Source organism: Sorex araneus, chromosome 5 (assembly GCF_027595985.1).
Source record: "Sorex araneus isolate mSorAra2 chromosome 5, mSorAra2.pri, whole genome shotgun sequence".
In the NCBI taxonomy this organism is placed as follows: domain Eukaryota; kingdom Metazoa; phylum Chordata; class Mammalia; order Eulipotyphla; family Soricidae; genus Sorex; species Sorex araneus.
Genome location: NC_073306.1, coordinates 26903451 through 27047629, shown reverse-complemented (window position 1 = coordinate 27047629; position 144179 = coordinate 26903451). Strand labels below are relative to the sequence as shown.

The following is a 144179-nucleotide window of genomic DNA, read 5'->3' as shown; positions in this document are numbered from 1 at the left end:
CATCTATACTTAATACAGTCATGCTTTTAAATTTTGATGGTAATTTTGGTTTCCTGTATTAATAGTTACATTTTATATGTCTTCTTCTAAGGTTCTGCCTTCAGTTTCCTACTAACTTGGATTTGGATTGGAGTCTTAGCCCTGCTCTCAGAGTCATTCCTATTAAACTTATGACAACAATATCAGGCTATGGAGAGTAAAAGGGAACATTTACTTTTCAATTCTGTTGTTCCCACCAATAATTTTTGTTTCTCTCTGCTTCTCAAGGTATAGGTTTGGATATACAAATTAATGTTCAGGTTTCTGACAAAAATGGGCTCATGGTGGAGTGTGACTCAGGAGGGTGGTTTCCACAACCCACAATGGAGTTGAGAGATAGCAGGGGCCACATAATTCCACATGAATCAAAGCTGCACTCTGAGGATAAAGCTGGATTATTTCATATGAAGATGAGTGTTTTACTCAAAAACAGCACTCAAGGTCGTGTAATTTGCTGCTTTCATAACTTACTCACTGGTCAAGAAAAAAGGGCAAGTATTTTCTTATCAGGTGAGTCCTTTTGTGGCCTTCTGTGACACAAACTAAGGATAAAATTAAGTGAAATAATCAAGATGAATTATTATTACCTGGTTTGGAGGTCCTTGTACTCCCTGAGGATAGATATCACAAAGAAGCCACCTAGTGCAAGAAGAGGTTTTATTGAAAGACATTTTGATTCAGACAAAAGAGGGACAGTGAGGGGGATAGGACCAAGTTGTTTCCCTAAGATAGTCTCACTGAGTCTTTGTTGATAATTTTCTATTATATGCAAAGCAGTTTATTATTTTTCTGAGGAATGGAAAGCATTCTCCAAGAACAGGGTCTCTAGCCCTTTTAGATCCTTCTGAAACTCCATCTTGGGATTGCCATAGCAAAACTGTCACAGTGAGGGTGTGTCATTTGCTTGTTAATATATTACAGTTAAGGTATAATGAGGAAAAGTGGGTCTTTCAGTGGGAAAAGAGATCAGTGTGTGATAGTCTCTGGATACCATCTTTGGATTCTGCTGGTATTGACTGGGGAGAAACCTACATCCTGAGATTTTGTTGCAGGATTTTGTGCTAGTCAAACCACGAAGTGTAGGTGTGTCACCACATCCCGGGATCCACTACAGGTATCAACTAAATAGTAAATAAACAGTGTAAGACCATATCCTGAAAGCTTCTGATCTTAATTTGCTTTATAAATTATGAACAGCTATATAAACACAATGCTTCAGTATTACTAATTTGCTGGTAATGAAGAAAACAGCAGATACCAAGAGAGAAGATTTTAAAAAGGTATTAAAATGGTTAGAGAAGGGACTTTCATAATTTTTAATATGCTAAGGATTCACAAATACTGCCATTTAAGTGGTAGATGCACTGTTTATGGTTTTGTAAACTTTGCTGCAGATTAACCTTTAAAGTAATTGCTTTTTGTCATTTAGAATGGTAATTTAAATTTGAAATAAATATAAAAGTTAAATAATTTTATTAGAAACAAATATTCATAAAGGGGTTTATTTAAAAGTAATGGATGTCAGAGTGAGCATTATTAGTATCTTATGTTGAAATAGACTTATAGAGAAGACAGTTGCTAAAGATCTAGTGAATAATAACTGATATATCCAGCCCCTCACCCTACATAATGGGGTGAATGTTATTAGATAGGCTAGTGGTAAAAATTGAAAAATAGTGTCTTTTGTATTTCAACTGGAAAATAGGTACTGTTACCACAGCAACCAAGGTGTAATGAAAGGAGAGGAGACAAGAGTGAATGGCCTATTTTAACTAGGTCGTGTACTTGCTGAGCTCCATGCATTTGCTTGTGGTGCTCATACACTCAGTCACATGCTCATAAGAGATCGGGTTACTTTTGTTGGGATGCTTGTACATGTGTTCATCCATCATTGCACTCTCTAATTGTGATACCCGTGCACATTGTTTATAGAGCTCATCTAAGCATCAAACTCCTGTGTTGCTGCACATCCTTTTTAAAAAGAAAAATCTTATTGAGGTACAGCAATTTATAATAGTGTCAATAATAGTTTCATGCATACATTATCCAACACCACCCACACACAAATGTACCCACTTCCCTCTAAAGCAAGGTCCCTAAGTCTCCCTCCTATGGATCAACTCTTCAGTTCTCATGTATTTGGCTGCTTGTTGCTCTTTTACTATGTGCCTTTTTTTTTTTTTGCTTTTTGGGTCACACCTGGTAATGCACAGGGGTTACTCCTGGCTCTGCACTCAGGAATTACCTCTGGCAATGCTCAGGGGACCATATGGGATACTGGGAATCAAACTTGGATTGGCCACGTGCAAGGCAAACGCCCTACCTGTTGTGCTATTGCTCCAGCCCTACTATGTGTCTTTAAATGAGACACAGACAAACAGACACACACAGATAATTCTGTATTTATATCTTTCCTTCTAACTGATTTTACTCAGCATGATATTTTCTGGTTTTGTCCATGTAGCAGCAAATCGCATGATTTTGTCTTGTCTTACAGCTGCATAGAAAAGATTCCTTCGTGTCTCTATGCCACAAGTTCTAGATCCATTCATTCATAGTTTTGCCTTTTGATCATTTACATATCTTGGCTATTGTACTAAGCACTTCAGTGAACATCGGTGTTCAAATAAGCTTTTTTTGTGTGTTTGGGATGTAAATGGTAAGGTGATACTGTTGGGTTATATGGGAGTTCAAATATTATCTTTTGATAAATCTCTCTTTGCTTTCCATAGAGTTTGAACTAAATAACATTGCCACCAACAGTGAGTGAGGGTTCCTTTCTCATCACAGCCCCACTAACACTGCCTATTTTTTAAAAATTTTGACATGTAATATTCTCAGTGGTGTGCCTATTTATTGGCCATCTGAATGTCTTTTTTTTGGGAAATGTCTGTTCAACCCCTCCCCCCATTTTTGGATTAGGTTGCTAGACTTTTTATTATTGAAATTTGTGAGTGCTTTTTAAACTTTAGATAGCGTCTCTGCTGTGTGCAAATGTTATCTCACATTCAATAGAGGGTTTTTTTAAAATTTCAGTTTGAGGCTTTTTTTGTTAAAGTTGTTACATAAGCTTTTTTTTTTTTTTTTAAAGTTGCTGTTTTTCCTCCAGGGATTTATCTACTTTTATTGCAAGTTGCAAGTCCCTTGCTACAGTGCTTCTCCAATTTGCTTTTCAAATATCAGAGAACACAGATAGCAGAGTTTCTATGATCACTGCATGCAGATAGCAACTAGCATGAAATAACAGGCATGAAACTTGTGGTTTCACACTTGCAAGAAGAGAGATGGCCACTGAGCCTTCTCCAGGAACCTCCACTTTATAAATTTTGAGAAGTCTTGATGAGTGCTTTGCTTTATCACACATCATCAATTCATTATTTTTGAAATATTTTATCAGGATTTAAAATTTTAAAAATAAATTCTTTCTTGGGAGAATTATTTCCTGTCTTACCTAGGAAATTTAAACACTAAAGGTCAGAAGACTTTCTCAGGTTTATTTCTGAAATTTCAGAGGACCTACATCTTTTTTGAAATTCCTAAAATTTTCCAAGAATACTTCTGATATAGTCCCACAGCCATTAGTTTCCCCAAGTCTTACATGTACTGTGATACCTGTAGTTTCCTCATATCACAGATTTGTGCCCTAGAATTAAGAAAACAAGTAGTAAATTATTCTTCCAGTCAATCATGTTTTATATTTGCTCCAATCAGTCCCCAATCTGGGTGAATTTATAGTTATAGACCAGTTTCCCTGGTCTGAGCCCAAATAGCCCAATTTAAAGAGTAATCTGGGATCTGTCCCCTTAGCAACATTTCATTTTAAATAATACTTAATGAACCTGCTGCCATACTTACCAAATCTTTCTTTTCTCTCTTTCAGGTGTCCTCTTCAAATCAGAGTATATATCTATGGCATCAAATAAGATTCAACGCCCTCTCATATATTTGATCATTGTGCATGCTCTTCTGATTTTACGATTGACATATAGTTCATCCTGGATAGGTAAAAGTTCTGAAACCAATCCTTCTTTACCTTATATCAAGTGCTTTGAGGTGTATGAAATCTATGTAATTTGCATTGCATGCATCCCATGGTTACATCTGCCAAAGGTCTCCAAGTTCTGTCTGAGTTATGCCTTCAGCTAAGTTACCATCCTTCTTCCTGATGTTCATCTCCAAAGTTATGGAACTGCTGCTCCTTATTCTCTATTACCAACAAACTCTTGCACTTTCAGAAACACCTTGTTATTTTCAATTCCTTTTTCTTGTACATTATTGATAATGATAATAAGTAATCATAATAATAGTTATGTCCTCTTACACAGCCATGAATCTTTAGACTTATTATTCAGTTGTTCAGAATATTTTACCTTAAGAACAAGAGAAAAAATATGAGAACCAACAAGCAGATTCTTTTCTTGTCAATTTCCCTTTTCCTCTCTCTGTCACTGTCATCCCGTTGCTCATTGATTTGTTCGAGCGGCCACCAGTAACGTCTCTCATTGAGAGACTTATTGTTACTGTTTTTGGCATATCCAATATGCACGGGTAGCTTGCCAGGCTCTGCCATGTGGGCTTGATACTCTCAGTAGCTTGCTGGGCTCTCTGAGAGGGGCAGAGGGGTGGAGGAATCGAACTTGGGTCAGCCTCGTGAAAGGCGAATGCCCAACCGCTGTGCTATTGCTCCAGCCCTTCCTCTCTCTATAAGATTAAATTGATCATGCACCTTATACCCCATAAGAAGTAAAAAACAGTGTTTTAATTTCAGGGACTTGAGAATAGAGGACAGAAAAGGTTTTAAATACATTTCAGAGCACTCTTTTAAGCACAAGTTTAGTAATTTCAAACTATACAAGATAAATAATAGAAGTGACAGGTAATAACATCAAGTAATTTACATTTTCAGATAGAAAAGAGCTGTCAAGTACTCTAGACTGTTCTAGATAGGGGAGTTAATGGGCTATGACTTCAGAAAAATAATTATAGTGCCAATGGGTTGCAAAACAAGGCGTCTTTCTGTTTATTTTTTCTTTTTTGGATCACAACCAGCACTGCACAGGGGTTACTCCTGGCTCTGTACTCAGGAATTACTCCTGACGGTGCTCGGGGGACCATATGAGATGCTGGGAATCGAACCCGGGTCGGCCGCGTGCGAGGCAAATGCCGTACCTGCTGTGCTATCACTCCAGCACCAACAAGATGTCTTTTAAGTGCTATCACGAAAATAAGATTTATCTATGATTCATGAGACATAGGCAAAAAAAGAAGATACAATTCAATTTTCTCAGATCTCTACTCAATTCACAGAGAGCATTTATCATGTACAAGAAGATGGGATAAATTATTTATAGGAAACATCTTACTTATGTATCCAAATAATAGGGACTGGAGCCATAGCACAGCGGGTGGAGTGTTTGCCTTGCACATGGCCGACCCAAGTTCGATTCCTCCGTTTCTCTCAGAGAGCCCAGCAAGCTACCGAGAGTATCCCACCTTCACAGTAGAGCCTGGCAAGCTACCCTTGGCATATTCGATACACCAAAAACAGTAACAAGTCTCACAATGGAGACCTTACTGGTGCCCGCTCGAGCAAATTGATGAACAAAGGGACGACAGTGTTATAAGATAGGTTTTATTAATTGGTAACCACTTATTTAGATGAGAAGATTAAGAAATAAAGAGATCATAGATGCACTGTTTAAACTGAACCTACAAATATGGAGCCTGGATTAGCACTTTGTTAACATCACACTCTTCTTCATGTTATATGATGCCAAAAACTTCCTTACATACTTACAGTTATGGAGAAGTCACTGATTCAATCTAATTGGCTTGTTTATGTGTGTATGTTGAGTTTCTCTTGGATACCAGACACTCATTTAGAAACTAACAATAAAATAGAGCAGTAAAAGTTTTCACTCTTGTAGAGTTTGTTTTTCTAACATATGGTAAAAAAGAAAATACTTCATTTTAAATTTTTCTTATTGTAACTTGCTGATTGTGAGCCCCAAAGTAAATAAAGCAAGCAAACAAACAAAAGTTCTGTGGCCATTTCTGGATCTGTCTACTCTAAGAATTTGTTACTAGTTCTTAGCAAGCTATGTCTCAGAATTACTTTTTTTAAATTTTATTTTCATAAAGTTGTTCACAACAATGGATTACATTCAATATTTTCACACTAGTTCCACCACCAGTACACTTTCCCAGCACCATTATTTTGAATTTTCCTGTCACCACTCAAACCTGCTGAAAAGGCCTATGCTAGATAATTTATTTTGTATTGCTTGTTATGAATAGCATAAAATGTTGCATGACCTTGAGAGTGGTTGCGCACTCATGGAATTATAAAACTTTAGATAATTAGGGTCTAGCGAAATCTCTGCAGCAAGCTGATCAGTTCAGAGATTCTTTTGTGTATCTGGATGATGGTCCCTAAGGAGCTCAAATAGTAGCTGGAGGCAGTTTGTGGGCCTGACCTCCAGAGTCCCAAGGGGATGGGGAGATGAGAAGGACCGGCCAGTCCCCTATCCCTTGAGGCTTGGTGTTTGCCATCACTGATCCCAAGTACCTGGGCTTCTCATTGGGTTCTGGAAGTTGGCGGCCCCTAGGTTTCCTAGGGACAGGTGGAGGGACAATGCCTGTCTCAGAATTATTTGAAAATTTTTGGCATTTTCTTCGAGAAATTTTATGAATAAGTCAGTGAATAATTTCTATCTAACTTAATACAGAACATCATAGTTTAACAGAATGAGTTGCCCAATTTTTTTTTTTTTGCTTTTTGGGTCATACCTGGCAATGCACAGAGGTTACTCCTGGCTCTGCACTCAGGAATCACCCCTGGCAGTGCTCAGGGGACCATATGGGATGCTGGAATCTAACCCGGGTTGGCCGTGTGCAAGGCAAATGCCCTACCTGCTGTGCTATCACTCCAGCCCCTGAGTTGCTGGAATTTTAAATTTTTAAGTGATTTTTTTAGCGATCTTTCTGTAGTAAGTATCAGGGATGCTGTAGGAAATAATGTTGTGTTCTATTTAAGATTTCTGTTTCCTGCCTGAGTGATAGTACAGTGGATAAGGTGTTTACTTTGCACTAAGACAACCAAGTTTTGATCCTTGGCATCCCATTTGGTCCCCGATTCTTCCAGGAGTTATCCTTGAATTTAGAGCCACAAGTAAGCTCTGAGAACCTCTGGGTATGACTCCCAAACAAAAAATAAACAAATAAAAGAGATATTTTATTTCCATTAAATTCTTGATTTCCAAAGCACTGTTATCTTTTTCAATAATTCAGTTTCCCAGTGCTACCACTTCATTGGTCCTGTAACTTTTAGACAATAAGTCATTCACTAGATTATACAAATGAGAATCCTGCTTATTCTAGAACTTATTTCTATGCAGGCACATGCTCTTCAGTAGGAAGAAGTAGAAAGAGATTGTTCTTCCCATCCCTGTAATATCCTTACCCCACTGAGCGACAGACTCAGTCCTATTCCTTGCTCCACCTTCTTTCACACTCTTGCCTTCAGACTTGAGCTCTGACATAGGCTGAATAGATCTAAATAGATTTGGCAATGAAAAGTTAGATTTCTATATCTCTGTATCTAATTTGCTTGTTGTTATTCTCCCCCAAAGATTGAGTTTTTTAATTTTCTTTCTCTTTAACTCTTTTTCAGATTCATGGAATCATTTCTGCTCATGTAATAACGTTTGTTGCATTTTTTTTGAGAGCCTACCTTTCCTACTGCTCTTTGGCATTTTTCCTATCTACAGGACATTTAAAAATGAAGGTAAATGGTACTAGGAAACTTGAATTTCTTATTTTTTCCCTCTAGTTTTTGCCTTCTTTACTAGAAGGATTTTGATAAGTTTGGATAACCTTTGTGTGTATCTACTTTAGTAAGATTCAGGCTTTAGGTGAGGTCTTAGAGGCTTCAAATTGTTACTGTTTCAATCCTCAAGTCTTAGCCTATAGATTTTCTATTTCTACCACCATTAAAGGTTATAGTTGCTTGAGCCTAAAAGAAAAATAAATGAATGCTATTTCTTGTTTGGAAAACAAGGTAATTTTATGTAAAATTATCAAGTCTAGGCAATAATTCATAAAACATAACTACTGGTATAACCTATCTGTTGCTCTAAGCTAGTGTTATTTATAACCATTTTAGGTTGGAAACTTAATGAAAATTTTTGAATACATGATTTTACTTATTTTATTTTCTACATAGCCATTTTGCACTCTACTATTTAATTCTCTTGATAGATATTTAAGTACCATTTAGAAGCACAGGTAAGCTGTATAATATACTTTATTCTGATAGGGTGCATACATATAGCAGTACCTTCCATTCATTTGTAGACACATATATAGACACTGGTAACTATTTATATAGGATAATTGCTATTAAATATAACAAAAAGGAATACTCACTTTGCTATTACTTTAAAAAATGTTACAGATATCCTTTAATTTTTGATGTAGTTACCTTATAGTCACTGTCACTGTCATCCCGTTGCTCATCGATTTGTTCGAGCGGGCACCAGTAACATCTCTCATTTTGAGACTTATTGTTACTGTTTACAGTAACAGTACCTTATAGTAGCCCATAATAAACTGAAAATGTAAGTGAAAAATGTTTGTAACAAACTACTCTTTTTTTTTTGCTTTTTGGGTCACACCCGGCCATGCACAGGGGTTACTCTTGGCTCTGCACTCAGGAATTACTTCTGGCAGTGCTTAGGAGACCATATGGGATGCTGGGATTTGAACCTGGGTCGGCCGCGTGCAAGGCAAATGCCCTACCCGCTGTGCTATCGCTCCAGCCCCATAATAAACTACTCTTTAAAGTACTGGTTGCAACACAGTATGAGACTATTTTCCATGGACAATAGAAATGAGGAACGGGAGGATTGGCCCATGGTTGGAAGCCTGTCATAAGTGGGAGGAAGGGGAAGAGGGCAGTTAGGATAGAAAAGGGACCACCGATATAATAACAGTTGAAAATGATCACTTGGGACAAGAGTTGAATGCTAATAGTAGTAAACAATAACCTTACATTAATAGTAATGCAAGCCAAAATGACCAAAAGGAGGGAGGGAGAGAGGGAGAGAGAGAGGGAGAGAGAGATAGGGAGATAGAGGGAGAGAGATAAGGAGGTAGAGAGAGAGAGAGAGAGAAGAAAAGTGTCTGCCATCGAAGCTGATTGCGGGTGAGGGTGGCCATGAAAGGAGAGAAATAATTTGGGACATTTGTGCATTTGTGTTGGGAAATGTACACTGAGGGGACAGGTGTTGGAATATAGCATGACTGAAACTCAATCAAGAATAACTTTGTAACTTTATCACATTTTGATTTAATGAAAACATTAAAAATAAATAAAGTACTGGTTGTGTGCCCTGGTGAAGAATTCCCTTGTGATGACTGCGAGTAATGACTTGCTGCAGCAATATGGCAGCATTAGATTACATATCACCACTAATTAAAAAATAGAATTCTTTCAAAGTTTGAAGAACAGTTTTTTTTTATGGAAAACTTTATTTATTTATTTATTTATTTATTTATTTATTCTTTATTTATTTTTAATTAGTGAATCACCGTGAGGGTACAGTTACAGATTTATTCATCTTTGTGCTCTTGTTTCCCTCATACAAAGTTCGAGAATCCATCCCTTCACCAGTGGCCATTCTTCACCACCAGTAAACCCAGCATCCCTCCTACCCTCCCCAATTCCATCTCCCCACACCCCTGCCCCGCCACTGTGGCAGGATATTCCCTTTTGTTCTCTCTCTCTAATTAGGTGTTGTGGTTTGCAATCAAGGTGTTGACTGGCCACTGTGTTCAGTCTCTAGCCCACATTCAGCCCGCATCACCCTTCCCCCGCATGACCTCCGACTGCATTGTACTTGGTGATCCCTTCTCTGAGTTGTCCTCTCCCCAGAATGTGAGGCCAGCCTCCAAGTCATGGAGTCAACCTCCTGGTATTTATTTCTACTATTCTTGGGTGTTAGTCTCCTACTCTGTTATTCTATATTCCACAGATGAGTGCAATCTTTCTATGTCTGTCTCTCTCTTTCTGACTCATTGCACTTAGCATGATACTTTCCATGCCAATCCACTTATATGCAAAATTCATGACCTCCTTTTTTTCTAACAGCTGCATAGTATTCCATTGTATAGATGTACCAAAGTTTCTTCAACCAGTCATCTGTTCTAGGGCACTCGGGTTTTTTCCAGATTCTGGCTATTGTAAACAGTGCTGCGATGAACATATAAGTGCAGATGTCATTTCGACTATACCTTTTGGCTTCTCTGGGATATATTCCCAGCAGTGGTATTGCTGGGTCAAATGGGAGCTCAACCTCTAGCTTTTTGAGAAGTGTCCATATTGTTTTCCAAAAGGACTGAACCAGTCGGCATTCCCACCAGCAGTGTAGAAGGGTCCCTTTCTCTCCACATCCTCTCCAACAGTGGTTGCTTTTGTTCTTTTGGATGTGTGCTAGTCTCTGTGGTGTGAGGTGGTATCTCATGGTTGTTTTGATCTGCATCTCCCTGATGATTAGTGATGTAGAGCACTTTTTCATGTGCCTTTTGGCCATTCGTATCTCTTCCTTGGGAAAGTTTCTGTTCATTTCCTCACCCCATTTTCTGATGGGGTTGGATGTTTTCTTCTTGTAGATTTCAACCAGTGCTTTATATACCATTGATATTAACCCTTTATCTAATGGGTATTGTGTAAATATCCTTTCCCATTCTGTAGATAGCCTTTGTATTCTGATTACTGTATCTTTTGCGGTGCAGAAGCTTTTTAGTTTAATGTAGTCCCATTTGTTGATCTCTGTTTCCACTTGGTTGTTGAAGAACAGTTTTGCTGAATAATAGATCTTTCCTAAATTTGAAAAATCGTAAGTCCAGTCATCTTAATCAGGAATCTGTTTATATTTCAATTTTTATACTCGCACAAACCTCAATGCACCTATTTACATTTACAATTATAAGCCTAAGTCACCAGTCAATGAACAAATGAACCCGGCACTAGAGAGATAGTACAGCTGGTAGGGTACTTGTCTTGCATGTATTATGTTCCATTTCCAGCACCTTGCATGGTCACTTGAGTCCTTCCAATAGTGATTCTTGGGTACAGAGCCAGGAATAAGCAAGCCCTGAGCAAAGCTAGGTGTGTCCCCAAAACCAAATTAATTGAAAAAAATAAATGAAAGGGCAGTCCCATGAAATATAGAATACAAATAATATGACTGTCAAATCTAAACATACAAATAAGATAAATTATCGAGTTTTGTTCATTTTCCCTTTACATATTTGATGCCACAATATTAAGTACAAACATGTATTTAAAATTGACAAACTTCACTCATGAAAGGAAACTGTTAACACTGTCCTCCCTGTTCACTGATTTGCTCGAGTGGGCACCAGTAACATCCCCATTGTGAGTTTTGTTGTTACTGTTTTTGGCATACTGAATGCGCCACAGGTACCTTGCCAGGCTGTGTGGGTGGGATGCTCTCGGTAGCTTGCCGGGCTATTCAAGAGGGACAAAGGAATCGAACCCGGGTTGGCAGTGTGCAAGGCAAACACCCTACCCACTGTGTTATGCACACGGCCGACCCGGGTTCGATTCCTCTGTCATGAAAGGAAACATTATTCATTATATAATAGATTGCAATGCTTTTTAAAATTAGCATCTATTTTATCCAATAGTAATTGGCTACAGTAATACATCTGTAATCTTTCAATTTGTATTTGCATTGTGTACATTTTTATAATATTTTATTCAATATTATAAAGTTTTCTATATGCCCATGATTTAATGTTGCTCTTGTCAAAATATGCAACTACATTTAATTAGTCTCTCCTATCTGATAATTATCATTAAAATGAATTATTGTTCTTTCTTCTTATTTTTTAAAAAATTTCATTTTATTAAAGCACAATTATTTACAAAGTCATCTATAATTGATTTTTAGACATAAAATATGTTCCAGCATTGATCTCACCACCAGTGTCACTAACTTCCTTTTGCCAATATTCCCAAGTTTCTTCCCCTGCCCCTCCACCACTGGCCTGTCATTTTAAGTTTTGTTGTTAAAATTTGGGTCTCATAATTTTAGTGTTGTTTAGTTTAGTTTGTGGTTTGGATATTTGGCTCTATCATTCTATTTTTAATTATATTATAATCACCAATATTTTCTCTTTAACATTTTTTAAATTGAATCACAGTGAGATACATGTTACAAAGTTGTTAACAATTGGGTTTCAGTCACACAATATTCATCAGTGTACATTCCCACTACCAATGTCCCCAGTCTCCTCCCCAATCCCCCTCCAGCTGGCCTCTATGACAGTATGGCAGACACTTTTCTTCTCTCTCTCTCTCTCTTTCTCTCTCTCTCTTTGTCTCTCTCTCTCCCTACCTCCTTTGAGCATTATGTATTTCAGTACAGGGACTGAAAGGTTATCATGTATATCACTTTACCTCCTTTCAGCACTCAGTTCTTGTCCAGAGTGGTCATTTACAACTATCAGTGCCATGCCATAGTTGTCTCTTCTCTGTCCTAACTGCCCCCTCCCACCCCCACCACCACTTCTGGCAAGCTTCCAACCATGGACCAGTCCTCCTGGTTCTCATAAATAAAGTCTTGAAATTTGCTTATAAATGGAGGACATGGAGAGTATCGTGTTGAGTGAAATGAGTTAGAGGGAGAGGAATAGATATAGACTGATTGCACTCATCTGTGGGATATAAAAGACAGTATGAAAAAATGAATACCCAAGGACACCTCTACCATTCCTTAGCACCACCTTTGTACTTAAATTCCCTTGACTCCTGCCCCACCCCTGCTGTTGCCTTGCTTCTCATATGTCTCTTGTCCCCCTCCCCTCCTCTTGATTCTTTCCTTCTCCTTTCTATGCTATGGAGACAAGGATGATCTAAGGATCCCCTTTTAAACCATTGCATTTCCTCATCCAGTTATTCTCTGTACCACATAAGTGAGATCATTCTGTGTTTATTGTTCTTCTGGTATACCTCATTTAACATGATATCATCCAGTTCCATCCACGTTTCAGCAAATTGCATGGTTTTATTATTCCTTACAGTTTCATAATATTCCATTGTGTATATAGCACAGCGGTTGGGCATTCTCCTTTCATGCGGCTGACCCGAGTTCGATTCCTCCGCCCCTCAAGGAGAGTCCAGCAAGCTACCGAGAGTATCGAGCCAGAGCAGCAGAGCCTGGCAAGCTACCTGTGTGTATTGGATATGCCAAAAACAGTAACAATAAGTCTCTCAATGAGAGATGTTACTGGTTCCCGCTTGAACAAATCGATGAGCAACAGGATGACAGTGACAGTGACATATGTATCACATCTTCATCATCCACTTATCTGTTGTTGGGCATCTAGGTTTATTCCAAACTTTAGTTTTGAGTGCTACATTCAATTATGGTGTGCTTATGTTCTTTTGAATAATATTTTTTGTTCTGGGGATAATACCCCCAAAGTAGAATTTGGGGTATGCAATCCAGAATTGCTGGATCACATGGAAGCTTAGTTCTAAGTTTACTGAGAATTCTTCATACGGTTTTCCATAAAGGTTGGACCAGATAATGTTCACACCAGCAGTGGATGAGAGCTCCTTTTCCCCACAACCTCGCTGACACAGATTATTCGCAGTATTTTAAAAAAAAATTATTTTATTGAATCACCGTGAGATAGTTACAAGCTTTCATGTTTGGATTACAATCTCACAATGATCAAACACCCATCCCTCCACCAGTGCACATTCCTCACCACCAATATCCCCGTTACCTCCCCCCCCACTTTCCCACCCTCCCCCTACCTCTGTGGCAGACAATATTCCTTATACTTTCTCTCTACTTTTGGCATTATGGCTTGCAACACAGACACTGAGAGATCATCATATTTGTTCTATTATCTACTTTCGGCATGCATCTCCCATCCCACCTGGTTCCTCCAGCCATCATTTTCTTAGTGATCTCTTCTCTGTTCCATCTGCCTTCTCCCATCCGCTCATGAAGCAGTCTTCCAGCTATGGGGAAATCCCCCTGGCCCATGTATATACTGTCCTTGGGTGTCAGCCTCATGTGATGCTACCCTGCATTCCACAAATAAGTGCAGTCCCTCTTTGTCTGTCCCTCTCTTTCTGACTCATTTCACTTAGCATGATACTCTCCATGTTTATCCATTTATAAGCAAATTTCATGACTTCATCTCTCCTAACAGCTACATAGTATTCCATTGTATAGGTGTACCAAAATTTCTTTAACCAGTCATCTGTTTTAGGGCACTCGGGCTGTTTCCATATTTTGGCTATTGTGAACAGTGCTGCAATGAAAATATAGGTACAGATGTCATTTCTACTGTGCTTTTTTGCATCCTTGGAATATATTCCCTGAAGTGGTATTGTGGGGTCATATGGGAGCTCAATTTCTAGCTTTAGAAGGACTATTCATATTGTTTTCCAGAAAGGCTGGAACAGTCGACATTCCCACCAACAGTGAAAGAGCATCCCTTTTCCCCCACATCCACACCAGCACTGGTTGCTTTTGTTCTTTTGAGTGTGTGCCAGTCTCTGTGGTGTGAGATGATATCTCACTGTTGTTTTGATTTGCGTCTCCCTGATGACTAGCAATGTGGAGCATTTTTTCATGTGCCTTTTGACCATTTGTATTTCTTTTTTGAGGAAGCTTCTGTTCATTTCTTCTCCCCATTTTTTGATGGGGTTGGAGGATTTTTTCTTATACAGTTCTACTAGTGACTTGTATATCCTGGATATTAACCCCTTATCAGATGGGTATTGGGTAAATATTCTTTCCCATTCTGTGGGCTCTTTCTGTAGTTTGGTCACTGTTTCTTTTCAAGTGCAGAAGCTTGAAGTAGTCCCATTTGTTTATGTTTGCTTCCACTTCCATGGTCAGTGCTATTTCATCCTTAAAGATGCTTTTAGCATCAGTGTCAGGGAGAGCTCTGCCTACGTTTTCTTCTATGTATCTTAGAGATTCATGTCTGATATTGAGGTCTTTAATCCACTTTGATCTGACTTTTGTGCCTGGCATTAGACATAGGTCAGAGTTCATTTTTATACAGAAACTCACAGCCATGCTCAAGGAAGCTGTATAAAACTTCATTGCTGTTGGGGTCTTCTGGGCTAGCCTCTTCAACAAGTAAGCATGGTGGGGATCTGCATTGCTTTACCATAGTGACCTATGTGACTCAGCCTTTCACACTCACTATTACTGTTACTATTCTGCTTATGATGGAATATTAATTGAAGTGGGCTCAATGAGATATTGGCTAATGTATTTCTGGTGGTTAAGCTAATCTGGTGAAAGTTCCAGCTAAGAGGGTAACAAGGTTCTTGTGGGATAAGGAGGGGAGAGTATATACATGGCCATGTTATAGCCACAGCTCCGGGAAGGAGCCCTAGCCCAGGCTGATATCTGGATGAGATGGCAGAGGATGCGCAGAACGTTTCAGCTTCGGTGGGTGCAGTGTCCCTCAATTCTCGTCCCTCGCAGACCAAGGCTGAAAACTGGCTTTCCTGGGGTCTGGTTAAAAACATGGCTCCGGGAAGGAAGCCCTAGCCTGGGCTGATACCTGGATGAGATGGCAGAGGATGCGTGGAATGTTTCATTCGCAGTATTTTTGATGTGTTATTCTCACTGGTGTAAGATGGTATCTCATTGTCATAATGATTTAGATTTACCTAATAATAAGTGATGATGAGCAATTTTTATGTGTCTGTTGGCCCTCTGTTGGACTTTCTCAGAAAAGCATTTATTCATTTTCTCTCCCTTTCACCTGATATGTTAAATGCAAATATTTTTTCCCACTCAGTTAGTTGTCTTTTAGTCTTAGCAAGTGTTTCTTTTGAGGTACAGAATTTAAAAAATTTGATGTAGTACCATTAGTTGAATTTTGATTTGATTTTGTAGCCCCTGTCAATGCCATCATACCATTGAAGATTTCTTTGATGTCTAGGTCTTTTAGTGTTCTGCCTATATTTTCCTCAATGTACTTAATATATTCTGGTTAGATCTCAAGGTCATTGATCCACTTTGAGTTGACTCTTTTGTAAGATGTGAGATATGGATCCAGCTTCAATGTCTTACATGTGGTTTTCCAGGTCTCCCAACAGCATTTGTTTGAATAGACAGTCTTTCTTCCACTTCATTCCCTGAGATCCCTTGCCAAAAATTATTTGACTGCATATAAGAGGTTTGATTATTTCATTCTTACTCTTTGGGCAGAGCATCTTTCCTTATTCCAGTACCATGCAGCTTTGATCACTATGGCTTTATAGTATAGTTTCAAGTTAGGTAATGAGATGCCTACTTGTTTCTTATTTCACAGTATAGTTTTGTTTTTTTAGAGTCTTTTAAGATTGCACACAAATTTTATTATTGATTTTCTAAGTCCTAGAAGAATGTTTCCTAAATTGGATAGGGATTGCATTCATTCTAGATAGTAGTTGGGGTAGGATGGTCATTTTGACAGAATTGATTCTTCCAATTCATGTTCATGGAATGTTTTTCCTTTTCCTAAGGTCTTCAATTTCTTTCTTAAGTATTTTGAAATTTTCATGGTATAGGTATATCACCTCTTTTGTTTAGTTCTAGATATATGACATTTTTGGAAATTATTTTATTTTACTTTATTTTATTTTTGGGACACACCATGTTGTGCTCAGGTCTGACTCCTGGCCATGCACTCAGAGATCACTCCTGACAGGCTTGGTAGATAATATGGAGTGCTGGAGATCCACTCTGCATCAATCGTGTGCACAGCAGACGTCTTACCTACTGTTCCATAGCTCTGGCCCTTTGGACATTGTTTTAAATTGGATAAACTTTTTGATCTCTTTCTTCTATGATTCATTACTTGTATAGAAATGCAACAGTTTTTACTTTTTGCTTTTTGGGTCACACCTGGCAACGCACAGGGGTTACTCCTGGTTTTGCACTCAGAAATTACTCCTGGCGGTGCTCAGGGGACCATATGGGATGCTGGGAATCGAACCCCAGTCAGCTGCGTGCAAGACAAACACTCTACTCGCTGCACTATCACTCCATCCCGAAATGCAACAGATTTTTTGGTTTTTTGTGTGTTTATTTGTTTGCTTTTTGGATCACATCCCGCGATGCACAGGGGTTACTCCTGGCTCTGCACTCAGGAGAGTGCACAACTTACCGTTGGTGGTGCTCAGGGGATCATATGGGATGCTGAGAAGCGAATCTGGGTCAGCCAAAGGCAAGGCAAATGTCCTACCCGCTGTGCTATTGCTCCAGCCCTGACTTTTGTGTATTGACTTTGTAACTGATCAGTCTTTCAGGCCTTTAGTGTATATTATATCATCTGTAAGTAGAGATAATTTGACTTCCTCTTTTCCAATTTGTATCCATTTTATTTTCTTTTCCCTTGCCTGATTGCTGTTGCTAGGACGTCTAATAAAATGTTAAATAAGAATGGCATCTTTGCCTTGTGAACATCTTTGCCTTGTGCCTGATCTCAGCGGCAATGCTTTCAGTTTTTCACCATTTGTATTATGGGTTTTTTATAGACAGCTGTTATCATCATGAGGAAGATTCCTTCACCCATATTTTATCTATGGTTTTTATTATTAATGAGTATTACATCTTGTCAAAAGTTTTATCTGCAATGATTGATTGATATGATCATCACTGTCACTGTCACTGTCATCCCGTTGCTCATCAATTTGCTTGAGCCGGCACCAGTAATGTCTCCATTGTGAGACTTGTTACTGTTTTTGGCATATCCAATACACAGTAAGCTTGCCAGGCTCTGCCATGCGGGCGAGATACTCTTGGTAGCTTGCCAGGCTTTCCAAGAGGGACAGAGGAATCAAACCCAGGTCGGTCACGTGCAAGGCAAACACCCTACCCACTGTGCTATCGCTCCAGCAGATATGATCATATGGTTTTTAATTTCCTTTTTACTGATGCTATGTTAGTTGATTTGTGTATATTGAACAATCTTTGAATCTCTAAAACGAATTCCATTTGATCATGGCATATGATTTTTTTTGAGGATTTTGTTGAGGATTTTCGCATCAATGTTCATAAAGGAGATTGGTCTGAATGTTTCTCTTTTTTTTTAGTGGTATCTCTCAGCTTTGAAGGACTCCCATGTCTTCAATATTTTGAAACAATTTAAGAATCAACAGCAGTAAGTTTTCAGTGATGGTTTGTTAAAACTCACCTTTAAACCCAACTGAACCAGAACTTTTATTCTTGGAAAAATTCTTAATTACTGTCTCAATTTCATTATTTGTGATTAGCCTTTAAGACTTTTTACTTTCTCCTCATTCAGTTTTGGGAGATTACATGTTCCTAGGAATCTGTCCATTTTTCCTAGGTTCTCCAGCTAAACAGAGTAGAGTTCTTCATAGTAAGCTCTCATGGTATCTTGAATTTCTGGGAATTCTGTTTACATGGTGTTAGATAGAGATCTGAGCCCATTTTTTTTGCATGTAGCTGTCCAGTTTTGCCTGCACCATTTGTTAAAGAGGATTTCCTTACTCCACTTCACATTTCTTGCTCCCTTATGAAAGATTAGATGATCATATATTTGAAGGTGTGTGTCAGGATATTCAGCCCTGTTCCATTGGTCTGTGGCTCTGTCTTTGTTCCAGTACTATGCTGTTTTAATTATTACTGCTTTGTAGTAGAGTTTGAGGTTATGGAAGGTGATACCTCCCATCTTTTTTCCCCCAAGAATTGCTTTAACTATTTGTGGGGGCTTATTTTTCCATATGAATTTCACTAGTGGTTTCTCCATTTCTTTGAAGAATGTCATGAGTATTCTTATGGAGATTGCATTGAATCTGTACAGTGCTTTGGGAAGTATATGCTTTTTGACAATGTAATTCTCCCAATCCATGAGCAGGGGATATCTTTCCATTTCATCATGTCCTCCTTTTTTTTTTTGGCCTTTTGGGTCATACCCAGCGATGAACAGGGGTTACTCCTGGCTTTGCACTCAGGAATTACTCCTGGCAGTTCTCAGGCAACCATATGGGATGCTTGAAATGGAACCCAGCTCGGCCAAGTGCAAGGCAAATGCCCTACCCGCTGTGCTATCGCTCCAGCCCCCCTGTCGTGCCCTCTTTTATTTTGTGAAGTAGTGTTTTGTAGTTTCTTTGTACAGGTCTTTTACCTCCTTAGTTAAGCTTATTCTGAGGTACTTGATTTTCTGAGGCGTTGTGAACGGGATTGCTTTTTTCATGTCAACTTTCTTCTCTCTTATTATTTGCATATAGGAAAGCCATGGACTTTTGGGTATTGATTTTATAGCCTGCAACTTTACTCTACAAGTCCCTTCTATACCGATTTTAGTGAGAGTTTTCATCATAAACAGGTGCTGGATCTTGTCAAACGTTTTCTCTGCATCTATTTATATGATCATATGTTTTTTTCTTTTCTTTTGTTGATATGATGGATTATGTTGATTGATTTCCAAATGTTAAACATCCTTGCATCCCCGGGATGAATCCTACTTGGTCGTGGTGCATGATCTTTTTGATGACTTGTTGAATTTTATTTGCTAATATTTTGTTGAGAATCTTCACATCCGTGTTCATAAGGGATATCAGCCTGTAGGGGTTTTATTTGTGGTGTCTTTGTTTGCTTTTGGTATTAGGGAGATATGTGCCTCATAGAAACTGGGAGAGTTTCTATTTCTTCGATTTCCTAAAAACCTTGAGAAAGACTGGCAATAGGTTCTCTTTAAATATTTGGAAAAATTCTCTAGTGAATCTATCTGGACGTGGGCTTTTGTTTTTGGGAAGATGTTTGATTACAGTTTCAATTTCCTTGATATTAATAGGACTATTCAAGTATTTCAATCTTCCTGATTCAGCCTTTGGATGACTCCTTCTTTATTGTCAATTGTCTGTAGTGTAAATTATTGACAGAGCATGTTAAAATTTTATCTACAACCACTGAGCCACAATTACAATTTTACTTTATCCAACTGTACAGAGACCCAGAATATTATAGCTAAGAAATTTCTGAAATATTTTTGCTCTATTCTCCTAGTCAAGCAAGACTATATTCTTGGTTACTTATGGATAGTGAGTAGAGAGGACACATCAGTTTTTCTTTATGGCCCATACAGTTTGTACTTATTATGGACCCAAATTATCACAACCTGTCTCATTCTGTTACAAAGACCCAAGTTACAATCCCAAACTAGATGATAAAAAAAAACAAGTGAGGGGCTGGAGCTCGGGCTCCAGCTGAGATTCGACCCGGGTGGCCATGCCTCTGCACAGCCGCGTGAATGCTGAATGAGCAGGAACCAGAGGCAGCTATAAGACTTGGGGTTCCGGCGAGTGCTTGCAACCATGTATGCGGACTGTGAACTAAGCTCTTGCCCCACACTGGCCAATGGAGGAAATATCCTTCTCCCTTGGTCTCTCCTCCCTCCCGGGGGAGAAGACATTTTATGGGTCCTTTGAGCAGGTATGAACTTTGTGGCGCGGAAAAAAAAATGTGTGCTTTGAACTTGAAACGGGACACCTGGGCAGGCTAGGGCCGGGGCCGGAACTCGGGCTCCAGCCGAGATTCGACCCAGGTGCCCATGCCTCTGCACAGCCACATGAATGCTGAATGAGCAGGAACCAGAGGCAGCTATAAGACTTGGGGTTCCAGGGGCCGGAGCGATAGCACAGCGGGTAGGGCGTTTGCCTTGCATGCGGCCGACCCGGGTTCGATCCCCGGCATCCCATATGGTCCCCCAAGCACTGCCAGGAGTAATTCCTGAGTGCAAAGCTAGGAGTAACCCCTGAGCATCGCTGGGTGTGACCCAAAAAGCAAAAAAAAAAAAAGACTTGGGGTTCCAGAGAGTGCTTGCAACCATGTATCCAGACTGTGAATTAAGCTTTTGCTCCATGCTGCTCCAGGAAGGGAAATGATTCGATTTCCAACTTTAATCTCCTTGGATTTAATTACTAAAATACAGAAATTGTAAATTTTATCTCTTCATTCTCATCAGTGGAAAGCTCAATATCAAATATTTCCTTGTCAATAGGGCTGTATTCTTGGGGGATAAATTTCAACAAAAATAGTGAGTCTGTGTTGAAACTTCAACAACAATAGTGAGTTTTGTGTTGAAATATGGAATGTAATCAAGGTAAAGAGAAGAGTGAAATTTATCAGTTACCCAGGCGGGGGTGGGAGGCATACTGGGGTTTTTGGTGGTGGAATATGGGCACTGGTGAAGGGACGGGTGTTTGAACATTGTATAACTGAGACATAAGCCTGAGAACTTTGTAACTTTTCACATGGTGATTAAATAAAATAAAAATAAATAAATAAATAAATTTATTTTTAAATATGTATTTTAAATATATATTTAAAAATAAAGTTTTTTTTAAAAATAAATTTTTTAAAAAAGCAAGTGATTATTATAAGGCAGATTTTTCTCTGCCAATGCTCCCTCATCATGTATTTTTGTTTATGAATTTATTCCAACCTCTGTTTTCTTTTAAAATACTTAAACGCATTATACATAACATTTCATGTTAAATGTTAATCATCTCTCTTAATAATTTTCTCTCCTCCAGTCTCTGATTCAGATAGTCTGTACCTATTGAACAATTCTTGGATGGATGATATATGTTACATACTGAATACAATGATGGGACTTTTCACCTTACTCATTTTAATTCTGTATTCCTCCCTGATAGGTAAGTGGAAAGTCAAGAATGGGAGATCTGAGAATGTTTTCTCCCATATCTTCTCCTGAATTGTTTTTTACATCACAGTTCAGGATAGGGGAACTTTTGGATTTACCTGTAGTCCACGCTATGTGCATATATCACATAATTTCCAAATCCTTTTCACTGATAAAAAATACATAAATATGATAATAAAGATTTTACTTTATCATTTATGTTACAGACTCAGTGGAACTAGAGAAAGACTTCAGCCCTACTATGGTTACTTTTATTACACAAAATGGTTGCTTTATACAGGTGTCATCTCTAGAATTTAACTCTAAAACATATTTTCATGGAAGTTCTTTGCCTTTTTCAATTAGAAATAGGAAATTTACAGTTAGAAAATGTACATTTATAACTTGATCTTTTTCATTTAATGCCAGTGAATGCCAGTCTGGTCTCTGATGTTATATTTCTCTCCCAAATCTTAAATTTATGCCTGAATCCATATGTCTTCAATAATAAACATGGTTTCCTTAACAGCTTTACTATCTAATGAAACTCATCGAACTTCTCATCTGAATCAGAGCGCACATGAGGACCATGATGAAGAGCTAGTGGCATAAAAACCCAGAGATCTACACAATGGAATACTATGCAGCTGTTAGAAAAGATGAAGTTATGAAATTTGCATATAGGTGGGTCAACATGGAAACTATCATGTTGAGTGAAATGAGTCAGAAAGAAAGAGACAGACATAGAAAGATTACACTCATATGTGGAATATAATGTAGCAGAGAGGTACGAGCTAGCAATGATGCAACTTCTGGCAGAAATTTCTCTGGACTTAGTTACTAAAATAATAAAACACAGAAATACAAAGCCTTGCAGCCGCTATTGTGGCCACACAACCTCACATCTCTTCATTCTCAGCAATGGAAAACAGATTATCAAATGCTTCCTTTCCAGCAGGTCTGACTTTTGGGGGGGAAACTCCAAACAATAATAGTGAGTTTTTTTTCTGAAACATTGAATGTAATCAGAGTAAAGAGAAAGTAAAGTGAAATTTATCAGCTACAGAGACAGGGTGAGGGGTTGGGGGGAGGTTTACTGTGGTTCTTGGTGGTGGAATATGTGCACTGGTGAAGGGATGGGTTTTTGAGCATTGTGTAACTGAGACTTAAGCCTGAAAGCTTTGTAACTTTCTACATGGTGATTCAAAAAAAAAAAAAACCTGGAGAAAAAACTGCTTCGACCAAACACCTTTATCTCTGTGCAAAACCAAATAATTAAATAATTTTCAATTTATGAACAAAGTAGCACTGTAGCACTGTTGTCCCATTGTTCATTGATTTACTCGAGCAGGCACCAGTAGTGTCTCCATTATGAGACTTGTTGTTGCTGTTTTTGGTCTATCAAATGTGCCATGTGTAGCTTGGAAGACTCTGTCTTGCGGGTGGGATACTCTCAATAGCTTGCCAGGGTCTCTGAGAGGGACGGAGGAATTGAACCCAGGTCGGATGAATCGAACCTGGGTTGGCTGCATGCAAGGCAAACGCCCTACCTGCTGTGCTATCGTTCTGCCTGTGAACAAAGTAGATTATTCAAAAATACTCAGAGCCTGCTCAAATACATTATCTATGCACCTTTTCTTTGCAGTCCTACAGGAGAAATTGTCTGTCAAGTATAATTGCACAAGAATAAAGATCTCAATCTAGAAAAATAGACCCCATATCAAAAACTAATAAGCTAAGAAACAATGTAAAAACATTTTTCTAAAATAATAAAAATATACCATTTCAAGTGTAAAAATAATGTATTTTTCCCTAAAATTATCAGACTGTACCATGATTGGAAATATATGTAGTTTAAATTTTTGAATTTTCACGCTGATATTCAAATTTAATGCAATTACAATGTAGATGTTGTTTGTTTGTGGGACATATGTTATAATGACTAATTTTAGGTTTCAACTTGACTGGGATAATGAGTGTCTAGATAACTGGTAAACAGTACTGCAGAATGAAGAATATAGATCAGCCTTTGAATCTTAGACTACATAAGACAGTTGGCTCTCACCAATATGGGAGGGAATTATGCAATCAATGAAGGCTAAGGTAAAACATAAAGGTCCTAAGAATGAAATCTTTTCTCGAGCTGCCTGTCCATATTTTTCTGATCTCAGAATCAGAGTTCCTCATTCTTCTTTTTTTTTTTTGTATGTGTGTTGGGGGTGCACTCATAGCAAATCTCAGAGGTTACTCCTGACTCTGCATTCAGAAATTATTCCTGGCAGTGTATGAGGGACCATATAGGATGCTGGGAATTGAACCTGGGTTGGCTGTGTGCAAGGCAAACACCATACCTGCTCTACTATCTTTCCTGACCCAGTCCTAGTTCTTTAGTCTTTGGACTCTGGATCTTAAACTAGTGACCTTTGGTACTTGGACTGGGGGCAAACTTTGGCTTCCCTGATTTTTAGACCTTCAAATTTGGATGGAATTAAATTATCAGCTTTCTTGGTTCTTTGGCTTGTATATGACAGATTGTAAGGTTTAGTAGTCTCCTTAACTACATGATCAACTCTTTTTTTAATTTTATTTTTTAAATTTATAAAATTAAATTTATAGCTTGTAACTATCTCACCATGAGATAGTACCTTGCTAGTATTTTTGTATCTTGTTAGTATAATTGCATATGTTTAAAAATCAAATGTAAATTAACATATAGACCATGATAACTTCAGAGTAAGAGAAAAATAAATGGATAATATATCTTTAAAAACCTAGAATAACATTCTTTTCATAAATTTGGTTGCAATTGAATATAACAGTATGATGATAAAAATTCAGTTTTGTCAAAAGAGAATGCCCTGCCAGAGTGGCATGGGGGAGATGGGGTGGGGATGGTAGGAGGGATACTGGGATCATGTTGCCAAAAGGTATATGAATAATTGTTCTGTATAACTTAGCATAAGGAAAATGCAATTCAACAATGAGATATCTCACAACAATGAGACTGACATAATCAAACAACTAATGCTGGCTGGAATGTGGAGAATAAAGGGAACTCTCTGAACACTTCTAATAAAACTAGAAATTGACTTTAATCTGACTAGCAATTCCATCTGACTCAAGGACCCAAAACTTTAATCTGAAAAGACATTTTCACTCCTATGTTCATTGCAACACTATTCTGAATAACGTTATTGATATTATTATCATTATGCAAACACTGGTATTGTTATGACTAAGAAGAAGTTGCTGAAGTAATGTCCTTGAAACTCTAAGGCAAAGGCAAGATTGAAGTGTTGCGAACACCCAAGTTTGGAAACAACACCAGTGTCCAAGAACAGATGACTAGGTAAAGAAACTTGGTATACACACACACACAAACACACACACAAACTGAATACTAGTTGGAAGGTAATTGTGACATAAGGATGGAGACTTCATGAATGGCATCAATTTCCTTTTATTTATTTTTTTAAAATTTAATATTTTATTTTTAATTAGTGAGTCAACGTGAGGGTACAGTTACAGATTTATACATTTTTGTGCTCATGTTTCTCCCTTACAAAGTTTGATAACCCATCCCTTCACCAGTGCCCATTCTCTACCAAAAGTAAACCCAACATCCCTCTCCCCCCTCCCCAGTCCCGTCTCCCCCCACCCTACACTGCCACTATGGCAGGGTATTCCCTTTTGTTCTCTCTTTCTGATTAGGTGTTGTGGTTTGCAATAAAGGTGTTGAGTGGCCATTGTGTTCAGTCTCTAGTCTATATTGGGCCCGCATCATCTTTCCCCCACATGACCTCCAATCACATTTTACTTGGTGTTCCCTTCTCTGAGTTGCCCAAAATGAGAGACCAGCCTCCAAGCCATGGAGACAACCTCCTGGTACTTATTTCTACTATTCTTGGGTGTTAGTCTTATAGTCTGTTATTCTATAGTCCACAGATGAGTGCAATCTTCCTATGTCTGTCTCTCTCTTTCTGGCTCATTTCACTTAGCATAATACTTTCCATGCTGATCCACTTATATGCAAACTTCATGACCTCATTCTTTCTAACAGCTGCATAGTATTCCATTGTATAGATGTACCAAAGTTTCTTCAACCAGTCATCTGTTCTAGGGTACTCGGGTTTTTTCCAGATTCTGGCTATTGTAAACAGTGCTGCGATGAACATATAAGTGCAGATGTCATTTCGACTATACTTTTTGGCTTTTCTGGGATATATTCCCAGCAGTGGTATTGCTGGGTCAAATGGGAGCTCAACCTCTAGTTTTTTGAGAATTGTCCATATTGTTTTCCAAAAGGGCTGAACTAGCCGACATTCCCACCAGCAGTGTAGAAGGGTCCCTTTCTCCCCACATCCTCTCCAACAACGGTTGCTTTTGTTCTTTTGGATGTGTGCTAGTCTCTGTGGTGTGAGGTGGTATCTCATGGTTGTTTTGATCTGCATCTCTCTGATGATTAGTGATGTAGAGCACTTTTTCATGTGCCTTTTGGCCATTCGTATCTCTTCCTTGGTAAAGTTTCTGTTCATTTCTTCGCCCCATTTTTTGATGGGGTTGGATGTTTTCTTCTTGTAGAGTTCAACTAGTGCTTTATATACCCTTGATATCAACCCCTTATCTGATGGGTATTGTGTAAATATCCTTTCCCATTCTGTAGATAGTCTTTGTATTCTGGTCGCTGTATCTTTTGCGGTGCAGAAGCTTTTTAGTTTAATGTAGTCCCATTTGTTGATCTCTGTTTTTAATAGATTGCTTAGTTCCGTGTCATCTTTGAAGATACCTTTATCTTCAATATCCTGGAGGGTTTTGCCTACCTTGTCTTCAATGTACCTTATGGTTTGTGGTCTGATGTTGAGGTCTTTAATCCATTTTGATCTGACTTTTGTGCATGGTGTCAGATCGAGTTCTAAGCCCATTTTTTTGCATGTGGTTGTCCAGTTGTGCCAGCACCATTTGTTAAAGAGTCTTTCCTTGCTCCACTTCACATCTCTTGCTCCCTTATCAAAGATTAGATGATCATACATTTGGGGTTGTGTGTAGGGATATTCCACCCTGTTCCATTGGTCTACAGCTCTGCCTTTGTTCCAGTACCATGCTGTTTTAATTGTTACCGCTTTGTAGCAGAGTTTAAGGTTGGGGAGGGTGATGCCTCCCATCATCTTTTTCCCAAGAATTGTTTTAGCTATCCGTGGGTGTTTATTGTTCCATATAAATTTCAGGATTGCTTGCTCCGTTTCTTTGAAGAATGCCATGGGTATCCCTATAGGGATCGCGTTAAATCTATATAATGCTTTGGGGAGTATTGCCATTTTGACAATGTTTATTCTCCCTATCCATGAGCAGGGGATATTTTTCCATTTCCTCATGTCCTCTTTTATTTCATGAAGTAGCGTTTTATAGTTTTCTTTGTAGAGGTCCTTTACTTCTTTAGTTAAGCTGATTCCAAGGTATTTGATTTTCTGGGGCACAATTGTGAACGGGATTGCTTTTTTCATGTCCCTTTCCTCTGCCTCATTGTTTGCATATAGGAAGGCCATGGATTTCTGGGTATTGATTTTATAGCCTGAGACTTTACTGTATAGGTCAATTGTTTCTAAGAGTTTCTTACTAGAGCTTTTAGGTTTCTCTAGGTATAGTATCATATCGTCTGTGAATAGTGAGAGCTTGATTTCTTCCTTTCCAATCTGAATCCCCTTAATATCTTTTTCTTGCCTGATGGCTATTGCTAATACTTCCAGTACTATATTAAAGAGAAGTGGTGAGAGTGGACATCCTTGTCTTGTCCCCGATCTTAGAGGAAAAGCCCTTAGTTTTTCTCCATTGATGATAATGCTTGCCATAGGTTCATGGTAGATGGCTTTGACTATCTTGAGAAAAGTTCCTCCAAAACCCATTTTGGTGAGAGTTTTTATCATGAATGGGTGTTGGATCTTGTCAAATGCTTTTTATGCATCTATGGATATGATCATATGGTTTTTATCTTTACTTTTGTTGATGTGATGGATTATGTTGATTGATTTCCGAATGTTAAACCATCCTTGCACCCCTGGGATGAATCCCACTTGGTCATGGTGTATGATCTTTTTGATGAGTTGTTGGATTCTATTTGCTAGTATTTTGTTGAGAATCTTCGCATCGGTGTTCATCAAGGATATTGGTCTATAGTTTTCTTTGTTAGTGGTGTCTTTGTTTGCTTTTGGTATTAGGGAGATATGTGCCTCGTAGAAACTGTTTGGAAGGGTTCCTGTCTTTTCGATTTCCTGGAAAAGCTTGAGGAGAACTGGCAACAAGTCTTCTTTGAATGTTTGGAAGAATTCACCAGTGAATCCGTCTGGACCTGGGCTTTTGTTTTTGGGGAGACTTTTGATTACAGTTTCGATTTCCTTGATATTTATGGGCCTATTCAGGTATTTCACGTCTTCTTGGCTCAGTCTTGGGAGATTGTAGGAGTCAAGGAATTCGTCCATTTCTTTTAGATTCTCTTGCTTCCTGGCATACAGACTTTCAAAGTAGTCTCTGATGATCCTTTGAATCTCCTTGGTTTCTGTTGTGATGTCCCCCTTTTCATTTCTGATTCGGTTTATTAGGGTTTTCTCTTTTTCTTTCTTTGTGAGTCTTGCTAGCGGTTTATCAATCTTATTTATTTTCTCGAAGAACCAGCTCTTTGTTTCATTGATCTTATGGATTGTTTTTCGGGTTTCCATATCGTTAATTTCTGCTCTAAGTTTTATTATTTCTTTCCTTCTATCTGATTTGGGTTCCTTTTGCTGGTCCTCTTCTAAGATCTTGAGCTTCGAAGTCAAGCTATCTATATAGGCCCTTTCTTCCTTTCTGAGGAGGCTTGCAGAGCTATAAATTTTCCCCTTAACACAGCTTTTGCTGCATCCCATAGGTTTTGGTAGCTTGTGTCTTCATTCTCATTTGTTTCTAGGTATGTCTTGATTTCTTCCTTGATTTTCTCCGTGACCCACTCATTGTTCAATAGTGAGTTGTTTAATTTCCAAGTGTTTGATTTGGTTCTCCGAGTCTGTGTGTGATTAACTTCCATCTTCAGTGCATCATGGTCTGAAAAGATAGTTGATACAATTTCTATCTTCCCAATTCTATTAAGGTACAATTTGTGGCCCAGAACATGGTCTATTTTGGAAAATGTTCCGTGCGCGCTGGAAAAGAATGTGTATTCTTTCTTTTTGGGGTGTATAGCCCTGTATAGGTCTACTAGCCCTATCTCTTCCATTTCTTCCTTCAGGGCCATCGTTTCCTTGCTGAGTGTTGTTCTTGTCGATCTATCCAGAGGTGATAAGGCAGTGTTGAAATCTCCAACTACTATATTGGTGCTAGTTATGTCCTCCTTAAATTCTGTTAGGAGTTCTTTCAATTTCCTTTTAAAAAATTACTAGAGAGCTTTCCTTTTCCTTCAACATCTGAGTGCACAGCAAAAAGACAGCAGTCTGTGAACCATGAAATGGACTTGAGAAAGTAACTGAATCTGTCTGAGTTTTGGTCTCTGTCTTAGTCTTCCCAGTCTCAAAATTGTTAGAAACCAATATCTGTTATTTATGAGCCATGTGGTAAAGGAAATTTTGTTACAGCAGATTGAATAGATTCACATTATGGTAGAGTAAGTAACTATTTTTGTTATTAAATTATATTTATTTCATGAAAATTAATTATTCTTTCTCTTCTTTTCCTCCTCCTTCATCCAGAACCATAATAAACATCTAATCTCCATAGAAAAGTAATTTTTATAATTACATGGCAAGATAGTTTATTAATTATTGACAGTTTTTTATTAATTTATTTTCAAAATAGGAACACAATCCACAAATCTCCAAATAATCATAAAAATTAGATTCTTTTGAATGCTTACTTTTCTGATAGTGATAAGATGAAGTCTCATGTTTTGATTTTAACTTACACTGAGTAATAGTTTTAAGAGTCTAGAATTAGATAGTAAAATAAATAAAATTAAAAATAAGCAAAAATAAATGAAATTACTTTTTTTAAGATAATAAAATTGAAAAAATATAAAGCATATTTTCAGTGGTTGGTCAATTGGTAGATCATATGCCTAGTATGCATGGAGGGCTGGATTAAATTTCTGATGCTTAATTGTAGTTATCCAGTAACTATGGGGACTCCAGGAAACACAGGGACAGCGGACACTCAAGACTTGTGCACACAGCATGGCGTCAGCCACCCACAAGGGCCATAGATTTGTAGTCATATGACAAAGTTTATTAGGAAAGGCAGTGGTTAAATAGAGGCTGAGGGAATGTACTTTCATGCACTAACAAGCAGGTGGAGAAGGAAGGCAGGGTATTAATGACTAGGAAGAAGTTGGGGAAGGACTATCCTTGAGACTCCAATGCAGAGATAAGGTTGAAGTATTGCTGACACTCAAAGATGTCTGTTTCCCACATCTCAAGCCATTTGCTGCTGAGAGTCAAGGCCAACTAGTTTATGTACACTTAGAAAATGTCAGGTTTCCCTGGCAACATCCCGGTTCCCAGAGAAGTGGGAACTCTGGGGCACTCCCTACAGGCACAGGGACCACTAGTGATCAAAGGCTTATGCCAGGGAAAACTTCAACACTTAATGGTCCCAGAGCTCAGGCACTGGTAGTCCCTGAATTCCTTAGACTTGAATTATCGGGAGAGCATCACTAGTGCCTTTCACACCTCAGTGAGGAATATTTCTCTATTTCTACTTCAAGAAATAAAAGAGGACACTAGGAAATGGAGACACATCCTCTGCTCATGGATAGGGAGAATTAACATTATCGAAATGGCAATACTGCCCAAAGCACTATACAAATTTAATGCGGTCCCTCTCAGGATACCCGTGACATTTTTCAAAGACATAGACAAAACACTCGTGAAATTCATATAGAACAATAAACCTCCATGAATAGCTAAAGCAATCCTTGGGAAAAAGAAGATGGGTGGCATCACCATCCCCAACTTCAAACTACTACAAAGCAGTAGTAATTAAAACAGCATGGTAATGGGCTAGAAATAGACCTGCAGACCAATGGAACAGAGGTGAATATCCTGTCACAGACCCCCAAATATATGGCCATTTAATCTTTGACAAAGGAGCAAGAAATGTGAAGTGGAACAAGGAAAGCCTCTTCAACACTTGGTGCTGGGGAAACTGGATAACTACATGCAAAAAAAATGAACTCTGACCTCTGTCTAATGCCAGGCACAAAAATCAGATCAAAATGGATTAAAGACCTCAATATCAGACATGAATCCATAAGGTACATGGAGGAAAATGTAGGCAGAACCCTCCATGATATTGAAGCTAAAAGCATCTTAAAGGATGAAACAGCACTGACCATGCAAGTGGAAGCAAACATAAACAAATGGGACTACATCAAATTAAGAAGCTTCTGCACTTCAAAAGAAACAGTGACCAAATTACAGAAAGAGCCCACAAAATGGGAAAGAATATTTACCCAATACCCATCTGATAAGGGATTAACCAAGATATACAAGACACTAGTAGAATTGTATGAGAAAAAAACCTCCAATCCCATCAAAAAATGAGGAGAAGAAATGAACAGAAGCTTCCTCAAAAAAGAAATACAAATGGCCAAAAGGCACATGAAAAAATGCTCCACATTGCTAGTCATCAGGGAGATGCAAATCAAAACAACAATGAGATATCATCTCACACCACAGAGACTGGCACACATTCAAAAGAACAAAAGCAACCAGTGCTGGTGTGGATGTGGGGGAAAAGGGATGCTCTTTCACTGTTGGTGGGAATGTCAACTTTTCCAGCCTTTCTGGAAAACAATATAGACAGTCCTTCAAAAACTAGAAATTGAGCTTCCATATAATCCTGCAATACCAATTCTGGGAATATATTCCGAGGGTGCAAAAAGCACAGTAAAAATGACATTTTTATCAATATGTTCATTGCAGCACTGTTCATGATAGCCAAAATCTGGAAACAAGTGCCCTAGAACAGATGACTGGTTAAAGAAACTTTGGTACATCTACACATGGAATACGATGCAGCTGTTAGGAGAGATGAAGTCATGAAATTTGCTTATAAATGGATAAACATGGAGAGTATCATGCTAAGTGAAATGAGTCAGAAAGAGAAGGACAGACATAGAAGGACTGCACTCATTTGTGGAGTGTAGGGTAGCATCACATGAGGCTGACACCCAAGAACAGTAGATACAAGGGCCAGGAGGATTGCTCCATAGCTGAAAGCCTGCTTCATGAGCAGAGGGGAGAAAGCAGATGGAATATAGAAGGGATCACTAAGAAAATTATGGCTGGAGGAATCAGTCAGGATGGGAGATGCATGCCGAAAGTAGATAATGAACCAAACACGATGATCTCTCAGTGTCTATGCTGCAAGCCACAATGCCCGAAAGTAGAGAGAGTATGGGGAATATTGTCTGCCATGGAGGCAGGGCGTTGGGAAAGGGGGGGGTATACCTGGGATATTGGTGGTGGGGAATATGCACTGGTGGAGGGATGGGTGTTTGATCATTGTGTGATTGTAACCCAAACATGAAAGCTTGAAACTATCTCACAGTGATTCAATAAAATTTAAATAAAATTAAAAATATCTTTCTGTGTTTGTTTTTATGGTGCAGACCCAGTGATGCTCAGGGTTTTTTCCTTATTCTGTTCAGGGATTACTACTGGCAGTGCTGGGGGACCATATAGGAAGGTGGGGATTGAACTCAGTTTGGCAGGGATCATATGAGGTGCTAGAGGTAAAACTTGGGTTGGCCACATGCAAGGCAAGTGCACCACCCATTGTACTATCACTTTAGCACTGGAGGCATGTTACATAGTATACAATTATATATTTTATTTGTATTTCTTATTTTTATTTCATTTTATATATTTTTCATTTTTTTTTGGTCCACACCCAGTAGTGGTCACAACTTAATCCTGACTCTGCACTCAGGGCTAACTTTTGGAGATGCTTGTCAAACCATTTGGGGTCCCAAAAACCTAACCCAGGCTGGCCACATGAAAGGCAAGTGTCCTGAATGCTATATTTTCTCTTCAGAACCTATTTGTATTTCTTTAATTTTTTACTTTACAGGGTCAAAAGAATATTATTAGTATTGTACTATGTATAAATTTTTAGAAGATGCTAACATCACTATATCACTGTATCACTGTCATCCCATTTTTCATCGATTTACTCGAGCGGGCACCAGTAACATCTCCATTCGCTACAGCCCTGAGATTTTAGCAGCCTCTCCTAATTGGTTCTTATATTCAGTAGATGAGTTTTCAAGCTCTCTTAATTTATCATTTAATTTTATTTTCCCTCATATTTATAATTTTCCCACTTTTTGTAGAAATTGCATAGACTTGCTTTTGCAAACCTGAATTTTCAATGTCTCTATGTCTTACACTTTAATTAACTTTCCTGTAAACATAGATCTGAGAGTCACTTTTTTATTGACTTCTTTAATACTGACAGGTCTGATATTTAGTTACTTATACTGTGGCATAATCGATATGCCAAAAACAGTAACAACAAGTTTCACAATGGAGACATTACTGGTGCCCGCTCAAGCAAATCAATGTGCAACAGGATTAAAGTGATAGATATAAGACCTATAAATGAACAGAAATTACAAATATATTTTATTTGCCCTCTACATGAAAATTTAGTTACATGAAAATATATAGATCTTATATATATCTATATATGTGTATATAGATATATATAGAATTGAGGGACTTCAGTTTTTCTTCTGGGATCTTAGCAATGTTGTTCCAGTGTTTTTTCTCTATCCAGAATTCCAGAGAATACCTCGGTACTTGTTCAATTCCTCAAACTTGTAAGATATCTGTCAATGAAATAAAATTTATTCAGGACATTATAAATTCACATCTTAATAAAGGCAAATATTTGTAATAAAGCATGTTTGAGTACATTGATTTTCTCTGAGATCAAAAAAACATTTTTGAAAAAGTCATGAAAGAAAAGCTACTTCAATTTTTAACTTAAATTCCTTAGTCTTAATCAATGAAATAGAAATCTCTGCAAGAAGTGCGCTGCAAGGAATAAAAACATTCTACAATAGAGTTGCATTTAATTTGCATATTATCTCTGCAACTGAAATGAGGAGATACCTTGACAAAAGTGTTTCAAGACTATTTTGTCTCTTAGTTTTTAATTCTATCTTTCTACTTGCATACTCATAGCTTAGACATCAACAAATGATATCTGTTTAAAGAAATACAAATAAGGACTGGATAGATAGTTTGATAAGGCACATGTCTTGCATGTAGCTGACCTATGTTAGATCCCCAGGACTACCAGGAGTGACCCCTGAGTGGAGAGCCAGAGTAAGCCTTGAGGACTATCAGGTGTCACCCCTCCACCCAAATAATGCTCTCTCTCACCCCCAGCAATCAAACTTAGTGGATAGCTAGCTGTTTAGTCAAGAAAGTTTGTTGCTTAGTGAGCTTCTAGATTATTTAAACAGCTAGCTCTCCAAGTTTGAAAGTTGTCACAGTTGTGTAGTCAGAAGTGTGACTATTTCTTGAATTTGAGACATAACACTAGACTTGAAGAAACCCTGGAGCTTCATGAAGCTGCCAAATAAGAAGCTCTTATACAGGGCACAGAATGATGGGAGAGGTCACTACTTTGAAAATTTGTATATCAGTGAGAGAAAAAAATGACTTGTGAATTACCACCCTTCTTATTCCACTTACCTCTGATTTTAAAGTAAAAGAAGGAAACAATAAGTGTAATGAAGACTACCAGAATACCCAGGACCACAGTTATATCTTGCAGCCACATCTTATCCAATTCATAATGTGGATCTGAAGCAGGGACTGTAGAGAGGTAACAGAAAGTAATGTGTCATAGCATGTAGGATAACATTGGGTTTGTCCTTTTAGCCTTGCCACAGGGAACTTAGTTTAGCTTAAAGCAATGGACACAGGAAGAGAGTTAATATTATGCTTTATAACTTGGGAGCTGATTGACTCCAATAATATTTACTCCTGGGCATCTGCTTTCTTAACTCAGTTGCCCTTAGTTCTTAGCACCCCAAAAGCAGGGTCCCGACGAGGGATGGAATGGACCCAGGGCAAGCTGTGAGCTACCCTGGCATCAAAATGGGCCAGGCCAAAGTGCCACAATACTCAACTATAAGTTGAGAGCACGGTTATAGACAAATGCTGTCATGATCCAAAAGTAACAACAAGACTAGGACCTGGGGTTAGGAAGACTATAACCTGGCCTGAAGACTGTGGTCTGGAATATATACTGAATGTCCTCAGGAAGAACCAAAGTCTGATATATCTCTTACTGTGCTCATACAGAATGACATTGCTAGAAATATTAGAATTAAATTTACTATAACTATTTTAGCAGATTACTAGCTGAGGAAGGAAGAAAGGGACACACCCTGACACACCCTTGTTTGGATTCCACCCTTGAGCAGATCTACTAGTAATTTGAGTAATCTCCTTAGATGATATTTTTTTAATCTCTTCTAGAAATGGTTTTACCCTTCTTTGTTGATTTGTTAATGTTCAACCCACCTTTGTGTTACCGCCCTATGTGGCTGCTATATAAACTAAGACTGTAAGAGAAGTAAGGGGGAGACACAGATGCGAGGGAGAAGAAGGTAGAGGTAAGACAGAAGCAAAGGAGATAGCAGAGACAGAACAGGTAGCAGGACACGGAGGCAGCAGGACAGAGACAGAAGAAGACACAGCAAGGAGAAGACACAGAGGCAAGACAAAAGCAGCAGAAATAAGACAGAAGCAAGAAGAGACATAGCAGAGAGAAGACACAGAAGCAGAGACAGAAAGAGGTCAGAAGAGACCAGAGGAGAGTCTTCAGAGACAGAGACATCCATAGAGAGACAGAGAGAAGAGAGCATAGCGGCACACACAGAAGCAGAGCACAAGGAGGAGCCATTCCGATCCGGTCCATACACAGTGGCTCAAGAACACCTAACGCAAGCGGCGTGTGCAAAGAGAACTGCCCCGAGAGCCCGAGAACAACAGAACAACACGACACACATCACATCACCCCATCCTCCCCAACGCGCGTCTTTGTAATTTTTTGCAATAGGAGGTAAAGAGGGACGTTTCCAGATTAATAACAGATTTGCTTTCAGGGTCCTATTGATACATACTCCTGGTTGCTATTAGGGTGGGGGAGAAGTGGGCTGAAATGTACAAAGTGGATAATGTTGGAGCTGTATTTGGGCTAAAGTTGGAAGGTGATTCTAAAGAGCCAGGTACCAATCTTTCCATTCCAGAAGCAGGACACTTGCTCTGGATTTTGAGAGTTTTAGGAAAAGAAGAGCACATTATTCTTTCATCGTTTTGTTCTGGTGCTACAGACTTCTTGAGGCTTCTTAGTGAGAGCTCTTGGGTTTAAATTCATTTGTATCTTAATTTCACAGAAGAAAATTAATAAAATTATCTAATTAGTCCAGTCATAAATTGCAACTTCTGTTAAAAGATTTGGGGGCTATAACTATAGCTACGTGTTATAATAAAGGATCAATATACCACAGTTAGGAATATAGTTCAGTAATAGAGCCTTTGTCTTGAGTATGTGAGGCTCTGGGTCAATTCTCTTTACTTTGCTGATAATTTCTTGTTTTGATTTTTTCCCTGCTTATTTAATTTTGATGGAGACCTCAAAGATAGGTCTCCAAATATGTTTCTATATTTGAAAGATATTTGGCTCAGCTCTTCAAAATTTTTATATTTGCCATTTTGATATCATCCTGAGAAAGGGGCAAAGAGAAGATTAGTTCCAGGTGTCCAAGAATGGCATAAAATTGGAAAAATATATTTAGACATATTTAGACATGGGAGGTGTATTGAGGTCTATTGTTCTGCAAAGGTTTCTAAGGAAATTGTGATCCCAAATAAAAGTTTAAGATATATTAAATTATTACCTCCTCTAGGATGAAAGTATGGGAAGAATAGGCATATTTAATTAGGTAGTGATAGCTTGATTTTTGACAAAAGTTTATTAAATTCAAGAATTTTTTATTTCTTCTGTGGGAAGAAAAATCAACAGTATATATCATTAAGGGATAAAATTCAAAAATATATAATTTAGACATTTTTACATGAAATCTAGTGTCTCTTATTACTGAAATTCAAACATCTTTGGCTAAATATTTGGTGTAGTCTAGAGACTATACTTGGGAAAGAAGACAATTTTCAAGAAGTGTCACATTTTTTCATACCACATACCTCTATTTCTTTGATGCAAACAGACTATTAGTATAAATGATACAATGAATGAAACAAATAGTACTAGCATTCCCAATATCAAAGGAGGTAAGTTACAATGACGGCAATCTGAAAAAAAATGAGATAATAATTATTTACTATGAGTTTGGTTGTACATTGTATTGGGAAAAATTATTAGTAGTACAGGAGCTATTGATATCATACTATCATCCCTTTGTAGTGATGCAGAGTATAATTAAAACTAAAAATTAGGGGTTCAGTACGTGACTCAGCAGTATATGCTAGGAAGCCATGTGTTTGATACTCAACCTGCATCCCTATACCTGTTCCTACATATCTAAGACACGCCTACAACGCTGTTGAGATCCAGGTGCTAAAACAAATATGTGGTTTCTGGAACACCATAACCTAATGTGTTGAAGTACCACAACCACATATGGGACTCATGGCTATTACAATAATAAAAAGGGGATTTAAAAAATAGTGCTAAGCCCAATTTCGATCTGATAAGGGGTTGATATCAAGAATATACAAGGCACTGGTTGAACTCTACAAGAAGAAAACTTGAAACCCCATCAAAAAATGGAGGATGGAAATGAACAGAAATTTTCTGAAAGAAGAAATTCGAAAGGCTAAAAGACACATGAAAAAATGCTCTACATCACTAATCATCAGGGAGATACAGATTAAAACAACAATAAGATATCATTTCACACCACAGAGACTGGCCCACATCCAAAAGAACAAAAGCAATCGGTATTGGTGCGGATGTTGGGAAAAAGGGACTCTCCTTCACTGCTGGTGAGAATGCCGACTGGTTCAGCCGTCTTGGAAAATAATATGGATGATTCTCAAAAAATTTGAAATTGAGCTCCCATTTGACCCAGCAATACCACTCTTGGGAATATATCCCGGAGAGGCAAAAAGGTATAGTAGAAATGACATCTGCATTTGTATGTTCATTGCAGCACTGTTTACAATAGCCAAAATCTGGAAAAAGCCCGACTTCCCAAGAAAAGATGACTGGTTAAAGAAACTTTGGTACATCTACACAATGAAATACTATGCAGCTGTTAGAAAAGATGAAGTCATGAAATTCGCATATAGGTGGAGCAACATGAAAAGTATCATGTTAAGTGAAATGTGTCAGAAAGAGAGAGACAGATATAGAAATATTGCACCCATCTGTGGAATATAAAATAACAGAGTGGGAGACTAACACCCAAAAGTAGTAGAGATAAGAACCAGGAGGTCTGCCCCACAGCTTGGAAACTAGCCTCACATGCTGGGGGAAAAGGCAGCTCAAATAGAGAAGGGTACACTAACTAGAGGATGTTGGGAGGACCCATTCGTGTTGGAAGATGCGAGCTGTAAATAGACTATAGACTGGACATGAAGACCAGTCAATACCTCTACTGCAGGTAACAACACCCAAAAGGAGAGAGAACAAAAGGGAATGGCCTGCTGCAGAGACAGGGTGGGGTGATGGGGGATGGGGTGGGGGTGGTGGGAGGGATACTGGGAACATTGGTGGAGGAGAATGGGCACTGGTGGAGGGATGGTTCAATAATCACTATATGAGTGAAATGCAAACACAAAAGTTCATAGGTTTGTAACTGTACATCACAGTGATTCTCTAATAAAAATATTTTAAAAAATTGAAATGGTAAAGAATATAAATGATCTTTTGAGAAACTGGCAACAGTTTAATGTTAAGTGAAAATACCTGTAAGTGTTGTCACAAGTAATGCCAATAAACTGCATTTTGTTGACTATCAATTAGAAAAAAAAATAGTGCTAAGACTTAGACCTAAAGGATTTAGTGTATTAATGGTCTAAACTATAGATAATAAAGGTAAGAAACAGTTGTTTCTAGGGTGGGAGAAACTTTGGGATGAGGGTTAACATGCTTGGTGAAGAGTAACTCATCTTCCATTATCTTCCTCTAGACAATGTATTTCACTAGTGATCATGAGCCAGAATTATTCTCTGATTATTTCCATATCAGTAGATTCAAGAGGACAGGAATAGAATAGCTCTGCAGCCCTTTAAGCTGCTTTTCAGATCATAAGTATTTTAGGAACAAGCATGAATAAAATCTCTTGAATAAAGGAGTTGTCAAAAATGTTGCTTTGAATATGATTTAAATCTTATTTAGCACACATTGTTATATAGCCATCTAGTGGTTAAAACATGGAATATAGCTGGAACAATAGTACAGTGGTAGGGTGTTTGCCATTTACATAGTCAACATGGGTTCAATCTCTGGCACCCCATATGGTTCCTGGAGTCCATCAGATGTGATGATGAGCCAGAAGTAAGCCTTGAGTACCGCTGGATGTCGCCTTCCTCAAAAAGGTGGTAATCTAAATATCCACGAGCTATTTAAGAGTGTAAAGAGACTCTTGTGTTTTTTTTAATTTTTAAAATTTTTTTGAATCTTATTTTTGTCCACCCCACTGCAACAAAAAAAAGGCAATCACCAACTGAACATAATCATCTTTGTAGGAGCTATGAAGTAGTGAAATAGTGCCTTGCACTTAGAGACCTGAGGATGGGTGGTGATGCTCACCTTTGTGTGAGTTACACCAAAAACACTGTGTTACAGTTATTTTCATTCTCTGCAGAAATTCTAGAGTGCATGGAGTACATTTTATTGAACAGTTACCTAATAAAGAAAGAAATATTTGTGGAAGTTCAGGATTCAGGAGATGTTTCAGCACCCCAGTGGAGTGAAGGCTAAAAGCTTTGAGTGTGGATACTTTTGAGGTGGGTGAGTCTGATTTGCTGACATCACTCATCTGCAAGGCAGCAAACTCAGGGATAAATGAGACTCCCAGTAGGCTGAAAGATATTCAGAGATTAGGTCACTTGCTTTGTACACAGCTGACCCTGATTTGATCCCTGGCACAACATATGGTTCCCTGACACTGCCAGGAGTGATCACGAGGCATAGGAGTAAGGATTGAGCAAAGCTGAATATAGGCAAAAAATAAAACCAACCAACCAAACAAAAACTGTCAAAAATAACCCATAAATGAGACTGTTTGTGATTTATTTGGATCAAAGAACTGGTTAGTAAATGGCTTTGGAAGTGTGGGAGGGCTGCCAAAGGTGTGTTTATCTCTCACAGAATTTAGAGTATTTTAAGTAGGAACTCCAGAACCACAGGCTGGGAGTGTATTAGAAATGTGGCATCTAAGATTCAGAGGTCACTGGAGCCAAAGAGCGAATACAGCTGGTAGGGTATTTGCTTTGAATGTGGCTGCTCTCCCAGGTTCCATCCCTGGAACTCCATTGGTCCATTGAGCCCACCAGAAATGATCCCTGAACACAGAGCCAAGAGTCAGCCCTAACACCACCTTGTGTGGCCCCCAAACAAACAAATGATTCAGAGGACATAAAAGAGGCCTGGCTTCTGTTGGCTGCCTTCAAACTCTATCAGAAGCTTGCCTATGAACCATGGAGCAAAAGTGGTCAAAGTATCCCCCAGCTAGCCTGTAGTACAGTCCTACCAAACCCACATCTCCCCCACTTTGTGGTGGCTCCCTGGGTATGCCCTTGATAGCAGGGGAAGAGTAATCTGTGGTAGACTGTGAGCATGCACAGAAACAGCCCACGGTACGGGTGAAAAGGAAGTTAACAAACCTTCTGGAAAACCAAAGAGAATTTTTCATCAGTTGATTCAAGAGAATAAAGAGTATACATAGAAACTACAAGAGAATACATAGAAACTACAGATTTCTGTCAACCATAAATATGAAGCCTGGGTTAAGTGCATATACAGAAAATCTGAGAAAGGATTAATGAAGGGCATTTTTATCTGAAATCAGTGATTAAAAATTGGAGGAATGACTTTTACCTTAATTAAAATAAAACCCTATTTAATATGGAAAATCAAGATTATATGACATAATCAAAATGTCACTATAGTCAGCAATCATGTCCAAAGATATGCATACCTACTATTTATCCATCAAGAATTCAAAATAATGAGTTATACAAAAACATAGAAAGAATCAAACAAATCAGAAATAAAATACATGAGTATTCTTGCACAATATAGAATTTGTATGTTGCTTTTACTCTGAGAAATTTACGAAGGGATAGAAATAATTAAAAAAAAACAAAGTGAAAATTTCAGAGCTAAAGAATTTAACTAATGAAATGGGGAGAATGCAAAAGATATAATGTTAATAAAAATGCAACAAATGAGCCAGAGTGATGGTACAAAACATACCTTGCACATGATAAGCACTACATATGGTCCCTAAAGTCTGCCAGGGGCCTGAGCAAAGAACCAAGAGTAGACCCTGAGCACCACAAGATGTGACCCAAACACACACACAAAAAAATCGGTAGCTATAACACTCTTATGTAGACCATTTGTAAAACAGAATTAATAAATTAGAGGATGAAAATTTTAAAATAACAAATTCTGAAATGAAAATAATAGAAAGGAATAAAAATGTTTGTGAACTCTACAGATGTTTTCACACATGCATGCACACATGCACACATATGAAAGTTTTTGGAGTTCCGTCAGTAGAAGAGATGTAAAATGAGGCAGAAACTAATTTAAAGAAACAATAACCTGGGCTGGAGTGATAGCACAGCAGGTAGGGCATTTGCCTTGCTCACAGCCAACTCGGATTCGATTCCTCCATCCCTCTCGGAGAGTCTGGCAAGCTACCAAGCTACCGAGAGTATCCCTCCCACACGGCAGAGCCTGGCAACCTACCCATGGCGTATTGGATATGCCAAAAACAGTAACAACAAGTCTCACTAGGGAGACATTACTGGTGCCTGTTTGAGCAAATAGATGAACAATGGGATGACAGTGATAACAGTGACAGTGATGCAGTGAATAACCTGGTGATAGATCTGCACATTCCAGTTTGTAAACCTAACATATCATTCAGTTACAAGCTTATTAATAAAGAGAGCAGGAGTAGGGTTGTTGAATATCATTGGTTTGTCCTGCTCCCCTTGCCACTAGGAGCTTAGGTTTATCAGTCATACCCATCAAAGTGCTACCAAGTCACTCCCATTCCTTTGTTTATCTGTAACCACTTCTACCAGTTTATCTGCTCTTCCTCTAATCAAACTCTGTTAATTTGTAAGGTCAGACCTTGCTAGGACAGTGTACTTGTAAGTTAATATTGTCTTTCTCCTCTCTTATGTCTTTTGAATAGTTTACTTTAAAACAATATCCTTTTTGTATGGACAAAGAAAGACAGTTGTTAATATGCTTTGGTAACATGGGATTTAATTGGCTTCAAATATTATTCACTCCCGGGCATCTGCTTTCTTGACTTAAGCCTCAGCTGCCCTTACTTCCTAGCACCCCCAAAAGTAGAGTCCCGACGAGGGATGGAACGGACACAGGGCAAGCGGTGAGTTATGTGCTACCCTGGCATCGAGATGGGCCTGGAAAAAGCGCCTAATGCTTAACTATATGTTAAGAGTTTGTTCATGGACATGTCATGTCATGATTCAAAAGCAACGACGAGACTAGGACCCTGCTAGGGCTAGGAAAGACTAATCTGGCCTGAGCACTGTAGTCTGAGATCCAGGTGACCCCAGGAGAGCAATTCTATAAGCTTAATGCATCTCTTGCTCTGTCCATACAAAATGATTTATAATATGAATACTTATATGTTAGTTGGACAAAGAGGGGAAACACACCCATGGGATTCCGCTCTTGGGTGGGTGTCCTGCGGAAAGAGATTCTGTCCTAGTGAAAGCATCCCCTGAGGGATAGAACTTTACCCCCTATTGATTGTAACCACACCTATGTGTAAGCCCTGGCCCCTGATGCAGGGGGATTTAAGGTGGCTGTATGAGGGGGTTCGGGGAAGAAGCAGAGAGAGAGACGGGAGTGTATAGAGAGATTGGAATAAACTGCGATTGAGACCAACCACCTTGCCTCCGTTCCTTCCTTCTACTGCCTCGTCATCGCCATCAACCTCCCTGGGGTGGGGGAAGCGGCTGGAGACTACCGAAAGCGGGTGGCGGGAGAGACAGCGCCGCTGCCCGGTGCCCAGTGCCCAGTGCAGTGCGGTGAGGTGCTCCTCGCCCTTTTCCTTTTCTTTTCTGTGTTTTTACACATAGGGTGATATGAAGATTGACTAGAAATTACATAGGGAGAACAGTGGAGAGTTGTGGGCACTTTGGTGATAGTGGGGTACAATGACATACAGTAATGAACATTAACACTGTAAAAATCTTATCTGACATGATGAAAATTTGAAGATAAAACCATTGTGGACATATATCTACATATACATTGCAAAACATGGAAAAATAGATATATTTCTGGAAACATAGAACTGACAAAACATGAATCAGGAAGGAATAGAAAATATGAACAGATAGTAAGAGATAAGAAATTTAGATGAATAATTGAATTATTTCAATTAAGTAAAGGAGAGCCCAGAATGAGTTGCTTTAATCCTGTTTTACCAAACAGTTTTAGAAGAATTTATAACATTTCCTTTAAAACTCTTTTTCCCAAACTGGAGTGGAATGGGGCTGAAGAGGTAGCTAAGAGGTAAAGGGTGCATGACTTGCATTGACAACGACCCAACCTCAATTCCTGGCATTGCATGATTCCTCCCACCACCAGAACTATTGGGTAGAGCTTATAGGCCCTTGAGCACTATTGACTGAAGTAATGGTGGCCCTCAGCACCAATGGGACTGAGGAATCTCATATCACAGAGTCCTAGCATTAAACTATTGGTCCCTGGGCCCCCTGAATACTGCTTGGAAATATATGCAATTTTACACACACATGCGTGTGCTCATGCACACACACAATTTGAGTGTGGGAGAGATACTATAGCTGCTAAGACACATGATTTGGTTCAATGCCCAACACCACAGAGGTTTCTCTAACCCTTTCAGGAGTAATATCTAAACACAGAAGCAGAAGTAAGCCCTGAGCATTGCTTAGTGTGGCTGAAAAATAAAAATCTTTTGACAAGGAGGGAAATGCTGAAACTTGTTTGCAAGACCTAGCTTGATTTCAAAACCAGGAAAGATCTCATCATCATCATCCCATTGATCGTCGAATTTCTTGAGTGGTCTCAGTAACATCTCCATTTGTCCTGTCACTGTCATCCTGTTGCTCATCGATTTGTTTGAGTGGGCACCAGTAACATCTCATTGAGAGACTTATTGTTACTGTTTTTTGGCATATCCAATATGCACGGGTAGCTTGCCAGGCTCTGCCGTGTGGGCTCGATACTCTCGGTAGCTTGCCAGGCTCTCCGAGAGGACTCGGAAGAATCGAACTTGGGTTGGCCGCGTGAAAGGCGAAAGCCCAACGCTGTGCTATCGCTCTAGCCCTGAAATTTTAGAAGTCTCTCTTTATCTGTCATTCCCAACAGTGCCGCATTGGAGGCTCTTTCAGGGTCAGGGGAGTGAGACCAAGCATTGTTATTGGTTTTGGCATATGAATACACCATGGGGAGTTTGCGAGGCTCTCCCATGTGGGCAGGAAACTCTCAGTAGCTTGCCAGTTCTTCTTATAGCCAGAAGTAGGCTATAAGAGGCCTCACGCTTGTGAAAGCTTGGTTTTAAGTCTCTGAATGTTGGCCATTGGTGGGATTACACGACGCTGGGGGCAGTCCCTTGGTGTGACCGCCTAGCTACTGGAAAATGGGAAATCTGGGCGAAAGAGGCCCAGTCCCGATTTGAGCAGGCTTGGGGGTCTCAGTCCCGGGTCCCACGCACCTGGGTTCCTCTGCTGTACCTTCATGCGTGAGGCTTATCCGAACGTGTGGAGAGGGGCCTTGAGCATGGCTATGGCTAGGCTCTGGAGGTCTTTGGCCACAGGAGCTCTGCTCAGGGCAGGGAGGGAAGCTGGAGCCCACCCCCTCTGAGCGGCCCAGGGGAAGACTGCCAGGCGCGCAGGCAAAAGACTCTCTGCCCATATGGAGAATATGGGTGCAAATTTCTCAACAAAGTATTAAGAGCTAAATTCAAGAGCACATTTCATGTATCATATGAAAATGAGTATATGCTATGATCATACCCTGTGATTAAGATTTATTACAGAGATACAAGTATGGTTTAACGTGAATAATTAAAAATGTCACTGTCACTGTCATCCCGTTGCTCATTGATTTGTTCGAGCGGACACCAATTACGTCTCTCATTTGAGAGACTTATTGTTACTGTTTAGCATAGCAGTTGGGCTTTCGCCTTTCAAGCGGCCAACCCATGTTCGATTCCTCTGCCCCTCTCAGAGAGCCCGGCAAGCTACTGAGAGTATGGAGCCCGCATGGCAGAGCCTGGCAAGCTACCTGTGCATATTGGATATGCCAAAAGCAGTAACAGTAACAATTACAAATGTAATAAACTAAATTAATAGAATTAATGTGACCACCTAATAATTTGTAGAGCAATTGATAAAGTAAAAATTCTCTCAGGATAAACACAACTTTCAACAAATTTTATATGAATCAATATACCATGTATATAAGCAATATATATTCATACCACAGCTAATCACTGTCACTGTCACTGTAATCCTGTTGCTCATCGATTTGCTCAAGCGGGAACCAGTAATGTCTCTAATGTGAGAATTGTTACTGCTTTTGGCATATCAAATATGCTACGGGTAGCTTGCCAGGTTCTGCCATGTGGGCGAGGTACTCTCAGTAGCTTGCCGGGCTCTCTGAGAGGGACAGAGGAATCGAACCTGGCTCTATCGCATGAAAGGCAAACGCCCTACTCACTCTGCTATTGCTCAAGCCAATACTCCAGCCAATAAATAAGAAAAACCCAGAGACTGGAACCAAGAAGTGTGTCTTTACGACCCAGGGGAGATATTCTCCTCTAACAGGTATCTCCAGAGCCTTCCTCTCCATAACTCATCTTGAACAACCAAAGACATCCTAACTTAGGTTCCTAACTACACAAAAACATTAGGAAATAACTTCAAACTGCAAAGATCACAATGGAAAAGCAACACAGAAACCCACCAGGCTGAGTGAGTGAAGAAGCTAACCTACTTCATCCAACCAGTAATGATGAGCTATGTAACTTCTTGATAAGGAATTTAGAATGTAACTGCAAAGGATGCAGAAGGAGCTCTCAGAAGCAATGGAGCACACCACAAACAAAATAAAGGAGGATATGAGAGCAGAAATGAGGACAATAGAAATGAAAATACAAGCAGAAATAATGGATTTGAAAACGCTGGTAGGTGGAATAAAAAACTCACTGGAAGGCCTCAGCAGCAGAGTAACAGTGGTGGAATATAATGAAAAAACTCAATAAAATGAATGCTTCACCAAGAATACTTTACCCAGCCAGTCAGACTCCTCAAATTTGAAGGAACAGTACAGAACTTCACAGATAAACAACTCAGGAACTTCATAGACTCAAAACCATTGTTACAATAATAACTGAATGAGCACTTTGAGATAAGATAAATTCCACAGGTACACCAAACTCCTCCATAAAGATGGCACAATCCCTATCACAATAATATCTCTCAAAGTCAATGGACAACATGCACTAATCAAGAGGCAGAGGGGCAAGATGGATTAGAACATTGAACCCAACACCCTTCTAGTGACAAGAAACACATCTGAAAAATCATAGCAAACCCAGACTCAAAATCAAAGGCTAGAAAACAATTATCCAAGCAAACATACCCTTCAAAAAAAAAAAAAACAGAGGTGTCCCTACTAGTATTGGACCACATAGACTCAAGGTGAGTCTTAAGGCTTAAGGCTTAAGAAGGTTATAAGAGAGACTGAAGATCATTTCTTAGAGATCAAAAGATCTGTACATCAGGAACAACTCACACTCCTACACTATTTTCACCTGATAAGGAACCAACAAAATACTTAAAATAACTGCTAAAAAACTTGAGGAAAAACATTGATAGCAACACAGTAGTAGCTGGTGCTTTGTCACCTCTCAACAGATCAACCAGACTAAAGCTCAGCAAGGAAAGTTTATTTGAGGGAAGAAATGAAAAAGAGAGGGTTAGTTTCATATAACTTTCCATCCTCAAAAAAACTGGATACATATTCCTCTTTAGTGCACATGAGACATTCTCCAAGAGAGACCACATGCTAGACCACAAAATATACTTCTACAAAATTAAGAGGATTGAAGTTGTATCAACTATCTTTTCAGATCACAATGAACTGAAAATAGAAGTGAATCACAAAGGGAAATGGTTAATCTAATTAAACTCCTGGAAATTAAACAGCTCACTATGATCAACCAGTGGGTTAGAGAGGAAGTCAAAGAGGAAATCTAAAGATTCATGGAAACAAAAAAGAATAAGGACGCAAGCTACTAGAACTTATAGCACACAGCAAAAGCAGTGTTATGAGGAGTTTATAGCTCTGTGAGTACTCATAAGGAAGGAAGAAAGGGCCTACCTAAATAACTTAACCTCAAAGCTTAAGATCTTAGGAAATGACCAACAAAAGGAGCCCAAAACAAATAGGAGGAAGGAAATAATAAAACTTAAAGTAGAAATCTATGAACTGGAATCCCAAAAAACATTTCTAAAGATAAAAAAATCAATATCTGGCTCTTTGAGAAAGTAAACAAGATCGATAAACCACTAGCAAGTCTCACAAAGAAACAGAGAGAACCCTGATAAATTGAATCAGAAATGCGAAGGGGGACATCCAAAAGAGGGAAAACTACAGAAATCCATAGGATCACCATAGGTTACTTTTAGAATCTTTATGCCACAAAACAAGAGAACCTCAAAGAAGTGGATAAATTCCTAGATCAAATAACCTCCCAATGCTGAACCAAGATTTGGAATACATGAACAGATCTGTCACCATCTAGGAATTTGAAAAGGTAATTAAAAGTCTTCCCCAAAACAAAAGCCCAGGCCCAAATGGAATCACTGGTCAATTATTTCAAACCTTTAAAGAGTACCTACTGCCAATCCTTTTCAAGTTTTTCCAGAAAATTGAAGAAACAAAAACACTCCCAAACAGTTTCACGAGGCAAATATCACCCTGATACCCAAAACAGACAGATTCACCACCAAAAAAGAAAATTACAGACCAATATCCCCAAAGAAAACAGATGCAAATATCCTCAACAAAATACTAGCAAATAGAATCCAATGACTTTTCAAAAAGATCATACAACATGGTTAAGGTTGATTCATCCCAGGATGCAAGGGTGGTTTAACATTCACAAGTCAATCCATATAATACACCATATCAATAAAAGAACAGATAAATATCAGATGATCATATTAACTGACACAGATAAATCATTTGACAAGATCCAGCAACTATTCATGAAAAAAAAAACCTTCTCAACAAAATGGAAGTTGAGGAAACTTCCTCAATATAATCAAAGTCATCTACCACAATCTCACTGCATGCATTATTCTCAATAGGGATAAAACTGGAGGATTTCCCACTAATATCAGGCACAAGACAAGGGTACCTAATCTAGCCACTTCTATCCAATACAGTACTGGAATTACTTTGCATACCTGTTAGGCAAGAAAAAGAAAAGATATCAAGTACATTCAGATAGGAAATAAAAAAGTCAGACTTTCACAATTTGCAGATGACATAACACTATACTTAGAAAATCCCAAAGAATTTACAAAAAAGCTCCCTGAAACAATAGATTTGTTTAATAAAGAAGCAGGTTACAAAACTAATACCCCCAAATCGATGGCTTTCCTATACACAAATAATGAAAAAGAGAGATGCATTAGAAAACCAATTCCATTCACGATCGTGCCACAGAAAAGCAAGTACCTCAGAATCAGCCAAACTAAAAAGGTGAAGGACCCATACAGAGAAAACTAAAAAGTACTACTTCAATAGACCAAAGAAGACACTTTCCCCAACTTCAAATTCAACTACAAAGTGGTAGTAATCAAAACAACATGGCATTAGAACAAAGACAGACCTGAAAAACAATGGAATGAAGTTGAATATCCGGACACTGACCCTCAGATATATGATCACCTAATCTTTGATAAAGGAGCAAGAAATATGAAGTGGAAGCAAGGTGGTGCTGGGAAAACTGGGCAGTTACATGAAAAAAATAAACTCAGACTTCTTTCTAATGCCAGGCAGAAAAGTCAGATAAAAATGAATTATAGACCTCAATATCAGACATAAGTACTTGAGATACATGGAGGAAAATGTGGGGAGAACCTTTAATGTCATTGAAACTAAAAGAATCTTCAAGGTTGAAAGATAATAGAGCTAATAGAGCAAGTAGAAGCAAAGATAACCAAATGGAATTACATTAAATTAAGAACCTTCTGCATCTCAAAAGAAACAGTCACCAAGATACAAAGACAGCCCACAGATGACTGAATAAAGAGACTATGGTACATCTACACAGTGGAGTACTAACCAGATGTTAGGAAAGCCGAAGTTATGAAATTTGTCTATAAATGGACATGGAGAAGTATCATGCTGAATAAAATGACTAAGAAGGAGAGGGATAGACATAATTATTGGACTCTTTCGGATAATAAAAACAAGGATAATAAAAACAAGGACCAGGAGGATTGGTTCATGGCTGGAAGCCTACTTCAAGTGCTGGGGGAGTAGACAGTTGGGATAGAGATGGGATCACTATGACTAAGAGAGTTGGAAATGATCACTCTGGATGACTGCACTCTGAAAATAGGTAGAGGAACAAACAGGATAGCCTCTCAATATCTGTATTCCAAACCATAATGTCCAAAAGGGTGGGGGAAGAGAGAGAGAGAGATAGAGAGACAGACAGACAGACAAAGAGAAGAAAATTGCCTGCCATAGAGACTGTGGGGAGGGTGGCAGGATGCAAACTGGGTAGATTGGTGATGGGAGATGTACACTGGTAAAGAGAAGGGTGTTGAAATACTGTATGACTGAAACCTGACTGTAACAATTTTGTAAATTCTGTATCTCATGGTAATTCAATAAAAGAAATTTTTTTGTATCAAGGAAAGAAAAACCAACAGATAATTTAGTACTCAATGGTCAAAGGTTGAAAGATTTTCTCTATGATCAGGCACAAGATAAATGTTCTCACCATCACACTTTTCATTAGCATATTATTGGAAGTCCTCGCTAGAGCATTGGGCAAATAAATAACATTACTCCTTATTGGAAAGGAAGTGATAAAATTGTATTTATTGGAAGATAATGTGATCCTATATATAAAATATCCTAAGACTGTGCAAAAATACCATTAGAATTAATCCATGAATCCAATATGACAAAGAATGCAGAAACCAACTGGGCATCTAAGCACAAGCAATGAAATACCTGAAAAAATAAACCAATTGAGTGCATAATAGTATAAAAAAACATCAAAATAGTTAGGAATAAATTCAACTAAGTGAATGTAAGTATACATGGTCACTGTCACTGTCACCCTCATCGATTTGCTAGAACAGGTACCAGTAATGTCTCTATTGTGAGACTTGTTGTTTCTGTTTTTTTGGCATATTGAATACACTATGGGTAGCTTGCCAGGTTTTGCCGTGCAGGTGAGGTACTCTTGGTAGCGTGCCAGGCTCTCTGAGAGAGGTGGAGGAATTGAACCAGGTCGGTCACATGCAAGGCAAAAGCCCTACCTGCTGTGCTATCGTAAATCATAAAATTCTGATAAAAGAGTTTTATTAGATTTAATACAATCTCCATATGATTTATAATGGAATTTTTTATATAAATAGAAAAATAATTTAAATATTTTTATGGAGCCACTAGAAACCTTGAGGGCAAAAGACAAAATAGAAGCATCACACTTCCTGATTTCAAACTGTGCTGTATAACTATAAGAATCAAACAGAAATAGATACATAGACAAATAAGAGAAATAGAAGATAAGAGAGCATCCAGAAATAAAAATATAAGAGAGTATTCAGAAATGAACACAGGCATATATACAGTCAACTACTATTTGATTGGGAGCCTATACTAATCAGTGAAGAAACATTTAAATGAAAGATGCTCAATGTTGCTAATCATCAGGGAAATTTCAGTCAAAACCACTACCTTAAGATATCACCTCACACTTGTTAGAATTGCTATCATGAAAAAAAGATGAAGTTACAAGTAGTTAGGAAGATGTAGAGAAAAGCAAACCATTGTGTAATGTTAGCAGGAAAGTAAACAGTTCATGCACCATATAAAAACCATATGGAAGCTCCTAAGAAAATTTAAAAATAGAACTTATGATCCAGAATTGGGCTGGAGTGATAGCATAGTGGGTAAGGCATTTGCCTTGCACATGGCTGACTGGGGTTTGATTCCTCTGCCCCTCTAGGAGAGACTGGCAAGCTACCGAGAGTATCTCGCCCACACGGCAGAGCCTGGCAAGCTACCCATGGTGTATTTGATATGCCAAAAACAGTAACAACAAGTCTCACAATGGAGATGTTACTGTGCCTGCTTGAGCAAATCGATGAGCAATGGGATGACAATGACAGTGACATGACAGTGATCCAGAATTATCACACTTCTGAGTATAGTTCTAAAGAAATTGAAGATATGAGCCAGAAATACAATAAAGGGACATGTACCTGAGCCCAGTTATATCCCTGAGACCACATGGGCCCTAAATTCCATCAGCTGTAGTGCCAGAGAGTCACACACCAATAGAGTATCCTGGTCGTCCTGAGAACCAAAGGGCCTGAGCAGCACCAAATTCCTGGACCCTCTCATTGACCTCTCACACCTAGTTGACTATCTAGGCTTCCCCAGGACTACTTGGGAGGGATGCAAAACAAAAACAAATTATATACATTTAAAATAAGATTTTGAAGAGGTATATGTGCTACTCAGCTTATTGCAGCATTATTGAAAATAGCCAGGACATGGAAACATAAATATTTGCCAACAGGTTAATGGATAATGATGTTACATAAATATACTAACTATTCAAAAATTTAAAAAAGGAAATCTTGCCATTGGCAATAGCATGAATGTACCTAAAGAATATTAAAAATTGGGAGTGTCAATAGGCAGATATAAATTAAAGGAAATTTAACTCTGCAATAACAATTAGAAAGTGTGAGATGTTGTGAATTTGTGCTCTTTTATGAGGGCCTCCTCAAGTTCTACACTTACAGTGGTGGAAATGGTAAGTCTAGAAAATCACATTAGATAACAGAGTTCAGAGCAGAAAGGAGTCCTGAAATGTAAGGGGGGATCAAGGTGGTAAGAGAACTACAGGACTTAGTAGTTAGTAAGTACTACCAAGTACTTAGTTGATAGTTAACCTATGCTTGTTGGGACAAATGCCTAAGGAATCTGGTGTAAAGAAAAATAGAAGCTGCAGAGAAAATTTCTCTTGAAAAAGCTGTGGCTGAAGGAATCTAAAATTTTTCTAAATGAGCACTTCCCCAAATCAGAACAGCTGTTTTCCCAACTAACACTAAGTCCATTTGTTCTCATATAGCACAATTGAGGATAGATAAAACTTTTGTTTTCTAGGAAGAATAAGCTACCTGGTATTACCACTCTTCCTACATATTCTAATTTCTAGCTGTATCAGACCATTAAATTATTTATTTTAGCCATATTTTTTGGTGATATTTGGCCTTTAATTATTATTCCTTAACATAGTCATTGGATCCTTTAAGAAGTCAGTGAAAAAATATGTGTAAATTCTATTAGGTTTTAAGTGTGAAATATAAAAATTCCCTTCAGTTTGTTGTAAACGGTAACATCATAGCATTTGAATTTAATTAAGAAGAAACACCCCAGGTGTCCTAATAAAGAATTTTGTCAGCAAAGCTCCAGAAACAAAAGAATATTATTTAGAACCTGAGTGGCAGGCAAATGTTTTACATATGATACAAGAGATAAGATTTTCCTAAAGCACAGAGGTGTAAAAGTCAAATGCCATGTAGCTTTGGCTATACTACCCTACTTCTTAACTTTACTCTTAAAACATACATACCTTTCGATTTACATTGCAGCTTCACACTGGGTAATAGGATGCAGATCACCGTCCAAAACAGAATTTCACTTAGCATCAATATATTATAAATATTCCATGGGAACAATGTGTCTGAAATACATAACTGCAAATATTAATACTAGGAAGTTTGGAGTGTTTAGACCTTCTGAACAACAAGTGATTCATCAAAAACATGTTTTTATTCAAGAACCCTAATGGCCATGACCAGGAGGGGATTTTAGGCTGTGGAGGCAGATTTAACTGGGTGAGTGAATAACAAGAAAATATCTAGGGCTGAACCAGTCATAATTCAGTTTGAGAGTTGAGCAAAGGTGAATTAAGGCAAGGCTCCCCTTTTTCTTTTCAGCTATTTCCTTTCATATTCTCCCTGCCAACAGGAAAAGAGGCAGAATTAAGTTCCTCCCACCAGTTCATAGACTTAAAACTTCCACAGGTTATGTAAAGGTTGGTTGCAGCTCAGTCCTCTTGATTTCACACATATACGTGCATCCCTGAATTCTCCAATGATTTACTAAGTTTGGCACTACTATTAAGTAACTTTAGAAACACATGCACACTCTAACCTTCATTTCCTATTCATGTGAATAAGTATCTGCTTTATGACGTGAACATCTGTTTTTTTTTTGTTTGCGAATATAATAGTTTTCTACCCAGAGAGAAAACTTTACCATCTCCCCTTCAAATATGTTATTATATACATAGAAATGATACCAAGAGAGTGATAGAGAGCAGCTAAGAATACTGCACTCTTTTGATGTTAATTTCTTTCACTGTACAGAAGCTCATTATTGGAAGTACTCCATTAAAATTTTGTTTAAAAAATTTGGTTTTCTTTGGTTTTGGAATGGAATCCCCAATACATCCCATGTCAAAAGGGGTATCAGCTGCTTTATTTTTCTATGTATTTCATGGTTTCTAATCTTACTTTCAAGCCTTTGATTCAATTGAATTAATTTTTTTTGAATGCTGTTAGGTAGGGGTCAAACATCATTCTTCTTTCTGTGATTGATCAATGTTCTAAACTATATTTCTGGAAGAGAGTTTCCTTGCTTTATTTCACTATCCTGGTTTCTTTGTCATAAATTAGTCACCCACTTATATGACTTTTTTTCTAAGCTTTTAATTCTGATTAACTGATCTCTGTGTGTGCTTTTATTCCAGTAACATACTGTTTTAATTACTATCTCTATAGCATTTTCTGTAGTATTTGGTGCTAGGAAATGTGATAACTTCTATTTTTGTTCTTATTTTCTCAGGAGTATCATTGTTTCTTAGGGCCTTTACAGTTCCAAACACACTTCATGATTTTTGGAGGGTCCTGTTTTGTGAAGAATGCCATTGATATTTTGAAAGCAATTACATTTAATCTGTATATTGCTTTAGGTAACATAATCATTTTTTAGAATTAAAAAAATTTTTTGTTTTTTAATTGAAGTTATTTTGTCTTTTTTTAAATTGAATCATCATGTGAAAAGTTACAAAGCATTCAGTCTGAAGTCTCAGTTATACAATGATCGAACACCCATCCCTTCACGAGTGCACATATTCCACCACCAAGAACCCCAGTATACCTCCCCTCCCACCCCCACGCCCCTGCCTGTGTAGTTGATAATTTTCACTTTACTTTCTCTTTACTCTGATTACATTCAATATTTCCACAAAAAGCTCACTATTATTGTTTGGAGTTTCCCCCCCAAAATCAGACTGCTGAAAAAGAAGCATTTGATTATTTGTTTTCCATTGCTGAGAATGAAGAGATATGAGGTCACGTGGCTGCAATAGCGGTCGCACTGTTTTGGATTTTAGTATTTTAGTAACTAAATCTAGGGAAATTTCTGCCAGAAATCGCATCATTGCAAGCTCTACCTCTCTTTAGTGGTCCTTAAAATATGGCGGTTGCCACGCCTTCCCCCCTCCCCAGAAAGGAAAAGCCGAGAGAGAAAAACCTTTCCCCTCCTGGGGCATCATGGGGCTATGGCTTAGTTCATAGTCTAGAGACATTTCTGCAAGAAGCTTCTGGTACTAAAAGTAGTTTAGTTGGCCTTCTGGATCATGGTCATCCAGCAACAGAGAGGCCACACACGTGTGGCCACTCAGTTCACATCTCGGCGGAGAGAGGTGCCGGTCCATAACCATTTTAATGATGCAATTATTCCAGTTCTTGAGCCCGAAATATCTTTCTGGCTCATTGTATCTTCGATTTCTTTCATCACTGACATACAGTTTTTGGTATTCAGGTATTTTGGTTTTCTAGTTTAATTCATTCTGAGGTATTTAATTACTTTTGGTACAATTATACATGGGGTTGTTTTCTCAATTTCTTTTATTTTTAGTTCATTTGTGCATATAAAATGCAAAGTATAAGGCTGGATAGATAGTTTAGGGGTTAAGTCTCTTGTCTTGCATTAAGCTGACCCCTTTCATACTCAGCATTACATATGGTCCCCTGAGCACCACCAGGGGTCATTCCTGAGTACAGAGCTAGGAGTAGTGCTGATCACTCGACTGTGTGGCGGAAAAAAAGAAAGGAAAGGGAAAGAGAATACATTACTCAAGATATGTATGTTCAATGTAGCTGTACCCTTCAATAAGTTGAATCTAGAAATAAATTAAATTACTAATGTCATTTGCCAAGTCAACGGAAGCAAAGTAAACAAATGTTGACTGGTTCAACCTCTTTGAAAGACAATATGGATGCTTCTCCAAAAACTAAGGATTGAGCTTCCGTACCACTCAGCAATTGCACTTTGTGGTATCTATACCAACTCCCCAAAATGCCAATGAAATGACATTTGTGCTTTTATGTTCATTGCAGCACTATTCACAACATCCAAAGTCTGGAAACAACCCAACTATCCAAAACCAGATAATTGGATTAGAAATTGTGTATATATACACAATGGAATATGCTCAGCTATAAGAAAATATAAAATTATGCAAGTTGTTGCTAGTAATTTGCATTATTTTATGAATGAAATGTATAACTGGTACTAGACGATATTGTGCTGAGTGAAGTCCTTCAAAAGAAGAGAGACAGACACAGAATGCTCTCTCATACATAGAATGTAAAGAAATGAAGGAAACAACATGTAATAAAAGGCAACATTACCTGAGAGTTGATATGTAGAACTGAGTTTACTCAGGGAGAGGGTTCATGGGAGGCAATGTTAGAAGAAAGTGGACACTTTGGCGGTGGGTGTAGTACTGGAATTTTTTTAAGCATGAAGCTTTAGCATTTAAGATATAGTAATTTAATAAAAAATTGGGGGAAATCTGGTTGGAGTTGGTATATTTAAAGCATATAACCCATAGAGCTTAGAGCTCCCTGGCTTTGGAGTCATCTATATTTAAATAATCTTCCCCATACTGAAAACTCAGAAAGGCAGAGAAAGAGCTTTATCAATTCATGAGTTAGACAGGCAGAGCATCCAAAATAAGGATAAATTGGATTATGATTTCTAATCTTATTTATGTCTTCTGATTTTCATGACTAGAAAATAAGATACCCCAGAGATTTCTCTGTTTCTACAAAACTATAACTCCATCTCAGAAGTTTGTGTTAATTATCCTTAAGTACTTTTTAAAAAGTACACATCTATTTCCAAACAGTGTTAACTTAGAAAATAAACCTTACTGAAGACGTAAATAACAAAGATTTTGCTTTTGTCCCTTCTTTGTTATTTGTATTACTATTCCTGAAACAACTGTATGGAAAACTTTATGTTTATTCTGAAAAGATCAAATGAGAAAATTAATACAAAAATGTAGTAAATACTAAATATGTTAGTGAATTATTTCTTTTAAAATTTTTTAAATTTTATTTTTATAAAATTGTTCACAATTTTTAATTATATTAAGTATTCCAACATAAGTCCCACCACCATTACCCCTTTCCACCACCAATATTTTGAATTTTTCCCCCTACTATCCAAGCCTACCCCAATAGTAGGTCCTAAATAATTTATTTTGCACTGCTTGTAATGAATAATCCCCTAAAAATGACAGAATTCTGGAAAGAAGGAAGACCTAGAGTCTGAGATTGTTAGGAATAGCTCACCAGTACTCAGACTATGTATAGTGATGTCTTAGCTTTGAGTGGCAGAAATAAGAAATCGATAAACAATGAGATAGTGTATATATTTTAAAGAGAGAAATAGCATTACCTCTTAACATATATGTTATAGAACCAGATAGAAAAATTGGAGTAGATGAAGAATTCAATGAATTTTGTTCATGAAAATATAAAATTTGGCCATGATGGCAGTGAATAAAGCAAATATAAGTCATTATAATTAAATTATTGATGTACTTAGTTTGGGTTTTTATAATTTTATATTGGGATCTTGAGTTTAGAGTTTGAGGAGAGATCTGGAAGAATGTTTCATTTAAGAAGTCATTACCATATTATTTTACTTAAAGTCATGAAACATTATTAACTCATAATAGGGTGAATTCATACCAAGAAGACAGAGTGAAAAAGTTGAAGAAATAAAGAGAATAAGAGAGTGAGAGTGAACAAAATACAAAAACGTAGCGTTATAGAAACCAAATGAAGAAAGTATAGTGATTTTCCTTTCTATAAATTTTTGTGAAAGAGGCCATTATTTAAAGGAAAAATACACTTATCTCACCTGGCAGAATAAGGCTTGTCATCTCCTCTTGACCAGTCAAAGGATTTCGAAGGTTACAAGTGACATTTCTAAGGGAGCTAAGCAGAAGAGCCATCTTCATGTTGAATAGTTTGTCTTTATTCTGTGAATGGGATTCTGTTGTAGGTGTAATGGTCATTCCACTGTCATCTCTCCATTCCATATGAGGCTGTGGGAACCAACCTTCTGAGTTACATTCCACTAAAATACCTTTGATACTGGGAGAATGCACAATAATCTGTACTTCTGAACTTGTAGCTGGTTGAAAATAAAGGTAAATACAGTATATTTAGGTAAAGGGCAAGGAAAGAATAAGTCTTTCCCTACTCCAATCTCTTACACGCTAATGCTGACACTCAGATACTTGATAGCTGAGCTATGTGAGGCTGTTTGTCTCTTCCAGAAAAATGGAAACAGACTGAATTAGAATGAGGGTTATTATATGCAAATCAATAATTTTACCCTAAATGTCAAAGGAGGAAATATCTGTTTCTTTTATTTATTTATTTTGGTTTTGGGGCTATAACCAGCTGTGCTCTGGTCATACTCCTGGCTGCACTCAGGAATCTCTCCCGGAGGAGCTTGCAGAAGCCACATTGGGTGAAAGGGATCAAATCGCCACATACAAGGCAAGTTTCTTGCCCACTAACTATCTCTTAACCTTGTTTTTAAATTAAATATATATATATATATATATTTTGGATTTGGGGCCATATACCAGCTGTGCTGAAGTCTTACTCAGGCTCTGACATCAGGGATCACTCCTAATGGGGCTTGGGGGCCATATGTGTTGCAAAGATCAAATCTGGGTCAACAGCATGCAAGGCAAGAACCCTTTCTGCTATATTACTGATCTGGTTCCTCTACTTCTTTTATGAACTCCGAATTTTATTTATTAATAATATTCATTGGTTATTTGCTAAATCTATAAGATTATGCATGGTCCAATGATATAACAATAAACAAAACAATCAAGATTTCAATCCTCACAAAATTTATAGTTTGATGTCTTTTTGGCATTTTTATAATTAAATGAACTTTGAGTTGCACAATAAGCTACAAGTAAATAGTAGATTAAAAATTTTTAACTTGAAGTAAAACCTTAATTTGTATTTGTATCTTTCATATAGTAAATACTTGCTTAAAACAGGTAAAACAGTGGGTGTTAGTTTGGAGAAAATTAGTATTTTTTAAAAATTCAAGACATTTCCTGGAGCACGTGCAAGATTTGCTAATAAAAGAGTAAGAAGGGACTCAAGGTTTTATTCTAGAGCAGCTATATTCAATAAATGCTTATGTAATAATGTAAATATTCTGCATTTGTATGAAGATAGCAGCTATTTACCACGTAAGATGTTGCTAGTAATACAGAATTGAATTTTAAACTTACTTTAATTTTAATTTTATTTAAGTATGAGTGCAAGCATGAGGCTACATCCCTATTATATGGATAACCTCTAGGTAACAGAGATTAGTATCCTTATACCCAATAAAATGTTAAAACTGCTTAGATTCCTACACTGGTGCCCTCATATTTGTGAACCCCATTAGACTACTTATAGTCCTTTATTTTCCCATTTCTTTGACTCAGAATACCTCAAGTGTGAAGTGATTGACTTATGTACCATGTAGTTAATACATTATATATATAAAAAATACATACTGAAGACTGTAGGTGAATGCTACTTGAAAATTAGGTGAAAATTAGAAGTTAGTTAATTGAGTCAGGAAGAAATAGGAATAAGAATTATCAAGGAGATTATTGTAAAGATATAGCTCATCTCTAAAATCAGGTTTTACTAATATGTCTAAATCATGAAAAACAGAAGAAATCTAGAAAGTATTCTGGTGATACTTAAAGGATCTCGTAGTATATACAGACATGAGAAAACCTTTCTTACTTATAAAGGCATTGGCACATGAATTAATTTGCACTCTTTCCCTTACCCTCTTTGCAATTCAAAGTATTAATTTGAACTTGATAATCATAGTATAATGTGAAAAACAGAATTTTCTTAGATGAGTTGAGAGTCATGGATGCAGAGAAAACTCAAGGAACCCATCCTCACCAGTGACCTTCAGTTCTGTGATTGCTTCATCATAGAATTCACCATCTTGGAATAAACAGTGGTATAGCCCATCATCATCAACGCTGACATTAAGGATCCTGATGGTCACTTTGCCCTCTTCAATGTCTTCTTTCAGGAATTCTATTCGCTCCACGTACTTGGAAACTGTTTCTCCATATATATCTTTACCATTCTTGTACAAGTGAACAGGTTGTGTGTAGCGGTTCCGGAACCAGCGTATCTCCATGTGCTCTGCACTCTGTGGTGGGAACAGCTGGCAACTGAGCTCAGCTTCTCCTCGAAGTGAAGCAAAAACATGTTCCTGTAAGGCAGTCACTGTAAACTGTCCTAAAAAGGGACATCGTAATGAAAATATGGGAGTGTGAGTAAACACACACACACACACACACACACACACACTTTCATCATTCAGTAAAGTATAAAAAGCTATTCTTCCATGTTTGAATAGCTTGTATATTTGTTATTAAAGCCACCACATTTTGGGAAAGGGCTTTGTGCCACACTTGGTGGTTCTCAATGCTTGCACATGGCTCCATGCTCAGTGATCACTCCTGGAGAGGCTCTGGGGACCATATGCGGTGTTGGGGGTTGAACACAGGTAAGTCACATACAAGGCAAGAATCTTACTTACTGTCTTATCTCTCCAACCCCAGACATCACATTCTTTTTTTAAAAAAAATTATCAAATCACCGTTAGATAGTTACAAGCTTTCATGTTTAGGTTACAATCACACAATGATCAAACACCCATGCCTCCATCAGTGCACACACCACCAATATCCCCGGTATACCCCCTCCGTTGTCACCCTCCCCCTGCCTCCATGGCAGACAATATTCCCCATACTCTCTCTCTCTCTCTACTTTTGGGAATTATGGCTTGCAACACAGACACTGAGAGTTTATCATGTTTAGTCCATCAAGTTTGGTCCACTTTTGGCACACATCTCCCATCCCGACTGATTCCTCTAGCCATCATCTTCTTAGTGATCCCTTCCCTATTCCATCTGTTTTCTGCCCTCTGTTTATGAAGCAGTCTTCCATCTATGGGGAAATCCTCCTGGCCCTTGTATCTACTGTCCTTCATCACATTCATTTTATGACACAATTCTTTAAGGAAAATTTATCCTCACAAGTTTCTAGGCAACAATGGATCTTAAATATTTTTAACACCACCTATAAGTCTGCCTTAATATTTTAATATCATGCCAGAGTTTTCTTTCAGTAGCTATCATATTTATCCCAATATTTACCTTTTATCTCATTATCTTTATACATTCTCTGAAAAGAAATTTCTAAGAGAAGTAGAAAAATAGAAACCAGTGTAAAGGGGCATTCCACCAAACTCAATCCTTAACAATAGACTCCATACCAGTGTTTAAGCAAATAATGTTGGTTGGGTAATTTACAAAGCAAATAAACTCTTCAAAAATATTTCTAATCATTGCTCTTACTCATTTTATCATCCCCAAGTTTATCACGTCAGTCACTTAGACAGCTAAGACCCTGACCTGGACACCTGATAGTTTGTCTTTTCATCCTCTCAGAGTAGGAATTTAATAAAAAATAAAAAGAGAATTTCTTTGTATTCTTCAAAGCATTGTGCCCTACTTAACAGACTGTAGGGTCTCATTTTAGGGGACATTCTTACTCCATCTACTGTGTAAAGGCTAAAGGATTGTTAAGGCAAAACTGAGAAAAATGAAGACAAGGAAGATTCCTAAGCAGAAGGAGGAAAAAGGACAGGAAGAAATATATAAATTTAATCTTTGGATTAGAATTATCAATTACACTTTTTATAATGGTGATGTTTTTCAATTTGATGATAAATTTATCCCCTAAGCCCTCTGAGGAATGATCTCTAAGTACAAAGTTAAGAGTAAGCCCTGAGCACAGCAGGTATGGGTAAACTACCCCTCGCCCAAATAGAAGATACATATAGTGTAATAGTTATTACTACTTTAAACAAATTGTTCAATTTGCTTTAACACATTGATGCTGCCATGTACCACCAGTGGTTCCATTTAAATGTGGTTTATTTAACATAAATTATAGCACCAGTGTCAGTGGTTAAGTAAAGTTATTATTTAATAGGTTTAAATTTTTTCTACCATTTATAAAATTTATCTAGTTTAAAATTATTATCTATAATATGATACAAAGATTATATAGTCATAGTCATAATTTTATCAAATAAAATATCTATTTTTATTTATTCTTTTAAATTCTCTACAAAGCATAAAAATTAATTCTGTACATTCTGTGAGATTTTGAAAAGACCAAACAATATTAATTTGGAATTTGTTTTGAAATTATTTTTGCAGCATTTTATTCCTTGATAACTTAAATGAATACTGGTATAGGATGGGTTTTTATATTTTCTTGGAAAATGTAGTAAACAGTTACTTAACTATCCAATTTACTAGCCACATAATTAAAACAAAACTCCTTTGAACTGATCACTTATAATCTTTTTACAAGATTAAGCTTCCTTTATTGAGGGTGGATTATTTTACATCTCCTGGAAAGTTCAGATTTACACTGAAAGTTAATTCTTTGGATGATTTCCCTCAAGAAACCATAAACATTGTTTTTCATAAGGCACTAAAACTTGGTTATAACTGGAGAGTCTCAAGTTGAGTGAAGTAAGTCAGAAGGACAGGACCATTGCCAGATGTCCTTGCTAATATATGGTCACGAATCACGAATCACGAAATCCCGTTAATTGTCGATTTCTTGAGCGGGCTCAGTAACCTCTCCATTCATCCTTTCCCTGAGATCTTAGAAGTCTCTCTCGACTCAGCCCTCCCAAAGATGTTGCACTGGAGGCTCTCTCAGGGTCAGGGGAATGAGATCCAGTTTATTACTGGATTTAGCATATGAATACACCATGGGAAGTTTGCAAGGCTGTCCCACGTGGGCAGGAAACTCTCAGAAGCTTGCCAGTTTCTCCCAGAGGGAGAAGTAGACTACAAGATATTGTGTGGCAGCCGCGCACTTCTGGGAGCTCACTTTTAAGTCTCTGGATGTTGGCCGTTGATGGGATCACACACACCTGGGTTCCTCTGCTGGTAGCGTCATGCATGAGGCCCGTCTGAACATGTGGAGAGGGGCCTCGAGCATGGCTGTAGCTAGGTTCCGGTGGTCTTTGGCCACCAGGAGCTCTGTTTGGGGTGGGGAGGGAAGCTGGAGCCCATTCTCTCTGAAGGACCCCGGGGAAGACAGCCAGGCGTGCGGGCAAGAGACTCTCTGCATCGCTCTCTTCTGGGAGCTTGCTTTTAAGTCTCTAGATGTTGGCTGTTGATGGGATTACACACACCTGGGTTCCTCTGCTGGTACCTTCATGCATGAGGCCCATCCAAATGAGTGGAGAGGGGCCTCGAGCATGGCTGTAGCTAGGTTCCGGTGGTCTTTGGCTGCTGGGAGCTCTGCTCAGGGTGGGGAGGGAAGCTGGAGCCCATCCCCTCCGAGGAGGAGCCCCGGGGAAGACAGCCAGGCATGCGGGCAAGAGACTCTCCTCCCTAATATATGGTACATAGAATAATATGTCCGGTGAATGGAAAGTCCCAAAGATGGGTAAAGCATTGGTCTAGATTATAAAAACAAAAGTGCCAAGAAAGGAAATAGAAGAGGGAATCAAGAAGATTCTGGAAGTAACATAGTGGCAAGGCACAAATGCCTGGGACTTTTCTTTGGTTATAGAGAGAGGAGGTATATGTATATTTCTAAACCACTAGACCCAACACTACTGAAAACCTGGAACCCAAAATACAATAGTTAAATTTAAAAATATATCTGTCAGGGAGTCAGGTTTTGGGATGAGAGGGAACCTGGGGTCACTGGTGGAGGTACTGGAGGTGAAAACATTGTATGCCTGAAACACTATTATACACAATTTTGTAAACCACGGTGTCTAAATTAAACATTTAATTAAATTAAAAAATAAATATGAGTAGTTGGAGAGATGGTACAATGGATAGGCTAGTTGCTTTCCATGGAGCTGACCCATGTTTGATCCCCAGAATCCCATATTTTCCCCAAGCACAGACAGCAGTGATTCCAGAGTGCAGAACCCTGAATCAGAAAGCCCTTAGCAATGCCTGGTGTGGCCCCTTACCCCTCCCTAAAAGAAATATAAATATACTGTTTCTGCTACAGTTGTTAACAAATTGCTACTAGTCTCAGGCCTGATAGTACAGTGGGTAGAGTACTTCGTTGCATATTCCAAACCAGGATGGATCCCTCACACCACAAATGGTTCTGTGAGCACCATTAGGAGAGATTTCTGAATGGACTCAAGAGTAAGCCCTGTATTTCTTCAAAAACTAGAAACTGAGCTTCCATATGACCCCACAATACCACTTCTTGGAATATATCCTGAAGGTGCAAAGAGCATAATAGAAATGACATCTACACCTGCATGTTCATTGCGGCACTGGTCACAATAGCCAGAATCTCGAAACAACCCAAGTGCTCGAGAAAAGACAACTGGTTAAAGAAACTTTGGTACATCTACACAATAAAATACTATGAAGCTTTTAGGAGAGATAAAGTAAAGAAATTTGCTTATAGGTGGATGGACATGGAGAGTATTATGCTAAGTGAAATGAGTCAGAAAGAGAGGATCAGACATAGAATGACTACACTCATTTGTGGAATATAAAATAACATGAGATTGACACCAAAGGACAGTAGACACAAGGTCCAGGAATATTACCCCATAGTTGGAAGCCTGCCTCATGAGCTGGGGGAGAAGGCAGCTGGAATAGAGAAGGGATCACTATGACAATGATGGTTGGAGGAATTGTTTGGTATGGGAGATGTGTGCTGAAGGTAGAGAAAGGATCAAATATGATATTTGTTTTGCATGTATCTGCATTGCAAACCATTAATGCCCAAAAGTAGAGATAGAGTATGGGGAAATTGTCTTCCATGGAGGCAGGGGGAGGGTTGGGAATGGGGTGTATACTGGGAACATTGATGGTGAGAATGTGCACTGGTGGAGGAATGGGTGTTTGATCATTGTATGACTTAAACCCAAACATGAAAGCTTTGTGACTGTTATCTCATGGTGATTCAATAAATAAATAAATACATAAATACATAAATAAATAAACCCTGAATACTGCCAGGTGTCACCCCAAAATAAAATAAATAAATGAATTGTTGCCAATCTAATTTGCTCCTTTATTGATAACATTTTCCCTTCCAGACTGATTTTAAGATTTACTTTACTTTTACTGTAATGAATCCTTATTAATCTTCACTTCTGTGTTATACTTTATAATGCTTCTGAAATAATTCTCATTTGTCTTCATTCATAAAAAGTCAGCTATTACATGTATAACTTTATTTTTATATTTTCAATATTTTATTATATCTTTTTTCTATTATTAGAGCTATTTATAATAGAAAATATAATTTCAACTTCCATGTGATAAAGTTAATATAGATGATTATGATTTCTTGCTCTCTTTTGAACAGTATCAGACCTGATATTGTCCTATTTAATATATGCTATCTAGGACTGAACACCTTATTCTGAATATTAAATTATTAGTTGCATCTTGTATATCTTCTTTGACTCTGCACTTGAAGGCAAAAATCAAATCTTAGTTATCATTTTGTCTTAGGTTATAATTATATTCTATTACTGGCTTGGTTCCTGACCATTACATTTGATGGAATGTAGTTTCATCTTATCAGAATTAATGTAAAATCACATTCCATTACATTTGGAGCAGAACAGCATATTCTTGCCTTATAGTAACTTTGTAATCAACCAAACATAGATTTTACACACCCAGCCTACGGGTGTTTCTGTAAAGGGCCAGATAATAAATATTTTGTATTTTGTACTTTATGAATCCTATGGGCTGGGGTGATAGCACAGCAGGTAGGGTGTTTGCCTTGTAATTTTGTTCCCAAATGACCGACAGAGGGGGAAAGTGCTAATCAAGCAAACAAGCAACATTGGTTTGCCTCACAATCCAAGGTGAGGATTGGACTCAGTGATGTGACTTTCTAAGATGAGGAATTGGAACTCGAGGGTGATGAAAATACTGAGAAAAGAGGGTTTTTTTTGTTTATTTGTTGTTGTTGTTGTTTGCTTTTTTGGGCTGGAGCGATGGCACGGCCAGAAGGGTGTTTGCCTTGACGCAGCTGACCCGGGTTTGATTCCTCCGCCCCTCTTGAAGAGCCCAGGAAGCTACCGAGAGTATCCTGCCAGCATGGCAGAGACTAGCAAGCTACCCATGGTATATTTGATATGTCAAAAACAGTAACAAGTCTCACAATGGACATGTTGCTGGTGCCCACTTGAGCAAATCGATGAGCAACGGGATGACAGTGACAGTGACAGATGAATCCTACAGTCATAGCTGCTTAACTGTGGCACTCTAGCACAATAGTAACCATAGATAATGTATACATGACCATATGTCGCTATTTCAAATAAAGCTTCATGGATACTGAAGTGTGAGTTTTACACATTTTGCCACAAAAATTTTTTATTTAAAAATGTTTTTAGGGGCTGGAGCAATAGCACAGCGGGTAGGGCATTTGCCTTGCACGTGACTGACCCGGGTTTGATTCCCAGCATCCCATATGGTCCCCTGAGTAATTCCTGAGTGAATAGCCAGGAGTAACCCCCGTGATTGCCATGTGTGACCCAAAAAGCAAAAAAAAAATAGTTTTTAAATGTATAAAGCATGCTTAGCTCATGGAAGATACAAAAACAGTTGGTAAATGGAATTTGACCTATAGGCAGTGGATTATCAATTTCTGGTCTAGATCAATCCTTGTGATGTTTTTTGAGAAGAGAGAGTTTTGGACCATTCTTGGGATCACTTGGTATCATTAGGGATAACTCCTAGCAGTGCTCTGGGAGTCATATGTAGTTCCCAGGATCAAACTAGGGTTGGTCACATGGAAGCCTTAACCAACTCCTATATTATCTGGCCCCTCTTATGTTTTGTTTCTTAAGTCTCAGTATTATTGGCCCTTCTTTGGTTTTGGGGCCATACCTGGCGATACTTGGGCATTACTCCTGGCTCTGTGTTCAGGGAACACTCCTTGGAAGGCTCAGCCTTAATTGTGCCAGGAATCAAAACTGGATGGGCTGCCCGAAAGGCAAGCTCCAACCCACTGAACTATTTCTCCAGTACCATTATTGGCCTTTCTGAGGTCAAATGTCTTACCATAGCTTTTAAAAATCACAAAATAAAATGAACTTTATACAAATAAATGTAAATTTAAGAATTTGTAAAACACCTGAAGAGAACAATGATCTTGACGTAATAAAAAATAAATAAATAAAAATCTCGACTTAAAGGATCAAATAACCCTTTTCTTACACAGATTGTTTCAACAACTAGAAAAACAGGAAACTCTAAATTCTTATGACTGGAGTACAATTAATTGTACAATTCCAAAATAATATGGACTAACAAAGGGAAATTATGTTAACAAGCTGATTTCCACTATGGATGCATGAGAAATCATTATTAATAGCATTTAAAATCACAGAATCTCAAAAAATGTTTAACACAAAATATTGGGGCTGGAGTAATAGTACAGAAAATAGGGTACTTGCCTTGTATGTGGCCACCCTGGGTTTGATCCCAGGCACTCCATATAGTCCCCCCAACACACCAGGAGTGATCTCTGAGCATAGAGCCAGGAGCAAGATCTGAGCACAGCTAGGATGTGGACCCCATGCCAAATATATATCTATATGCATGTATATACGTATATTACGTAAATATACACATGTAGGTGGAATGAGGAGTCAGAATGAGAAACATATAGAATGATCTTTTCCATGTTGGATATAAAGGAATATAGTAAGGAAAGGTTGGAGTATAGTAAAGAATAGCTAAAACAATAGCACAGTGGGTAGGGCATTTGCCTTGCATGTGGCTGACCCTGGTTCGATTCCTCCGCCCCTCTCGGAGAGCAAGCTACTGAAAGTATCGCTCCTGCACAATAGAGCCTGGCAAGCTACCTGTGGCATATTTGATATGCCAAAAACAGTAACAAGTCTCACAAAGGAAACATTACTGGTGCCCACTTGAGGAAATCAATGAACGATGGGAGGACAGTGCTACAGTGCTTTTATTTTTCAAAAAATACTACCATCAATTTTTATTCTCTTCTCCTTTGCACCATGGTAACATTCCATCCATTTGTATTCTGGAAGAGTATTTAGCAACATCTATACAAAAATATAAACTTCAAGGTATGAAATTCATTACAAATTTCACGAACAGTAAAATGCACAGCAAAGCCTGGCAAGCTACCCGTGGCACATTCAATATGCCAAAAGCAGTAACAAGCCTCACAATGGAGACATTACTGGTGCCCGCACGAGCAAATTGATGAGCAACAGGATTCCAGTGATACAGTGATATCTAGGATTGTCCAGTTCACTACACAATGGCCTTATTTCTGTTAGGACCTCCTATTATATTGTCTCTTGATAATATAAGACTACCAAATCAATTTGACTTCTCTCACTATGGAAGACTGAAGAGTCTACATTTTATTGCAGTCAATATATATTTTGTGGCTAATTTGCATTTTAAATTTAGTCATAAGCTTAATGATCAACATGGAAAACAAGATTTGACACTATCCTGGGTTTGAGGGATCTATTTGAAGTCTTTGTGCCTATCACCTAGAGAAAACAGGGATAATTATTAATAAATCTTTGAAAGTAATATGAAATATTTGAACTTTATCAATAATGTTAATTTTACTATCATTACTTAATTAAATGACAAAGATCAAAATGAATGTATCTAATTTCATTGCATAATAAAATAAAAATAAAATTATTTGAAATAATCACTACATTTATCTTTATGTCAATTTTAAAATAATAATATTCTGGGGTTAAATAATTTCATCATTGGGCTTAATTGATCATATTAAACAATCATCATCCATCTACATTGGATATCTTTCAAAGTTTCATAATTTATTTAAATAATTTTTCATGTTTACCCATCTTACATAAAAAAGTTATCAAATGTATAATGAAATATTTGAGAACTTTTATGAAATTACAGTATGGCAAGCAGAAATATAGGTAGAACATCCAAGATTTGAACCTCGAAGGGGTCTTCAGTGATGCTTAAAAATTATGTGTAGGTTTTCATATGTATTTAATTTTAGTTACTTTTGCCACTGGCAAAGTAACAGAATAAAAATTAACAAATGGGACTACATCAAATTAAAAAAAACCCTGCATGGCAAAAGAAATGTGTCCTAAAACTAAAAGACAACTAACTTAATGGGAGAAAAAAAAACATACACACTGAACACATCGGATAAAGGGTGGATATCCAGTATACATAAAGTACTCATAAGGATCAAGACAAATTCAGCCACATCCCACCGCTGTTTCCATGTAAGCTCACCAACAGGCCTTGCTCTAGAGAATCATAAATAAATCTTGAAAGAGATTAACTACCTGCAAAAATTTTTCAGATACCTGTTTCTGGTTGAAACCTCTGGACCTCTCGTGGAGTGGGACAGGCCAGCTCCTGCCCAAATAAAGTCCCAGCAGTGGCTCCAACACCTCAAAGCTCCTGCCATGCCTAGGGTGCACTCCATTGCCTCAGAACTGAGCCTCACAGAAGTTTAGGTACAAGAGTCCTTGTAGTTAAAAACTCCAGGCCTTCTCAGAATCAGGGTAGGAAACCTCCCCATCACCTTCCGGTACTTCAGGAAGCCCTGGCATCCATGCCTACAAAGCCACCACCCAGCTGAAAATTTAACTTCAGCCAGACTCTCCAGTAAAAAATTCTGGATTTTCAGAAGCACATGGCCATGGCATCTCCAAATTGTACAACACTGACATCCCTATAGTAGCACACCAGGTTGGATGGGAGTCAACCAATCTCAAGTAACAAAATCTTTAACACAAAAGGCTTAACTTCAGCAACAGCTTTGTAAAAACTCAGACAAGGACTTAATCTCCTCAGGACTTAATCTCCTCATAATGAGATATAACAATTTTAACAAATTTTCTTCCATAAAAATATTTTTTGATAATCTCATTAGTCATTTTATAGTAACATGCAATTGTGGGCCTGCTATCTAGTCCATTCCCTGTGGAAAACAGTGTGGAAAGATTTTAGTCAACTTAGAATTCAGATGCCATACAACATAGCAATTTTTTAACCTAATCTGGAAGACACATTTATTCAAATAAAAATGATTTACTCAAAATCATTCACTGAAGCACTTAGTATAATACCTAAGATATAGAATCAACCTAGATGTCCAACAACAGATGAATATGTTATGAACATGTGGTGTATGTGTATGTAGGTATACATGTATATATAATGGATACTTTTCAGCCACAAGGAATGATAAGTTTGCGCAATTTATTGTACTCTGAGTGGAACTAGAAGATGCCATGTAAGCTAGTCGAAGGACAAACACAGGATGATCTCACTCTTCTGTGGCATATAGAATAACTGGATAAGGGAATAAAATGTAGTAAAGGGGGTGCCTAGATCACCATTCACCCTAGAGTATAGGAAGCAGAAGGACATAGAAGAAAAGAAATCTAGGAGAGAAGGAAGAAGATGAAAAAGGAAAGTAATGGGGGAACAAGAGTCAGGACCTCAGGTATACTGGTAATGTGGGTGAACGGTGAAGCTATATATCCAAAGCAGACTCAAAACACTGAAAACATAAGACCCAACTTCAGTCACCAAACTTTAAAATGTGTCTGTTAGGTTTGGGAGTCAGGGCAAGGGGGAGATATAGGAGGTGGACTATGGTAACTTACAAACACTGGTCAGGGCCTTGGACACTTTAGTGGTGTAGTGGTGAGATAACTGTGTGTGTGTAAAAATTGTGAGAGTCAACATTATTGTAAACATATAATCCAAACTATAATAATTAAATCATATAGCCACTTCGCCAGGTAACTTCGACTCCAGATCGTGCTCTCTTCTTCCCGCCCCTCTGAAAGAACTCTCACACTGGCTCCGCCCAGCCTGGGGGACTGCCAGGGTGGGGGTCCCTGTCCTCCAGCCGCCTGCTTCTCTGCCTGCCGTTCTAGCCAACCACTCCCCTCCCCAGATAATCCTGGGGTCCAGCCCATTGGCTGGTGGGGGAGTGCCCTCTACGTCAGGGGTCGTGGCCTCAAAAAGGGGCATGGCCTATTTTGGAGCAGTGGCCAAGGCATTTTTTTCCCCTGTCCTATACTGCGCACTTAGGTCACAAATCTCTATGATCTATTTACTTGAAGAATAAGCTGGCCATCTCAATCACTATATGCCTATAAGCCATTAACGCATCCTAATTCCAGAAAAAGTGTCTGGAATACAAGAAGGTACACAAACCCCTCATAAACAGATCATAGCCTCAAGCCTTGACTAGAATCCCTATATAAACTAGGAAGATCACAGTAATGTAAAGAACTATTCTAGAAAGGGGAAGAGATCACCATTATCTATTTAGCTCACCTAGAATTCCGTCCTGGAGCAAGAGGAATAGTGATATAGAATCGAGAGGTTTCACCTCTATTGTTCCATAACTACATGAAGAAACATGGAAAAAAACCCACCACAAAGAGAAAATGAAGAGATTCCAAAAACCTCAATAGAGGTCACCCACAAATACAACCTCCTCTCAGATAAAGAATTCAGAGAAGAAATTGTGAAGATGGTCGAGGAACTCAAAGAAACCATGGAACGGACAACCAATAAACTAAGGGAGGATATGAACACAACCTTGTAATGGACCACCAAGAAAATACAGGAAGAAATGAGAGCAGAAATTTCAAAGCTATGAACAGAAGTCACACAATTAAAGGAATCGGTAGATGAAATAAAAAGCTCAGTAGTAGCCCTCAACAGTAGAATGACTGCAGCAGAAGACAGAATCAGTGAGCTTGAAGATGAGCTGCACAAAGCTTACAAACAATAACAAATAATGGCAAACGACCTCAAAATGGCTCTGGGGCGAATCAGAGTCCTAGGTCACCAGGGATGACCTCAAAAGCAACAACATAAGAATCATGAAAGTACCAGAAGCACAGGGAACTAATCCCAATGAAAAAACCACAGTTAAAGACATCATTGCTAAGAAATTCCCAGAGCTGGAGAATGCAGGCATCCAGATCCAAGGAGCCCGAAGGGTGCCAACTAAAAGGGACCCCAACAAAAAAACTCCAAGGCATATCATAGTCACAATGATGGATGCCGAGGATAGAGACACAATACTGCAAGCACCAAGGTCAAAGAAGTAAATAACATACAAAGGAGCACCCCTTAGATTTACAGCAGACCTATCAGAAGAAACCCTCCAAGCCCAAAGACAATAGTGGGATATAGTGAAAAAGCTCAACGAAATGAACGTCTCACCAAGATTACTCTATCTGGCTAAACTCTCACTTAAACTTGAAGGAACCATACACTATTTCTCAGATAAACAACAACTCAGGAACTTCATAGATTCAAAACCAAACCTAAAAGAAGTTCTAAAGGGGCTGCTGTAAGACAAAGAAAAGCCCTAACAAGAACAAAAAACCCTACAGAAAGATGGTACATAATTCCATGACAATAATCTCTCTCAATGTCAATGGGCTAAATACACCAATCAAGAGACACAGAGTAGCAAAATGGATTGGGAAATTAAACTCAACTTTCTGCTGCCTACAAGAAACACACCTGAACAGTCAGAGCAAACACAGGCTCAAAGTCAAAGGATGGAAAACTCCCTCAAAAGAGCTGGGGTGGCCATACTAGTATCTAACAACATAGATTTCAGGCTGAAAAAGATTAGAAGGGACAGTGACGGTCATTTTCTATTCATCAAGGGATATGTACAACAGGAAGAAATCACACTCTTAAATGTATACACACCTAATGAGAGACCAGCTAAATATTTAAAACAACTCCTAACAAACTTTAAGGAGGACATCATTAGCACCACAATAGTAGTCAGAGACTTCAACACTGCCTTATCACCTCTGGATAGATCGCCAAGAACAAAACTAAGCAAGGAAACAATGGCCCTGAAGGAAGAAATAGAAGAGAGAGGGCTTATAGACCTATACAGGGCTTTACACCCCAACAAGAAAGAATATCCATTCTTCTCCAGTGCACATGGAAGATTCTCCAAAATTGACCACGTGCTGGGTCACAAAACCTACCTCAATAGAATCAGCAAGATAGAAATTGTATCAACCATCTTCCCGTACCATGATGCACTGAAAATAGAAGCTAAGCACACACAGACATGAAGCACCAAATCTAACACCTGGAAATTAAACAACTCCCCGTTGAACAAGAGTGGATCAAAAAGGAAATCAAGGAAGAGATCAAAAGATACCTTGAAACAAATGAGAATGAAGACACAAGCTACCAGAACCTATGGGACGTGACTAAATCTGTGTTAAGGGGAAAATTTATAGCCCTGCAAGCATTCCTCAGGAGGGAGGAAAGGGCCTACATAGAGAGCTTGACCTCACAGCTCAAGATCTTAGAAAAGGATGAGCAAAAGGAACCCAAGCCAGACCAAAGGAAAGAAATGATAAAACTTAGAGCAGAAATTAATGATAGGGAAACCCAAAAGACAATCCAAAAGATCAATAAAACAAAGAGCTGTTTTTTTGAGAAAATAAACAAGATTGATAAACCGCTAGCAAGATTCACAAAGAAAGAAAGAAAGAAAGAGAACCCTAATAAACCGAATCAGCAATAAAAAGGGGGATATCACAACAGAAACTAATGAAATTCAAAAGATCGTCAGAGACTACTTTGAAAATCTCTATGCCATGAAACAAGAGAACCCAAAAGAAATGGACAAATTCCTTGATTCCTACAATCTCACAAAACTGAATCAAGATGACTTGGAATACCTGAATAAACCCATCAATATCAAGGAAATTGAAACTGTTATCAAATGTCTTCCCAAAAACAAAAGCCCAGGCCAGGATGGATTCACTAGCGAATTCTTCCAAATACTTAAAGAAGAAGTGTTGCCAGTTCTCTTCAAGTTATTCAAGGAAATAGAAGAAACAGGGACTCTACCAAACAGTTTCTGTGAAGCTCATATCTCCCTAATACCAAAAGCAAACAAAAATACCACTAACAAAGAAAACTACAGGCCAAAATCCCTGATGAACACAGATGCGAAGATTTTCAACAAAAAACTAGCAAGTAGAATCCAACAACTCATCAAAAAGATCATACACCATGACCAAGTGGGATTCATCCAGGGGATGAAAGGATGGTTTAACATTTGGAAATCAATCAACATAATCCATCATATCAACAAAAGTAAAAATAAAAAACATATGATCTTTTCAATAGATGCAGAGAAAGCATTTGACAAGATCCTACTCCCATTTATGATAAAAACTCACACCAAAATAGGCTTAGAAGGACCTTTCTTAAAGATAGTTGGAGCCATCTACCACAAACCCATGGCAAGCATTATCATCAATGGAGAAACACTAAGGGCCTTCCCTCTAAGATCATGGACAAGACAAGAATGCCCACTCTCACCACTTCTGTTCAACATAGTGCTGGAAGTACTTGCAATAGCAATTAGGCAAGAAAAAGACATTAAAGGTATACAGATAAGAAAGGAAGAAATTAAGCTCTCAATATTTGCAGATGACATGATTCTATACTTAGAGAATCTTAAAACCTCCACTAAGAAACTCCTAGAAACAATAGACTTTTACAGCAAAGTTGCAGGCTATAAAATTAATACCCCCAAATCCATGGCCTTAATATATGCAGATAGCAAGTCAGAGGAAAGTGACATTAAAAAAAAATCCCATTTGGGGCTGGAGTGATAGCACAGCGGGTAGGCCGTTTGCCTTGCATGCGGCCGACCCGGGTTTGATTCCCAGCATCCCATATAGTCCCCTGAGCACGGCCGGGGGTAATGGGTAATTCCTGAGTGCAGAGCCAGGAATGACCCCTGAGCATCGCTGGGTGTGACCCAAAAAGCAAAAAAAAAAAAAAATCCCATTCACAATTGTGCCCTAGAAGATCAAGTACCTAGGAATCAGCCTAACTAAGGAAGTAAAGGATCTCTACAAGGAAAACTACAAAACGCTACTCAACGAAATAAAAGAGGACACGAGGAAATAGAAACATATTCTCTGCTCATGGATAGGAAGACTTAACATTGTCAAAATGGCATTACTCCCCAAAGCACTGTACAGATTCAATGCAATCCCGATAAGGATACCCATGAAATTCTTCAAAGAAATTGATCAAACACTCCTGAAATTTATATGGAACAATAAACGCCCATGAATAGCTAAAGCAATTCGTGGGAAAAAGATGATGGGAAGCATCACCCTCCCCAACTACAAACTTTACTACAAAGTGGTAACAATTAAAACAACATGATACTGGAACAAAGGCAGAGCCACTGATCAATGGAACAGGGTGGAATATCCCTACATGTAACCCCAAATATATGATCATCTGATCTTTGATAAGGGGGCAAGAAATGTGAAGTGGAACAAGGAAAGCCTCTTCAACAAATGGTGCTGGCATAACTGGACAGCCACATGCAAAAAAATGGACTTAGACCTCGACCTAACACTACGCACAAAAGTCAGATCTAAATAGATTAAAGATCTCAACTCAGACCATAAACCATAAGGTACATTGAAGACAAGGTTGGCAAAACCCTCCACTATATATATATTTTTTGCTTTTGGGGTCACACCCAGCCATGCTCAGGGGTTACTCCTGGCTTTGCACTCAGGAATTACTCCTGGCGGTGCTTGGGGGACCATATGGGATGCCGGACATCGAACCCGGGTCGGCCACGTGCAAGGCAAACGCTCTACCCGCTGTGCTATCGCTCCGGCCCTGCCTCCACGATATTGAAGATAAAGGTATTTTCAAAGATAACATGCCACTGACCAACCAAGTGGAAACAGAGATAAAAAAATGGGACTATATTAAACTAAGAAGCTTCTGCACTGCAAAAGATACAGTGACCAGAATACAAAGGCAATCTACAGAATGGGAAAGGATATTCACCCAATACCCATCTTATAAGGGGTTGATATCAAGGGTCTACAAGGCACTGGTTGACCTCTACAAAAAGAAAACATCCAACTCCATCAAAAAATGGGGCGAAGAAATGAACAGAAACTTTCTCAAGGAAGAAATACGAATGGCTAAAAGGCTCATGAAAAAATGCTCTTCATCACTAATCATCAGGGAGATGCAGATCAAAACAACTATGAGATACCACTTCACACCACAGAGACTGGCTCACATCCAAAAGAACAAAAACAACCGCTGTTGGCGTGGTTGTGGGGAGAAAGGAACCCTCCTACACTGCTGGTGGGAATGCCGACTGGTTCAGTCCTTTTGGAAAACAATATGGTCGCTTCTCAAAAATTAGAAATCGAGCTCCCATTTGACCCAGCAATACCATTCCTGAGAATATACCCTGGAGAAGCAAAAAAGCATAGTCAAAATGACATCTGCATCTGTATGTTCATCGCAGCACAGTTTACAATAGCCAGAATCTGGAAAAAAAACGAATGCCCGAGAACAGGTGACTGGCTAAAAAATCTTTGGTACATCTACACAATGGAATACTATGCAGCTGTTAAAAAGCATGGAGTCATGAAATTTTCATATAAGTGGATCAACATGGAAATTATCATGTTGAGTGAAATGAGTCAGAAAGAAAGAGACAGACACAGAAAGATTGCACTCATATGTGGAATATAAAGTAGCAGAGAGGTACGAGCTAGCAATGATGCAACCTCTGGCAGAAAGCCCTCTGGACTTAGTCACTAAAATACTAAAATACAGAAATCTAGAACCTCGCGGCCGCTATTGTGGCCACACGACCTCATATTTCTTCATTCTCAGCTATGGAAAACAAATTATCAAATGCTTCTTTTCCAGCAGGTCCGACCTGGGAGGGGGAACTCCAAACAATAATAGTGAGGTTTTTTTGTTGTTGTTTTTATGTGATCAAAGTAAAGAGAAAGTAAAGTGAAATTTATGAGCTACACAGGTGGGGTGGGGGGCTGAGGGGTGGGGGTCAGGGGGTAGTTTTACCGTGGTTCTTGATGGTGGAATATATGCACTGGTGAAGGGATGGGTGTTCGAACATTATGTAACTGAAACTTAAGCCTGAAAGCTTTGTAACTTTCCACATGGTGATTCAATAAAAAAATTTTAAAAATAAAATAAATAATTAAATCAAATAACTGAATTTGCTAAGGAGGGTGGTGTGGGGTAAGAGGGAAACTTGGGACATTGGTGGAAAGACATTGACATTGGTGGTGAGTTTGGAGATGGAACATGCTATGGCTAAAATTCTGTTGCTAACAGCATCATAAATTCACACTATTTAAGTAAAAATTGGAAAGATAAGTCATTGAAGATAACAAAAAAGGAATTGAAGATGATTTTTAATCTATAAAACAAAATCTCAAAACAATAAAGATCCTCTGCATATTTAAACATATTAAGCAAATAAATCAATCAAGTCAATCAATTTAATAGATCATAAACTTGTGAGAAATATCTGGAGAAGGAATAGCAGATAAAAATGTTGGGACTGGAGGGATAGTACTGTGGATGGGTGCTTGTTTTGCACACACCTGAGCTGGATTCAATTTCTGGCATCGCATATGGTCCTCAAGCACCACTAGAAGTGATCCCTGAGAACAGAGTCAGGGATAAGCCCTCAACACAGCCAGGCACGACCCAAATTAATTTTAATTTTAATTATTAATATTAACAGTTCTTTAAAAATAAAGGAAAGATAAAAAGTGCAAAGTAGCTGCAGATTAAAAATATACAGACATTTCCAAGAAAAAATATTGGTGGGGTGAGAAATAAAAAAAGTAAAAACATAATAACTGTGAATACACTTCATAATTTGTAACTAAGGAAAAGATTTCTTTTTCGCTTTTTTGGTCACACCTGGCGATGCACAGGGTTCACTCCTGATCATGCACTCAGGAATTACCCCTGGAAGTGCTCAGGGGACCATATGAGATGCTGGAATTCGAACCCGGGTCAGCCACATGTAAGGCAAACACCCTACCCGCTGTGCTATCACTCCAGCCCCAGAAAAGATATTTTTTAAAATCATAGATACCCCTGATATCTCTAATCCCTATAATCCGAAAAAAATTATACCACCTGACAAGATCAGATAGACCATTGGTAGAAATGTAAATTGTTAAGTATTTAATAATGACATTTCAACTTTATAATAAAATAACACATGACATTTGACTGCTCTTTATAGTAACAGTTTCCATAATGGTTCCTAAAATAACACAAAACTTTAAAAAAATCTTACCAATAGTTCCATTTATTTCTCAAATACATATTAAAAGTATCACATTCTAAAAAATATTATATAAGGTAAATGTAACTTTATGTCTTTTAACAAGAAACAGAATTACAAGTGACAATTAAAGTCATATAATTCCAATGCAATAGTGACAGCTACAGACTATTTTACGTTAACTGGAAGATACTAAAGAGAAAATAACACATAACTTTGACTGCCACTTGTAGTAATAGTTCCTATTTATGAACTAGAGCTGGAGCGATAGCACAAAGGGTAGGGTGTTTGCTTGTACCCGGCTGATCTGGGTTTGATTCCTCTGTCCCTCTTGGAGAAGCTACCGAGAATATCTCGCCCGCATGATATGCCAAAAACAGTAACAACTAGTCTCACAATAGAGGTGTTAGTTACTGCTGCCCGCTTGAGCAAATCGATGAACAATGGGATGACAGTGATACCATTATGATACAGTGATGAACTAGGAATGTCTGTGCTAACATTACTTTTATTAGCCAAAGGTTGGGTACCACCTGACAATATTTATGCCACTTAACAAACAAATTCTGTCAGAAACTTTAAAATCTAATATGCCATTTGTTGTCTCTGACTTTTCTTGTGTACCTTAAGTAAATATATTTAACTCAATCTGTGTAGATCATCTTACAAGTGCAAACGTTTAAATTTCCTCTGGTCTATCCTGATGCCCTACTTTATTGATAGCTTACACATAGATTTCAACATAGATCCAAATCCTGGATAACTTTCTTTCTGATATGTAAACCATGACTTCTCAATAAGAATGTGTTTTCTGTTTTTCATTTTTTTCATCTAACACAAATCTATGTGTATAATAAAGGAGATTCATTGATTAGAAATAACTTTTCATAGTCACAAGGTGGATCCTCCTTAACATATTCTACACTAACTACACAATAATGCATCCAACTTGAGGGCAAAGGGTCAGAATGTATGTTTTTTTTTTTTCATACTTGACATTGCTGTTGCATAAGGATAGAAGAGAGATTTGTACCTGAAGTTGATGTTATCAAATGTAGGAGGATCAAGCTATAAAAGTATATGATGAAAGATAGTTTCACAATTTCCATTATACCTATGATAAGAAGTGAGACAAGTTCAGAAACAGTGAAACATTCATAAGAACTTGCAAAATCACATATATCCACACCTTTTTTCTATAGTAATGAACTCTCAAATAGTATTGCCAGACAAATTAAAAAAATTTCAATTGCAATTTAAGACAAAAACAGAAGGAACAAATTTTAATATACATATTTACTGTATATATTTGAAAAATTATAATTAGCTAAATCTGTCGAACCTACTCTTAAGACTACTGTATGTTTTGATCAAGTCCAGCCAGAGGCCTCTTGACCTTAAAAGGATTGATTCCTTCCAGGTCAGATGTCACTGTCATCTAGTCTTGAAACTCTACCAGGTGAGCCATTTCTATAGGGAAGGTGGCAGCACTTAGGCACACTAAGAATATGTTCCAGTTTGTTTTTTACCACTAGGTAGATGTGTAAGATTTTGCTTTTGTCATCTTCAGCTGGACTTACCACAGTACATTTATTAGTTGTTTCCTCGTGAATTCCACTCAGTCCACTTGCAGGACAGGGAATGGGTTCTTTTCTTCTTAGGCATATCTCTTTCATATTCCACAAAAACTAATTTAGATATACTATCATAATCAATAATTTGATAATTATTACTCTGTGCAAATTTTCTGTGTTCCTCACTGAAAGATGAGTTTCAAGATCTTCATATCTTTCATTTTTCACCATCTGCTTGGATTCTTAGTTTAACCTTAGTTTGCTTTTGGGAATTAGATGACTTATCTTCATCAAATAGACTGACAAAGCAATGTATAATAGGCCTACTAGCCAGCTGAAGATAAAATGGCCTGTAAAGTTGACGAACATCTTTCACCTTTACAAAAAAAAAGGTTTTTTCAGTCTACGTGTTTTCTCTTTTTGTGTGCCAATATCTACTCTTTTTCTGACATCTCGAACAGAAGTGCTTGAGTTTTTGAATAAGTGCAACTCTATTTTCTTCTGCTCAATGTAGTATTTAACGTCATAAATCTGAAATATTTTTACTCCCCATAATAATGCATTTGATAATATACTACTTCAGTAAATAAAATAACGGTCCTTGATAGCTTTTTCAACTAATAACTTTCCTCTGCTCAAACAGAGTGAATCTGGAAGCTTGAATGAGCTTCCATCACGGCTAGGATGAGGTGAAGTGGTTTGTGCAGTATATACAGATTCTAGATTTGGTACAGGACAAATACACCCCAAGGTTTGTGCAAAGTTAGCTTCCTTTCTATTTGAAGTGAGATAACGAATATATTTGCTGAGAAATTCTTCAACTATCCCTCCCAGTTGCTTAATGTCCTTTTGCAGTTTTGTTAATAGAATGTCAGAAGATACTAAGGAATAGTTCCAGTTGATAAAGCCCCAGTTTCTAAGTATCTGCCAGAGTTTTTTATATTTAGCAAAAATGTAAATATAGAGAGATTTTATTTTATTAGCCAAAGGTAGGAGCCATGTGGTCATTTTAAAAGGAAATATTGTTTTCTTCCCTTCAGTTGGTTTTCTTCTCATCAGAAAATTAATACAAACAGATGTATAGTGCCTCATGGCTATTAATAACAAAGTTATATAACAAAATTATTTTTCTCAGTCTAATATTAAGACTGTTAGTTAAATAATAACTCAGTAAACAAATATGATAGTTAACTTTTAGTCCCTCAAGACATAACATTAATTATTTATATGATAGTGGAACAGAGTTACAATAATGTGAATATTCCATGCCATATCGGAGGATGGTTGAAAGTAAGAGAAAATGTGCATGGTGAATCAAAGCAATTTTATGGAATGACACTACCTAAATTTAAATACTGGATTTACTGCTTTTAATATGAGTGTAGGCTAATTACACTTTTTAATAACTCTGGAATTATATTTTTCAAAAAAAATAGATGATGAAACATTCCTTCCTCATAACATTTTTATTGTAATTTATGTAATTATTAGAGCTTTTGTGGTTAAAATGATGCTGATAAGAACTATATTAAAGTATGAAGTACTTAAGAATTATAAGTATTGTTTATCTTAATACAAATAAGGGCATCGAACCGAATTCAAATCTACTCACCAATTGTGTGATCTTAGGTTATTGATGAAATATCTTGATGTGTTAGTTTACTATCTGGAAAACATAGACAATAAAAGTATTTATCTCTTAGAATTAAATTCATATTCAAAAGCAGAACATGACAAATGATCAAAAATGTTATCTATAGATATTAATAGGAATTTTTAAATTGTACCGTACATATTTAAAATACAATTGTGCAGAACAGTCAAGAATCAGAAACAGGATCTCCACACAGAAAGCACTACCAACAAGACAGTCTAGATCGGTGCAGTCGGGTGAGGGTTGACATCAGGATAAAAAGATATTCAGCACTAATATCCAAGAACGTTAGAAACAAGGGTCAGGAGGATTGGTCCACAGTTGGAAGCCTGTCTCAATTGCTGAGGGAGAAATCAGTTGGGATAGAAAAGAGACCACTATGACAATGACAGTTAGAAATGATCACTCTAGATAAGAACTGTGTGCTGAAAATAGATAACGAAACAAACATGATAACCTCTCAGTATATTGATATTGCAAACCATAATGCCCAAGAGTAGGGAGGGAGAGAGAGACAGACAGACATACAGACAGATATAAAGAGAAGAAAAGTGCCTGCCGTAAAAGCCGGCTGGGGAAAGATTGAAGTGAAAGGGACACTGGGGACATTGGGGGCTATAAATGTACACTGGTGGAGGAATAGAGGGATGGGTGTTGGAACATTGTATGACTGAAAGCCAACAATGAATAGCTTTGTAACTGTGTATCTCATGGTAATTCAGTAAAATAAATTTTAGAAAAGATTCAGCTATTATACAATTGCTAGTACTCTGAGTCTCTGTAAGAAATACATTTTCAGATGTCTCCTGAGTTCCCAGAATGCACATTGTGTGCCTAAATTATATCATTAATCAAGATAGGAATCTAAGATTTTTAAAAATTTGTTTTGCAGTGCCAGGGATAGAACCCAGGGCATTATACATGGAAGACAATGATTAGACTGCCAATGTACATCTGCAGTCTATAATAGGAAACATACAGAGAATTGCAATTGAGCTTTGAATAGGGCATTTTCAAAAATATACATGGCATACACTGTTTTAGTTGTTAAGCTACATGACTTTCCCGTTAGGTTTTTATGTCTTTATGTATAGGAATTTCCTTCATTTATGAATAGGAATTGTCAGAATCTTCTACCCCCATGCCAGGCTGTCTTCACCAGGACCCCCTTGGAGGGAGGTGGGTTGAGTTTCTCTCCGTGCCCACAGAAAAACCCTTGGCAGCTGAAAACCTCCAGAACCCAGCCATAGTCATGCTCAAGGCCACTCTCCACACACTCAGGCAAGCCTCATCCATGAAGGAACTGAGAGAGCAACCCAGGTATGTGGGACCTGTAACTGAGATTGGGATAGGGCCTCCTCCACCAAGATCCCTCATTTTCCAGGAGCTTGGCATTCACACCCACAAGCTGCCCCCTGGTGCCATGTAATCTCATCAATGGCCAAGATCCAGAGACTAAAAAACAAAGCTTCCAGAGTAGAATGATGCAATTTTTCCTGGAGTATGTGGCTGCATTTGTGGCCCTGCGATCTCTTTATTTTTATTTTTATCTATTATTATTTCCCCCCCACACGGCAGAGCCTGGCAAGCTACTCGTGACATATTTGTTACGCCAAAAACAGTAACAACAATGATCTCTTCTTGTTCCTGGAGCAAGCAGACACCATTAGGCTACACTATTGGTTGACAGGGATAAATGAAGACATCACTGGTGCCCGCTAGAACCACAACAAGAATGAACAACGAGTGATACTGTGATACAGTGATGTATAGGAACAATGAGATGACAGTGATACAGTGATGTATAGGAAGTATGTCTTCTCATGTAAAAGTATGGTATGGAAGCCTGCAATGTGTCTAACAGAAAAGAGCCAGAAATCTCCTGTTGTCTTTTCCAGATTCAATCTCCATTCCTCTCTGTGCTGCTCTATTTCTCAGAAAGTTGATCCGTAAACACAGCAATTGACTCCCTGTCTTTTGGTTTCTATTTGGATTCATCCGCATGAATGATAAGCGGATGGAAAGAATGAAACAGGGCAATGTTGGACTATTTTTTCTCTCAGCTTCTTTCTTTCATGGTTGTTACAGAGAGATATATACCTGGCCATCACTTTCTACCTTCAGATTTTAATCGTTGTTTCCTCCACCTTCAGGTCTACACATGGTCACAGCCATTTACTTTAGCTCCAAAGAATGCAATTTTTAACATTTCTCTATGTCTTTATGACACATTTATGAATAATCTATGTAATGATCTTCAAATTTTGAGCGTGTACTTTCTTTGCTAGCAAAGAAATGCTGTAAAGTAGACTCAATGTCATGGAATTTACTTTTCTTACCTGGTGCTTATGACCAAATACATATGACTTCACAGAATCTGATAAAGTTTCAGGTAGTAAACCAGAAAGAAGTAAACACCATATATCCCTGGGCTGTTGTGCCCTATGACATGTAGGAATCAAACTGTAAAGCAAGAACTGAATGTGAGATCTTCTCACTATGAAGCTTTGCAATCTACCTGAAGAATTTTTCCTTTCTTCTTGCAATGTTTGCCTCACTATGTTGGGGGTTCCATGTTCTCATTGAGTTTCAGGAATAGGCACATTTTGTTGGCCATTAAAAAAATTTCTACCACTCAACCACAAACCCAGCATAGTGGTTTTATGAGTCTTATATCTGGGGGTGCCCCAGGGGGTTGAGGGGTGAGCTCATCCAAACAGCCCTGGCAGTCAAAAACCTCCACACTCCAATCGCCACCATGCTCACAGCTGGAATCTATAGGCTCAAGATGAGCCTCACCCGTGACTCAATCTGTTGAAAACCTGAAGTATGCAGGTTTTGTGACTGAAATCTCCAGGCTCTCATAGAGTTGATGATAGGATGTCTCTCCCCATCTCCCTGTTCTTTGGGAGCCTGCCACTTACATCTGTGAACTGCCTCTGGCGCCATATAAACTCATTAGCTGACCATGATCCAGAGACTCATAAATACAGCTTGAAAGAGATCAATAAGCTTTAGAGATGCCTCCAGATTCCAAAGTCACCATCCAGTTAAAAATTTAACTCCAGCTCTTTCACCCAAATCGAAATTTTAGAATTCTTGGAGCGAATACAGCCGGATGACACCTCAAACTCTACACTAGAGATATGCAAGGAGTGGCACACTACATTGGATTGGATGTAAAGTAGAAGGTAACCAATATTGATTGAGAAAATATTAACACACAGGGGTTTAACCTGTAACAGCATGCTAGTAATCTCTTATACATGGGCTTAATGTCTGCAGGATGAGATACAAAAATCATCACACACTTTCTTCTAAGAAAATATTTTTGATCATTTTTAGCTAATTATTCTGAACAAGCAATATAAAATAAATTTTCTATGGCCTGCTATTGAGGTAGGCTTGGGTGGTAGCACTGTAGAACTGTCGTCCCATTGTTCATTGATTTGCTCGAGCAGACACCAGTAACGTCTCCATTGTGAGACTAGTTGTTACTCAAAAACTACTCAATATGTTTTTGGCATATTGAATATGCCATGGGTAGCTTTCCAGGCTCTGCCATGAGGGCGGGATACTCTCGGTAGCTTGCCAGGCTCTCCGAGAGGGATGGAGGAATTGAACCCGGGTCGGCCGTGTGCAAAGCAAATGCCCTACCTGCTGTGCTATCACTTCAATCCTGAGGTTTGGGTGGTTGTTGTAAAACTTGGAAATAATGGTGGTGAGGAGGTTTATTTTTTAAATAATTGGTGTTGGAATATTGAATGTAATAAATCATCATGAACAAGTAAAATATAAACAAGAAAAGAAAATGAGGTGCTGGTCAAAGGAAAGGAGGAAACAGAAAGAAGTAAAAGAAGTAGTTACAATTAACATTGTTTATATTGTGGGAGAACAGCTTGTGTTTCATGTTTATTAACTAATATTTCTTTGTAAAATTTTCACCAAAGAGTTTACATTAAAAAATATTGAGGTGATATCTAGATCCCAAGAAGAAAATCTGGTCAAGTCAATATTTTCTCTCAGAATACAGTAGCTCAAGAATTGTGGTACCCTTTGGTGAGGATATAATTATTTATTCAATTAAAGGGCATATTAGATTACAGATCAGTCCCTTATTAAGACGAAAAGATGGTGGACCATTCTGTATATCTTCTTTTGTCTGTCCACATCCACTGTCCACACTGCTCCCAAGAAAATTTGTAAGAAAACTGGAATAAAAATCAATTTGTACATTGGGCATAAGAGATAATAAGAGTGCTTTTGTTATCAGAAATGTTCTTTGAAACCCTGTTATAGAAATCCACAAATTTCAGTTTCACTCAAATTCTAATCAAGTACATGTTTCACAATACATAACTTTGGTTTAAGTCATGTTTGGACAATACACCCTTAGTGTTTTGTGTGTACAGGATTTCAGTACGGAAGATAAAATCTTTCTAGAGATGGATAATGGCGATGGTCGCAGAATTTTGTCAACCAATATAATTAATGTCATGGAATATGCATTTAATAATTGTTAGCACAGCAAATTTTTATTTTGAATATTACAAAACAAAAAAATTAAATGTTCAAACAAAAAGCAAACATGAAAATAAGAAACTGTAAAAATTAATAAAAATCACATTCAACTTGCCAGGAAAGTGAATTCAATTATAGAAGAAGCAAGTCCTTTGACCAGAATTATCACAACCAGTGTTCTGATACTATATAGACAATAGTATCTAGAATGCCCTTTATCCCTTAATAATGTATTATTTAAATCAAAATTTAAATGTGTTTGGTATACCTTACTTTCCTTTTGAAAATTACTATCCATGAAATATTTTATGATGACCAGTAAGGTTTAAATAAGTAGTTCTATAGATATTTTATGGATCAACAAAAATATCCCACAATGGCAAAATCTTTCTGTTTCCAGGTTTAGTGTATTTCAACCAATTTCATTCGAACAGAAGATGTTGATTGAGGAGAATACTATGCAGTGGGCACTGGTCACACTAAATACCGCACACTTAGGGAACAACAGTATGTGAATAAGATTTTCTTTAATCCTAATCAGAGTCCAGAAATTAAACTTTTTCACTGTAACCTAATATTACAGAGTGAGTTGGAAGTTACCCACAAACATAAGCGGCAATGCGATTTTCATCATACTATCCTTTTTTTCACTCCCCAAATTCACCAAAGTAATCTTTAAATACAGATCTATCAAGCCATTAAAATTGTGAGAACAGATCTTCCAGAAGCACAAGCAAGAAGAGGTGAAGGAAGCAATGACCATTTTTTTCGACCTGGGGAGAACCCTGCCCCTAAATCTAACACTTACTTGAACTTGGTTATCCTTGATCAGCTTTCTTTGTCCCTAGGAACTGCTCCCATCTGAAGTCCTGACAGCAGCAGAGTAAAGAGCAAGCAGGCAAACCATCTATCAATGCCCTTCCTCACACCTGCTGGGTATTTTTAGGGCATGATTCTGCAGCCTGACCTTTTTGTTCTTTCTGAGAGAGAAATTCCGAGGAGATTGGCTGTCTCAGCCAGTGAGCAGGAGTCTGTTGAACTTCAGAGATGCAGCTGGCATTACTGTATTGACATCACAAGTACTAACATGTCTCGCCCTGAAAGGAACAGCAGATGAGCTGATATATACATTCCAGGTAAATTTTTTCTTAGTAAAGAACTATGATAAAGATATTTGTTTTGATTACTCACTTGCACCTGGAGGAGAGAATCCCTGGCCACACAAGTAAAAGGCAGTAATTCAGATTATACCTTCAAAGAAGTCTTCAGGAGATGATGGTGCCTTAGAGGAATCATGAAACAAAATGAGCAACTAGAACAGTTAAGAAAAAAGGCAGCACCATCTTCCAGACTGGGAGGGAGGAGCAAAAGCTTGAAAGATGAAAGAGAACAAAGTAAATTCTGAAAATTCAAAGTGTTCTACCATAAACGGAGTGAGAGAAAAGAAGAGAGAATGATGTGAGATAAACTGTGAAGAAAAACAAAGGAAAAATTATGAGGATTATAATTTTAAGGAATATAAAACATTTAATATATGAGCTTATCCACTCAAACATATGTATGTGTAATTGTTAAATAAAGTAGACATATGCAGATTGGCTTTAACATATGGCTAAAAAATAAGTATATACATGCATGAGTATATATACAAGTATATTTATGTGTACCTAATACTTCTATATACTTGTATATTCTTTCCATGCATATAGTGTGATACACATATGTGTAAGTGAAGATATATGCATATATTATTTTTATATCTACAAATACATATAATATTTCTATAAATCTCTCTATATGCAATTTTCTCTATTTGCAACAAATATTGAAGTTAACACATTATGATAAGTGTTAAAATTAAATTAGGTATGATGCATATTATAATTAGAAAGTTTATAATAAGAACTCAAAGTAGTAACAGAGTAGACTACATGATTATATTTGAGATTAGGATATAGAATTGACAGAATAAAATTTAACACATATAAAGACTCATTAATTCTCTGAGATTTAAATATTTGACTAGCTAGATGGATATTAGTTGACTTAAGGTATGACTTAAGGAAAAAGGGGTACTTTTAACATATAAGCCTTATAGAGTAACTTGGAATCTTCAAAGTAATCTTCAAATACAGATCTATCAAGCCACTAAAATTGTGGGAACAGATCTTCCAAGAGCACAAGCAAGAAGAGGTGGAAGAAGTAATGACCCTCTTCCTACGTAGGGAGAAGCCGTCCCTGAATATATGAGATAAACCCATATATTAAATGTTTTCTACCTAGGGAGAACCCTGTCCCTAAATCTAACACTTACTTGAACTTGGTGATCCTTGATCAGTTTTCTTTGTCCCTAGGAACTGCTCCCACCTGAAGTCCTGACAGCAGCAGAGTAAAGAGCAACCAGGCAAACCTGAAAGAAGCCTGAGAAAAAATTCCAAGGTGTGTCATGCCTGAGTCCTGTATGACCTCTCCTGTTCTGTACTGATATCTGCAAATTTGGGATAGCACTCAATGTCTGCCATCTAATCTGCTTTTCTTTGGGGGGGGGGGTCACACTGGTGATGCACAGGGGTTACTCCTGGCTCTGCATTCAGGAATTACTCCTGGTGATTCTCAAGGGACCATATGGGATGCTGGGAATAGAACCTGAGTAGGCCATGTACAAGGCAAATGCCCTATCCTCTGTGCTATCGTTCCAGCCCTCCACCATCTAATATGGTTTCTGGATCCGGGATCTTCTTGAGTTTTTCTGGCGAAGCTCTCATGGGCACAAAGTTGCATTGTTTGTTTATCATTGTCACACACAATAAAACATACACAATGAACACAGAGACACAGAGAATCTGAGGAAAGATCATGAAGCACACCACCACTGACGGTTTTATGTGTTTAAAACATATTCACAGTGATATGTCTGTGAGACAAAAGATTATGTATTATTCAAGTTCTAGTTTACTAAACTAGAATAAATCTCTGATTAAAAAAATGTTTAAATGGTCCAGAGAGCTTTGGACCAATAGTCCATATAGAGGGCAAGGTTGGATACTGGGCACTCTCTATGGTCTCTTGAACAACTCCTGAGTGCCACTGGGTGTGGCCTCAACACAAACCAGAGAAAGGGTTTTGAAATGGTAAATAGGGTTATTTTTTCCTAAAATACTGGTACTCTCTATTTTGTGCTGATTTATAGAACAAGCTTTCACATCTAAATTAGGAATGACTTCATATGTTGTTTCCATTCATGATATAATGAGTATCTGGCTTTTACTGTTTGTAGAGGCAATGTTTCAACACAACGTCCAGGAAAGTCTATCTTTAACAAAGCAAGATGGTTTATATGATCTCTAAAAATGATTTTTGATTGGGCCAGGGATATGACTCAACAGATTGGAATGCACACCTTCCATGCTCAAGGACCTGAATTTGATCTCCTGTACTTTCTGGTTTCTTGGGTACCACTGGATGTATCCCTGGTGGGTTCCTGAGCACTGCAAGGGTGACCTCAGTGTAGCCAGTACAAAAGCCTGCCTTTTAGGCCTTAGTATTAATGAAAGTTTCCCGAGGAATTGGCCCTGGGCCCCCTGAATTATGGAAAATTAAAAATGTCTTAGATATGCTTGACAATAACCATACTAGCAAAACTAATGATGAATAAAACCTCATCAGAATTGAAAACATACTCTCATAAATGTAAATTTTCCTTTCATCCAAATGCAATGTTAAAAGTATCTGAGCTTAGGCTTGGAATTCATTAATCTGAGTTGTCACTATAAAACTAGCAATAAAGAAAAGCTGTATGATGAACATAGTTTTCTTGATTTCTGATTAGTTTTCAGGGGACAAAGGTAGCACAATGGTTCCACAAATAGAAGAGACACAAGCACTGACTCACTCATCTGAGGCAAAGCCCAGGAAAAGGAGGAATCACCACAGGCACTAGTGTGCATACCTGAGCTAACAGTTGAATTTCTAAGAGAAAGTGGCTAACAAGAACATATAGAACTTAAAGAGACAAGCTGAAATTAGTTTGCTCCCACCTGAAGGATCCTAGGTGACCCCGGGTTACATCTAGTAATGGGGAAGGGACAAGTAGTGCTAGAGATTAAAGTAGGGTCCATCACATGCCTAACCCTATATTTACAGGTTGATTTTATTTCATTATGCTGGTGGGGAGAGACTGGGTTGCACCCAGTGGTTCTCAGACTTTATTCCTGGCTCTGCAGTCAGGGACCACTTCTGGTAGGACTCAGGGGACCATATATTGGTGCTGAGATCGAACCCAGGTCTGTTGTGTGCAAGGTAAGTGCCCTACCCACTGTAGTATCACTATTGATTTTAAATCTTACAACTTTATTCATTTTTATTAAAGACTTTACATAAAAATTGTGTATTCTTTATTTTAATTGTACTTTGTTTTGTTTTGGGGCCATGCCTGTTCAGGATTTACTCGTGGTGAGGCATTAGGAATTGCACCAGAGAAGACTGCATGCAAGTCAAGTGCCTTAACCCCCGTATGGTATCTCAAACTCATTTTGGTTTGCTGTGACATCTGGTGGTACTACTGGCTCTTTAGTCAGGGACCACTTTTGGTTATGCTGTCAGGGAACATGTAGAGTGCCAGAAATCACATCAGGATCAGCATTGTGCAAGGCAGCTGCCTTACCTCTGTGCTATCACTCCAGTGGCTAAGATTATGTAATTTTTAAACATTAATAATTTAAATTCTATATTTACAATTTAGACATATCTTTCTTTTGCCTGATTTCTTTGGTTAGGACTTATAGTACTATGTAGATAAAAGAATTGATAGCAGAAGAGTTTTTAGTTCTTCACCATTGAATATGTTAGCCGTAAACTTTCTGTGTAAAACTTTTATTATGTTGAGGTGATTTCACTTTATTGCTTTTTTGTTGTTTTTCTCATGAAAAAACTTTGTATTTTGCCATATTTGGCTAATGAGATGATTATTGACTTTATTATTTGTTCTGTCTCTGTGGTTATGCATTTTCTTTTGTTGGCTGTGCTTTTGTTCCTACGGCCAAGAACTCATTGTCAGAACCAAAATCATAAAACTTTCCCATTATGTTTTCCTCTAGGAATTTCATAATTTTATATCTTAAGGTTAAGTTAATTCCTGTTTGTAGTTTTAAATAAGCATCCAATTTTATTATTTTTAAATTTAGATCACTGTCACTGTCACTGTCATCCCGTTGCTCATCGATTTTTTCGAGTGGGCACCGGTAACATCTCTCATTGAGATACTTATTGTTACTGTTTTTAGCATATCCAATATGCATGGATAGCTTGCCAGGCTCTGCCGTGCAGGCTCCATACTCTCAGTAGCTTGCCAGGCTCTCCGAGAAGGGCGGAGGAATCGAACCCAGGTTGGCCGCGTGAAAGGCGAACGCCGTACCGCTGTGCTATATCACTGCCTCTTATTTATTTTATGTCATTGATGCCTCAATTATCTGAAAGTTCAATTGTTGTGAACAGTTATCCATAGATTGGTCATTTACAGAGATACCAGTTGATGCTATTGTTTGACAGAACTTCATGTGGCCTACACACCTAAAGGTGGTTCCTATCATGTGCTATGGATTTCTCTCAGTGTTTAATGACTATTTGTCATGAGAAAACACCCCTAGAACAAGTATTTCAAGAGACTCAGGAAGACTTGTATACTTTATTTTGGTCAACAAAACCTTATATAAGCATGCCAGTCATTAAAGCAGAATAGATTTAAAAGCTGAGGAATTCTAATCCAGTGTTTTAAGTGAAAATATCATAGAACTTTTAATATAAGATATAGTTTTTAATATCTATTTCATTGTTTTGATACATATTTCTTCTTTGGTTAAGTCATCTTACATTTTTTTAATTTATTGAATCACCATGAGAATAGTAACAAAGTTTTCCAGTTTAAGTCTTGGTCATACAATGATCAAACATCCATCCCTTCACCAGTGCCCTTTTTCCACCTCCAAGAACTCCAGTATATTCCCCATTCCACCCCTCCCCTTGCCTGTGTGGCAGATGATTTCCAATTTACTCTCTCTCTACTTTGATTACGTTCAATATTTCAACAAAAGACCCACCATTATTATTTGTAATTTTCCCCCAAGAATAAGACCTGCTGAAAACCCATCATTAAACAATTTGTTTTTCTATTGCTGATTATGAGGAGCATATGATGTCACGGACACGCGATTTTGGATTTCTGATATTTAGTAATTAAATCTGGAGGGATTTCTGCCAAAAAGCCACTGGGTTCCGAGATTGGTTTGTGTGCCTCTGGGATCATGGCCGTTCAGGTGCCAGAGGAGCCATTCATGGGCAGCAATTTGGGGTCTCGTCGGGGTGGGGAGAAGGGCCGTTTCCACCCCCAACCCCATGAGGCCCCTGTGTCTCATCACTGCAGGCTCATACCTGGCTGTCAAAGAGGCTCTAAAAGATAGTGGCCACAATGCCAACGGGGGAAAAGGCGGAAGGGACAACACCATTTCCCACCTGGGGTGGTATGGCACTGTAGTTTGATGCTCAGTACAGACACATTTCTGCCAAAAGCCGCTGGGTTCCAAGATTGGTTTATGTGCCTCTGGGATCATGGTCACTCAGGAGCTGGAGGAGCCATTTGTGGGTGGCAACTCAGAATCTCGTAGGGGCCAAAGTCATCTTACATTTTTACTAATTTTGATGAGCTCTGATCTATTATATTGATCCTAAAATTTATTTTAACTATTTTTCTAGTCACCTGTGTGTCTGCTTCTATCTTGATATCTTGATCACCCGTGTCTCTGCTTCTACTATCGATTGTCCCTTGTTATTGTTCAAATAGCATACAAATTCATGTATTATGTATAATAGCAGTTCTGCTTCTATGTCAAATTTTGCACATATAAAGGAATATTTGAAAACATTATACTTGTGATTGACATAAATGAATTTACTATGGGGAAGTTTTGAAGCATTAAATGAACAAGATGTTCCATTCCAACTGTGCATAAGTGTGTGTGAGAGAGAATACATATAATTACATATATATGATATTATCTTTTGATTGCTCTTCTTCAGAGACCTCATGAATAAAGTGATAAGAATACATGACTCAAATTCATGGAATTCAGCTTACCATGCTAATAGAAACCAATGTTGATTCCCTGACCAATTATCAACTAATGAATTATGTGATAACAAGATTCTCACATTGTATGCTTTTTTTATGGTGGGGATGTGATTTAATGTGATGTTTTATAAAATATGCTACTATTTAATAAAATGTTTGCAGTTTCACCAACAGCTCTGATTTTGACCAAGAAGGACCTTTCTTGTGAAGGAAAGCAATAAAAACACATTTTTTAAAAAAAATTTATCCTTTTATTGAATCACCATGTGGAAAGTTACAAAGCTTTCAGGTTTAAGTCCCAGTTATACAATGCTCAAACACCCATCCCTTCATCAGTGCACATATTCCACCACCAAGATTCACAGTATACCTCCCCCCAACCCCCACCTTCCCAGCCCCCCACCCTGCCTGTGTAACTGATAAATTTCACTTTACTTTCACTTTAATTTGATTACATTCAATATTTCAACAAGAAAAACTCACTATTATTATTTGGAGTTTCTCCCCCCTAAAGTCAGACCTGCTGAAAAGGAAGCATTTGATAATTTGTTTTCCATTGCTGAGAATGAAGAGATATGAAATAAAAACACGTTTTAAGTTTACTATTTCTACTGGCTTTATTAATTCATTATGGAAATATTTATTTTTTGTTTTTGTTTTTTTTTTTTTTTGCTTTTTGGGTCACACCCGGCGATGCACAGGGGTCACTCCTGGCTCATGCACTCAGGAATCACCCCTGGCGGTGCTCAGGGGACCATATGGGATGCTGGGATTCGAACCCGGGTCGGCCGCGTGCAAGGCAAACGCCCTACCCGCTGTGCTATCACTCCAGCCCCAATGGAAATATTTATTGTATTTCTTCTAAAATCAGAAAATATTCTATATGCTTGCAATACAACAGTAGTAAGTAAAAGCAATAAATGTGTTATCATAAAAAACTTACATAGCTATTTGGTAAAGGAATATGGAGGCAATAAACAAAGGATATATGTGTTGGTACCTAAGCCTCAAACCAGCAATTAATATATGCCACACTTTCATAACTAGGGCACATGAGTTTGGGAATCAAGATGTTGATCTGCATGCAGTATCTTCTGCAATTAAAACTTCAAACCACTCAAACTATTATTTCTTCTCATCTTTTAACTAAGAAATATACTCATTTACAAGTTTAGTTCCTAATAGTAAATATGTTGATCAAAAGATAAACAATAGTTCAATTGAACTGAATATTAAAATCATGATTCAACCATTTTGATATATTTGTGCTACCAAAATAACAGATAAAAATTACTATGATTAATTCTTATTATTAAAGGAAATTAATTTTATAATAGGTTTGTTTAGAACAGAAATTCCTTTGATATGCCTCCCAAGTCTATTATTTTGTTATCATTTTGTGTTTCAGTGTCATTTGAAATGGCAGAACTCAGCCTAAGAGCAAAGGCTATCTCTTTTTCTGGTTTCTTTGAAATATATGACTATCTATTTTTTTCCAAAATGAAAGAGAAGTTCTGCAATGCTTTGTTTTGTTTTTCAATTTTAAGCCACACTTGGATTATTCTTAGGGTTTACTACTGGCTCTGTGCTAAGATTAACTCTCCTGTTATTGGGGGACCATATGTGGTGCTGGAGATTGAATCTGTGTCAGCCACATGCAAGTCAAGCAAATTTCCTGATGTACTCCAGCCCCATGTGATGATTTTTAAGTGACCATACCAAAGAAAATTACAAACATATAATGTAACAGACTTTCAGTAGAAGTCCTTCTGTCATAATAGATTAAAAATTAGCCTTATGATAAAAATTTTCTGGGAAAAACTAAAGTTAAAAGATTACATTTTCTTTTTAAAGGGGTCAATGCCTACATCATCGTGGCCCCAGATTATAGGGAGAAGAAGAAAGAAATTGAGTGGAAAGTGTGGGGAAGAAAAGACAGATGAGAAGCAACAGGGACCCAGGATCACAGGAATTCTTATACATCAGTGGTATTAAGGAATGATAGAATTAAATATCCAAACCACAGAGTTAGCACTGAAATCACGAGACCCAAACTTTTACAACCTAACTTGAAAAGGTGCCTGTGAAAATGATAGGCTGGGGTTAGGGAATAGGGGATGGAGCCTGGGAACACTGGTAGGGGAAGTTGACACTAGTGGCGGGATTGGTATTGAAACATTGTATGCCTAAAACTCAACCATGAATAACTTTGCAAATCATAGTACTTTAATCAAATAAGAAATTTTAGATTTATTTATTGCACAAAAAAGATCTACAAAAGTATAAATACTTACATTAATTTTATGGACACAGTGTTTCCACACTATCTGTAGCACTGTCATCCCTTGCTCATCGATTTGCTTGAGTGGGCACCAGTAACGTCTCCACTGTGAGACTTGTTGTTACTGTGTTTGGCATATCGAATACACCACGGGTAGCTTGCCAGGCTCTGCCGTGCGGGCGGAATACTCTCGGTAGCTTGCCGGGCTCTTAGCAAATTATTGATAACAAACTATCATACAAATTATTACGAGCCAGCCATGGGGACAGACTTAAAGAGTGGTTGGGAAAACTGGAGAAAATGGAGACAACGGTGGAAGAAAAGTGGAGGGAAGGTGTTGTGATGGTGGGACTGGCGTTGGGAGATAGACAGCCAGCCTGCCACCCAGAGACACGTGCTGACCCAGTCTGGCCGCGCCTCCTGCTGGGGTGCTGTCCTTGGGGGCCGTGTTGCATCTGAGAAGAGGTGAGGACTCAGCTGTGAGGCCGCCACCACCAGGATGAGCGCCATAAAAATGTAGAAACTGCTCATGCAGACACCTCCTTTCAAGGACCACATTCATGCCAGAGGGAAAAGCTGAAGCCTACTTTCAAAAGGAAATACGTTTCCTGGAAAGCAAGACCCAGTAAGAGGAGTCTGGGGCCAGATCCCCACAGGCAAAGCATCGCTGCACCCTGAGCCACCCTGGGCCCTCAGCAGGAAGTACGGTGCTTCTGCCTTTCTCAAGTTCTCTGTTTTCGTCTTTTCCTTCGTCTTTTCCTTTGCTGGATTTTGGGCCACACCAGACAATGCTCAGGACTTCCTCCCTGGCTCTGTGCTCAGGGATCACTCCTGGCCAGCCCAGGCAATCAAGTGCTGCCCATCAAGTTTTCTAAATGTAGCAAATCAACAGTTAAGAGTTTATAGGCACAGACCTAGCTGATGGTGTTTTGCTGTTGTTGATTGTTTTGTGTTTTTTGGGAGGAGGGGTGGGGCTATAAGAACTGTTCTCAGCACTCAAAGCTTTTGATATCAACTCCAGATTACCCCAAACATTTTACCCATCAAAATAGAGTTCCTGTGCTGAAGAGGAGCCCGCAGTGGGCCACCTGGTTGAAGTGGGAAACAGAATCAACTACCCATTCTCCAGCCCACTCCCATGAAATGGCCTTTCATCATTTTTTTTTTGGGGGGGGGGTTTGCCACACCTGCAATACTCAGGATACTCCTGGCACTGCACTCAGGAACTGATCATATGGGGTGCTAGGGACTGAACCAGGCCAGCGACATCCAATGTCGTAGCTCTATACCCTCTGTATCTGGCCCTCCTGTTCTTTAAAAATAGGAGGCAGTCCGAGGGGCTGGAGAGAACACAACAGCTAAGATGCTTGCCTTGCACAGTTAACCCAGGTTCAAATCCCCGGCACCAGAGAATCCCCCTGAAGCCCCACCAGGATTGATCCCTGATTGCAGACCCAGAAGGAAACCCTGAGCATCACCAGGTGTCCCCCAAACAAGAAACAAAGCAAAACAGGAGAGAGGGGGCCCTTAAGCCACACCCAAAGTGCCCAGCACCTGGGGTCTCGCCTGCACCGGCCCGGGGCGCACTCCCTGCCCCAGCTCCCACCATCAGCGCCTTTCCTCTGCTGCCTCGGTGACGGTGACGGGGGGCACACAGGCCTGGATATGGTACTCGCACACAGTGACTGTGGCGACGCCAGGGAGGGAGCCTGAGAGAGCCGCACCCAAAGAGTTATCAGCACTTGCGCTGCAGGGCGGGTGGCCCCTGATCTCTCACTGTGTGTTCCTAAAGGCCAACTGCCTGGGAGGCGCTCCTCGCTCCACCAGGTCAGCTCAGGAGGGCCGCGGCTCTGCCCAGCGTGCCCAGGGCATCACTCTGCAACACGTCCCGCCCGGCATGCCTGCAGGCTGCCCCTACGCCCCCGTGCCAGCAGGCCCTCCAGTGATGGCGTATGGCACGGCACGGCTGCCAACTGTGACGGTGTCGCAGGCTTCCCCTTTCCTATCAATCCATTTAAAATCCACTCAGTGTTGAACTAATCCAGAGAACCGACAACTTTAGATTGAATTTCTCTCCATTATTTTTAGTGCCCTCGCCTGCCTGGTTTTTACGATTCCGAAACCTCCCGTGCTCTAATCTGACTCCCTGTGGCTCTCAAGCAGAGTTTTCTTCTCTTTCTTCGGAGGTGTTTTGGAGCCACAGTCCTGGTGCCAGGGATCTGAACCCAGGTTGTGGCTGCCACGGGCGCCTGCAAGGCAAGAGTAGGTGCCCCCCCCACACACACACACATACACCTGACAGCTCCGCAGTGTTCTCCCTGAGTAGGTGCTAAAATCCTGTACGTGAAGACAGAACAGTGTCTCCAGAAGGTCACACTTACTAACCACTGGCACACAAGCCTGACTTCCAAAGCGCAATGTTAGGGGGCCAGGTGATAGTGCCGCTGGGAGAGTGCTCACCTTGCATGTGGCTGACCTGGATTTGATCCCCGGCACTACATCAGAATCCCCTGAGCCCTACCAGGGTAAGCCCTGAGCACAGTGGGCCCCCAGGTCCCACCCAGCCACAGCCCCCCACCCCCGGCACAAAGTCACAACTCTAAGTACTTTAAACTTGACTTGAGTCAAGTTTCAAGATGAATCTTAAAGGATGACTCATCCCTGCCCTCCAGGAACTGAGAGTGGAGGACAAAGGAATTAACTTAAACCAAACTAAGTTCAAAAGAGCAGAATCAAAACTCAAAATCAAAGAGCCAGAAAGCTACAGGACAAACGCCAACTAATATTTTAAGAGGTCAGTGTAGGTGTAAAATAGACCTACCTCTACCAGGCACAGGAGGGAATCCAGTTTTCCTTTTACTTATTTTTTAATTTGGGAAGCACCCAGAGGAGTGCTCAGGGCTTACCCCTGGCGGGCTCAGGGGACCCTATGGGGTGCTGGGGATCAAACTCAGATCGGCTGTAGCAAGACAAGTGCCCTACCCAAGGTCCTGATGCTCTGGGTCAGAATCATTACAGCCTAACATGCCAGAACAAAGGAAAGTCTGAACGAAGCCGCTGACTGCCAGCTCAGGTTTAAAGCCCACAAGACATTCTGGGAACAATTTCACCAGCAGAAATAGGCCCAGATTCTAAACACAAAGTTAACATATTCTGCTTCAGAAACAACTTCTGTGACCCTCAAGGAGCACCCATGTTGGTAAGGGAAAAGGCTGAAAGCAAATAACAAGCGTTGGACAAGATGTGAGTACTTGAACAGCCTACACAGCTGGTGGAGCGTAAACTGGTAGAACAACCTTTACAGAGTGGGTAGGGGAAGAGGACTTCCCAGGCTGGGCTCAGGACCATGCCCCGCAGTCTCAGTGAGCCAGGCAGGAGGGTTCAGTGGTCAGGCCCAGCTGTGCTGGGGACCCTAAGGGCCTAGAGGGCCACACCCAAGATGCTGCGGGTGAGGGGCCAAGAAAGTGTCAAGGACAGAACCTGGTCCCTTGCACACTCAGAGCTCACCCTCACCGAGCTCTTCCTGGGGGTGAGGGGCAATAAAATTTCCTCTTTCCTTGTCATTGTTGTTTTGGCCCACACCCTACAGTGCTCTGGGCTTACTCCTGGCTCTGTGCTCAGGATCACTCCTAGTCATGCTCAGCGGATCAGCCCATCTACGACTGCTCCAGTCCCAGGATTACTTTTTTCTTTTGGGGAAGGGTGGGGATACTCCTGGCTCTGCACTCAGGAGACCATATGGGTGCTGGGGAATCAAGTCCATGTCAGCCATGCGCAAGGCAAACGCCCTACCCACTTGACTACGCTCTGGCTCAGATTACCCTTCTCTAATTCACCCAGTCTTAGGATTCTGTGATGGCATATTAGTGGACACAGATTCCAACCCCGAAACTCAGGTCTCCATTCTCCTCAATATTAAATTCAAAAAAATTTACATCACTGTCATATCGTTGCTCATCGACCTGTTGGAGTGGGCACCAGTAACGTCTTTCATTACCACACTATCTACCACCAAATATTTTTAAGTATTTATAGGGCTAAAAATTAAATTATCATTAAATTACCTTGCCATTAAGATAAAAATTGCAAACAATTTAAAGACTCAAACTGATCTCTGAGTCTTACAGAGAACTATCAATGCATGAGCAGTTCTAATAATTCTGTAACTATTGGCAAGGAAGTGGGGGAAGTGGGTGGTTTCCTCTACAACTTCAGGAAAATATTATTTCTCTTTTTGTACTGCATGTGCCTTATGCTTGTTGAAAATATCTTATTTATTAATTTCTCATGGTAGTATTTTATTTTAGCTTACACAATTTTTTTTTTCTTTTTGGGTCACACTCAGTGATGCACAGGGGTTACTTCTGGCTCTGCACTCAGGAATTACTGGGGTGCTGGGGGACCATATGGGATGCTGGGAATCGAACCCGGGTCGACCGCGTGCAAGGCAAAAGCCCTACCTGCTGTACTATCACTCCAGCCCCATCACACAATGATTTTAAAGATATGCAAAAATAAGACTGGAGAAATTATACAGAGGTTGAAGCATTTGCTTTGCATGCAGCCAAACCACTGATCTCTAGCATCTCATATGGTGTCCCAAAACCCAGCATTGATTTCTGAGCACAAAACCAGGAGTAAGATCTGAACAATGATATGTATGGCCTAAAAAGCAATTCAAACCAAAAAATATATATTAATATATATTAATATATATATAATTATATATGTGTATATAATATTATTAATAAGTATATTTGTAGCACTGTAGTAGAGTTGTCCCATTGTTCATCGATTTGCTCGAGCGGGCACCAGTAACGTCTCCATTGTCAGATTTGTGGTTACTGTTCTTGGCATATTGAATATGCCATGGGTAGCTTGCCAGGCTCTGCCATGCTGGTGGGATACTCTAGGTAGCTTGCTGGGCTCTCTGAGAGGGACGGAGGAATCAAACCCCAGTCAACTGCATGCAAGGCAAATGCCCTATCCACTGTGCTATTACTCCAGTTTGAGTATATGTATTAATATAATGTTTCCACTATCCAACTGTAATACATTTAGCTTCTTGGCAATTTCAGTTATTTATTTTTAATTTTTATAAGTCTTATTTTAATAAAATAGCTCTCAATACTTTATTACATATAATATTTAAATACTCAGCCCACCAGTGAGCATATTCCCACCACAATAAGAGGGAAGTGTGTGAAGGTTGTTGTACTTCATTCTGGAGCCATTTAAGTCCGTATATAAGAGAATACAAGCAAGTATGTTAAAACAAACAAATGTGTACTACTTTAGGTACATCAGTGGGCTGGAGTGCAAGAGGTCATGTGGCTGTGAATGCAGCTGCATGCTCCAGGAAATACTGCATCGCTCTTTTCTGGGAGCTTTATTTTATAGTCTCTGGATCTTGGCTGTTGATGAGATTACATTGTGCCACCAGGAACAAATTGTGGGTGTGACTGCCAAGCTACTGGAAAACTGGGAATCTGGGTGGAGGAGGCTGAGTTTGGATCTGAGCAGGCTTGGAGATCTCAGCCACTGATCCCGCATACCTGGATTCCTCTGTTGGATTCTTCATGGGTTATTCTTGTCAATTTTAGACTATTCCCCACCCACTTCCTTCCCATGTTGCTTCAAAGCAAATTCTAGACATTAGATAATTTCATTAATGTTTTAATCAACATATCTGAAAGAGACTTGTTCTAAGCATAGCTACAATATTTTTATTATACCTAAAAATTAGTAATTCACTATTACCATATGACTCACAGTCAGTTTTTCATATCAATCACGCACAAAAATGTCCAACTTATTCAATAGTTTGTTGACTTTAGTAGACATCCAGGTATGTAAACTGGTTGTAATTGGCTGAGATGCCACATATCTCAAATCATAGGCACTTCTTCCATTGCATTCCTATTATTTCTTGCAATGTATTTATTGAAAATCTTGGATTATTAGTTCTCTAAATTTTTGTGCCACATTTCCACATTTTGTTGATTGAGCCATCATTTGTTAGTATACTCTTCTTCTATTTCCTAAAATCGAGGTTAAAATGCAAGTTTAATCAGTTTATGTTTGTTGTTCCATTTTATTTTTCAAATATTAAATATAAGATTTTTTCATATATATTTGATACTGCGTATATTCAAGAAAATTATATTAAGAAACTAATAAGAATTACTTATGACTTCATCAGTTGCAAACTGATTATAGAAAATTTTGAGAGGAAAACTATATACTCGAGGCAGTGTTGGTTTTCATGTATTCAAGAAACAAAATTTCTCTAAACAAAATTATAAATATGTCTCTTATCACCTGTGATTTGGATACTCTGTCTGAATAAAGTGGAGTAATTATTGCTTGGCCCAAAGAGGCAGAATATATGGAGTTAATTAATGCCCAAGTGGGATGAAGTCTTATAAATTTTCTATGTATGGTTTAATACTTAAGAAAAGGATATATTGATTTATGTTAAAAACATAGTATCACAAGCAAAGGTGCTTGGGAAGACCTATATCACATTGTTTATGGATGCTTAAGATGGTCTCAGCCAAACTGACCTACATATTGAAGAAAGTGATAAATCTGAAAATCATAGTTAAGATTCTTTGTGACTTTGTGACTAAGATTAAAGTTGAAGATGTCTAAGTATCATGTATTCAAGTTGTGACTTCATCTTATACTAAGTAACCTTATTATATTAATGTTTAACTTGATAAAATATATTTTGAAACATTGTTTTGTCTCTAGAAATAGGGTAAACCTTAGCCTAATGATCAGAGGTTTTTCAGAGAATAAAATTTAAATCTGACCTGGAAAAATTCAGTCTCAGACTCAGCGCTCAGCTTATCCACTTACCTTTTTAGCATACAATATAAGATAATAAGTAGTATGGAGTAACTCATTGCCATAGTTGAGACCAAAATTGTTATTTCCCAAATCCAGTTATTGTACACAAGATAAAATGGATCTGAAATAAAAACTTAAGAAAGCACAACATGAGGAAATGGAGGAACTAAGGTATTGCTTGAGTGGGAACTTTAAGAAATAACATTAGTATTCTGGTTGTACTAAATTATTTAAAAATAAATTAAGAATTTATTTTTTACCAGTCACTGTTTTACTAACCAAAAAGATAAATTTAATTACAACTATATACAATATATTCTTCAGTAATATTCTTTTCTTATCAACTTTGAATTGACTTTATGGCGAGGTAAAACCTTGGGGTATTTTTATTATAGTTTGTATAATAGCGTTACAATGATGTTAAAGTCTAGAGACTGATATATAAAGTTTTTGTACACTCCTGCCACCGAAGTACAGTATCCAAGATTGATCAATTGATATTGTGCATATCCTTGATTTTTTTTTCTCTGATGCCCCAGATGAGTGAGATCTTCCTGTATTTATCTTCTGCTTCTTGCTAATTTCACTCAGCACGATACACTACAATTCCATTCAAGTTGCTGTGAACTGCAAGACTTAATGTTTGCTAGCGGTTGAACAGTATTTCACTGTGTATATATACTACTGCTTCTTTTTCTATTTATTTATTGTTGGATTTGGGGTTATTTCATATCCTAGCTATTGTAGTAAGAACTGCAATGAACATAGGTGTTTGTATACTTTTTAAAATGTTTTTGTGATTAGGGTATAGATACCAAGAAGTGGGATAACTGAGTCAAATGGAAATACATTCTTACATTTTTAGTTTCTTTTTTTAATAAAACTCCATATTACTTTATATAGACTGGATCAGGTGTCATTCATACCAGCAGTGAATGAGGGTTTTCTTTTCACCACTCCCCAACAATATTTGCAATTTTCAGAGTGATTTTTTTGATACATGACATTCTCACTAGTGTGAGGTGATGTCTTGCTTTTATTTTTGATTTGTGTTTTCCTAATACTAAACTGCAGTGAATATTTTTTCATATGCTTACTGGCCATCTGTGTGTCTTCTTCATGGTGGACATCTTTGTTCCTCACTTGTCCCCACTTTTGATGGGATTATTCTGTTTTTTCCCCCTGGGTTTTGTGAGTGTTTCTATATGTCATCTTCCAGGCAGTTGGGTATTTTTTTTAATTAATAGTTTATTTTTAATTACTGAGTCAATGTGAGGGTACAGTTACAGATTTATACATTTTTGTGCTCATGTTTCTCCCTTACAAAGTTTGATAACCCATCCCTTCACCAGTGCCCATTCTCCACCACCAGTAAACCCAACATCCCTCCCCCCTCCCCAGTCCCGTCTCCCCCCCACCCCACACTGCCACTATGGCAGGGTATTCCCTTTTGTTCTCTCTCTCTGATTAGGTGTTGTGGTTTGCAATAAAGGTGTTGAGTGGCCATTGTGTTCAGTCTCTAGTCTATATTCGGCCCGCATCATCTTTCCCCCCCATGACCTCCAACCACATTTTACTTGGTGTTCCCTTCTCTGAGTTGCCCAGAATGAGAGACCAGCCTCCAAGCCATGAAGACAACCTCTTGGTACTTATTTCTACTATTCTTGGGTGTTAGTCTTATAGTCTATTATTCTATATTCCACAGATGAGTGCAATCTTTCTATGTCTGTCTCTCTCTTTCTGACTCATTTCACTTAGCATAATACTTTCCATGCTGATCCACTTATATGCAAACGTCATGACCTCATTCTTTCTAACAGCTGCATAGTATTCCATTGTATAGATGTACCAGAGTTTCTTCAACCAGTCATCTGTTCTAGGGCACTTGGTTTTTTTCCAGATTCTGGCTATTGTAAACAGTGCTGCGATGAACATATAAGTGCAGATGTCATTTCGACTATACTTTTTGGCTTTTCTGGGATATATTCCCAGCAGTGGTATTGCTGGGTCAAATGGGAGCTCAACCTCTAGTTTTTTGAGAATCGTCCATATTGTTTTCCAAAAGGGCTGAACTAGCCGACATTCCAGTTGGGTATATGTTTATTCTAGCCAGAATTTCCTTTGCCATGCAGAAAATTTTCAAGTTAATATAGTACCATTTGCATATATTTATCTTTGTTTCCTTTGCCAGAGGAATCAGTTAATTGATGACCACTTTGATGTCCACATCTTGGAGAGTTCTGAAGAGTTCTGCCTCTGTTTTCTGTGATTTATTTTATGAAAATCTTTGGGTAACTATGGGTGGCTTCAATATATTTGTACTTGGAAGAATGCAATCTTTTGGTAGGGGCTAATAAAACTGCCATGTAAATAATAGACTTCCAAAACAGTCTATGTCCTTATCTCTAAAACCTGTGAATATGTTACATTACTTAGGGAGAGATACTGTGCAATATCATTAAGGTAATGCAACTTAATATAAGGTTATATTTAACTGAACCCAATGAACATTTAAAAACAGACACTTTACTGGCTACAATCAGAAACATTAAGGAAGATAACAGAGATTCAAAAGGTGAAAAGCATTTGAGTCATCATTGCTAGCAGAGCCACATGTAAAGCATGTGAAGAAATCCAGGTTCTCAGCTCACAGTAAGCAAAGAAGTAGGCCCTTAGTCCTAAAAATGCATGAACCTAAAATGCCTAATAATTTTGGACTTGAGTTAGTTATTATTCTCATGAATAATCTATCCTGTGGAAAAATTTGTTTCTGTTTTTTAGACTGAGAAAATGGAAAGTAAATTATCTGGTCCTAAAACATTATGGTCCAATAGTCAAAAGATAATAGCTATAAACATTTTCAATGACGTATAGAGAAAATGGGAAAGAAAAAAGTAGTTATTGTTCCCAGAAAATTTTAAAATTCAACAAGGAGAGTTCCATTGGGTTTCAAGGCTTGTGGGTAATCATCTGTGACATGACTCTGGCCTCTGGACTATGACTTCATCCTTGGACTGTGTTTTCATCTTTCTTGAAGAGTAGTATATATGTAGTAGGCTGAATAATGGAAACCCCCCAAATATTCAATAGCTAATCTTTGGAATCCTGCATGGTACTTCTTGTGGTAAAAGAATATTTGCAGGAGCTAGAGAGATAGAAAGTCAAGGAGCTTCCCTTGCACTTGGCCAATCTGTGTTTGATCCCCTGGCATCCACCTGGTCCTCTGAGCACAGAGCCAGGAGTAAGACCTGAACACTGCAAGTTATGGGGGAGGGGGAGAAGAGTATTTTCAGACATCAATAAATTAATAAAGTTGAGATGGGGAGATTATCCTAGATCATCTGGGTGTGCACATTATGCCACTAGCCTGGAAGATGGAAAAGTAGCCATGATGCAAAATTTGTAAGGAATACAGCTCTAGAAACTGAAAAGCAAAAATTAATTGTTTCTCAAGACATTTTTCAGGGAATATAGCTTTTACAACACTTTTGATTCATCCAGTAAAATTCATTTTAGACTATGAATTGTCATCATCATCATCATCATCATCATCATCATCATCATCATCATCATCATCCTGTTGATTGTCAAATTTCTTGAGCGGTTTCAGTAACATCTCCATTTGCCCTAGCTCTGAGATTATAGAAGCCTCTTTTATTCTTGTCCTTCCCAATAGTGCATTGGAGGCTCTTTCAGGGTCAGGGGAATCATCATTATTTGGTGATAGTCAGGGTCAACCATCATTATTACTGGTTTTGGCAAATGAATACACCATGGAAAGTTTGCCAGGCTCTCCCATGAGGGCAGGAAACTCTCGGTAGTTTGCCAGGTTCTCCAAGAGGGAGAACTAGGCTATGCGGTCACGCGCTTCCAGGAGTTTGGTTTTATAGTCTCTGGATGTTGGCCATTGATTGGATTGGCACCGGGGGCAGTTTCTGGGTGTGACCACCTAGCTACTGGAAAACGGGGGATTTGGGCGTAAGAGGCCCAGTCCCGATCCGAGCAGACTTGGAGATCTCAGCCTCTGGTCTGACACACCTGGGTTCCTCTGCCGGTTCCTTCATGTGTGAGGCTCGTCCAAATGTGTGGAGAGGGGCCTTGAGCATGGCTGTGGCTGGGTTCTGGAGGTCTTTGGCTGTGGGGACTCTGCTCAGGGCCGGGAGGGAAACTCAACCCACCCTGGAGTGAGTGAGAGCATAGTGTGTAGGGCATTTGCCTTGCACACGGTTCGAATCCCAGCATCCCATATGGTCCCCCAGCACTGCCAGGGGCAATTCCTGAGTGCAGATCCAGGAGTAACCCCTGTGCATCACCGGGTGTGACCCAAAAAGCAAAAAAATAAAAGAAGTCTATGAACTAGATGAAAATAAATGTGTGCTGATTTAATAAATTAAAATTGTGATAGTTTAATATAATGGAAATAGAAAATTAAAATAACATCTTGTCTCAGGTCTGAAAATTTTGACAATTTTTGATAATTTGATCAAAAATCTTTTATTATATCACTTATCTGTACCTATTAGTTCAAGTTGGCTCTACAACTACTAGGAGAACTTTTGCTAGAGCCTGAATGGTCCCATGTGTCGTAGGTTCAGACTCTACTAGAGAGGTGAGTGTTCCACAATCTTTCATGGGTCATATAATTTTTATTCTAGGCTTTTTCAGACACTGGAGAAAGCACTCATATTATATGCCTAATATAATATAATTATGTAGCCTTCAGCATGATTAAACACTTTAATATTTTGATCCTTCCAAGACTCTTATGAAAGATTGTTCAAACACATCCTTGAATTTCTCTCCAGAGTAAACGATCCTAAATTTGGATCGCCCAGTAAGCATTGTTTGTAATCTGAATCACTGAGATTGCCTCACATAAAGTCCTGATTTCCTTTTGTTTGACAGATGTTTCATCAGTTTTTCTTGTTTCCACTTACATTTTACTAAAAAGAGTACAAATAAATTTTATCACAGCTTCAACTATTTGAAGCTGTCTGAATATCTCCTCAGTTAAGTGCTTACAAATAATGTTTTTTTCACAAAAATGTAGGACTCAATTCAGTTTAGTATTATGCCATTATTAATAGAATAATCTTCTGGTTTCCAAAAACACACTCCTCTTTCCTTGGGACCTTCCAACTGCAACTTCTCTACGTTGACTATATTTCTATTGTTACTTACGATGATTTGAACGTTACATAAGATGTTTCTATACCATGCTTCTCAATTTCTTTATACCTTTACCAGCTGTACTTTGGCACCCACATTTTTACTGTCAACCCATTTAAGGCAATCTAGAACTTTCTAGATAATTTCTCAAAAAATTTACAGCTTTTGACTTACTCAGTTCCAAATCGACTTCCACACTGAAAATATTTACCATGATAATAGACCTCTTCCACATATAGAACATATACTGTATCACTGCCAGGATCTGCCATGCATGTGAGATTCTCTCGGTAGCTTGCCGGGCCCTCCGAGAGGGGCGGAGAAATTGAACCCGGGTCAGTTGCTAGCTATCCATTATTGCTCTAATAAACCACCATAATTTTTATTGATGCAAAACAAAATGAATTAATTTTGTTTATTAATTTATTATTTGTTTTATTATTGTTTTATTATTTATTATTATTATTAATTTATTATTTGTTTTATTGATGCAAAACAAAATGAATTAATTTTCATATATTTCTGATCAGAAATATATGAAAATCAAGATATTAAGGGATGCATAAGACTTGCGTTCAATTCTCTGGTAAAGGGCATAGCCAACTTAGCACCTGTTGATGTGGCCCTGATGGCACCCAATACTGTTGGACCTGAGCAACACCACATCCCAAGATCTTAGAATTCAGCCATCCTGCCTGGTGGCCAAGTATCACTAGGAGTGGCCTCAGTGCCCCCCATTCACAGCTCTGCTTGGAAGATCAAAACATAAAATCAAGCTATCATCAGTTCTATAATCTCTCTGGGGAAGAATCCTTTTGTTTCCTTCCATGTTTAAAATACTGTTATTATGCATTCAGTATTCTTTCCGTGTCTTTCTTTAGAGGAATGAGATAGGACATACCCAACAGTTCTCAGGCTTACTCTGGCTCTGTACCCAGGGTTTATTCCTGGCTGTGCTCAGGGGAACATGTACAGCACTGGGCATCACACTGGGGTCAGCTGCATGCAAGCAGGTTTCTTAACCCATGTGCTATCTCTGGGGACTTTACTTCCATCTTTCTTTATCTGTTCTCTTTGACTCAGATCCTTCAACCTCCCTTTTTAAAATTTTTTTAATTGAGTCACCATGTGGAAAGTTACAAAATTTTCAGGCTTAAGTCTCAGCTACACAATGCTCAAACACCCATCCCTTCACCAGTGCACATATTCCACCACCAAGAACCACAATAAACCTCAACCTCCCTTTTATTTTGTTTTACTTTGTGGCCACACTTGGTGGTGCTCAGTGTCTACTCCTGGCTCTTCATTCAGCGATCACTACTGCCTGTGCTCAGAGAACCCGATGGGGTGCCAAAGGTGGAGCCAGACCAGCCCTTAATTCTTTTTCTTTTGCTTTTTGGGTCACACCCAGCGATACACAGGGGTTACTCCTGACTCTGCACTCAGGAACCACCCTTGGCAGTGCTCAGGGGACCATATGGGATGCTGAGAATCAAACCCAGTTGGCTGCATGCAAGGCAAACACCCTACCTGCTGTGCTATCGCTCCAGCCCCCTTAATTTTCTTAAGAAAATTATGAACTTAATATTCTCAATTCCTTCTTACTTTGTAAGGCAATATATACAAATTCTTGGGAACTACAACACAGAAACATTTATAAGTCCATATGTAGCCTGCTATTTGGTTATTTGGGTATCCCAAAGAGGAATCGAAAGAGCTATGCTTGGAATATCACATTTCACTCAAGTGGGAGAAGGAATCCGGAGTTCCTACTTCCATCAATGATCAAGACAGGGACGCTGTCTCATTTGCCAAGGCATTGAAAATCAGATGGGCTGGACAAGTAATGTGATTTAAAGATGACCGCTGGACTAGAGCTGTTACAGACTGGATTCCACAGGACATCAAAGCATGGCCGCCCACTTACAAGATGGTCATATTTATTCCTTAAAACCCTAAATGGATGGTTTGAGGCTCTTTGTGTTCCTGGAGTGAGCAGATGCCATTGGGCTACACTAGTATGTGACAGGGATGAATGGAGATGTTACTGGCACCCGCTAGAGCAAATCGAAAATCAACGAGATGACAAGTGATACAAGTGATTTAGCCTACTAGAAATAATCTATGTGATAGCCAAGAAACTTTAAAGATAAATGTTCTTCTCCCCAACATACAAAATAGATAAAATAACTACAAAAGAAAAATGATACACTTGAAAATATGTATTAGCCAAGATCAGAAACAACCTGAGTATCCAGTGACAGATGAATATATACATAAGCTGTGGTGAATATATACATAAGCTATATTCATAACCTACTAAACTATAACAAAAGTTGAAATCTTGCCTTTTCAAGCAAAACGAACCAAAAGGTGGAAAAAAATGAAAAATTGCTGAATTGTTTAATTTATACAGGTTTTTAAAAGTAGGCAATATATGAGACTATGAACAATTAAAACAAACTCTGACAAATGAAGTAAAGTTACTTAAGGAGGGGAGTGGAAGAAAGGGGTCATATACTGTGGTAGAAGGACAATGAGATTTTGTATCACCTGGGCATGGTGTGGTGACATTTTATCCCTATAACATTAGACATTTACACTCCAGAAAATTATGGTTAGCTCAATAAATAAATAGTAATTTAAAAACAAACTTTCTCAGAGTATAATAAGCTGCTTGGATGGAAAATATGATAAATGAAAAATATAAATATTACAGATAAAAATACTATTTTCTTAGTTATATTAAACATAAATGATAAGGTAAAAGCAAATATTTAACAATATTTTAAATTTGGCTCAAACATCTGCTGTCTACAATAAGATTTTACTTTTCAGGCACATAATTTGAAAGTTAAAGAGGGCAAAGTTATGCTACTAAAAAGAGACAAAATGCGAAAAGGTGCTACTAGAAATAAAGAAGGACATTTTATAATATTAAGAGTCAAACTCTAAGAAAGATAAAATATGATAAAAATATTGCAACTAACAACAGTATTAATATACATATGTAAAGCAACGAAATACTCTAGAGTTTTAACAAGTGTTTAATAAATACTACCCAGTATAGATAGCATACTAAATTATTAACAAAGCCCCAATAAATTTAAATAAATTTATATAATAAAAGCAATTTTATTATATAAATCACAACAAAACTGTGATTAAAATATAAATCAATAAAATAATAAATTTGGGATGTAAAACTGTGTGGGATAAATATACTTCTAAATTCCAAAGTATCTATGAAAAACTCAAAGAAAATTACAAATTGCCATTAGAATTATAAAAATTAGAGCATAAGGTACAAAAAATGTATGGGAAACAGATAAAGTGGCACCCAAGGTTATAGCTATGAAAGCCTACATTAAAAAGATAATTCCCAAATAATAAGTTATATTTGCACTGTTAGGAAGAGCCTCACGCATAAAGGGACCAGCAGAGGAACCCAGGGGCTGAGATCTCCAAGCCTGTTTGGATTGGAACTGGGCCCTCTCCACCCAGATTTTCCAGGAGCTTGGCAGCCATACCCACAAACTGCCCCTGGCACCATGTAATCCCACCACCAATGGCTAACATCCAGAGACTATAAGAGCAAGCTCCCAGAAGACATCTAATAGCCTTGTTATCCTTCTTGGAGAACCTGACAAGCTACCAAGAGTCTATTGCCCACACGGGAGAGCCTTGCAAGCTCCCCATAGCGTATCCATATTCCAAATACAGTAAAAGATATATACATACCTCTCGGAGAGCCCAACAAGCTACCGAGAGTATCCCGCCTGCATGCCAGAGACTGGCAAGCTACCCGTGGTGTATTTGATATGCCAAAAACAGTAACGATAGGTATCATTCTCCTGAAAGAGCCTCCAATCATTGGGAAAGAAGAGTAAGTAAGGAGAGGATGCCAAAATCTCAGGACTGAGTGTAGTAGAGATGTTACTGGTGCCCACTTGAGTAAATCAACGAACAACAAGATGACAGTGACAGTGACATTTGCACCTTAAGACCTTAGAACAAAAGAGTACAAGAGCATACTACCTTCAAAAGGGGGAGAAGTAAAATAAGTATTAATACATAAATTAAAAGTATAATAAAATAATAAAGAAAATTACTCAAATTAACAATGGGTTATAGGAGAAGTTAAACAAAATCAACAAATCTTTAATAAGATGAAAGAAAAAATATATTAATGTCTGAACTGAAAGATATGGATATCATATTTAAGACTACAAATTCAAAGGAACTTTTATGAGTGTACTACAAAGAAATGAAAGTCATAAGTTTATACAACTCTAAGGACATAGAAAAATTCCTAGAAAGAACCTGTGAACTGCTGAAGAAGAAAAGGAAAATTTGTATACATGTAACATATATAAATAAATTAAATTAATAAAATATTTAAAACCCCCCAAATGAAAGCAGGGTTGAAATGGTTTCAGATGTAAATTCTGAAAAAAGTTAATAGAATTGATAACAATGACTAAGAGTGCCACAAAACTAGAACAGACAGAAGCACTCTCATCTAATTTAATGACAGTATTATGCTGTTATAAAAATTATACAAAAATGACCCACTCGCCGCTGCCGCTGCTTACTTTGGACACCAGCAGCCCAATGAAATACTTCCAGAATGTGAACTGAGCATTTCCGCCAGGCTGCCACAGAGGGGCCCCGGTATTTCTCTAGGTTTTCCCATCTTATGAGCACCATAAAAGGGTAAAAGATTGTAGTGATAGAATTTCTGACAGAATTTTCCCTGGACTTTATACAGAAACCCAAAACTGCGCGGCCGCTGCTGCGGCCACGCGACCTAATGTCATCTAATCATCAGCAATATGAAATGGTTCCTTTGTAATGGGTTGGACTTTGGGGGGATGATCCTAACAAGAATAGTAAGTCTTTTGTTGAAATATTGAAGGCAATCATAGTGGTAGCCATCTCTCTAGACTGAACTAAGCTATAACCCCACGCCGGCTGAGGGGAAGAAATATTTCTTTCTCGGGAAGAAATGTGGTGTGGCGTTAGCCATATTATGATGTCCATTAAGCAGACACGAACCTGGTGGCGTGGGAACGGGATATAAGGAAAAAAAAGAAATTATGTACATGGAACAGCGGGATGCTGGTGGAGCCGGGGCCGATACCAGCGCACTACTATTGGTTCCAGAAACTGCTTGCAGACATGCTGCTAGACTATCAACTAAGCTATAGCCCTACGCCGGCTGACGACGGGAAATAACCATCTTTCTAGGTTTTTTCTCCCTTAGTCAGGCAGCGTGGCATCAATCATACTATGAAGATTACTAAGCAGGCATGAACTTGGTGGCACGGGAAGGAGGGGGAAAAAAATGAAGAAAAGTTATGTAACAAACAGCGGGACTTAATATCTCTACATTCTCAGCAATGGAAAACTATCAAATGCTTCCTTGGCAGTAGGACTGTCTTATTTTTGTGGGGGGAACTCCAGCAACAATAGTGAGTTATGAGTTGAAACATGGAATGTAATCAAGATAAAGAGTAAAGAAAATGAAACTTATCACTTACAAGAGGGGGGGACTGGGGGGATGGGAGGGGGCGGGAGGTGGGAGGTATACTGGGGTGGTTGGTGATGGAATATGGGCACTGGTGAAGGGAAGGGTGTTTGAGTATTGTATAACTGACATAATCCTGAGAACTATGTAACTTTCCACATGGTGATTCAATTTAAAAAAAATAAAGAAACTTTGGTACATCTACAAAAAAAATTATACAAAAATATCAGGGAAAAGAAAACTAAACACTAAAACACCTTACCAACTTAGGAAAAAATCCTGAGCCAGGAAAACTATTCAGAATTTAAAAAAAAGAAGTCTAGTGTCCTTAGTAAAGCAATGGAAAAATGATGAAGTAAAAGGCACTAAGATTCCAATGTATAAGAATCAGTTAACCTATGCATAGTAGTGATAAATATGAATGCAAAATTAAGAGAACATTTTCACTTACAATAGCATTGAAAACAACAATTTTTCGTTTAAAGTAACTAAATTGTTAGATATATGCACTAAATTATGCAGTACTGCTGAAAGTAATGGAATTAGAAACAGATTAATGAAATAACGTCTCTGTTTATTGGATTAAAGACAATATTGCTAACATGAAAAAAGATACCTACATAAGTGTACAGATTAAATGCAATCCTTATAAAAAATTAACTGACTTTTGTCAATTGACAGATATATCATAAAGCTAACATGAACCCAGAACAGAACCAGAAAAAATTTAAAAGAAGCAATTAATATGAAATTACTATGATTAACTCTTCCTGATTTCAAAATTCAATACAAAGATCATAGTAAGTAACACACAATTGTAATGGTATTGGTATATAGATCAAGTTACTAATGTTGAGTTCAATTATTTATAGTCAATTTATTGTTCAGGGGTGCCAAGATAATTCAATGATTAAAATGCTAAATAAATTAAAATGATGCTGGCACAATTTAACATCCACCTATGGGGGAAACACATTTGGACATCATCTCAAACCATATTTAATTATACATTTAATATCATATGCAAAAGTTAAAAGCTCCTATAAGAAATATAGGAGCATTGCAGAGAGATAGGAAGAGGCGACTCCCCCCATCTCTCCGTGCTTCCTGCAGCCTGGCAGTCATGCCCAAGAACTGTCTCTGGTGTCATAAAAGCTCATTAACGGCTATCATCCAGAGACTCATAAATAAGTCTCTCAGAAGAGAGCAACACGAGCAACAGACTGTAGGAGATGTCGCCACACCCCAAATTCACCATCCAATTAAAAAAATTAAATTAACCTCAGCTGTATCACTGTATTTAAAGTTTTAGAATTCCCAAAGCACACAGCCCCAAATGCAGTCATGTGACATCTCATACTCTACACCACTGATGTACCAAGACAAGGGCTTAACTACTCCAGGGAAAAACACAACAATACTCACACACTTTCCTCTAAGGAAACTTTTTCTGGATCATTTTTACCTGAATATTCTTAACATGCAATATGAAATAAGTTATTTAAATCCTGCATTTGAAATATGGTGGTGGGAAGGTGTAATGATGGTGAAATTGGTGTTGGAATATAAAATGTAATAAATTATTGTGGACAACTTTACAAAAATAGAATAAAATATTTTTAAATGGGAAAAATTAAAATACTATTGACAAAAGTAGAATAAATCAGTGCAAAGTAATTAAATTAAAAATAAAATGAAAATGACCAGCTGTGAAAAAAATGTATAGAACAAATTTTTGTAACCTAAGTTAGGCAATATTTTCTTTATTACTATACCAAGTTACAACAAAATAGATAAACTTTTATTTATCAAAATTAAAACCATTTTTCTCTCAATGAACACCACTGGGAAAATAAAAGGACAACCCACAGAGTGTGGAAATAATTCGTAAATCTTCAATTCAATAAATAAATGAATAGATTGTTGCAGTTCAACAAATGGAAGAAAAGAACTGAACTTGGAGGCAAGTGATTGAAACTGACACATACTGTGCATAATGGAATCCTAGTTTGTCCTGGTTGTCTAAGAATATCTGGGAATGGCCATAGAGATCCTGATGGGATCTCTACAATAATGGGAGGTCCTACTCACCCCAAATAAATAAAATATGGAACTAGAAATAACTCACTTACCTCTGTTCCGGAATTTTAAATAAGTAAAGGGCACTGTCCCAAGGAGCAAATAACAAAGGAATTGAAATCCAGCTGAGATGAAAGAGCAAATCCTGTTACAACTTTTAACTAAAACAGAGAAAGCAAGTATTAACAAATTAGAAATAAATGGTGGTCATTAAATGGTATGAAAATGATTATCTGAAAAATAGCATAGTTATTGTTTCATATAATAAAACCTATAGAAAGCCCAGACTATGAATTTAGTTTATTGATTGCGGCAGAGTCTAGTAAAATTAGACTTTTAGATCTCACAGAACTAGAAAGGACTCATTTTCTTAGTTATTATCATATATTCCGTACCATATTCAGTTAGGAGAATTGAAAGAGGTTCAGGATACTTCATCGGATTTTTGGTAAATTTAAATATCATTGAATTGAAAAGCTTTCACTTGCAACACTAAATTGACTGAAAGAAAAGCAATTTTCTTGAATCACCAGATTCTGAACAACCCTCAGATTTTATTGCCCAGTAAGGAGCTCATCTGTATAAGTTAAGTAGAATTCATTAAATTGATTTTTCCATGTATTACTAAAATGTGTGTTCATAAAATTTGAAACTTTATATTACTATAAAAATAACTAAAAGATAGTTTTTAAAGAAGTTTAATTGAGATACAATTATGATTTCACATTTTATAGACTTTTTTGAGAGTCAAAGAAGAGCTACTCATATAATTGACCATAGTATAAATAATATCATTGGTAGATATCATGGAACCAAACTGAAGAAAATTACACTGATAAACATAGAACAAAATACATTTTGAGTTGATAATCTTCTCAAAAATTTAATCTTCAATTAAAATACATAAAAAACAACACCTAAACAAAATATCACAAGTAAGCGTATTGATCAAACAGAGTTTGCCCCCAACATGTATTCCTTCCAATACTAGGCTCTGCCACTTATGAACTATGTGATTCATGAAATGTTCACAATGATAGCACTTATATTTTGGAATAATTAAACAAACATTTTCAATAAAATCTTTATTACAATGCATAGTACTGATTCAGTATATGTGGTACAGTTTATGAATTAAAGAAATTAGTACAATATATTGTAGCTTTTACTTTATTTTACTTCTTTTAAATTATCTGCTCAAACTTCAGATTCATATCCACTCACCTAGAAGTTTATTCAACTGTATTATCTATTTTAGGTGATGGCTGGAAAATGGATTATTTTATAAAATATATGGTGCTAGAATCCAATGGTTGTAATGGAAGAATATTGGTAGTTCAATAGGGTAAAATCAAAGAACATGCCCTAAAGCTTCCTCTAGAAGGATTTTAGAATTGGTTGACAAATGTTATACAGTTTTGCCTCTGCCTTTCAAGAGACATATACTTAATTATTTCACCCTTGTTGCAGTAGTTACCTTTTCTGGTGACACATGGACAGAATTGAATTAAAATAATAGAAATTATTATTGCATAAACTGGAATTAAAACACTCATCAATATGTGATCTGTTTTAAACACATCATCTGAAAGAGAGGACAGAGTAAAATCAATAAAAACATAACAGAGAGCACCATCATATTGGGAAAATTATTGCTGTTAAATCCTCAGGTTTTGTATTTTCATTACTTTTTATTTTTTATTTTATTTTTTTTTGCTTTTTGGGTCACGCCCAGCGATGCTCAAGGGTTACTCCTGGCTTTGCACACAGGAATTACTCCTGGCGGTGCTTGCTTGGGGGACCATATGGGATGCCAGGGATCGAACCCGGGTCGGCCGCGTGCAAGGCAAACGCCCTACCCGCTGTGCTATCGCTCCGGCCCCTGTATTTTCATTACTTTTTATATTTGGGTCAGTGCTAGATTAGTGAGCTGCTTAAGGACAAGTTCAGAGCTAGGACGTAAATTGAGTATGTAGGAGACACAAAGCAGTGTCTCTCTTGTTTATTTATAAATAGTTCAGCTGAATGTTTCTTGATTGTATAGGGAGCAGTCAAACAGAGTATGGAGCAACTCATGCTGATCACGGAGAGGTTTAATGGTAAAAAACCAGTAGAACATATGCAGCTTGTTTCTGTGATAGTGTTCACACACACACACACACACACACATATAAACACTATCACATATATATGTGTGTGTGTGTGTGTGTGTGTCTGTGTGTCTGTGTGTCTCTGTGTGTCTCTCTGTGTGTGTCTCTCTGTGTATATTTACAAAAATGACTGTTGGTCCACAGAACTTAGTTAACCTGGGTGGGAAAAGGGGTGGGAAGGAGCCCTAGGGACAGTTTTGTTTTTCCTCCCCCCCCCACCCACCCCCCCACACACTATTTAAACACCGTAGTTTGCAAAGTTGTTCATGATGATTTGTTATAGGCATGCAATATTCCGACACCATTCTTATTACCACTGTGTGGTTTTTTTTCCTCTTCCCTCCACAGTTGTCTCCATTTTTCCAACCACCCCTCAAGCCTCTCCCTGTAACGGGCCCACAATAATTTTGGAGGGAAGCAGGCAATTTGGTGGTGGGTGTGGTGTTGGAATAAAGTATTTATGAAGCTATCATTAGCAGTATATTAAATCATGATACCTCAATAAAAATAGGGAAGAGAAAGAAAAAGGAAGGTTCTGAAAAAAAAAGGAGTGTTGAGAAGAGGCTCCCTGGGGCTGAAGTGATAGCACAGCGGGTAGGGCGTTTGCCTTGAAGGAGGCCGACCCGGGTTCCATTCCCAGCATCCCATATGGTCCCCTGAGCACCGCCAGGAGTGATTCCTGAATGCAAAGCCAGGAGTAACCCCTGTGCATCGCCAGGTGTGACCCAAAAACAAACAAACAAAAAAAGAGGCTCCCTGTAATGACACTGAAAACACTAACTACTGACTATTCTGCTCCTATAGTCCACTTTAATTTCTCTACATAGATGTTAGCTATGGGTATATTTCTCAGACAGAAATCTTTGAGACAAATAGTTTTCTGATTTTCTTGGGAATCTTGTCTATAAAATATATCTCACTCCTCTTAGTAGAGAACTCCAAACCACTTTGGGGTGACACTGTCTGATTTAAATCAATACTCAAGCAGGCTAAAACGTTTTGTGTACCTCTGATTATTATTTTTAACATCATCTTTATAATATATTTACATGGGTATTTTTGTGTGGTTTGTAAGGTTTTGGAGATGTATCTTACTCTGTGCTCAAGATAACTCCTAAAGGTACTAGGGGACCATAGATGGTGCTGGGGATTGATTGCAGTCATATGCATGAAAGGAAAATGCTTTAAATACAATATATTTCTCCAGTCCCTGAAATGTATTAACTTTTTAAGTTCAATATTTTCACTCACCCAAGAAACTATTTCCCTGTTTAAAAACACATGGGCTGGAGTGATAGCACAGCCACAGCGGGTAGGGCGTATGCCTTGCACGCAGCCAATCCGGGTTCGATTCCCAGCATCCCACATGGTCCCCTGAGCACCACCAGGAGTAATTCCTGAGTGCATAAGCCAGGAGTAACCCCTGAGCATTGCCGGATGTGACCCAAAAAGCAAAAAAAAAAAAAAAAAAAAACAACACATGGGCATAAAACAGTAAAACTATTTTTTTAAAAAAGTCTTTGATGTCTACCCATCAAATCTTTAAGAAGTGATGGTACATTAACAAATAATAGAATACCTGTGTTCTACATTTCCCTTACACTGTTTTGATAGACTTTTCTCAGTTAAACACTCTTTACTGAAATTTTCAGTAAGTCTTGAATGATATTATTAGTACTAATGTCATGTGAAAGTAAGCAAAGCTCTTTGGTTCTAGTAATTCATTTAAAATTCACAAAAACCCATCAAATATGATAGGTTACACTCATTTCTGAAGATCTGGAAGATAAGTGACTGTACTAAATTCAGTTAAAATTTAGAAATTTGTCCACATATAGAAGGTCTACTGAGATAATGAACTTTAAGTAATACATGAAATATATATTACATATTTTAATTAGGAGTTGCCATTACTCCTCTTATAATGGGTTTCTTCTAAAGCATCCCCTCATCACCTGATCTCATTTGTACTATCAAATCTCACAATGATTATATAGGGTCATTGTCATTGATAACACATGAACCTCTTTAACATTATCTCGGTAATTTTCTCTTTATGTTTGTATATTGACAACCTATCTAAAAAAACTCACCTGTTAAGGTGATATTTGTATGCCTTCCTTTGCCTAATAAAGAATTGAAAATGTAGCAAGTTACGTTGCTCCGGTGCTGAATAGGCAGGAAAAGAGTCATCTCCATGTGGAATAATTTGGCTTCATCCTGTGAATAGGATTTTGACAAGTGTGGAATGACCTCTCCCTTGCTGTTTCTCCACTCCATCTGGGGCTCTGGAAACCATCCTCCTGAGTTACACTCCACCACAAGTCCTTTAATGTTAGAAGCCTGAACATGAACCTGTGTCTTCAAGCCTAATGCTACGGAAAATGAGACAGAGAATTAGTTCCCTGGGATTGGGTTATAATGTTAAAAGGAAAGGGGTCATATTAATTTTGTGCTCTTCGATGTAAGAAGAGGGTTCTCAAAACCACATCCATCCTACAAATCAGCCTCTGCCTACTTTACATGATCTATTCATTGCATAGTATATTTTGGATCTAAAGCCATTCCTCTGTAGTTGTCTCCATCTAAGAATTCCTCCTCTCAGGCTCAGATTAAGCGGGCTGCATATAGACATATATTTGGTATTGGTATCATAGTTAGTTTCTGTCCTTTTTGCAGTGTTTGTATTTTTATGGATTGACAGCATTTGTAGCACTTAGTATCATATAATTTAGTATTTCTTCTATCAATGGCATAATTAATAAGCATGTGCATGAAAATATAATCCAAATAATGCTATATATATATCAAACCCTGTTTCCTTTTTCTTTTCCTTGTGGTCACCCAAGCCTTTACCTGAAAATTTATATTGCTAAATGTATATATTTTTATACACTTCATATTTCAAATCATCACTGCTATTCTGTGACTCTGTTACTTCTACTTTGTGGGACTGGAGAGAAGCAATATAGTCCTTTGAAGGCTGCCCTATAAAATATGGCAAGTGATTGCTCATGTTGCTTCTTCCTCAGCCCACTGGATACAAAGGAATGAATGGAGAGCTACAGTGCTCCAAGAATGATGCAGCCACTCCCCATCAGGGATTTGCTATCTGTTTGGGGAGTGAAAGGGCATATACTTTTGTGGTAGACAAGTTGGATTCAATTAATCCATCTCCATTGTGCCTCATATCACTTTATTTTTTTAAATTTTATTTTCATAGAGTTGTTCACAATATTGGATTACATTCAATATTTCAACACCAATCCCACCATCATTACTCCTTCCCACTACCATTATTTCTAATTTTTTCATCACCATTCAAGCCTTCCCAACAGGCAGATGCTAGGTGAGCCTGGCAAGCTACCCGTGGCGTATTTGATATGCCAAAAACTGTCACAATGGAGATGTTACTGGTGTCTGCTCAAGCAAATCAATGAGCAACGGGATGACAGTGCTACAGTGCTACAGTGCTATTTTTCACATATTTTGGCATAAGGCATAATGAAGACAGTGGTATGTGATGTTCCACCATCAATCTTACCTGCTACACTCAGGTTTATGCTGGCCACATCACTGAAGTTTTCACCTTTAAATAAACACTGATAAGTCCCATCATCAGAAACACTGATATTATGAAGTCTTAGAGTCAGTTTTCCCTTCCCAATGGCTGTTTTCACAAATTCTGTGCGATTTACATATTCTCTGGCAATGTCTTCATTCACCTCATGGCCACCTCTAAAAAGGTAAACAAGCTTGGAACTTTTACCCTTTAACCATTGTACCTCCAAGTTCTCTGCACTTTGTGATGGGGACAACTGGCAACTGAGCTCAGCCTGCCCTCCTACTGTGGCCACCAAATGTCCAGTGGAAGTGATCACTGTCCATTTTTCTGTGGAGAAAGATAAAAGACTAGAATGAATCTGAAATCAATAACATTCTTTTTAATTATTTTATTGATTCACCATGTGGAAAGTTACAAAGCTTTCAGGTTAAAGTCTCAGTTATACAATGCTCAAACACCCATCCCTTCACCAGTGCACATATTCCACCACCAAGAATCACTCCCCCCTTCCCCCCACCTCCCCAGCCCCCCATCCCGCATGTGTAACTGGTAAATTTCACTTTACTTTCACTTTACTTTGATTACATTCAATATTTAAACAAAAAATTCACTATTATTGATTAGGAGTTTCTCCCTCCTAAAGTCAATCTGCTGAAAAGAAAGCATTTGGTAATTTGTTTTCCATTGCTGAGAATGAAGAGATATGAGGTCAGGAGGCCGCACCAGCAGCAGCATAGTTTTGGATTTCTGTATTTTAATATTTTAGTAACTAAGTCCAGAGAAATGTCTGCCAGGAATCGCAACATTGTAAGCTTGTACCTCTCAGCTACTTTATATTCCACATATGAGTGCGATCTTTCTATGTCTGTCTCTTTCTTTCTGACTCATTTCGCTCAGCATGATACTTTCCATGTTGATCCACTTATATGCAAATTTCATGACTTCATGTTTTCTGACAGCTACGTAGTATTCCATTGTGTAAATATACCAGAGTTTCTTTAGCCAATCATCTGTTTTCGGGCACTCTGGTTTTTTCCATACTGTGGCTATAGTAAACAGAGAGGCAATGAACATGGAAATGCAGATGTCATCTCTACTATACCTTTTTGCCTCTCCGGGATATATTCCCAGGAGTGGTATTGCTGGGTCAATTGAGCTCCCATTTGGGCTCAATTTCTAACTTTTTGAGAATCGTCCATATTGTTTTCCAAAAGGGCTGAACCAGTCGGCATTCCCACCAGCAGTGAAGGAGAGTCCCTTTCTCCCCACATCCACGCCAACACCGGTTGCTTTTGTTCTTTGGGATGTGGGCCAGTCTCTGTGGTGTGAGATGATATCTCATTGTTGTTTTGATCTGCATCTCCCTGATAATTAGTGATGTTGAACATTTTCTCATGTGCCTCTCAGCCATTCGGATTTCTTCTTTGGAAAAGTTTCTGTTCATTTCATCACCCCATTTTTTGATCGGGTGGCAGTTTTCTTCTTATGGAGTTCAACCAGTGCATTTTTTAAAATTAAATCAATAACATTTTTTGCTAGACATTGAAGGACACACACTAAATTCTTTCCATCTTAATGGGCCATTAAAATGTCAAGTTCTGACTATATATCTTTCTGCTTAAGCAAATATTACATTTTTGTAAAGAAAAATACCACAACTTTGAAAATATGTCCTCTTGAAGGATTCTAGGAAGATTGCAGAATAAGAAGCACCAGGAATTGGTCTCCTATTAGAAAATACTCATATTGGTAGAATCTACTTTATGTACCTGTTTAGATTTCTGGATTCTTTTATAGTTGATGTACTATTATAATAAGTTTTGGGGGAAAATGTTGAATGGAAATTGTGTTAATTTGCGTTATTGCAGTAGTAATTATTATAGCTCAGTGGCAGGAAACTGAATGCTTTCCTAGAGTTGCTTATATACAGCTTATGGGAACCAGAGTTGGATAAAGAAAGTTGTGCTCATAATATCAAGAAATTTTGCTATGATCATTGTCTGCTGCTTCTTATCAGAGATGTTCAGATAAGGAGGAAAATCATTGTTATATACTCCCAACTCCTCAGCTAAAATTACTCCTGAGAAGTGAAATAGACTTTAATTTACCCCCTTAAGTTTTCTTTTTTCCCCTTTAGGAAACAACAAGATTTAGTAAAAATTAGGACCTGGATAGGTAGGGAAACTTAGAAAGTGGTTATATAGGACCAACAAAAGGCACATATTGATAAACAAATTAAAAAGATCTGGCACTTACACTTCAGGCTAACCCTTGGTAGCCAAGTCTACAAAATAAAACAAAAATGTAAAAATGAAACAATCATAAAAATAACAAATTCTAGAGAAGGGGAAGAATCTGTTTCTAGCTTATACATTAACAGAGTCAAATGTACAGGTTTTAAATTTAAAAATCAGAAGGTATACAAAACAGAATCTATGAAATTTTGGCCATTTAAAAATATTTTTCTAATGGTGGGATTGGTGTTTGAATATTAAATGTAATCAAATATTGTGCGCTACTTTATAAAATAAAAATATTAAAAATATTTTTCTTGACCATTTTTATAAAGTACCATGATTTATAATATTATCATTATATTTTTCATGTATATATCATTTCAACACCATCCCTCCTACCAGAGGATTCACCCCCCTCCACACCAGATCTCAAAGACCTCTCCCTCCCACACCACTCTCAGGTAAAGTCAATCCTGTAAACAAAATTCTCAGTTCTAATACCATTGGCCGTATGTTTCCTTATTTTTTTTATACAAAACATATGAGATATATCGTTCTCTGATTGTGGAGGTGGTAATATCTAAACATATACAGATGAATAAAACAGAACTTCTAAATTCCACAAAATTGTAAATCAATAATATGCTGATAAAAATGCCAAAAACTACATCTTTTATAGATAAATTTAAATTTAATAAATTCATGGTATTAATAATTATATGCTAACACATTTTAAATTTTACATGGAATAGCAAAATACTATAAACATGTAATTTAATAACAGGAGAATTAAAAAAATTTAAAGGAAAATCTGAATAGGCCTGTGAATCACCCTGAGATATAAAATTTGTTCCTGATTGGGTTTCAGCCATGAAGTTTCCAACACCCATCCCTTCATCAGTATACAGTTCCTGTCACCAATGTCCCCAATTTCCCTTCTGTGCCCTTTCCCACCCCCAGTCTGCTTCTACAGACACTTTCCATCTCTCTCTCTATCTCTCTCTCTCTGTCTCTCCCTTCCCCTATCTCCATCTTTCTCTGTCTGTCTGTCTGTCTCTACTTTTCAGAGACTGTGGTTTGCAATACTGTTGTTTCTGAAATATTATCAAGTATATCACTTTACCTCCTTTCAGTACTCAACTCTTGTTCAAAGTGTGGTTTATTCTAAAAAGATAATGCTGGTTTTATGTTAGAAAATATTGAGTTGTGAATAAGACTGAAGTGTCTGCACTAATGTTTAAAATAAATGAAACATTATTATTTTAAAGGTATAAAATTTCAACAAGCTAAGAATCTTTCTTAGTCTAATAGAGGGCAACTATAAATGCCATACTCAATGGTGAAGTCCTGAGAAGTTTTTGTCTTGCCTTTTAGAGAAACTCTTTTAATACCTGAAAAACTGGTTCCAATGATATAAATTCCCCTTAGCATTGCTTGTCTGTTGATGCTTCCTATCCTTCCTTTAAAGCTGAATGATAATCTAGCTGGATGGAATATTCTTGGTAAGGTGTTATTTTAGTGAGGATTAATTTTTACTCTATCCCACCATTTTCTTCTGGTCTGCAGAGTCTCATTTTGATAGATATTCAAATGTTATGGGAGTTCTTTCTTCAGTCTTGCAGCTTTCAATGTTCTGCCTCTGTCATTCTTGCTACAATGTGCCTGAAAGTTTTTCTATTTTTGTCTATTTTCAGTAGGATCCTTTGGGTCTCTCAGATCTGAGAGTACCTGTATTCTTCAACTCCAGGCTTTTTTTCTACAATAAATAGGGTCTCCTATTTATTGGACTAATAGGGTCTCCATTTAACTTGCCTTTCTGTTCCTCAGGGACATAATTTGATGACTCATATTATTCCTTTTGAATTCATTCCTGTAGTTCTCCAGCATGCTGTTTACTTTTTTCAATTTTTTTCACTGTCTGTTTTTTTATAGAAGTTTCCTGCATTTCATCTTGACATTTACTGATCTTTTCCTCAGCTATTGTCATTTTGTTGCTTATGTCTTCTATTGGGTTTTTTTTATTTCACATACCATACCCTTCACTCCTTTAACTTCTCATTGTAGTTTTCTCATTTCTGTCTCCTAGTTTCTTATGTTTTGCTGACTACCTGCACCATCACTTCTTTGTCCTCATAAAATATCCTCAACATAAAGTCTCTAAAGTCATGATCTGAGAGATTACAGAGATGGTTGATACAGGTAGAGCCTTTCATGCTATTAATTTCACTCCTTGAGCTAGGTAGGTTATAATTGTCTTCCCTATTGTTTCTATTACACTGTCATCCTATTGTTCTTCAATTTGCTCTAGTGGGCACCAGTAACGTCTCCATTGTGAGACTTGTTACTGTTTTTGGCATATCGAATATGCCACGGGTAGCTTGCCAGACTCTGCTGTGTGGGCGGGATACTCTCTGTAGCTTGCCGGGCTCTCTGAGAGGGACGGAGGAATCGAACCCAGGTTGGCTGCATGCAAGGCAAGCGCCCTACCCGGAGAATCCTGCAAGCTATTGAGAATATCTTGCCTGCATGGCAGAGCCTGGCAAGCTACCCATGGTGTATTCAATATGCCAAAAACAGTAACAAGTTTCACAATGAAGACGTTACTGGTGTCCACTAGAGCAAATTGATGAGCAACAGGATGACAGTGATAGTGATACGGATTGTTTCTGTTGTTTTGAGGGTGAATCTTTGTAGTTTGCCCCTCTGGGAGTCTCTGAAGGATTGGATCTAGGGTTGCTTTATTCTTTTCCTGCCTGTCTTAATTCAGGGACAGGGGGACATATAAGTGTGTACAGTGTGATGAGGTCAGGATACAAGCAACAGTGTGTGGAATTATGGATGCTGGATATGGATGTGGTCCAAATAATGGGCAGACTAATAGAATTAATTGAAAACTCATTAAAAAATCTATACATGTATGAACAACTAATTCTCAATGAAGAAGCTAAAAGCATATGTTGGAGAAAGGAAAATATTTTGAAGTAAACAACTTCTTACAAAAGGATGTGATGTGACACTCTTTGATGCCACACACAAAATGGATTTAACAAAAATGAATTAAAGTGTTAAATATAAGCCCTGAAGCCACAAAATACATAGAAGAAATTATGCAATTCAGTGTTTAACATTGACCTTAGAAATATTTCACAAATGAGATTTATCTCCATATGAAAAGCAAACAAAGCAAAAATAAGCCAATAGGACAATATCAAAATAGCTTTTTCAACTCCAAAAAAAAAAGTTGACAAAATAGAGAGTCTAGCTACTGAAAGAAAGATTATTTACAGATCATATATCTGGGAAATGATTAACATCCTTTACTTCTGAAGGATAAGTTTTGAGGGATATAGAATATTAGGTTTGTGGTTTCTCCTCAACACTTTAACTATTTCATTTTGCTCTTTCCATGCTTGGTGATTTCTGAAATGCCTGATAAACTTTTAATTTTTACTGATATATAAGCAATACCCCAGTTTCTTTTATTTATTCCTTTGATTTGCTAAAATTTTAATGTAATATTCCTGGGTGTAAAATTTTATACTTACACATCTTGATGTTCTCTGGATGTGTGATTTTGTTTGAAATCAGTATGAGAAATTTTGTCATTGTTACTGCAAATATCTTATCAATCTTTCTAATTTTTATATACCCCATTGCTGGTATAGAATCCACTTTTTTTTTCTTTTTGGGTTGCACACAGAGATGCTCAGAGGTTACTCCTGGCTCTGCGCTCAGGAATTACTCCTGGCAGTGCTCGGGGGACCATATAGGATGCTGAGAATAGAATTCTAGTTGGCCGCGTGCAAGGCAAACACCCTACCCGCTGTGCTACCACTCCAGGCCCTATAGCACACATTTTTGTAGTTGTCTCTCAGATCTTATATTTTTCTCTTCTTTTTTTTACAAGAGAAAGATTTATACGATCTGAAGAGAAACCAGAGAGTCTCTTGCCCGCACGCCTGGCTGTCTTCCCCGAGGCCCCTCGGAGGGGATGGGCTCCAGCTTCCCTCCCCACCCCAAGCAGAGCTCCTGGCAGCCGAAGACCACCGGAACCTAGCTGTAGCCATGCTGGAGGCTCCTCTCTACACATTTGGACAGGCCTCATGCATGAAGGTACCGGCAGAGGAACCCAGGTGTGTGTGATCCCATCAACGGCCAACATCCAGAGAGAGACTTAAAAGCAAGCTCTCAGAAGTGCGAGGCCACAAAGCGGCTGCGCGATATCTTTAGCCTACTTCTCCCTCTAGGAGAAACTGGCAATCTTCTGAGAGTTTCCTGCCCCCATGGGACAGCCTTGCAAGCTTCCCATGGTGTATTTATATGCAAAATCCAGTAACAAGCTGGATCTCATTCCCCTGACCCTGAAGAGCCTCCAGTGCAACATGGTTACGAGGGCCAAGTCGAGATAGACTTCTAAGATCTCAGGGAAAGGATGAAATGAGATGTTACTGGGCCCACCGGAGAAATCGGTGATTAACAGGATATTGTGATTGTGTGATTGTGATTTTTACAAGAACTGGATATTTCTAATTATATGTCCTCAAGCTTAGGAATTTTTTCTCAACCATGTCATCAAGTATACCAATTAAACCATCAAAGGCATTCTTCTCTTATGCTAATGGTGTATTTTTAAAATTACATAGTTTTTCTTTTATTCTTTCCTGAATTTGTATTATTGCTTATATTGTCCATCTATTCTTATATAGTACGTATTTTTTCTATTAGAGCATTTAGCATATTGTTTAGTTTATTTTTGTCTTGCTTTAAAATTTAACTTAATCTTTTACAATAGTAAAATACTTTTTATTTTATACTATTAGTGTTGTTACAGCATGCCCACTACCAGGGTGTTAGGATCCCTCAACCATTAACCCAAGTCTCCAAGTCCAGCACAGTCAGATCACAGTTGACCATGCTTTGGGTTTGTTTACATTGGGGAATACCTAATTTCTCACTTTGTTTATTTATACGCTGCAAATGAGTGAGATCACTTGGTGTTTGACTTTCCAAAATCAATATCCTGACTTCCACTAATGGTTTCCAAGTTACAGCAAATTGGAAATTTTCCTCTTTATCTTATAGCTGAATGGTATTCAATTGTGTCTATATACCATAATTTCTTCTTTTGTTGCTGGGCATTTGGGCCTTTTCTAGATATTGATATTGTAACACAATTCTGTGATGAGCATAGGTATGTCCTTTTAAATTAATGTTATTGTGTTAAGAAGCCTAGGAATGAAATTAAAAGGTGAAATAAATTCTCTATTTTTTATTTTATTAAAAAGTTCCAAATATATATATATATTTTGCTTTTTGGGTCACACCCAGCGATGCTCAGGGGTTACTCCTGGCTTTGCACTCAAGAATTACTCCTGGCAGTGCTTGGGGGACCATATGGGATGCCGGGGATCGAACCCGGGTTGTCCGAGTGCAAGGCAAACGCCCTACCCGCTGTGCTATCGCTCCGGCCCCCCAAATAATTTTTAAAGAGACTTAATATCCAGTCTAATTGTTCCAACAATCTTGCCAAATCAAAGTTTAGTCTGTTTGCAACAGCCCAGAAGTCTTTTTATTTTTTAGTTTATGATGCCTTGCAATTTTTTTTTCTTGTTGAAAATCTAATTTTATGTACTGAGTAGAAAGAACTATAGTAAAAGTATTTTGTTTATATTGGTAAGGTATATGGGAGAGGTGACATTTTAAAGTCCTGTATTAGCACTCATACTTTTGAAAACCCCTGCCCTGTACATGTTTCTTAGTTCCCCTACATCCAATGTTAGTTGAAGAAAAGTGTCTATAGGTAAATGGAGTAGAATATTTTCCTAACCCCAGTTCAGTAAGGCTCTGATAAAACACAGACTCTTGTAAAATCTTGTCTTTTGAGAGTAAACCTTGTTAAGAAGAGCATATTTCAGAATTAATACTCTTCCTCCCATCCCTATGAAATGCAAAAGGAAACTTTTCTTTAACATTCACTTTGAAAACCTAGTCAAGTCATGAAGGTGGGACCCCTACTTTTATCATCTCTCAGACTTATTCACACTGAATATCTGTCAATAATGATCATAGTTTACATTATCCTACTCTGATACTAATTTCCAGGTTTGGGGTTTTGAATATTGTGGATCTTGCTATTCTCTCATCTATGTCTCCAATTTTTAAATTTATATTAGAATGAAATCATAATTTAATATTTCCATACTTGCTCAGGTCATTATCCACACGTTCGGACAAGCCTCAAGCATGGGGGAGCCGGCAGAGGAACCCAGGTGTGTGGGACCCAGGGCTGAGATCTCCAAGGCTGCTTGGATCAGGTCTGGGCCTCTTCTACCCAGATCCCCCATTTTCCAGTAGCTAGGTAGTCATACCTAGAGACTACCCCCAGCGCCATGTAATCCCATCAATGGCCAACATCCAGAAATTATAAAACTAAGCTCCTGGCATTGCAGCCACAGGACATCTAATAGCCTAGTTCTCCCTCTTAGAGAACCTGACAAGCTACCAATAGTCTATTGTCCACTTGAGAGAGCCTGGTAAGCGCCCTTGGCCTATTCATATCCAAAATACAGTACAGATATATACATACCTTTCGGGGAGCCCAGCAAGCTACCAAGAGTATCCTGCCTGCACACCAGAGCCTGGCAAGCCACCCATGGCGTATTCGATATGCCAAAAACAATAACAATAGGTCTCATTCCCCTGACCCTGTAAGAGCCTCCAATCATTGGGAAAGACAAGTAAGGAGAGGCTGCTAAAATCTCAGGGCTGAGTATAATAGAGACGTTACCGGTGCCCGCTTGAGTAAATCAACAAATGGGATGACAGTGATACAGTGATACATGCTGGAATAGAATAGAAATCTTTCCAAATATTTTTTCACTAACTGTGACTTTATACAAAAAATATATATGTGTATGTGTATATATATGTATATGTATGTGTATATGTATTTCAACTTCTTACCTGAAGTTGAAATTTTCACTTGTAGAAGAATGAATGCCACACAGTACCCAGAACAAAAGAAGCATTTAGGATTCATTGCACCTGTAAAGATGACAAGGATAAAGCCATAGAAGAAAATAGTGGGTTGGGATATTCAAAGTACACAACCTTGAGACTATTTCCTCTCAGAATATCACTCCTCTCAGTACTCAACAAAATGATGGTATCCATCCACATTGGGTCCAATCAATTCCTCACTCTCACTGATTAAGTCTTTAATGTTTCTTTCTTTTTAACTTTGAGACCTAATTTACTAAATTAACATTTCTTTGAAAGTTATAACAAATGGAGTAGAAAAAATGAATAGTAAAAAGAACTAAAATCTAGCAGCAAAATAATATAATTTCTTCCAAGTGGCAAATTTCCTGCACCCTAACCAAAAGGCATTACTGGTTATAATACCTTTATATAAAACTAAGTAAATTATTTAGTAAATTATAAGGTACATACACTGCATGCAAACTATTCAAATTTTATTTGAAAAGGGATTAAGATTATTAAAATGCATACATTAAAACCTAGGGCAACAGATACTTTTTAATAAAAGAGAAAATAAGTTAATAGAGGAAATATGATAAAATATTAAAATTTCCCAGTTTAATGAATAAAAAATTATAAAAATGAAATACAGAGCTAGAGAAATTGTACAGAAGGTAAGAGCTTACTTTATACTCTACAACATTCAGATTCAATCTTCAATACTGCAAAGAATCCCCTGAGGCACTCCAAAAGTGATCTCTAAACAGAACTAGGAATAAGCCCTAAGCACAGTGTGGTGTGGCCCAAACCCTCTCCCCACAAATTAAAAAACAAATTAAATCATTGTCATAGATTTTAAGTCAATCAAATCAGAAAACAATTACAATATGACTGGCTAAAATGCCAGCTACAGCAGATCTCCACAAACTGAGATGAGCCTCATCCATGAATGTATCTGTTGAAAAATCACTTATGAGTATTTTGTGACTCAGGCTCTCATAGAGTTGGGGATGAGCAGCATCCCCCTACCCCCTGTTCTTCAGGAAACCTAACAGCCATGCCCAAAAACTGCCTCTGGTGTCATATAAGCTTATTTAACCAGCCGTGATTCATAGACTCACAAATTAATCTCAGAGGGGATCAACAAGCTGCAGAGATGCCTTAGACCCTAAAGTCACCATCCAGTTAAAAATTTAACTCCTGCTGTATTATCTTATTTCAAATTTTAGAATTCCTGGAGTGTGCTGCTGTGTGACATCCCATACTCTATACCACTGCTGTACCAGGAATAGCACACATTGGATGGGATGTAAGGTAGAAGGAAACAAATCTCAGTTAAAAAAAATTTTAGCACACAAGGCTCAACCTGTACCAACATGTTTGTAATCTCTTATACAAGGGCTCAATGGCTCCAGGGCAAGATACAACAATTTCACATACTTTCTTTCAAAGAAAACTTTTGAGATCACTTTTAGAGAATTATTCATAACAAGCAATACAAAATAAATTATTTAGGTCTTGTCTTGGGGTCAAGCTTTGGGAATCTATGTGAAAGTTTTAGAAATATGGTGGTAGGAAAGTGTGATGGTGGTGGGATTGGTATTGGAATATTGAATGTAATAAATTATTGTGAATCTTATAAAATAAAATGGAATTTAAACATAAATAACCAACTGAAGGTGATTAGATTAAATAATAATACCCAAATGTAATCTGTTTACCATAACCAACTTTAGTATAAAGACATGAAACGCTATCATGTTATATTGCTCTGACTCTAGGAATTGGTTTCTATGCTTTCTACAAAACATCTTTATTTCCCAGTCTTGAATAGTGAGTCCTGTAGGATATGAATCTTACTAATAAACCTTTCCATAGTTCATGGTTCTTTCTCAAAATTTAATTTTCTAACACCATGGTTTTCTGTTTTTTTTATTTTATTTTAAATAAGGGTCACCACTGTTGATACTTGGGAGCCATACTCAGTGGAGCTCAGGTAGAATGTAGTATCAAGGATTAAGTCCTAGGACCTGTTAGACATGAGCTCAGCCATCTAAGTTGAGCCATTTTATTTAAATAGCTCCTAGTAGTTGACAGAATGTCAAGGCTTATTGAGGTTCTAAAAAGAAAAATCTTGGTTAATAATCTTCAGATAAATAAGAAGCCAGGATTTGTTATAGCAGTTTATTTGTTTTTTGGTCTTGGGATCTCTACCAGAGGTGCTCAGGGCTGACACTTGACTGTGTGATCAGGGATCATTCCTGGAAGTGTTTGGGGAAATATATATAGTACACAGATCAATCTGGGGTTGTCTGTACTCAAGGAAACACTATAACCTTGTACCTTCTCTCCAGCCTTAGTCTGCAGTTTTATAAGTATGAAAATATACATACTTTTTGTGTCTGTGGAATCACAAATATAAGCTCTACTGGCCATTAGAATCATGTGATTAAAAGGTGTCCCCTGGATTGCAGTTGCAAAACTTGGAACTCTAGCTGAGTATATAAGCTTCTTTCTGGAACTCTAGTGAGTTTATAATCTGTGTCACTACAACCAGCAAGTTGTAGTCAAGTAGAAGAAGAGTACAAAGATAGCATCCACTGGCTTATGTTCCCTGCTAGGACCTTTGTGGTCCTGAACATGTGCTTCACATGTGGGAGACCCGATTCAATCCCCAAAATGTCATGCTCTCTGAGTCATCACTGGATATGGCTCAAAATTCAAAACAAAACATGGTTTACTCCATGCTGTGGGGCTAGGAATCACTCTGGTGATACTTGAGGGGCAATATGTGATTCCAGGGATCTAACCAGAACAGCTGTGTACAAGACAAGTGCGTTAACAAACTGTGCTCTCTTTGACCCCAGTACTTTATTTTATAATTAAGTGTATCACTGTATCATTGTCATCCTGTTGTTCATCGATTTACTCAAGAGGGCACCAGTAACGTCTTCATTTGTCCCAGCCCTGAGATTTTAACAACCTCTCCTTACTCCTTTTTCCCGATTTATTGGAGGCTCTTTTCAGGGTCAGGGAAATGAGACCTGCTATTGTTACTGTATTTGGCATATCAAATACGCCACGGGGAGCTTGCCAGGCTCTTTCGTATAATTAAGTGTACAATAACTTACTAACCTAGGAAGCTCTCTCCATAATATTTCCCTAGGGAAATATCAACTAGGTTCATACAAAGAAAAATCTGTACATACATACTAAAATGGAATGAATGCATATCTAGAAAATATAAATTCCCCCAAATGACTCAAGAATCAAGAATTGAAAGCCAGGATAGAACTACAGCAAGTAAAAAGATAAAAAGAACAATAAAATGTCCCCCCAAAATTATGTCAGTTCTAGATGACTTCATTGGTGAGTTTCAGAGAATATTTAAGGGAAAATTATTGCAAATTCTTCACAAATTCTTCCTCAAAAAAGAAAGAGAAGGAACAGTTTATAAGACATTCTATAAGGCTAAAATTATCCTGAGACTAAAACAGGAAATAGTGACATAGGAAAAAAATTAAACTATAAATGTCCTCTTATGCATACAGACCCAAGAAGGAAGGAAGGAAGGAAGGAAGGAAGGAAGGAAGGAAGGAAGGAAGGAAGGAAGGAAGGAAGGAAGGAAGGAAGGAAGGGAGGGAGGGAGGGAGGGAGGGAGGGAGGGAGGGAGGGAGGAAGGAAGGAAGGAAGGAAGGAAGGAAGGAAGGAAGGGAGGGAGGGAGGGAGGGAGGGAGGGAGGGAGGGAGGAAGGAAGGAAGGGAGGAAGGAAGGAAGGGAGGGAGGGAGGGAGGGAGGGAGGGAGGGAGGGAGGGAGGAAGGAAGGAAGGAAGGAAGGAAGGAAGGAAGGAAGGAAGGAAGGAAGGAAGGAAGGAAGGAGGGAGGGAGGGAGGGAGGGAGGGAGGGAGGGAGGGAGGAAGGAGGGAGGGAGGGAGGGAGGAAGGAAGGAAGGAAGGAAGGAAGGAAGGAAGGAAGGAAGGAAGGAAGGAAGGAAGGAAGGGAGGGAGGGAGGGAGGAAGGAAGGAAGGAAGGAAGGAAGGAAGGGAGGGAGGGAGGGAGGGAGGGAGGGAGGAAGGAAGGAAGGAAAGAAGGAAGGAAGGGAGGGAGGGAGAGAGGGAGGGAGGAAGGGAGGAAGAGGAAGAAGGGAGGGAGAGAAGGAGGGAGGGAGAGAAGGAGGGAGGGAGGCAGGAAGGGAGGAAGGCACACTAAGAAAATAATACTGTTTCTCAAACACAGGAAAGACAGGACCAGGCTTTGATTTTTAGTCATCCTGTACTAAAATTTTAATGCAGGTCATCATATTTCAGTGCATGTTAGCTTTTTAAATCACTTTTCTGTGATGAAAAGATGTTAGGACATTACAGAATTAGAACTGAAGAAACTACTAAGTCAAGGCTCACAGAGGAAGGACATAGTCTTGTCCCTTACTGTACTTTACAATGTGATAACTTACTTGAGCTCCAGAATACTGAGGAAATTTCTTTCCAGGTTCCGCCAAAAGATGCTTCAGTGTCTGAGGGTGATTCATTCAGATCCTAAAAAATAGTCACTAACAATTACAAAGAAATAAAGGTGGGTGCTCTTTTTGCCTGAGCTTCCACTTAGTGTATGCTGGAAAAAGTTTGTTCTTGCCAGTCTGAAATTGATATCCTTTCACAGAGAATAGCTAGGTGTGAGTTTATCTCAATCTATTTGAAGCTCCACCTTTCGTCATCTAAAAGGATTTGTATTTGTAAGAGAGATATTCCAACATGACACATCTTGTCCTGAGCTGATGGATGAGCTAAGGAATTTTGCTTCATTGAATTTTCCCTTGGGTCTCTCCTTTACATCACGAGAGTGCCGGGAACAACATAAGGGGAATTCTTGTTCATATTTAATGTTAGGCACCTATTATTGTTTCTCTTTGGGAATGATCATGCTGGACAAGATCTGAGGGTGAAAAGTAGTTAAGGCATATTCTTGAGAACCTTTTAGTATCAATAATGCAAACCACAATTCCCAAAAGGAGAGAGAGAGAGAGTGTGTGTGTGTGTGTGTGTGTGTGTGTGTGTGTGAGAGAGAGAGAGAGAGAGAGAGAGAGAAGAGAAACACCTGTCAAAGAGGCAGGCAAGGGGTGGGGGAGGGGGTTGATGGGAAGGAACTAGGGATACTAGTGCTGGAAAATGGATACTGATGGAGGAATACTGTATAACTGAAATTCAATCATGAGTGGCTTTGTAATGCTCTATTTTTAAAAAATTTTAACATATATGTTATATACCATGCAAATGATCCTTGTAAATAATTTAGAATTTGCCCTTCTTATTCCCCCTACTTAATATTATAAGGTATAATATTAAAGTACAAGTAGCACTGTCATCCTGTTGTTCATTCATTTGCTTGAGCAGGCACCATTGTGAGACTTATTACTATTTTTTGGCATATTGAATATGCCACGGGTAGCTTGCCAGGCTCTGCCATGCGGGCGGGATACTCTTGGTAGCTTGCCAGGCTCTCTGAGAGAAATGGAGGAATTGAACTTGGGTCGGCCATGTGCAAGGCAAACGCCCTACCCGCTATGCCCCTAAAGTACAAGTATGAAGTAAAATTTGTGGAGGACAGAGCTTACAACTGGTGAGAGAATACCAAAAGATTCCAACTTTTTCTTTGTCCATGAAGAGTTGTATCTGGACAGAGTGACTTTGTCAAATTGTAGGCATTGTGACTGTATAACATAGAGAAATTTCCTGCCACTGAAATGCTTTACTTATATAACTGAGGACAGGTAAGAAAACAAGTGACTCTAAAATAAAAATGGCCCTAATTTCAAATAAGTGACTAATCAGCCTACTCTTCTGTCACACTAAGATCTTCAGCTGTCTCTGTGCCGGAGTAAGAACAGAACTTAGAAAGAACCTGCAGGGTCATCAGGATATTTTTTTCCTCAGTACATCTCTGACACTTGGAAGATTGGTAAATATCACTAGTTTCACTGAAAGTCAGTGGAGAATGAGTTGAGGATGATGGGAGGCAATTTGATTCTACTCCTCTCCCATCTGTAGTAAGAGCAGATTCTCCCAATGCCTCAAGACCCTACCCATGTTTCAGAGTGAAATCACTTGAAGTTGACTGACAATATTCTGTCACTTGCTCTCCTTCGGTATTGGGTACAGATCTGTTCTTGGACCAGAAAAAAATAGCTTCACAGAGATTCAATTTTAGTAATTGCTGCTCTTTTCCTTCTATGAACTTGGGAATTATCAAAAATTTGTTTTAAAAAGCCCCTACATGGATTTTGATTAAAGAATATCAATGCATTGAGATTTCTAATTTTTTATTTACTAAAAAGTATTATTTATTTGAAAATAAATTTGAAAAGACCCTGTATGGTCTTTTTATTATAACTTTTTGTAGATGTTAGTGGCTTAATTTCTGGAAATCACATTATAAAAAATTATCTTATATCAGACCCCTGAGAAACTGACTTGAATATTTATATCTAGATGAAGAAACTTGCTGAGGTATTACTTGGGACCATCACCAATGATTAAATAAAAGAAAGGACTTAGCAAGAAATCTTGATAAACCATAATGATGCTATAACAAAAGCCAATTATTTAAAAGTCTTAAATAAACATTCCTATTTGGGGTTTCATTTGGGGTGGTGAGGGCAAGCACACTTGCACTGCTCAGTGACTACTCCTGGCTTTGAACTCCTAGTAGTGCTTGGGGGACCATGTGGTACCATGGATTGAACCTGTTTTTTCGCAACAGAAACGTGGTTCACATGCATTCAGCCCATTGAGCTATCTCTCTGGTCCCTAGAGACCGTTTTTAAGCTGCCCTGCCATGAAGCAAGGGGATTTGGAGATGTTTTTATACAATTGCCAGCATCAGTCATTGGTACAGGCTGCCCTGGTACCTTAAGACACTAAACTTTGATTAAAGAGTTTTCTCTTTTATACTATAATTTGTTAAGTACAAACCAGACACAATATTGGACTGCTACTCCTAACAGTAACAAGGAAGAGTCATTGCTGAGGTGAGCCATGTCCAATGAAACTGCAGTCTAGGCTCGGCCTCAGCACACTCCCCTCAGCCACAGAGTGGCTTCATAGATCAGGAAACAAATTCCAACTTTTTGCTGCCCACAAAAGACATAATTGAGCACATGATAATCACTGCCTCAGAATGAAAGGTTGAAAAAGAATCAAAAATAGTCAAAAGAGGGCCTGAAGTAGTACAGCAGATAAGGCATTTGCTTTGAAAGCATCCAACCTGTTTTTTTCCCTGGCACCCCACCTGGTCCCCTGAGTACTTTCAAGAGTAAGTGACTCCTGAACTCAGAACCAGGAGTAAGTCCTGAGCACAGTGTGGCTCAAATAAATCAACAAAATAGTCAAAAGAGTTATGTGTAGCATTCTTTCTCCAAAGTTATTGACAGAAATATTTCATCTTTCTTAGTTATAATGCTTAATTAAAGTTTTAGAAAATCTCCAAGCTCCCTCTGATTTATCTAGAACCTGTTAATTCAGTTAAATGAAAATGTTCCACCTTAATATCTGATACAACTTAGTATCTGAGCAGTTTCTCAACCTTCTAAACTCCTTTATGTGATAACTGATCACTCTGACCTGTCATCACCAAGGAATCCTGTTCGGTTGGTTTGACCAAAATCCCCTTCATTAACGAAGCTATCTCTTAACAATATTCAGTGAAAACAAACCCTGAGAACTGGCTGCAGAGAAAGTTACCAAGGGAGTGAGTAGGCGAAATGGGGTCTTTTGTGTTATAATGGGCTATATTTTCACATTGGTGGTAGACATAATGTGATAATACTGTAATCCTAAAACACATAAACATTTCATTCTTGTAAATCAATGTTACTTAAATTAAAAAATAAGAAATAAAAAAATTTTTTTCAGGGCTGGAGCAATAGCACAGTGGGTAGGGTGATTGCCTTGTTTGTAGCCAACCGGGGACATGTGGTCCCCTGAGCACCGCCAGGAGTAATTCCTGAGTGCATGAGCTAGAATTAACCCTTGTGCATCACTGGGTGTGACCAAAAAAGCAAAAGACAAAAACAAAAACAAAAACAAAAAAACAAACCTCTTTTCTCAGTATTTTCATCACTTTAGAGTTCCAATGCGTCACCTGGAGAGTCACATCACTGAGTCACCTTACCTAAGAACAATATTGTTTGTTTGCTTGATTAGCACTTTTCCCCTCTGTTGGTCATTGGGAACATAAAATCAACATATTTATTGAGTTGTTACAGGTATAGATGCTGAAATTTACCCAGGGACCTGAGAGATGCTACAGTGGGTAAGATGGTTGCCTTTTATGCAGTTGACCCAGGTGTGATCCTCAGCACTTCATATGGTTCCCTGAGCCCCACTAGGATCCAGGAGTTATCTGCACAGCCAAGTATGGCCCATACCACACTCCCTGCCAAAATAAAAATATATTACTACACCATAACCCCCAGCAAAGTACCAGTCTCCCTCTACCGTGGTCCACTGAAACCCCTTCAACCTCTCCTTCTGGTAACCTCAGTTCTGTGGTCTGAATCTATGACATTTTTCATTGGTTTTAATTTTTCCCTTGCTTTACTTCTTTTTATCACACATGTAAGTGAGATGACCTGGTATTTGCCTTTTTATTATTATTTTACTTAGAATGTCTCCCTTCAGTTCCAATTATATTGTGAAAAAAGCCAATAATTGTTCTCTTAACAACAACCCAAGGTTGAGATAGTCCCCTGGGTACAACAGTTCAGGTCATTTAGAATACAATTGATTAAGAAGTGTATATCCTTGGGTGGCAAAGGACTGAGGAAAGAACTTCTACCTAAGGAAGGACAGAATGAGATAGTTTAGGGTCTTGTAGGTGTAGATGAAAGCATAGGCAAAAGTACAGTAAGAAATTGTCATGACTTTATACTTTAAGGGTGCCTGATGAATGGCTATTTGAAATAATCAGTCTTTGCTCTCAATGTACTCATTAAATTTTGATGGTCTTACTAACTGTCCTTATTGTCTCTGTTGACTTAAACAATGGCTCACATGTTGGGAATCAGGATAGGGGAGGGATGTTGTATTGAATAAATGTTAGTTCACTTGGGGCTTCCCAGGTGATAACAGAGCTTGGATAATCCTATGTGTTTACTTCCTTGTGTGTTTGTCTCACTCTGCAATTGACTCCCACTGGACAGGGGTGAAAAATGCTAATCCAATTGACTTCATTGTTGCAAATTTACATATACATATGCAGACATATCACATTTTTAAATTATTTATCTTTCATGAGGTTTTTCAGAATTAGCTAATTTAAATAGTGCTACATTGAATATAGTGTTCACTTATCTTTAAGAATTATTGTTTTTGTGGGTTTTTTGATAGACACCAAGGTGAGAAATTGCTGAATCATATTAGATCCATATTCAGTGTTTTGAAAAATCTTTATAGCATTTCCATAGAATATTTTCACCGTATCACTGTCATCCCATTGTTCATCGGTTTGCTCGAGCGGGTGCCAATAACGTCTCCATTCATCCTAGCCTTGAGATTTTAGCAGCCTCTCTTTACTCGTCCTTCCCAACGGTGCCACACTGGAGGTTGTTTAAGGGTCAGAGGAATGAGACCCAGCATTGTTACTGTTTTTGGCATATTGAATACGCTATAGGAAACTTGCTAGGCTCTGCTGTGTGGGCAGAATACTCTTGGTAGCTTGTCGGATTCTCTGAGAAAGAGAATTAGACTATAAGAGGCATCACAGCAATGCCTCATTTTTTCCAATGACATTTTGTATTTTTCAGATTTCCTGAAGTCTTCATTCAAAAATGGACTGAGAAACATTCTTTTGCATGTCTATATACAACTTTTGAAGAGGTGTCTTTAATGTACAGATCCTTATATGGCATACGTCCTTGATGCACTACATAAGTACAGTATGATACACTTTTCCTTTTCTTTTTCTGCCCCTCCTCCTCTTCCCCCTCCTTATCACCCCTTTCGCCCTCCCCCTCTGCTCCTCTCCCTCCCTCTAGCCCCCATGCTCCTCTCCCTTTTTCCCTCCACCCATCCTCCTCACCTCTCCCCACTTCCCTCCCCTTCCTCCATCTTTCTCCTCCTACTTTTCCTCCTCCTCCTTCTCCTCCTCCTCCGCTTCTTCCTCCTTCTCCTCTTTTTCTTCCTCATAAGCTTGTTTTTCTATAGAACTAATCTTTCTGCAATTGATATGTAATTGTGCCAGTTTTACTCAGAGCTGTGACATAGAGATTCATATAAAATTATATAAATAGTCAAACAGAAAATGTTTGTTCAGAGTGACAGGAATTAAGTGAGTCAACAAGACCCACAAGATATGGTTACCATGGGAAGCTATCAGTCATAAACATCAACAACTAAGTTATTGCATGTTTTCCTTAGGATTACATGTGAGTTTACCTTTTCTAATCAGATGTGACAGAAAAATTATGATAAACCATAAAGATAATTTTATTTGCATTTCCTTACATTTTATCTGCATTTCCTTCATAGATTTAAGAATGCCTTACTAGTGTATATATATATATATATATATATGTACTATGCAAGAAATTTTAGAAAAAAATGATATATGTTTTTATCTTTATTTTATAAGTAACTATTCCTAATAATTTCTTTTAAATGCTATTTTTATTATGTTAACATATTTTCCACTTGGGGATATAAGTAATATAAATTTGACTTTTGCAGCCCTGTATTTTAAACTTCTCTTCCACAATGCTTTAACCAACTTTCTTTTGCATCAGATTTAAGCATCACTATCTTCTCATTGACATTCTTAATTTCTAACAGATATGATATTATGACATAATCTATAGATATGACATTAAAATACTTATATAAATCCAAGAACTAAAAATGAATGCAAATTGAATGCACAAATATATTTTATTTGCACCCTACATGGGAATTGTTGATTGTAAAATTGTGGCATGACAGCTGTTTCTCCAGAGGTCTTAGCATGTGTTCCATTGTTGTCTATCAAGAATTCCAGAAGAGATTTGGATGCTTTTTCAATTCCTTAATTTTTTAGTAACTCTGTCAAGGAAATAAAATGTATTCGGGCATTGTAAAATCATTTACAATTCATTATAAATATTAATAAGGCAAATTAGTTGTAATGGTAACTTATTTGAGAACAAGCTGATTTTCTCAGATACAGAAGGCAGTTTTGGAAGTCAGGAGAAAAAAACCCTTTTACTTAGAAGTCATTAATTTGTCTAAATCAATGGAAGGGAAGCTTCTTCAGGGAGTGAGCCTGCAAAGAATAAAAGCACTCCAGAAAAGATCAGAATTTTATTTGTATATTATATTTGCAACAGAAATAAATGGATGGGCAGATGAAATTATAATCAAGATTGTGTTGTCTTTTTTTATCTTTCTCTTTCTTTGCAGTCTTACAACTCTGATACCCTACATCAATATCTGTTGCATTTGTTTACTTGAAAAAAGATGTGGTATAACCAAAATGATGCTTATGTCACAGGAACATCAAAGTTACAGTGTTATAGTGTACCTACATATTTGTTTTTAAGTCTTCCTTAGTATTTTTGTACATCTTATGGTAGCCTCTTATGGGAAGACGAGCTGAAACCTGAAAAACTGTGGAACATGAGATGTGGAATTAAAATATCCAATATGAAAAAAGTTAAATTCCTTCAGTGAAATGATACCATGAAAGTAGCTGAAAAAAGAAAAACCCCAACAGAAATTTGGGAGAACTAATTTTAAGAAAAATTGTAGTTCATTTTCAAAATCATTGAAAAATAAATAAAATAAAATAAAATGGACTTCATTATAGAAGTTATTGACATCTATGTGTTGACCATTTTTTCAATTTTGGCTGTTATCCTGAGGTTGTTACTATAAAATAATTACATAAGCAATGTCATATTAGCATCATGCAAATATAGAAAGAATGAATTGGGGTCATTCCAGTTCACTCTTTTATGTAATCCTTAATCTAAATCAATTAATGCATCATCTGATCTTATGTTCAAATAATTCTGATAAAAAACTTAAAAAATTATTGCTAAGATCTTTGGCTGTTACAACAAATATTTTATGATCTTTATGGGATACAAAGCAATACGATCAAGAAATAACCTTGCAAGCTCATGTAAATGAAAACAGCACCTGTTTCTCAGCTTTTCTGGTCACCTCCACTGTGAGAGAGTTAAAAGTTTCCCTTTGACTGTCTCTCTTAGTTCCTATTGATCAATATATAAACATGACTATCATAAATGGAAGAACTTGGCTATAAGCTTGTTACTATATCTCCCTACCATTAATTTCATGGCTATAGATACCATGAGGCTAGAGCGATAGCACAGTGATAGGGTGTTTGCCTTTCACGCAGCAGACCCATGTTTGATTCCTCTGCCTCTCTCGGAGAGCCCGACAAGGTACCAAGAGTATCGCGCCCGCACGGCAGAGCCTGGCAAGCTACCCGTGAGGTATTGGATATGCCAAAAACAGTAACAATAAGTCTCACAATGAGAGAAGTTACTGGTGTCCGCTCAAGCAAATCAATGAGCAACGGGATGACAGTGACAGATACCATGACAGTGATAACGTTTTACTTTACTTGGTAGCCAAAATTAGGCATGAGTAGTACAAATCTGTTTCTACGAAGCACACAATTGTCTTTTACATTTGTTTAATCCCAAGGAATGGATTATTTCTAAACATTTAAATAGGTAATGATGACAGTGATGCCAAGCCAAAGTCCTATGTATTGATTTCTATGTCTAAGCATAAAAATAGCAAAGTTTTTACCCAGCATGTCCCCTGAGTTGGAAACTGTCTATCCAACACCAGATTTGGTGCACATCCAATGCCTATCAGAATTTAGAGGTAGTTGGACAAAAAAACTTCAGGACGACTTTCTCATGTGCATTTCTGCTTTCCTTATACAGGTACTACCTCTTAAGAGGCTCCCTAATAAGGTATTCAGCTGAAATGCTTTTCAGTCATTAATGCTCAGCCCTTTAATCTTAAGAGGGAAGGAGTGAATAGGCTAAAACATTTTTCTGTCTCTACTTTTCCATTCCTTTATTTTGCTGCCCCCCCTCCTGACCTTAGTCATAAAATGACAGGCTACTTTTTAGCAAGACACTATTAATCCAACCTGTGCTGCATGTCACTTCACTCTTTCCCAGAGATAGTACATGAAAAAAGCAGAACTCTGAGGAGCCTGCATTACTCTCTTTTTTGATCACTCATGCCATAACAATAAGGGATATAAGCTTGACTGTTACTTTTCAGTTTCATTTGTCCATATTGATTACTTCAACACTTGGCAGCTCTCCATAGGTAGCACAAAGAAAACCAAGATTCAATGGATTTACAATAATAAAAAAGTAGGTAGAATATTTCTTGTAATCATATGTTTTAAGCTTTATTTGCTTAAAAAAATAAATTTCCCTATTTTCCACAACTCACCATGGAATTGCATTTTCTCCATAGGATGAATGCTTTCTTGTAATCAATAATGTACATGTGCCTACCCTGTTTTTATTTTTATTTTATTTTATTTGGGTGGGGATTGCACTACCCAGTAGTGCTCAGGGCTTACTTTTGGCTCTGTGCTCAGTAATCATGCTTGATAGTACTTGGAGGACCATATGTAGTGAAGGTATTGGAACAGGTTCAGCTGTATGCAAGTAAAGTGTCTATTATTGTAATCAATTACTATCACATACTGTTGTATTTTGTGGAATTTGTTATATTCTGAAAAATTTTATTTTATTTTCTGAATCAAAAAGAAGTATATCATATTAAGTTCATAATATTAAACTTCCCATGGATCTCTCAAATACTTTCCAGCATTGTTAACAGTGCTCAGAGCTACATAAAAGTTGACATCCAATATCATATTTTTAAGAAAAATGTTTAAAGTAGAATCAGTCTCTAAGAACCTTTCTCAAAGCTCAAAGCATTGGCAATTCTAGTTGTAAAATAAAAGAGTTTTAATCATTATTGAAAATTTAAGTTGATAGTGGTTTTCAAGAACTAAAAATAAGATTTCTCGAACACAGAGTTTTTTTAATTAAATTTTTGAAATCACGAATTTCTGGTATAATGTGAGAATCAAATATTAAAATATTTATTCCCAAATGATAATTTCTCCACTTCTTTTCATGTTCATAAGGAAAGTAGATTTTTGCAATAGATCAAGGAGTTTCATCTTTGGACATTAGTCAGATACATACCCTCTTGTGAACATGATTTCAGAAGTGTTTCTTGCCTATATTATATGGACACTTACAAATATCTGAAAGAGAAAACTGTAATAGTGTATTCTGATATTGAATTTGAGGTCAAAATAGAAGGAAGCACCCTAAGCCTTGGAAAAGCTTAATAAATAACTTTACTGACTGCTTCTAAATTAAGGAGCC

At 38.0% G+C, this 144179-nt stretch overlaps 2 protein-coding genes across 2 annotated transcripts; both read right to left on the bottom strand.

The window, feature by feature from the left end:
• Nucleotides 1-57568: 57568 nt before the first annotated feature.
• On the bottom strand, nt 57569-96791 carry LOC101540994 (selection and upkeep of intraepithelial T-cells protein 1-like). Its single transcript, XM_055138398.1, has 3 exons — nt 96737-96791; nt 59682-60029; nt 57569-57870 (listed from the first exon to the last, which is right to left on the bottom strand). Exons 1-3 carry the CDS (start codon nt 96789-96791, stop codon nt 57569-57571), a joined length of 705 nt encoding a protein of 234 aa, XP_054994373.1.
• LOC101540732 (selection and upkeep of intraepithelial T-cells protein 7-like) lies at nt 96791-129806 on the bottom strand. The gene is made up of 4 exons (XM_055138397.1): nt 129731-129806; nt 120510-120857; nt 119059-119340; nt 96791-96891 (listed from the first exon to the last, which is right to left on the bottom strand). Exons 1-4 carry the CDS (start codon nt 129804-129806, stop codon nt 96791-96793), a joined length of 807 nt encoding a protein of 268 aa, XP_054994372.1.
• Between the last annotated feature and the right edge of the window lie 14373 nt (nt 129807-144179).

Bases quoted from the DNA above. Each gene is read 5' to 3' on its own strand.
- LOC101540732 (XM_055138397.1), bottom strand. From the start codon at position 129,806: ATGAATCCTAAATGCTTCTTTTGTTCTGGGTACTGTGTGGCATTCATT. The intron at 120,858-129,730 runs GTAAGAAGTTGA...CTTTCTCCACAG, and splicing joins AGTGAAAATTTCAACTTCAG to AAAAATGGACAGTGATCACT. The intron at 96,892-119,058 runs GTGAGTTTTTTT...CGGCTCTCTCAG, and splicing joins TACAAATATCACCTTAACAG to GCTCCCTCCCTGGCGTCGCC.
- LOC101540994 (XM_055138398.1), bottom strand. From the start codon at position 96,791: ATGGTGGGAGCTGGGGCAGGGAGTGCGCCCCGGGCCGGTGCAGGCGAG. The intron at 60,030-96,736 runs GTGCTGGGCACT...GTCCCTTTTTAG, and splicing joins CGGTGCAGGCGAGACCCCAG to GACAGTTTACAGTGACTGCC. The intron at 57,871-59,681 runs GTGAGGATGGGT...ATTTTCAACCAG, and splicing joins CACAGAACTGAAGGTCACTG to CTACAAGTTCAGAAGTACAG.